We start from the raw sequence: 144,179 nt of genomic DNA on the forward strand, positions 1-144,179 counted from the left end.
GTGGAAAAGAACAGAATCATGAATAGCCCCCGAAAAGCACGTGCTAAAAATTGAAGAAACTGGGGACGTTTAACTTGGGGAGGGAATGAACCTATGTGGATCTTTAAAAATCTGTCATCAAGTTGATTATAGTCAATTCAAAAGAACAAGAATAAGCAGGAAAGCACTGAAAAAGAAGAGCAATGAAGGGTACAGGGAGGGCAGACTATATAATTAATTCATGTACCCTCGTCCAAGCCCAAGAATACATAGAGATTGTGGGACAGAATAGAGAATTCAGAAACAGAACCAACTGGACACTTGGGGTACAATAGAAGTTAGTTTGGGGAAAATAGACTTTCTAATAAGTAGTGTTACCACATGGAAAATTATAAAATTGGATTTTTCTCTACTTATTCAAAAGATAAACTACAAATGGATAAGAAACATGAATGTAAAAATAGAAAATAAACAAGTACTAGAAAATATTGGGTGAAATTTTCTATGTATTATGAGTGGGCAAAACCTGCCTCATTGAAAAAATCTTTCCTGGCTGTATCTAAACCTGCTACACACACACACACACACACACACACACACACACAGTTTGACAATGACAACCTGAGAAAAAATATTTGCAACCTATTATTGTCCAAAGAATCATGTTCCTGAAATATAAAGAACATTATAAATAAAATGGCCAGCAAACCTATACAAAAATGGGCTGAAGAAATAAACAGATCTCAGGAAAAGAAATGCAAATAGCTATAACATATGGAAACATGCTCTGCTTAGCTCATAATGAACAAAATACAAATTAAACCACACCAAGATACCATTTCTCACTTGCATTGGCAAGATCCAAATGTTTGACCACATACTCAGTAGGTGAGAGAATGTGGGGGAATACAAATTCTCAGATAAGTATACAAAATGATACAACCCTTATGAATGAGATTTGGCAACATCTCCCAAAACTGCTTATATATTTACCTATTAACTCAACAATCGCACTTTTTTTTTTAACTTTTTCAGTGCTGGGGAAGGGTATCTAGGGCAAGTGCTCTACTGCTGAGCTATAGTCCCCCAGCCCTAACTTCTAAAGATACTGGGAATACAACAACAAATGTTTAAAACTTGTATTTACAAAACTATGTTATTCAAGCATTAATTATAATAATACAAGATGGTCACAAAAGGCTGAAACAACCGTCATCAATGAAAGTTGTTGAATAAACCAAAGAAGAAAGAAAATAATTTTAAATACTGCTAAGAGCTGGTTTCCAGAATATATATTTTTAAAATGAAGTAGAGAAAAATATTTGTAGAATACTAATTGTATCTTAGAAAGTGAAAAAAGATGAGTATATTATTTCTTATAGCTTTGAGGTAAAATTGACATGCAATAAATTACATGTATTTAAAGTGTGCAATTTGATAAATTTTAACATGAAATTATGAAATCACCATTATAATCAAGATAATATACACATCCTTTACTTCCAAAAATATTCTCATTCTCTAGGTAATTCTGCCCTTTGTCACCCTTCCTTCTTGCCCCCCACTTTCCCATTCCTCCAGCAAAATGTCTATCTTAATAGATTGCTTTGTATTCCTCAAGTTTTATGTGTATGGGATAATGTATTTTCTATGGCTTCTCTTATTCAGCATAATTTGAGATTCATCTACATCAGTTTATCTATCATCTATTTTTATTGCTGAGTAGCATTTCATTATATGTACATACCACAATTTGTCTATCATCTATTGATAGACATTTGGATTTTTTTCCAGTTTGGGGCTTTTACAAATATAAAATTCCTCCTATTGCTATATAACTTATCTTTTCTTTGGAAAAGAATGGTTGGATATGACTGGTATATGTTTACCTTTTTAAGAAGGTGATTCTACCACTTTATATCCCCACCAGCTGTGTACCCATCCAGTTCCTCCATCTCCAACCACTCAGCACAATTGTCTCTAATATTAGATATTTAATAAGTGTGTAGTGGTAACTCTTATGCTTCAAAATTGCATTTCCCTGATAATTATGTCAAGCATTTTTAATGTCTTTATTTACTATCTGTTTATCTTCTTTGATGAAGTGTTATTTTACAGGACTATATTTTTTCTAATGAGTTCTAAGAGTTCTTCATATATTCTTGATGCAAGTCTTGATAAATGCTTTACAGTAATTTCCTCCCAGCTTGTGTTTTGTCTATTTCATTCACTTCAAAGTGTATTTTGAATTACAGAGGTTTTAGTTTGATGAATCCCATATTGTCAAATCCTTTTTAATGCTTTTGTTGTCAAATTTAAGAAATCTTTGCCAAACCTAAGTTCAACAAAACTTTTTCTCTTATTTTTTTCCTAGAGGTTTTGTAGTTTTGAGTTTAATATTTAAGTCTGTGAGTTAATTCAGGTGTCTAATGCAAGGCATGGATCAATATTTTGCATATAAATATGCAGTAATTTCAGTACCATTTGCTGAAAAACTTCCCATTCTCTACTTGTCTTTCCATCTTTGTCAATGACTGTTGCCATATATATTGTGTATCTATCTCTGAATTCTTGGCTCTGTTCCAATGTTTTGTCTGCAATCCTGATTACTGTAGCTTTAGAATATTTTTTTTCTTTTTTTCCTCTTCGTATGGTACTAGGGATTGAACACAGGACCTTGCATATGCTAGGCAAGTGCTCTACCACTGAGCTACATCCCCAGGCCTAGATTAAGTCTTGAAGCCACGTATTCTAGGTCTGTTGCAATCAGCTTGTCATTTTCTACAAAACTCTGCAGGAATTTTGATTGGAATAATGTTGACTCTGGTGATTAAACTGGGATGAATGGACACCTTAGTCTTCTGACTCATAAATTAGGTATATCTCTCCATTTAGGTTCTCTTTAATTTTTATCAGCAATATTTTATAGTTTTTAATATATACATTTTAGTTTTTGCCACGTTTATGTTTAAATACTTCATATTTTTATTCTATTGTACATGGAAATCTTTAAAATTTCAATTTCTAATTATTCATTGTTAATATATAGAAAATATAATTGCTTTTAGATGTAAATTTTATCTGTCAACCTTACAATAGCTTTTTTCTAGATCATACCAGATTGTATCTATATATATTCATGTTATCTGAAAATAAAGAGAATTTTATTTCTTTCTTTCCAATCTGAGTGCATTTTATTTCTTTTTCTTGCCTTAGTATACTAGCTATTTCCTTACTGCACCCCAGTACAATGCTAAATAGATGTAATGAGAGTGGACATCTCTGTTTGGTTTCTGATCTTGGGGAAAAGTATTCAATTATCAACCATTAAGTTTGAGGTTAGCTGCATTTTTTCAGAGGATATTTTAAGCTCCCTTCTATTCCTAGTTTGTTATTTGTTTTTCTACATCAATAATAAATTCTGAGGGGCTGGGGTTGATACTCAGTGGTAGAGCACTTGCCTAGCATGTGTGAGGCAATGGGTTCGATTCTCAGCACCGCATATAAATAAGTGAATATAATAAAAGTCAATCAAAATCTAAAAAAAATTTTTAAATAATAGTCAGGGCTGATTTTTTTTTACATGTCGATGGGATTTATTGTCACCTACTTGTACATGCACACAAAATAACAATATAATTTGGCCAATATTACTCCCCAACATTTACCCCCTCTGCTATATTTTTTAAATGCTTGTTTTGTATCTCTTGAGCTAAACAAGAGTATGGGATATGTGTATGGAATAATGTATTTTCTATGGCTTCTCTTATTCAGCTTTTAGGTACATCAATGTGGTAAATTTCATTGATTTTCAAATGTTAAATAAATTTTGGATTCTTGACATAAATCCCCATCATCAGTGTAGTTTTTGTCTATGATGTATTTTCCTTTTACATATTGTTGTATTCGACTTAAATTTTTGTTTAGAATTTCTGTACAGATTCATTGGAGATCTCTTGAGAGGTATGTGATTTTCTTTTCTTGTTATATCTTTGTCTTGGTTTGGTGTAGTGATAACACTGGCTTCATAGGAGAAATATTTCCTTGCTTTAATATTCTACAAGGGTTTAGTATTACTAATACTATTAGGAATTAGTATCATTTCTTCCTTACAGGAATTGGATCACCAATAAAGCTATCTGGGTCTTATATTTTTTTCTTTGTAGAAAGGTTTTTACCTATACCTTCAATTTCTTTAATAGTCAACAAGGTTTATGAAGTTGTCTGTTTTTCTTGAGTGAACTTTTGCAATTTGTGGCTTAAATAGAATTTCTTCTTTCATCTAAATTGTCAAGTTAATTAACATAAACTGTTCATAATATCCCCATTATCAGTCTAGTATCTGTGAAATCTGTAGTTATATCCCTTCTCTGATTGCGGATATTGGTAATCTGTGTCTCCTCTTTTATTTCCCTCACTAGATGTTGATCAATTTTATTCATCTTAAAGAACTAGCTTTGGGTTTCATTGATTTTCTCTTATTTTCCTTTTTTAAAATTTTACTGACTTATAGTCTTTATTATATCTTTTTTTCTTGCTTACTTGGAGATTAACTTATTTTTCCTTTTCTAGTTTCTCATAGTAGGAACTAAAGTCAATGACTGGAGACTTCTTTTTTAATAAAGCTATCTTGGGCCTGGTAGTGCTATAAATTTTCCAATAATGCTTTAGTGACATTGCACAAATGGATATGTTGTTTTCAGTTTTATTGAACTCAAAATATGAATTTCTTCTTTGATTTATTTGACTCAAAAATTATTTAGCAGTGGGGGCTAAGGTTGTAGCTCAGTGGTAAAGTGCTTGCCTCACATGTGTGAGGCACTGGGTTCGATCCCCAGCACCACATAAAAATAAATGTACTGTGTTGTTCATTTATATATATATATATATATATATATATATATATATATATATATATATATATATATATATATATATTTAGCAGTCTGGCACTAAAGTTTTCAAATATTTGAGAAATTTCCAGATTTTTCCATTATTGATTTCTCATTTTATTGTGTTCAGAGAACAAGCTTTGCCTGACTTTGAATACTTTTATATTTACTGATAATTTTTTTAAGATCCAGAATACAGTTTATCTTGGTAAATGTTCCATGTGCACTAAGCTCCTTGGGAGTTTTCTATAAACGTCAATTAATTTCAAATGGATGGATTGATTATGTCATTCACACTTTCTACAATCTTACTTTTATTTTTCATTTTCTGCCAATTGCTGAGGAGAGGATATTGAAATCTCTAAATGTAATCTATAGGATTCATCATTTTCCTCATAATTCTATCAATTTTTATACTTCATGTATTTTGAAGGTCTAATATTAAAAGTACAAGCATTTAAGTTTATTATATAATCTTGACTGATTCCTTTATCATTAGGAAATAACTTTCTTGAGTCCCGATGATATATTTTGCCCCACAACCTCTTTTGGTTTAATGTAGCTACTCCAGATTTCCTTTCACTAGTGTTTAACATGAGATACCTTGTTCAATCATTCTAATTTTGACTTCTTTGTGTCTATTTACAGTGTTACTCCCTTAGACATCTATTTGGGTCTTGCTTCTTTAGGCAATATGACAATCTCTGTTTTTAACTGATGTATTTAGATACTTTCCACTTAATAGGATTACTGCTGTGCATAGGTGTAAGCTTAATATAATCTTCTATTTGTTCCTTCTGTTCTTTGTTCTTTTTCTTTTCTTTCTGTCTTCTTTTGCAGAAATACCACTATCGGTATTTTTAGTGATTCCTCTATTGGCTTATTAAGCTATAACTCTGTTTTCTAATCTTAGTGCTTCAGGGTTTAGAATGTACATCTTTAATTTGTCACAATATACCTTCAGATGATACTGTATTACTTCACATATTCAATAAGAACGTTACAATAATTACTACCCTTCTGAGATTTATACTGTTGTCATGTATTTTACTTTACATGTTTTCTAAATCCCATACTACACTGATGTTTGTCTTTAAACAGACAATGACTTTTTAAAATGTTCAAATAAGAAAAATTATTTTAAATATTTATGCACACAGTCACCATTTTCAGTGTTCTTTACTCCTTTATTCCATTATTTCCATCTGCTGTCTTGGTGCAAGTGTAGGGTGAATTCTTTCAGCTTGTATGTCAGTACAAGTCTTCATTTTAGAAAGATATTTCACTGGGCATGATATTATCGGCCAACATTATTACTCTTCAAATATATTAAAGGTATCACTCCACTATATTCTCTTATGCCTAATTTCTGACAAGAAATCTGATGTCATCCTTAGTTCTTCTCTACATAAATGTTTTCTCTAACTGCTAAGATTGCTCTTTATCACTGGTTTTGAGCAATTTATTTATGATATAATATACCTTGATATAGCTTTATTCATGCTTTTTGTACTCTAGTTCCTTTTAATATCTTGGATCTGCTGATGTACAGTTTTCACAAATTTTTGAAAATTTTTGGCCATCATTTCTTAAAATATTTTTCTGAATACCTCTCAACGCTCAACTTGAAACTGTCCCACAGCTCACTGATGCTCTGGTTCACTTTTCTTTAACAGAAGAAATTTTCCCTGTGTTTCATTTGGGGTACTTCTCCTGTTATGTCCTCAAGTTCACTAACAATTTCATCACAAATGCTTATTCTGACATTAATCCCATCCACTGTGTTTATCATATATTTTCAACTCTAGAAGTCTGATTTTCTTAAAATGTATCTTCTATATCTCTTTTTACCTTTTTAACACACGAAATATAGTAGTAATAACTTTTTAAAAAATGCCATTACCTCATTCTAACATCTCCGGCAGTTCTCGGTTGGCTTTGATTGGATGATTCTTCTCCTCATCATTGTGGATTGTATTTTTCTTGCTTCTTTGCATGTCTGGTAAGCTTTGATTCGATGCCATACATTACGAATTACTATTCTTAATATTTTGTATACAATTAAATTACTGGAAACAATTTGATTCTCTTGGGTCTGAATATTTGCTAGGTATTACATAAATTGTAATAGTCAGTCCGAGGTAACGCCCTTCTGATTATTCTACCCAACTTCCTTAGATAGTTTTTTCCAGGTGCTATTCTGGTCCCTGTGTTAGGACCTGTTCCTTCTAATCACTTAAGATCGTTTCTCTGACTTGCTAAGCAGTTTCATCACACTTATGTGCAGATCAATACCCTGCTGAACACTCAGAGAGCCTTTCACAGATTTCCAGAATTGTCTCTCAATGTAGCAACCTTCTTTTGGTACTCCACCCTGTGAATTCTAGTCACTTCGGTTTTCCTGGAATCTCAGCACCATCTCTCAATTCATGGTATCCTCTGGTTCTGCCTGACTTCCCCTTCTTTGTCATGGCTTGGGAATCTCTTAACATAGTAAAAGCTGGGACAACTAAAGAGCTCACAGCATTTGTTCCTTATGTTTCCAGAATCATTCTTTGTTGCTTGATCTTCAATGTTGCTGGATCTTCAAATTTTATCTGTTTGTGGGTTTTTTTTCATATTTATTTTAGTTGTTTCAGTTGGGAAGGTGAAGCCAGTACCTATATAAAGCTATCATAGCTAGATGTAAAAATCATTTGCTTTTCTTTTTCTTTTTATGGTGCTGGGGATTGAACACATGGCCTCATGTATGGTAGGCAAGTGCTCTACCACTGAGCTACATATCCCTTTTCTCATTTGCTTATTTTTTTAATAACAGAATACATAATGAAATAAATTTTAAAAGTTAACTATAAAAGAGAGTAACATCAGGGTAGACAGAACTGGGACAAAAGCTAGAATTCTTTCAAAATCAGGCAGGAGAATCACAAGTTCAAAGCTAGCCTCAGCAACTTAGCAAGTCCCTACGCAATTTAGTGAGAACTATCTCTAAATAAAAAATAAAGAGGCTAGGTATGTGGCTCAGTGGATAGGAGCCCTGGGTTCAATCACCAGTACTAGAAAACAGAAACAACTTATTTTTACAAATTAACTTTGGCTCTTCTAAATATTTAAATAATTGTAAAATAAACAAAAAAATCTTTATAAAGTAATACCTAAATATTGAAAGCAAAAATGAAACAACCTATGACATCAAGTTGGTGACAAACCACAGAAATGAATTAGTTCAAACATACCTTAGTGGGATATAGCTTAAAGACAAGAGAATTTCATTTCAGGAATACATTCCTGAAAGTATTTTAAATAACATAAATATAGTCTTGTGTTGCTTAATGATAGGAATAAATTCTGAGAAACACATCTTAGGCAATTTCAGCATGTAAACATTATTGAGCATACTTATACAAACCTAGAAAATATAGCCATTTCCACACGTAGGTATTCATATATGGTATATCATCGCTTTGGGGATAAAAACCTATAAGATATTATTATACTGAATTCTGTAGACAATTGTAACGTTGTAAATGTTTATATATCTAAACATATCAAAACACAAAAAATATATTAAAAATACTAGGTGACAAGAATTTTTTAGCTCCATTATTATGCACTAATGACCAAAATGTCATTAAGTGGCACAAGACTGTAAACAATTATACTGATGTCATTGAAAACTGGAACTCCAACATCAGAGAAAGAAAACACAAATCTAAGATAGATGAAGTGAAGTAAAATCTCTCCTGAATTTTCATGGGAATTATCTAAATGACATGATGAAAAATCCCCACATATTTCTGAGCTTTGTTCACTAAAAAGGCCTACAAATGACAGTCAATTTGAGCAATAAGCAATCCTAGTACTTGGAATGTAGCCTCTAAATATCATTTCCTATTGAAAGGAACCAAAGTTCTTTTAGAGAAATAGTTCCTTCAAGGTCTGGACAGGGAATGTTTAAGATGAACTTGGAATATCTCATAGTTCAAAAGCAAGGGAAATAGGTAACAATGACCACTAGGTGGTGGCAAAGGGTCCCAGGAGCCAAGATAAAGAGGCTTCTACAAGGCAAAAGGGGGAGAAATTGAGCATCAGGTAAGAACAATTACTATTCCTAACTGGATTAAACACACCAAATATTTTTAAATGCATGACATCATATTAACTCTTAAATAAAAGTTAAAAAGATTTCAAAAGCCCCTTTGGGTATCATTTGATAATGCTAGAATACCACCTTACTATTCTGAAAAGTAATGAAGAAAAGGAATCAAATGGTTATCTCCTGCCTTAACTATACAAACCAAATATCTGTGTAAAGAATAATCAATCATAGCCAGGCGCCGTGGCACACACTTGTAATCCCAGTAGTTCGGGAGGCTGAGGAGGGAAGATAGCAAGTTCAAAGTCAGCCTCAGCAAAAGCGAATTGCTAAGCAACTCAGTGAGACCCTGTATATAAATAAAATACAAAATAAGGCTGGGGATATGGCTCACTAGCCAAGTGCCCCTGAGTTTAATCCCCAGTACAAAAAAAAAAGAAAGAAAGAATAATCAATCATAAATTTTTATTTGTATAGGCATCCCAGCCTTTAAATGAAGAAAGAAAAATCCCAGCAACTCAGACCATTGCTATTTTGCAACCTGTAATATATTAGCAAATCTCACCAAGGTCACTGTTGACTAGTAGTCAACATCAAAGGAGAGGACATGCAGATGTCAATGCAATATTTTATTAAGTTTTCATAAGAAACAGAATTGAACCTAAACCTGACTACCAATTTCCAAGAAATATAAAGCAACAGAGAAAGGCTGAGGTTGTTAGCTCAGCACTTGCCTAGAATGCATGGAGCCCGAGGTTCAATCCCCAACACCACCAAACAAACAAACAAAAAAAAGGCAATAGAGAAACAGGTTAAATTGTTGTACCACGGGGATGTCATTTATTCACCAAAACTACAATATATCCTAGAAGTCCCACAAACATATTTTTTTCAATTATCGCAAAAAGTTACAAAAAGAGGATAAATCAATAGAGAGTAACTTATATGAGACTTGTTCTCCCACTGAAAGCAACCAGAAAGTTGGAATATATATATATATTTTGGTACCAGGGATTAAACTCAGAAGCACTTGATCACTGAGCCACATCCCCAGTCTCAGCCCCATTTTGTATTTTATTTAGAGACAGGGTCTCACTGAATTACTTAGCACCTCACTTTTGGCTTTGAACTCATGATCCTCCTGTCTCAGCCTCCTGAGCCACTAGGATTAAGGCATGTGCCACCATGCCCAGTCAAAATATATTTTTAAAGAACTATTTTTCAGATAGAAATCCACAAGGGACATGCAACTGTCACCCCTAAGATCAGGAGAACAAATAGATGAGCATTTCACCTGGAGGCACCCTCTAGACCTCAGTTTGGGAAGGGGAACCCAAATAGGGCATAACAGTCTCACTGAGGAGAGAGAGACCAGAGTTCCAGGAGTTTAAGCAGCCAAAAATATGTAGAGAAAACTACCAGAAAGATGGGAGCCACAAAGAAAGAGAGTTCCAGAAATCTGCATGGAGGTGGTCTTCAGTTTGGGGCTACATTCTAAGCAGTACCTGCGAGGGCCAAGAACAACTATAAGCTAACCAATCCCACAGTTGGCACTGAGCTGGGAGAAGTCTGGATTCCAGCTAGCCAGAGAGAGTTGACATACAAAAACAGTATGGTCAACAAGCTCATGAAGAAGTATTTGATCCAGGCATCATGGCACATGTCTGTAATTTCAGCAACTCAGAAGGTTGAGGCAGGAGGATCCCAAGTTTGAGGCTGGCAACTTATCAAGGGCCTAAGCAAGTTAGTGAGACCCTATCTCAAAAGAAAAAAAAAAGTTCACTCAATATCATTAATTATCAGGAAATAAACTCACAAAGACATACCCACTAGAATGGCCCAAGTGCTAGTGAAGATGAAGTCAAGTGGAAGTCTCCTAAATTGCTGGTGGAAGTATAAAATGATTGTGGTCATTTTTTAGCATGGCTTGACAGTATCACATAAGATAAAAACATACATTAAATGTAGGAGGCAATTGCACTCCTAGATATGAGTCCATTTATAGTGGCATATATATGAAATAGTACTGTAGGAAAAATGAATCTATAGTTTAAAAAAAAAGTTATCAGTGGTTGCCTGGAACAGGTGGTGAAGGAACTCACTGGGAAGGATCCCAAGGAAACCCCTTTTCTAGTGAAAAAACTGTTCTATATCTTGATTATGGTAGTTTTTACATGGGTATCTACATTTGTTAAAACTCAGAGTGTGCTTGCTTTGGCAGCACATATACTAAAATTGGAACAATACAGAAAAAATTAGCATGGTCCCTGAGCAAGGATGACACCCACATTGTGAAGCATTCCATAGTTTTGTGGAACCAACCCTTCAACAGATGAATGGATAAAGAAACTGTAGTACATATATGAAATGGAATATTACTTATAGCCTTAAAAGAGAAAAAAATTATGGCATCTGCGGGTGAATGGGAATATCAGGTTAAGGGAAGTAAGCCAATCCCAAAAACCAAAAGCTGTATGTTCTCTCTGAAAGTGGATGCTGACCCATAATGGGGGTAAGGTGGGTGGTAAGAGGCATGGAAAGAATGGAGGAACTTTGACTGGGCAAAGGGGAGGTAGGACAGGTGAGGGGGCATAGGGATAGGAAAGATGGTGGAATGAGATGAACCTTATTACCCGAGGTACATGTAGGAATACAAATGTGTTGTGTACAACTAGGAAAAGTTTTGTTCCATTTATATACAATGAATCGAAATGCATTCTGCTATCATGCATAACCAATTAGAACAAATTAAAAAAAACTCACTGATATTGGCTATCAAGGAATTACTGTTAAGTTGGGTGATGGCCCGTGGGTTCATTATACTATTCTCTGTGCTTTTCTTTAAAGCTTTTCTAATTAAATTTATTTTTTAACTAGTACATAGAAACAAACATTATAATTATTGAAGTAGGTAACATGACATTTTGATGCATGATTACACTATGTAACGTTTAAATCAGTTAAATATATCTACCTCCTCAAACATCATTTCTCTATGGTAAAACTTTCACAACCTTTTCTTCTAGTATTCTAAAATGTACAGTATGTTATGGTTACCTATAGTCCCCTACTATTCTCTCTGCTCTTATTTGAAAGTTTCCATGATAAAAATACTAAAAATAATTTTTAAATTAAGATATAACTTCAAATATTTAAAGGATTTCTATGTAGAAAAGAATTCAGTTTTATAGAGGAAATCATGTGGAGGAAAATTTGGAGTCAATACAAGGATGAAGTAGACAACAGAAGAACATATAGCCTTGTAAGAGAGTGACTCATGCTAGGAAATACTGGTGTACAGGCCTCATAACTACTCGTCAGGGCCACAGTAAAGAAAATAACAGCAATGAGTGAGAAACTAGACTAACAGCCTTCCAAGGTTTCTTCTAACACTAAGATTCTACTAAGATTCCATTGATCAATGAACCTGATTGGTGCACATCTCCCAAACACATCAGAGCCTATTACTCTCCAGTCCTATCAGATATCATACTACTTGTTTAAGATTTTACATTGATTTGTTCATAATTTTTGCATATATTTTTTAAGTCCTTTTCTTAAGGCTTTCAAAAATCACAATCATGCCTTACACCTGTTAGACTCTTTTAGTCCTCACACAATGTCCTGTACACACTGGGCCATCAAAATGCCTTTTTGAAATCTCCTTTCAAATCAGTCTTTTAACATTGTGCCTCTTCTTTGCCACTCACGTCTATGTCTTACCTATCACCGTACAATCACTGACACACCTGCACCACATTCGTGTCCCCCGACCTAGACCTAGAGGAGGGCTCTGTGCATACCTAAAAATATGAATAAAGAAATCCTTTCCATATCGTGAGGCTGTTAACTTTCCAAGTGATGCTGATTCATTCTGATAATCAAATTATGACTGTGGAAGACTGCTTTAATCACTGGAAATATCATTATTCTAACTGCCTGGCTTGTACATACCCCTTACCCAGGTGGCTGCCACCATCATGAACAAACATGGAGCCAACTGAAAAATGATTTTTTTCTCCCCACCACATCTTTTCCACCCTGGTGGTCTTTTCTCCCCAGGTATTCATTGATTTATACCACCTTCTGACTGCCTACATGAGAATTAGGGGGTGCGTAGGGGTAAAACCCTTCAAAATGCCAGACACCTCACCAGACATTTTACCTTGTCAAATCATTTAATTCTTATGATTGGAGTAACCATTATCTACATTTTTCAGATGAGGAAAACTTTTTTCAAAAGTTTAGTTATTTGCCCAAACTTCTAAATGATAACCTTGGGATTTGAAACCACATCTACCTGGCTTCAAAATCTATACATTTTACAAGGAAAACAACAACATCATCTTTCTTACACAAGCCTTGAAATAACACAATCTACAGGAAACAACTTCAGTTGGGGAGGATTACTGTCACAAAGGCCCTAGGACCTCCAACCTCTAAAAGCTTTCTCATTCCTATAATTAAATTCTAAAAGTCCAATATCAACAAATACCAATGGGGGAAGTAAGTCCTAAAATGCTTAGATAAGCTTCTAGACAGATTAAATGTCTTGTTTGAATCATGATTTTATTTAGAAAGATCAGCCTTAAGTGACTCTTTCTAAGAAACAGATCTAACCTAATTCCTTTTCATTCTTAAAACTTTCTAAGGATCCCCACTATTAATGGTCTAATGCTACTTTGGCTCATGACTTCAGTTAAGATTTGCTGGCCTCTCCAACAGGCCCATCCCCCTCCAACTTCACACTTTACAACACCAACTATTCACATTCTCCTGCCCTCCCCAAATATCCTTTCTTCATGTTTCCATTTCTCTGAACACATTTCTTCTGACTGCCAGCTTCCCCCACCTCCCCAGCCTGTCTAATCAACAACAAACCACATGTCAGACTCCTGTTTGCCCTTTGCCTGTGCTTCAAACACATCTCAACCACTTTCTGACCTTATTGATCACCCTTCCAACCATAATAAATGCATTTATGGACAATAATGTTCTACCATCGAATAAATACCTCTCTTTCTGCCATTATCTTACTGTGTTTCAAGTGAATGCTGTTATCTCCCTGCCAGAATGAAAGGTTCTGAGGGGAAGAACCAAGTTTTTATAGGTGTGCAAATGTCCAGCCTTGGTAGACAGCAAATCTTCCTCATGTGCTAAACCAAGTAGCCATTAAAGCCACACCCCTATGGCTTTTGTTTCAGGAGCTATCTACTCAAAGGATCAGGAGTAATTTTCATAAAGACATTTTAAGTTCTTCACTTCATGACCAGAAGCCACTTAAAAACTAATAAATAATCAACATTCTAATTGAAGAAACTATGTCAAACTTACCATCTTAGACAAATAAAGCAAGAATGAATGTAACAAGAAAAGTATGGTGGTGGCATCTTCTGGCTCTTCCACCTTTATCTCTAGTTGGTTTTCTGTATCAGCAGCATCAACAAGAGTACCTTCTGTTATAAGTAGCTCTAAAATTGAAAGGGGAAATGGCTATTTTATTTTATGCTATAGAATAAGAATTGTCTCTCTTCAGTTTCAATATTCATCGAGTGTTTCACTAAATATATGAGTCACAGTGCCTGGAATATTTGGCTCTCCTAAAGACAATTAACACAGAGAAGAAAACCTCAAAATCCTAATTAGAGCTATTAGACCCTTCAATTATAAAATGAACAATCTCCAGTCTACTCCCCACTACTTCTATGGCCATACAACTGCTACCAGAACAATATTTACTCAAGGGAAAATTTAAAACCAGAGATATATAGACCAGGGTCACATTCAACAAACATGGATTTAGTGCTGGTGAAACCTTGTGTTTAAAATTTTAGGAAAGCTGAAAGAGAGGGAGTCTTGGTTTGCAGATTTGCAGGTGGAATGAGCCAAGGCTTAACACAGTATCTGGCACCTGGCAGAGATACTCAACAATTATTTATTGAATGGACAGATGACAGCTATTTAAAAAGAACACAGTAATATCAAGAGAGACTAAAGGGAATTGGATACAGACCTGCATTGAGGCTCTGTGAATGAGGTAGAATTCCAGTAAGAACTGAGAGCTTGTAGGGGTGGAATTTCAGTATGAGTTACAGCCTGGGGTACGTTTGATTAAACAGCAGGAGTCCAACATGCAGTTATTAAGAAGTTGGACCAGTTGCTTCTAAGGTCTTTCTCAACCCTGAGATTCCCATTCACTACTATTTTTTTAAGCTTTTGCCTAATTTTTTTTATTTTAGTTTTTGATGGATCTTTATTTTATTTATTTGTATGCAGTGCTGAGAATCAAACCCAGTGCCTCACATGTTAGACAAGCGCTCTACCACTGAGCTACAACCCCAGGCCCTCCATTCACTATTGGTCTATGAATTTGACTGCTGGTGAAGTCTGCACCATTGGCTCAGCATCTCAGCAACCTGAGCGGGCTGGCTGAGGCGCCAGCAGAGCCGGAGGGGACACACGCAGGGTCCTGAGGCTCTGTCACTCCTGCGCCCCACCCATCATCCTACGACCCCCTAGCCCAGCCCACGGGGCAGGGGACCGGGGGATCAGAGCCCCATGCGGCCCCAAAGAGCCACCACGGAGACCCTGGGCTGCCCGCCCACCTGTGGACTCACTGCTGCATTCGTCGTCTGCACAGAGTTTGTGCTTCCACAAGGGCCAGCCGGTGCTCGGGTCCAGTTGGCCCGGCACTCGCCAGGTCAGCCACAGCACGAACAGCAAGAAGAGCAGCACTGGCGCTGCAGCCATGTTGTGGTCACCTTGGGGAGTCGGTGACAGGGTGGAGTAGGCTGTGGCGGGCGTCAGGGGGCGGAGGCGGGGCTCAGGGGGGCGGGTGGGGTGGGTAGCAAAGCACAGAGGGGTGGCGCCCGGGAAGGCTTAAGCCTTTCCCGGGTGACACCTCAGCAGGGATATCTGGGGGTCAATCCACAGACTCTACTGGAGAACACACGGAGCTGGAGCTCCGTCCTTCTCTAGTCAAGACCTTCTCATGGACTGAAGACCTTCTCCTCTAGTCGCTGCCTTGGCAACTAGAACTCTCCTTCTCGTCCAATCACCTGCCTTTGCTCCTGTGACCTCACAAGCGACCCTCCACATGATTCTAGTAGTCACCCACCCATCCCCCCCCCCCCCCCCGCCAACTGGTCCTTTCTGGCTTTCCTTAATGTCTCATTTCTGGTCCATCCTAAACTAGCCCACTCCACTTCACCATCACTCCCATCCCCCATTCCTGGTCTGGTACCTCCTTTTCTGAACTACCAAATCCCACCCATGACTTGTCACAGCTAGTCTATGGTTCCAGGCTCCCTCCCCTTCAATCTCTTTGAGGTTCCTTGAAGCCCCACCCCAAGATCCCTCTGATTAGGAAAGGGGAAGGTGAATAGAACTGTGAGTGAGGGTGTAAACTGGAGACAGTGGCCTGCTTTTTTTTTCAAGGCGGGGACAGGTGGGGGCAGAGAGATGGACATTAGTCTTCAGGCTAAGATCTTGAGATTCTTATCTTTATCCGTAAGGGAAGAAATTATTTAATTCAAAAGCATATTTTTAATTCTCATTTTGTGCTACCAAAGCCCTAGCATGGTGTGGGAGTGGATGAAAATCAAAAGACAAGATATCTGGTCCTGGTCAGAAAAAGTCCACAACTTAGTGGGAACCAACTGACAAAACCGATTGTCAGAGAAGAAAGCTAGTAGCTAACATTTCTTGAAAGCTTTATGTCCAGTTGTTATTCTGAAGGAAATTTTATTTTATTTTTTCTGACCTCTAAGAGGGATCTTACATTTTTCTACTTCCCTTTCCAAGACTATTCCCTCTTTTGCACTGTGTAATCTTGAATTTAAATCTGAATTAGTTGCATTGATTTTCCCTTGTGTTAATAGTCAAATTATGATACAATTTGAATTATTGAAATGCATATGGAGGGGTTTCTTTTCTTATTTTTAATGAAAACTCACGTTTTTTAAAATTAGCACCTAGGGGACTATAGGTGGAGACTTAATATGTAGAGTCATCAGCATGATAATTGTGATTAAATAAACACAAATCAGTTCATGACAGATGATTTCACTTACTATTATAATCAGCTTTCTCCTCTATAAAACAGCACAATTAGTCCTAAATTGACATTCACTAATTGTATATTAGAGTTTCAAGGAAAACAATGAAGAGTTGGTGACTAGCATAATGATTGAGATGTGTTTTGACATCAGTAATTATTATTATTTTTAAGATGGGGGTCTTGCTATGTTGCCTAACCTGATCTCCAACACCTGGACTCAAGCAATCCTCCTGGCTTGGCCTTCTGAGTAGTTAGGACTACAAGTCACCAAACCAGCCCAGTAATTATTGTTTAGTAGATCTCTTTTTGGACACTAAAATCACTACTAATATGATTGTATATGTTTGAAATTGGTTTTAGGAGCAACATACAGATTTGATGCAATTCCCATCAAAATACCCATGAATTGGTGTGAATATACTTAATATACAATGAGAGATATGAAAAATTGTGCTCTATATATGTAATATGAATTGTAAAGCATTCTGTTGTCATATATAAATTTAAAATAATAATAATAATAATAAATGTCATTTTTCCAGAACTAGAACAAACAGTCCTGAAATCCATTTGGAAGAATAAAATATTCAGAATAGCCAAAACAATTCTAAGTCAATAAAGCAAGCTGGAGGCATCATCACAATACCTGACTTCAAATTGTACTACAAAGCTATGGAAATAACCACTGCATGGCTCTGTCATAAAACCAGATACATAGACCAATGGGAAAGAAGAGAAGACACAGAAAAAGATCCAACACAGTTAACACTCATCTGATTCTTGACAAAGATGCCAAAAACATATTGGGAGAAAAGACAGGCTTTAAACAAGTGGTGCCAGGAAAATTGGTTATCCATATGTAGACAAATAAGATTAGACCCTGTACAAACTTGAAAGAGATCAAAAGCCCAGGAATTAGACCAGAAACTATGCAAATCCTTGGAAGAAAATATACATTTGAGACTCCAGCATATAGGTACAGGCAATGACTTTCTTTTTAGAACTCCTAAAGCTCAGAAAATAATGACAAAAGTTAATAAACAGAATGGCATCAAATTAAAAAGCTTCTGCACAGCAAAGGAAACAATTAGTAACATGAAGAAAGAACCTAAGGAATTGGAGAAAATATATTTGCTAACTACTCTTTTTTTTTTAAGAGAGTGAGAGAGAATTTTTTAATATTTATTTTTTAGTTTTTGGCGGACACAACATCTTTGTTTGTATGTGATGCTGAGGATCGAACCTGGACTGCATGCATGCCAGGCGAGCGTGCTACCGCTTGAGCCACATCCCCAGCCCTGCTAACTACTCTTTGACACAGGATTAATATCCAAACTATATAAGAAACTTTTAAAAACTTAACACCAAAACCTCAAATAACCTAGCTTAATTGGGCAAATGAATTAAAAAGATACTTCTCAAAAGAAGAAATAAAAATGGACAACAAATCTATAAAAATGTTCAACATCATTAGCAATTAGGGAAATGCAAATCAAAACTACAGTGAGCTTTCATCTCACTTTAGTCAGAATAGCAGCCATCAAGAATATGAACGATATGGGGCTGGGGTTGTGGCTCAACAGCACATTGCTTGTCTAGCACGTGCAAGGCCCTGGGTTCGATCCTCAGCACCACATTAAAAATAAATAAATAAAAATAAAGGTATTGTGTCCAACTACTTAAAAAAAAGAATATGCACAATAATAAATGCTAGAGAGAATGTGGAGAAGAAGGGACACTTTTTTCTCTGTTGATAGGATTATAAATGAATATAACCACTATTGAAATCAGTATGGAGGTTCCTCAAAAGACTAGGCAGGAAACCACCATATAACCAAGCTATACAACTACTCAATGTTTATCCTAATGAATTAAAGTCATAATACTAGAGTAGTACATGCATACCCATGTTTATAGCAGCACAATTCACAGTTGCCAAACTATGGAACCAAACTAGGTGCTTATCAAGAATGAATAAATAAAGAAAATGTGGCATATACACACAATGGAGCTTTATTCAGCCATAAAGGTGAATTATGTCATTTGCTGGAAAATGGATGAAACTTGAGAACATTCTGTTACACAAAATAAGCTAAACTCATAAGATCAAGGGAGCCTATGTTTTCTCTCGGATGTGGAAGCAAGAGAGGAAAAAGGAAAAAAAAAGTGAAAATCAAATGGAGATCAGTAGAGTGTAGGAAAGAGACCAGGAGAGGGAGGAGTGAAGGGAAAATACTGGGGAATGATATTGGCCAAACTGTAGTGTTATATTGTGCATGTGGAAATATGTAATGACAAATACTGCCATGATTTACGACTATAATGTATCAACAAAAAAATGGAAAAAATAAAAGAAAGCAAACAAAAGAAAAAAATTGCTTTCATGTATATATGTATGTATGTATGTATGTATGTATGTATGTATGTATACAGCCTAGCCAAACATCTATTGTGAGCATAACATTAATACTCTGGAACAGTGTTGAGCAAATCATAGCTGTAAGCCTGACACTGTTTTTTTAAATTGTTCCCTTTATTCCTTTTTTCTCTTTCGTTCTTTCTTTCTTTCTTTCTTTCTTTCATTCCTCTCTCTCTCTCCCTTCCCTCCTTCCCTCCCTCCCTCCCTCCCCCCCTCTCTCTCTCTCTCTTTCTTTCTTTCTTATTTCCCAGGCTGGCCTGAACTCCTAGGCTCAAGTAATCTTCCTGCCTCAGCTTTCTGAGTAGTTGTGACTGTTGGAGCACACCACGGTGTCCAACAATGACACTTGATTTTGTAAACAAAGTTTTATTAGAACACAGAAGCTAATATTATTTACCCATAGTCTAGGCTGTTTTTGTGCTACACTGGCATTTGAGTGGCAATTAAGACTTGCCTACAAAGTCTAATATGTTTATTATCAGTCTCTTTTCAGAAAAAGTTTGTTGATCCATGATTAGATTATAGACTAAAGTCAGCAGAATGAATACATAAACATTTCTTTTCTTACGACTAAAATTGGCTGTATGAAATGAGATAAATGATCTATTAATTGCCAAGATATATGTCTCTTCCCTATAGAAAGTGTGTATTCAGGACTAGAAATCTTGGCACTGTGTCATGTCAAATGTAGGAAAAAACCTGGCAGTTCATTTTGATGAGACTTAAGAAATTTCTTTTCCAGGGCATTTTGAGGTGTATCTAAAATTTGTAGATAATACAGGGAAGAACATTTTAATCTGCAAATAGATTATGTTCATTATTAGTTTGTAATCATTTCACAACTATCATATAATATTAAAGCATCATAAGAGACTGCCTATCATAATAGAAACTTTTATGACTCTAGCCATTAACTTGTATTTTTCTACTTATTGTAGACCGATACTTTTAAGCTAGTGATATTGGTAAAATATATGATTATTTAACTCTGATTGCCTTACTAATTTTGACCAGTTTATTTTTCAGATATCCATTTTGGGGTTTACTCTTTCAATTAATTTTGGGTTCCATGGGCAATGAAATTGTTGTTGAGTATGTAAGATGTTGCAGTTTCTATGTAAGTTCACCTAAGTGCTTCTACCACTATTGATGGGCAAGGATATAACTTAGTACTTTTACTTGAAACTGTTATAGTTCTACTGTACGGGATTTGTTTTCCTGACACAAAAGAGTATAAAACTAGAAAAACTAAACATTTTCAGGTATTAATTTCAGAGAGATGAAGCTCAAGTAAGATGGTGGTCATACTGAGTTAAGGAGAAAATTATCAAAGTGCAAGATTATCATAGTGGTTGGAATTTTGTGGACAAGAATGTCTGAGCTATTTATGGTGGGTGCAATGTGATTATGTGTGTGTGTTAGAGAGAGAGAATACTAAAAGCCTGGAGGAAATTTATTTTTGATATGAATGTACCAGATGAGACTCTTTAAGGCTTAGCAGAGGTTGACTGCTATAAAGGAGACTGAAGATGATGCTAAATGGCAATGTTGGAAGAAATTAGGTTTTCAGCAGAGTCAGGTTGCAGCAGCTTCACTAATATATCAGGTACTTAATTAAGAGTTCATAAATAAGCCTTAGCAAAAAGAACCACACAAAAAAGAGTAAAGGGAAAATGGTAGACCTAAATTTGAAACCAAAATTGATTCATGCTGAAAATGTATGAGGCAGCCAGAAAGGAAAAAGGAAAAGAAAGGTGTGTGTGTGTGAAAGGAATCTGAGGGCAATCAAAGGGAGATCAGTAGAATAGAGGAAAGGGATCAGGGGAGAGAGGAAAGCAGGTAAAAGAGAAATACTCAAGAATGATATTGGCTAAGTTTTATCACTATATTGTACATATGTATGAAAACATAACAACAAATCCCACCATTATGTACAAGTATAATGCACCATGAAATATGGAAATAAAGAAAAATACCAAACCTAGTGAGGCACGGAATATGCTTATAATCCCAGTGACTCAGGTGGATGAAGCAAGAGGATCACGAGCTCAAAGCCAGCCTTAGTAAATAGAGGTGCTAAAGCAGCTCAGCAAGACCCTGTCTCTCAATAAAATACAAAATAGGTCTGGGGATGTGGCTCAGTAATTGAGTACCCTGAGTTCAATCTCTGGAACCAAATAATAATAATAATAATAATAATAATAATAATAATAATAATAATAATAATACCAAATCTAATATGATCAAAACAATTCACCAGTAATTAGCCTGCATGACACATAAAACAGAATATCCTTTATAGGAAGAAAACATAATCCAGACTTCCTATGATGTATCATCTATAAATGACCAGAATATAATTAAAAAAAATTTTTTGGTACCAGGGATTGAACCCAGGGGTGCTTAACCATTGAGCCACAACCTCAGCCCTTTTTTGCATTTTATTTAGATACAGGGTCTCATTGAGTTGCTAAGTGCATCCCTTAGTTGTGGAGGCTAACTTTGAACTCTTGATCCTCCTGCCTTAGCCTCCTGAGTCGCTGGGATTATAGGCATGTAGAATATCATTAAATTTTGCCAGAATGCAAAGAAGATAGAAAAATGAGAACCACAAGAGAAAATATCACATATAAAAAAAGTTCCGTGAGCTGACCCAGATGTTAGGATTAGCAGAAAAAAATTTAAATAGTTTTTATAACTAATTTCAAGGAGTTAAAGAAAAGCTTAATCATAATGAATACGTAGATATGGGTGTCAACATATAAATGAAAAATTTCTTTTAAAAGAAATAAAAAGTACGGTATTGGAAACGAAAAATTCATGAAACAAATCTATCATCAGATTGTATAGTGCAAAAACAGCAAAAAGTTAACTTGGAGATAGACCAATAAAAATTATCTGGTCTAAAAATTAGAAAGAAAAAAATAGAGACTTGGTTACTATCAATACAAAGTGACCTAACATACATATAATTACATTTCTAGAAGAATAGAGGCATAAATTGTACAGAAAAAAAAATATTTAAGACAATGATGACTAAAATTATCCCAAATTAACAAAAAAGATGTCAAGAGATTTAGGAAACTCAGTGAATACTAAGGTTAGTTACAAAGCAAATCACATCTAGATGCATCAGAGTCAACTGTAAATGATCAATTAGAAGGAAAAAGGTCTTGAAGGCAATTAGAAAAAAGTGGTGTGTTATGCATTTGTAAAAATGACTAAAATGATAGCTGACTTCTTATCAGAAATGAGAGGTTAAAGTTAATGGAAAGGTTTAAGGTGCTAGAAGACAAAAACTGCTAGTCCAGGATAAATCTCTTCAAAACTGAAAGCAGAATAGACATTTTAAAATAAATAAAAAGTAAGAAAATTCAATACCAATAGATCTCTACTATTAACAATGCTAAAAGAACCTCTTCAGGATAAAAGGAGATGATCCATCAGGTAGAAACAGATGCACTGTGTGTTTTAGTTAACTGTGTAATAAACTTAATGGTTTTAAATAAAAATTCTTTGTTATTTTTTCCTTATTCTATGATTTGGCTTTACATAACCTGATGAGTCCTTTGCTCTAGGTATTTATTACTGCTTATGTGGTTTCCTTTCGCAGGGATTGTTTAACCAAAGGTAGAACTGACAAAATCCTCCTACCTCAGCCTCCTGAGCCACTGGAATTACAGGTGTGCACCACCACTCCCGTCGGAAAGCGAAGCAAAATCCAAAGGACCACCAGGTAAAGTGACATCTTACTCCCCTAGTCCAGCCACCGTCCCCTCTCCACAATCTCTATTTGCAATGGAAATCTTACACCTTCTGGATGAAACAGAATGATGCAAATCTCTGGCCAAACAAATGGGAGGGCAGCAGCCTATAGTCAGTTCTTGGTTCACTTCCGTTAGCCGGTAGCGGCTCAAGGGGCGGGCAACTTCGTTCCAACCTTCAAAGGAGGAGTTGGAGCGGGGCTAGGTTTTGCGCATGCTCCCAAGGCAGGTTTTGGGGCATGCTCAGAGCAAGCGCATGCTCACAATTTCCGGTGAGAGCTTTCTTCTGGAGTGGAGGCGGTTTCCTGCGGAGCTCCGGCGGTAGGTGGGTGAGTGCCGCGAGTATAATTGCGAGCTTACTTGTTTAGAAGAAGACAAAAAGGGTGTGCTTGGATTTACCCGTGTTTTCCTTCCGAGTTTTTTCCCCTTATGCTCTATAACCTTGGGTTCTGGGAAATGAGAGCCAGCTGGAGAAGCTTTGGTTACTGTGGCAACCATGTGTTACTGATTCTGGTTTTTGAGGATTTGAAAAGAGAATTTGTGTTATAACTCCTCAAAGTACATGCTGGGTCGCATTCAGAGTCACATATTATTTCAAACTCAGGTTTTTAACCACGGAAATTGACTTTAAAAGATTTAATTCTGGTAGTAATGTGGAAAAGCAGTATTTTAGGCAGGGTAACTAGTTAGAAAGCTAATGCAGTGATTAACACAAGTGAAACAATAGGCATTTTTTCTTCATTAGGTATATTACATTGAAGTTTGGTAACAAAATCAACTTGGAAGTATTTGAAAGCAGTCTGGTTTGGTAATGGTCCTTGTGTTCAATTTCTGATGCAGAGGATGCTGTCTATCTGGACAATGAGAATGAAAGAGAACAATATGTCCTGAATGACATCGGGGTCATTTTTTACGGAGACTTCAATGACATCAAGAGTAGAAGCTGGAGCTATGGTCAGGTGAGCTGCTTAAAATTTGTCATTGTCAAGGCGTTTTTAGTTAATATATTTTTTTTGTCACATACATTACTGCAGGGTCCCATACATTGATATTAGACAGGTACAATTTCCTACTTTTCAGGATCTAAGACTCAGAGACAGAAGGCATTAGAGTAGAGACTTATAAAGGCAACTGCATAATTTATCAGCTGAAACCACATATCTTCCTCTGATGACAAATGTTACAGAGATCAGAGATTCTGTGGATGTCATGGCTCCAATTGAGAAATACTTTGGCATCTTAATATAATGAAATCTCATTAAGTCAACCTAGAATGGATTGAAAACCTCATTTTCTTATTTTTTTTTAAAAAGGTGTTTTGATAGCAATGCAAAGAACACTGCAAGATGTGTGTCTGACTAAAAGAAAAACTTTAAAAAATTATTAGTCTGAGATGCCACTAATTAAAAAAAAGACTATTAGCATTTTTATCAAGGAAAGGCCACTGGACTTTTACATAGACACATGTTATCAGCTGCAACCTCAAGTTACTGTCTAGATATAAAATAGCAAGTGGTATTTCCTTAAGATATTCAAGAATTCAAACTTTCAATTTGGTGTCTTTAACAATGGTGCAGATGAATAATATTTTGCCACATTTCCATACATGAATGCCCGGTCTATGATTCAAAATGCTTTTTTTTTTGTTAGCACTACAAGAAAAGGTGAATGTATAATTTCTCAGCGATTCCTGGCTGAGATGACTATAACTGTGCATTATTTTTCTGAGTATCCAGAAAACCTTGGAATCTCAGAGATTCCACAGAACCTGACTACAACAAGTCACATGATACATTCATAACTTCTGGTGTCTTGCTTTGACCTCCATATGGGATTTCCATATGTCTTTCACCCTCAGCCCCAGGCTGACCATTGGGACTCATGTCATGAACTCTTATTGCCACCAGCCAGCTTTGTGACAAGCTTCACCCTAACTTCTGAGAATGCTCTATTTAGTGTCCAGGCTTGCCCACCTATGTTTCTGATATCCTGCCAAGCTAAGATTTATGTTTGCTTGCCTTGTTTTTAGGTTCTTTCCTGGCTCCCCAGATAAAAGCCCTCTCCTTCCTCAGAGACATCACCTTTGACTACTGTCTGTTGTCCAGTGCCTTTATGTTAGATCCCCATTTTCTAGCCGTAATGTGATGTCTTAGTCTGTTTTCTGTTGCTATAACAGAATTCCTGAGGGTGAGACTTTATAAAGGAAAAAAATCTATTTAGCTCGTGGTTTTGGAAGCTGAGAGTCCCAGGTTGGAAAGCCCCGTCTGTTCAGCCTCTGGAAGGTCCCCCTAGGCTGTATCACAAGATGATGGAGAAACAAAAAGAACTAGCCATGTACATGGCGTGGGCTTGCTTTATAAGCTGTTCTCACAAAAACTAACTCACTTGTGAGACCCTTTATGGCCCTAACTTGACTCTCTTCAGATAGTTAATGGGGGAAAGTTATCAAGGTAAGTAGAAAGGAAAATAAGGAGTCAGGGTCAGGGTGCTCCGAGCCAGCATGCCTTCAGGTAGGCACCCTTGATCTCAGGCCCTATGGCTACCATCATTCAAAAGAGACCATTAGTTTATGTCTTTCAGCCAAAATAATCAGCCATACCCGTTGCTTGCAGAGATACAGGGAATAGTGAACTTTGTAAATTTCTTTAACTCAAGAGCCACTAGCATGTTCACAAACACAACGGAGATGTGTGGCTTATGGGAACCAGAATAATGAGTTCTTTATTTATCTTATAGCTGGAAAACTGGTGGAAATACAGATTACTGCACCCAGTGCATCAGTTTGAGGTACCCCCAAGAGTTGATACTCTAACCAGATTTAGTACAGAAGGAGTTGGTAATGAGCCAGAAAGATGGTGGTCTCTGTCACCAGTACTCAGGTCGGTGACATGCAAGGTTCCTGTATTTAAAGTTGTCTCCTCTCGCTGTGTCCTACAGTGTAGGCAGAGACTCCCCATCTGGCCAGCTTATTATTATTTGGCCTTTATTCCTCTCAAAGACAATGCTGGTGTCCCTGTGGCCAGCATTCCTTCTAAGGAAGCTGAATTGGCTCCTGGGCTCTGCCCACGATAATGCTGTCTACCTGCTCTGAGCCTAAGATATTATCTAAGTGAAACTCCCTTGGCCCTGAGGTCATCAAAGGGGTACCATAGAGGACAGTTGCTATGTGCAGTCTCCTTCTATTGGGGGTGCAAGCTAAGTGGGCCTGAGGACCTTTCTGTGACACACCTTAGAGCCACTTATTTTCAAGACACATAAGAACTCGTGTTACTTCCAAGGTCAAAAGACTTCCGAGTGACTCTGTCAATCAGTCCTTCCTTCACCTGCAGTCATATCTTGGATAGCTCTTTTAAATTAACTTGTACAATTTTTCAAAGAATTTTGAGTCAGCTCACGACCCTTGGACACGTCTGCTCTCTAGTAGTTCTTTTGTATTTCTAGCATCCTTTGATGTTCCTCTGTACGTCACTGAAAAAATTTTTTATAAAGGTACGTCACTGAAAAAATTTTTTATAAAGAACTTCTTTCTTCCACTTTAGCAGTTCATACTAAACATTCTGGGAGATCACTGTGTAGAAAATACACATTTTTTTTTTAGGCACTAAGTTGTGATTTTATTTATTTTTATTTTCTGTAGAGACTTTTTTTTTTATATCAGAGATTGAACCTGGCGGTGCTTAACCACTGAGTCACATTCATTTCTAGCCCTTTCTTATTTTTTTTATTTTTAAGACAAGGTCTTACTAAGTTACTTAGAGCCTCACTACATACGTAGCTGAGGCTGGCCTCAAACTTGCAATCCTCCTGCCTTAGCCTCCGGAGTCTCCAGAATACAGAAACTATCTTGTTTTAAGAGTGGTTATTAAGTAGCTTCTCATTTTTCCCCCCAAAATAGTTTGAAGATGGCATCCTTGATGCTTGTTTGTACGTGATGGACAGAGCACAAATGGACTTCTCTGGTAGAGGGAATCCCATCAAAGTCAGCCAGGTTGGATCTGCAATGGTAAGCAACTTCTATTGATGGCTGAAAACTACCACGTGCACCACTTGCCTCAGCATAGTTGTTGGTTCATTAAAAACTGTTGAAATAGCAACTCACACTTAATAGACTTTTATTTGTGACACTCTGACTTATGACACCCTGCATAGCTCTTGACTTCTCTGAGCTTGTCATGTGCTGTAAAACAAAAATTTTATCTCAATACTGTATGTTTCTTGGGCTTCAGTCAAATGCTGATAGATATCATCCTACTGCACAGTTATCCTTAAGAACCTCTTGCCTGGCAACTAAGAACTGACTTTAAAAAAATACATCAATGACTAATCAAAGGGTCGATCAATCAAACATCAAGGAGCACAAAGATGTACAAGACCCAGATTTTCTCCACATTTACACTGGTGTTAAGAGTAAACAATAAATAGCTCTATAGAATTCTAGTCTCTATAGCTGTGATATCTCACCAGAGAGCTTTATTGCTTATGAAGTGGATATCAATTCTGCCCAGTCATCTAATAAGGTAGGTGCAATAGGTATTCTCATGCCATTTTAAGGAAGCAGGGTGATGTCAGTTTTTAACTCCAAAGCTAGACAGGTTCTACATTTCATGCTACTCTTTGTAGGCTATCGTGAAATGTCTTTGAGGATACAGAGATCCTGCAGTGGGATGGCTGAAAAGGATAAAGAATACCCATGAGTGGGAAGCTTGGAGCCAGGGTTAGAAGCAGATTAAATGGGACCCTGGGTACTCATACACCAGCATACAGCTCTTGGTGGAAAAAACATATGTATCACATTTGGTTCAGGAGCATAATATTCCTGAAAAAAAATCTTAAAACAGGCTCTATTTCATACAAAGACTGAAAATTTGATTTTAGCAATGTCCTTAAGTTTTATAAAACATTCTCCCTGAAGAATTTTATCTTTGAGTTGAGTTTATATATTCTTTTTTTGAGGGAGAGGGGGTTATTGGCGATTGAACTCAGGGGCACTCAACCACTGAGCCACGTCCCCAGTCTTATTTTATTTTATTTAGACACAGGGTCTCACTGAGTTGCTTAGAGCCTCGCTTTTGCTGAGGCTGGCTTTGAACTTGCAATCATTCTGCCTCAGCCTCCCCTGAGCTGCTGGGATTAGAAGTGTGTGCCCCCGTACCCAGCTATATATTCTTTTGACTTAAACAAAATCAGTATTGCTGACATACAAATATTAGTCCAAGGATGATATGGCATGTAATTTCTTATGGTGGTTTCTATTTTTTCAGAACTAAGTTACTTGTAAATTTAGGACATGTGAGGACGTAAAAAGTGGAGGTGGTTTTAGGATGAGGGTGCAGCTCAGTGGTAGAATGTGTGTTTTAACATGGGTCAGGCCCCAAGTTCAATTCCAGCACTGAAATAAATTAAAAAGTGACTTTGTTTTCTGTTGTTAGTTATACTACATAATGAAAATACAATGATTTCTAAAGATTTTGGAAATATTATACTAACCATGGATAGCAATATATATTAGACCTGCAATATATATTAGATAACTATTTTTCCTACTTCAAAAAAAATTTTCACTTTTTTTCTCTTCTTAGAAGTTACCACAACAAGTTTGCAGTGGGAAGGGAAGAGCTAGGAGTTATTAAATACAAATTAATTCCTTCCTAAGCGATATTTAATGGCATGGCTCTCATCCTAAGCTTACTCACACATTGGGTGTATTTTTACAAATCCAGAAATCCCTGAAACACAAGTCAACACAGGAGGAAAGCAGAAAGGGAACATCTGACATAATGCTGTCTCTAGTGGCCTCTGGCCAAGCAGAAGTTGTTAGGTATGGAATTAAGTCCGAAGTGCTATTGCAAATTGCCTTGAAATATTTTTTTAATTACAAACAGCCTATGAAGTTCTAATTTGGAAAATGTATATCCCCAGTTACAAGGTTTGGAATTAGAGAGTCTGTCTGGGCAATGGTTTGGCTCTGGTTGGATTTGGCTTTTGGAAGGGGAGACCGAGACCATGTATGTTAAGGAGTAGAGCATCTCTACTCTTACCTGACCAATTTTAAGCCACATCTGTAGTTCCTTATCCTTGATCACAACACAGAGAAATTGTGATGGTTTACAAAACCCTTTCATATCTGTGATCTCCTTTAATCCTTGCAACAGCTCTGTGAGTCATTCCAACATCTATTCGGTTGTGGTGATCTTTAAAAACTAAAATATTGAGCCTCCAAAAAGAGAAAACAACCCTAAGAAAAAAGTCTCAACTGGTTTTTAATCCTTAGGGCCGTTGGGCTCCTGTTCGCAAATCCTTGAAATTCAAAATTTCGGAAGTGAAATTTCATGAAATTTGATATTTCTTAAAATCATTAAAATTCTGAGTGCAGTTAAACAAAGATCTTGGGGAGGGGAAAAATCCTTCAAATTTCTCAAAGGTTTACCTTAAAGTATGAAAAGTTGTATTTAGAAAACCCAGCAAGAGCTCTGAGTTAGAGTCTAGCAGGAATCCAGATTCACAGGAGGACAGGCCTCTGTATGCACTCCAGGAATGAGGCCCAGGCTTCAGGAGCAACAGAGCTTGATGTACCAGGTGTTTTGTTTTTATTCTGAGTCCCTCTCAAATGCCTCACAGCCTGTTGCAGAGTCTGGAATTCCTCTCATAGAAAAACCAACTCTCAGAAAGAGATGCATGTGACACACCAATCCTCCCGAAGGTGGGACACAGTAACTTCAGTGCATGCCAAGACCAGGGCAATGGCAGGCAGACTTTCCTAAGAGTAGCCAATGCCAGGAAGGAATGGGCACAAACAGCCCTGCCCTAGTTGGGTACCTGAAGAAAATGGAGCTGAGTAGGGGCAAGAAGCACATGCATGACCTGGGACCCTCAGACAAATTGACTTACTGTGGTTATGGCTGATTCTGGCATCCGTGAAGTTTATCATGAAGTTTTCTTTAAAAGCAAAGTAACAGTAACCCAAAATACAGAGGCAAGGAAACACTGTGCATGGTGCTAAAAAAGCACAGAGAATGACTGAAACTGAGCAGACTTTCTAATAACAATCATATGCACTTGGATTTTAGGTGCACAGTCCCCAGCTAAAAACCTTTATGGTCCAGTGTACATGACCTTGACTAATCGTTGTGAGGCCTCAGATGTCAGTAGCTCCTTCTCCCATCCACACCATTTGTGACATCCCAAGATGTCTTTGGATATTGTAAAATGCTCCCTTGGGGTAAAAGGTCATTCCTAGTGAGAACCACAGCATTTAGCCCCTCTTCATCTCAGTTTTCCTGGCTGTGAAACAGAAATAACATTTTCTCCTGGCCTTCATAGAGGATTAATTTGTTCAAAGCCTGCTGGTTTTATTCTGCCAAGGAATAGACAGTGGAGACAGCATTGCATACAAAGGACCAGGTCCCATGTCAGGAGATAGGACCTTGGATCTGTTTCTGCTGCTAACATAATATGTGAGCTGGGGCCAATAACTCAACTACAGGGTTCACTTCTTCTTGAAATTCAAACTTTGTCTCTGTACTCAAATCACATTTGTAATTTCCATTGACAGCAAGAATTTTGTGTTTTTTCTTTTTAATTCTTCAAAACAAAGTTCTCCTTTCTTCCATTTTTCTCCCTTATACATTCAGTATACCCGTCTTATTGTGGGTTGCTGTTACTTTTCTTTCAAATAGAAGTAAGAAAACTTCATGATAATCTGGACACCCTTGGACTACTGGACTTTCCCAAGAGAAAAGAAAAATCCTGTAATCCCATTGTCTGGGGATTGGGCCTGAGATTTTTATAGCCTCACCTAAGCCAATTTTATTTAGGCTTTTCTAAATACCGATTTGTGCATTTTATAAAATCTATACTAAAGATTTGTTTAAGAGAGAAAAGGGGAAAAAAAGAGGAAATTAGAAAAAAAAGACGACATTTGTCCAACGTTGTGCTTCTTCTCTTAAATTGCACCCCTTGATTGCTGTTTCCTTTCCACCTCATTTCTAATGTGACAGTCTCCACCAAGAAAATTGCCAGGAAATGTGCCAGGAGAAGTTAAGGAGGATGCTTTGTGCCATCTGAAAATCCACTTCACTCACATGCCATTAGTAAAGCATGCCAGCCCTAAATTGCTATGAAGCCACCAGACGTGGATTCTGAGCTCCCCGTCATAGTATCAAAACGCTTATTCCCTGACAGGTGACAAGAACAGTCTGGTCCTGGGGAGAGGGGGTGGCAGTGATAATACCCCATCATTACTGCTGCTGGTTACCTGTCCGTGCCGGCTTTGCCCCGTGACTAATTGGATTTGGCAGGAACGGTAGGCAGAGCTCTTTCCCCAGAGAGACGAAGTTGCTGCTGCAGAGGCCTCTGCTACTGCAGAGAAGGGCTTGCTTAGTCACCGTGAACCCTCTGAGCCTCTCACCTTCATGCCCACTTGTTCCTCTGTATGGTGAGATTTTACCCATAAAAGAAGATCTGTGTTGAAAGTAGCACATGAGATCTGGAAGATTCTCCAGGGGACTTTTTGATGAGGAAAGGAGAGGCCTTGGGAAGGGATGTCATTCACTCAAGGTCACACCACTAAAAAAATGGCTGAGCTAGAACTAGATATTGCCCTTGCTCTCAGGTCGTATCGCTTTAGAAGGCTCCTACCAACACATTATGACAAATAACACAGCTCTCTATCGAATTGAGCAGCTGTCTCATAGAAAAGAAAAAGCCCCCAAGCAATTGAGCTCAGAACAGGTAGGTGAATTTCAATAAACAGGAATAAACGAGGAAAGGTGTAAATCAGAAGATTCCAGATAGAAGAAGTCAATGGGTGCCTTGGAAAGAGGTCCCAAAACGATTAGGTACCACATGTGGTATAATGGTGCTGGTGATGAAGATAGCAGTGGTGGTGGTGGTGGTGGTGATGATGGTAGGTGATGGATGGTAGGTTTTTTTCTTTCCATCACCATGGTGGTGACGATATGGTTATGATGGTGGCAAGCGTGGTGGTAATGGTAAGGATTAATGGTGGTGGTGGTGGCAATGGTAATGGTGGTGGTAACAATAGTGGGGTGATGGTAATAATGATTATAGTGGTGGTGGTGATGTTGGTAGTGGTGGCAATGATTGTGATTGTAGGAAGACACTCACCCACTCAGTCATTCATTCAACAAGTATTTATTGAGCCTCAGCACTACCAATCTGGGCACAAGAGCCCAGTCATGAACAAAGCATTGTTTCTACGTCAACAGAGCTTATAGTTTAATAGAATAGACAGACTAGTAAATAGAAAACTTCAACATGATATAGCAAATTCTCTTGTGGAATTAAACATACGATTGTTTAGGAAAACAAATCTCTCAAATTTAGCTAAAAGTTTCCCCAGGACTAAACCCTGAGTGTTGAGATATTGAATCAAAAGATAGAGGAATGGCTAACAAAGACCCATAGCAATAATAAGCCACACTATTATTCAGAGAAGCCCTCTCTCCACAGTGGAAATTATATCCACATTGTCAGTCACTAAAGCATAGTAAGGGGATATATCGATTTGCTCCTCTTGGGACTTGTGCGTTTTGCAATTCAGGAAACACAAGGTTGCCACAACTCAAGTTTGTCCCATGGGGTCCCAACACCCACACTTGCTTGATTCCTTGAAACTCTATTTTGATTCAATTATAGTGATTTAAAAAAAAGGTGATATTAATGGGGGGAAATTTGAAGGTGGTAGGGAAGAAAATGTCAATATAATTACATATTTTAAAATTCCAGGGCTTTCCACTGTTGCCAGACAGGACTTTCCAGCTTCTCTTGAGGTGTGCACGTTTATTTTTAACCCTAGTCTTTTGCTAATATCGAACCATGGTGCCATCATTAATCCCCATTAATACCTTGTTCTGACTGTGCCTTTGGGGAATTAACTCAAGATTGAACTTTTTTAACCAATCGATGTTCTGCGTACTCTTTAGTGTACCTAAAAAGAACTTGGACTCCAGCTAGTAAATCTAACAACTGGAGGCAGATCCTGAGTTCTTCCAGAGCCCAGCACAAGATGCATAGCTATACACCTTTGAGACCAAATGGGTTTCATGGCTTCTGATTCTCAAGCACCAGTGATCCCACAGATAAACTGAAAGTAAGGCTAGTTTTTTTTTTTTTTTGTCCATCTTTTCTACCTTTTCCCCTGAACCAGTATTTAGAAAGGGTTTTTTTTTTTTTCTTTCCACACATGAAAAAGACAGTCATGCCCACACTGCTTTGAGTTGTTGCCACGCAACTACACAGGGAATTTACTACAAAACCATGTTTTGAATAGTTTTTCCTCTAGTTGTTTACTTGCCCACCTTGAATGGAAAGCTGAACATTCAGAAGACTTCTTCATGCAACAAACCTTCATTTAAAATATTCAGATTGCATTTAAAATTTTGCTTGAGTTAGAAATTCCACATCCTGAGTCATTCTGAATGAACTTCCGAGTCAGAAATAAATACATAAACTCTCTGATCATACAATTCACCGCAGTATGATTCCCTAACAGTTTTCATTTTAAAAATACTTTTAAATGTATGAAGCAATGTCTAACTGCTCCTTTGGTTCAGAAGACAACCAACCCCTGCCTCCTTTCTTGGAATGAACTGTCAAAGAAATCTGAGGACTCAGGTGGTTGGTGGCCATTGTCTCCAACCTTTTACCACCAAGGAGCTTTTTCCCCATATCACGGAATGAATCTTGTGTCTATCAAGAAAAGCATGATTACGTAAGAGTAATTTGTTTTCCCATTTCATTCTGTGCCTGGTTTATATAATTGCCAACCAGAACTTCCAGTGGTAATGGCGGTGGTAATGATCAGTGCCACCTCATCAATGCAACCACACTGATGTAATTCAGTGCCACCTTTGGGAGAATAAACATACAACCTCTGCTTGGTGTTTTGTAAGAGTGATACGACTTACTAACTTGCTGGATCCTAGAAACCAAAATTCCCAAGTTGATGGCCATTGTCAGATGGAGGCTCCATGGTAGAGTCAAGGCTCCTGCCCAGAGTTTCTGTGTCTCAGATCTATTGACTTTTATTTGAGGTTATTATCGTCTGTCTCCATGATTCATGCCTGGGTATCAGGGAAGACATTCTTCAGTTTGGAATGGCAGAAAAAGGAGAGGCCTCTGGTGGTGTTTGTAACCATTCAAATGGCAACACATCTCAATCTGTAGGAGCTCCCATGGTGGCCACCTTTGGAGAATCTTCTGATTAGTAGAAAGGTATGGCAGTCCAATATAGTAAAATACTAAATTACCACTTATGAAATGATTTTGTTTTTTAAATCCTAACTTAGAGTCAAAGTACTCCTAAAAATCGAAGGTATTTCTGTAATTCCTGAATGACCATGGAAATCCAATGATGAAGGGGAAGTCAGAACAAGTCTCCTACATTTTTTATTAAATTGAACCCATAGGTGCTTTACCACTGAGCTACATCCCCAGCCCTTTTTAGTTTTTTTTTTTTTGTTTGTTTGTTTGTTTTTTAATTTGGAGACAAGATCTTGCTAAGTTACTCAGGGCCTCCCCAAACTGCGGATGCTGGTCTCAAAATTGTGATCCTCTTGCCTCAGCCTCCTGAGTTGTTGGGATTACAGGCATGAGTCACACTACACTCTGCATCTAATACATTTCTAACAAAACATGATACCATAAGGTCACCGTATTCACCAGGGATTCTCATTTCTGTTTATTAAAGATTTTCAACAATTTCATTGGAAGCCAATGGAAAAAGAGAATTTCCCTAACAGAAATTATCTTTACAGACACTATTGAGAAATCACATCCGTCCATAAATAACCACTGTGCAGATGAAGAGACTGAGGTATCAGGAAGTTGAGTAACTTTATCCAAGATCACAGGTGGCACTGGAGATGATATCTGGCTGCCTGATCCCTCTGTTCTACCCTCAATGTTACATTTCCCCTGGATTTGCCCTATTCCTGTCCTTTCTCCATATCACATGAGCTCCTTGGCTACAAATATAATGCCTTTTATGTACTCTGTCTGGTTCAATCACGCTCCTTGAGGTGGGGGGAAATGAGGGACAATGAGCCGTTTAGACCTCATTTTTTTCCTCTCTGGTAAAAGCCAGAAATGCAATGAAGTTTCCATTTGTGGGCAAACAGCTTGGTTTCTCAATTATTAAGGTTACATTTCTTATGCCTGTTCTTCCCATATTTTTTGGAGAAAAACAGACATTTATTACAAGCCATCTCTCGAATGTGATAATCATAGTCAATCTAAATGTCTTGCTTTCCCTGAATTGCTTCCTGGAATGAGGTTTCAATGCAGCATCTATTTTGTAATCACACAGGCTATTTCTGAAACACGGGGGTGCTTGCTTTTCAGCACTCCCTCCAAGCTGTGCAGCCGAAGCTGCGCTGGTCTCCTGGGACAAATGTCCCCAGGATAGATGGAGAGTCGGCAGTAAAGCCAGAGAGGTCCAGAGGATATGCCCTTCATGCACTTGGGGTTTCTGTCTCATCCTTCTCTTTCCTACCTTCACCTCCTTCCTCTCTTGCTCTATATTTTCCCCTCTCCCTTCCACCCACACCTGTCATTCAAATATCATTGGAGACCGGCCCTGGACCAACCAGCCTTAGACCATGCGGCAGTGATATGGCAACGAAAGAAACTAGACAGCACTTGGAGAGCTTGTCAACTCTCAGTTTCTCTCTTGGCCCACTTTTGGCTATTTCTGTCATGATTGTCAACTAGTAAAATATACTGAGGCCAAATGAGAATCCTCAGTTACTGAGAGAGACACAAGTTAATCATCTCTTGTGGCAATGATTATCATGAAAAAAATGAATGACTCATGGACATGTACCAAAGGATAGTTGATAGGAGTGGTTATATGTATCACAATGCAGACTAAGGTTAGTTCACGTTGTTTTTCATTTGTTGGAAAAAAAATTATTTGCGCCACTGAATTGCTTTGGTGACTTTGTTGAAGATCAGATAACAAATATAAGTGTGACTGTTCTTCTGGACTCTCCTGTTCCCTTTGGTTTTTGTTGATTCTTATACCATTTCAACCTAGTGTATCGATTATTGGGTTGTTATAGTAAATCTCCAAATCAGGTAGTTTTTCAACTTTGTTCTTTTTCAGTATTGCTTTGGTTACTCTAGGTTCTTTTCATTTCTATACAATTTCAAGAACTTGCCAATTTCAGCATGTCAGTTGGCATCCAAACTAACCCACTGAGGTGACCTCGTAAAGAAATATTAAAAGATGACCTCTACCCATCCTCCCGTGATATCATGTTCATTCATTCAGTAGAATTTATTGAGTGCTATTACTGGGAATACAAAGACAAAAGAGCATGGGAACTTCCTTCCTTTTTTCTCTCCTTTCAGGAATATATGATCTGGTAATGGAAACAAAGAGGACCACACCAATGACATAAGATGACCCTCCTCCTTCCACACCCTAATTGCCTACAGTAATAGCCATTTAATTCATATCAGTGGATTGACCCACTGACTAGGATCTAATCCACCTCTCAGAATCTCATCATTTCGCCTCTGAAAATCCTTGCATTGTCTCACATGTGCGCTTTTGGGGAACATCTCATATCAAAACCATAACTAGTGCCATATGAGCACAGAGTCAGGACATCAAAGAAATAGAAATTTCCAGAGTGAAACCAGCCAAGTGTTAAACAGTCAATAGGCTCCTGACCAGGAGAAGAAGGGGTTTGTGGGTGGAAGGGCATTCATTCAGGAGAGAGCATGACATTTCTAATAATACCAAGGGGAGAGCAGCTTGCTGAACCCACCACTATGAAAAGTGCAGGAGCAGGTGGATGGCTTTCTTTTTCTTGGGATCATGTGTGTGACCCTGTCTATTGTTAAGTGTCATGAAAGCCCTGAAAGAATCAGGGTTGAGGAGCCAGGCAAGGGAGAAAATAGGATGACTGCCTCCCTATTTCTTTTCTCTTATGTGAATTTGCTGGGATGCCTGTCCATGGAGTTACCCAATAGAGCGCCTCATCTGCAGGCCTCTCCCCTCCTATCCCTGCTGCAGGACTTGGTCCATTGCAGGGCAGCACAAGAAACAGACAGCTGCATCCCAAGACTAATGGGTTTCCAAATTTTGTTTTCTAGAATTGTTTTCTAAAATATCAATTGAACCCAAGTGCACAAAAGAGAAAGGTTGGAGCAGCTTTTCTTGTAGCAAAGTGGTGACTACAGCTGCCCCCACCAAACTCAGTCCTCTCCTGCTTCACCCTCCAACATGGTAACCACCGAGGTTCATTACAAAATCCCAGAGTGTCATGGAGCACAATTGAACATCCCCTCTCCCACTTCCACCTGCAATTAAGATTGATCCCCACCAGACTGTAGCTGGGGACTTGTGGTTCACAGAACCATGGAAGGATTTTTACAAGTAATAATTCTCATTTCCAAACCTAAGTTTATGCTTTAGAAGCTAATGCATGCTACCCCAAATTTATATCCAGTAGTCTTTGAGAAACTATTACAGATAAGATTAGGTATAAAATTGTTTTCTTATAGAATTTTTTCTTATAGAGAAATCCTAGTCTTTATGAGAAAATCACATTAAAATTTAACAAGATATAATAGATTTATAACAGAGAAAAGTCATTTCATCACAGCCATGTAAAATGGCACACAGAAGAAAAAAGTACATTTACATATTTAAAAATCACTGTACAAAATGTAAGTGTCTGTACTACAGGAAATTAGAAAAAATAAGAAATGCCACTTTTTTATTTGCCAGTATCAACTTAAAATCTACTTAAGCCCCCATGACCAAAACTGGAGAGAAGTCCACTGTGGGTCATGCTTTAGGGTTCTTCCTATTCCTTTAGATTTTACTGAAATCCATGTCTTATTCTTACTCTAGGGTGGAGGTCTACCCAGCATGAATGCAGAACCAGCTCATAAGTTCAGGGCAGGCCAAGCATGACCAGTTCTCCTAACTTCATCCCATTCACCAAGGGCCTCGTACCCACAAGGCACTGTGTTTCTACATTTCCCACATTTCCCCAGTGCCTGATGGTCCACCTCCTCCATTACTGAGCCTCCCTTTTTAACCCTCAAGCCATTGTCTCTGCCTCTCCCCATATTTGAACAAGCCCAATTTCATCCCTCCAGGTAGACCTAAGCCTGGAAAGCAAACCAGCAGCCCACACCACTAGGCACTTTTTTCTGATGCAGAAAGGATATTTGGGGGGTCTGGCTTATTTCACTTAGCACAATGTTCTCCAGTTCCATCCATGTACCAGCAGATGTCATGATTTCATTCATTTACTGTGCCAGAGTAAAACTCCCTGTGTCTAGGTACTACATTTCCGTTATCTAGATGGACACCTGGGCTGGTTCCATGACTTGGCTATGGTGAATTGCACTGCTACAAACATGCATGTAACACTATGGTGTACTGATTTCAGTCCTTTTGGAGTGGGACACCTGGGTCATATGGTGGCTCTAGTCCTAGTCTTTTGAGGAGTCTTCATACTGATTTTGAGTGTGGTTGTACTAATTTGCAATTTTACCAACAATGAAAGTGCACTTTTTCCCCTACATCCTTGCCGGCATGTTATTATTATTTGCATTCTTGATGATTTCCATTGACTCGAAGAAGACAAAAATCTCAATGTGGTTTCAATTTGTATTCTTTAATTGCTAGAGATGTTGAATTTTGTTTCATCTATTTGTTGACCATTTGTATTTTTTCTTTTGCGAATGTCTATAAATGTATGTTTGTTTAGTTCTTTGAAATTTATTTATTGTGTTATTTGGTTGTTTATTTTTTCCTTGGTTTTTTATTTTGTGTGTTGTGTTTTGTGTGTGTGTGTGTGTGTGTTCAGTTTTTGCATTCTTTATATATTCTAGATATTAATGCCTGGTCAGAGGAATAGCTGGCAAATATTTCTCTCCCATTCTGTAGGCTTTCTCTTCATGCTCTTATTTCCTTTGCTGTGCAGAGGTTTTTAAATTGACATCACTCCACTATGGATTCTTGGTTTTATTCCTTGAGCTTTAGGGTTCTTGTTAAGGAAGTCAGTGCCTATACTGATATATTGAAGTGTTGATCCTATGTGTTTTTTTCTAGCAGTTTCTTATATGAAATGAAGTCTCAGGGTAAAATGGAGTTTGTCTGATCAAGGCACATATAGTTTGGCTCATAACACTATAATAATTATATTTTAAATATTTTGAGGAACCTTCATACTACTTTCCAAAATGGCTATACTAATTTACACCCCCAACAAAGGTGTGCAAGAGCTCTCTTTTCTCTACATCTTTGCCAACACTTTTTGTTCATCTTTTAGATTTCAGACATTCTAACTGGTATAAGATTACATCTTGTTGTGTTTATAATTTGCATTACCCTGATGATTAGAGCTAACAAGCATTGTTTAATATATCTGTTGGTCATTCTTCTTTTGAGAAATGTCTGATCACTTCATTACTCACTTATTAATAGGGTTTGTTTTCTCTATATAGATTTCCTTATTCATTTTGGATATTGGTCCATTTTCAGATGTATGGTTTGCAAATGTTCACCCAGTGCATGGGTGATAATTAAAAATAATATTAATTACCTCTTTACTCTGATGATTGTTTCCTTTGCTGTGCAGAAGCTTTTTAGGTGAACACATCCATTTGTCCATCTTTGTTCTTGTTGCCTGTGCTATGGGGGAGTCCTAAAATCCAAGAAAGATAACATTGCCCAAAGAGATGCTGTGAAGCCTTCTCCTTGTGTTTTCTTCTCCTAGTAGTTTTATACTTTTAGGTCTTATGTTTAAGTCTTTTACTCATTTTGAGTTGATTTTTATATGTTGTGTGACACAAAAAGGATATTATGATAAATAAGCCAGGCTCAGAAAGACAACTGCTGTATGATCTTATTTACATAACGAATCTAGAAAAGTCAGTCTTATAGAGACAGGGTAAGATAAAAAAAAGATCATTACAAAAGACTAGGGAGGGAGTTGGGGAATGGGGAAAGGGAAGATATTGATAAAATGATGCAATCTTTATAGAATGATCAATTACATTGCACAGTGACCACAGTTATTGGTCCCCATGTCTGGTATATTTCAAAATTACTAAGTGAATACATTTTTAACATTCTCACTATAAAAAAAGATCAGTTATTGAGGTGATGGATGTATTAATGAGATTGATGAAATCTTTGCATAATGCATACATAAGTCAACACTTCATATTGTACTCATTAACATACATAATTATTTGTCAGCTAAAAATAAGTGAAAAGAAAAAAATTCCTCAAAAGAATCAGCCCAAATTTTGTCAGCAAGAAGAAGCCATTGCTAATATTTTATTGACTCATTCCAACTAAATATATAGATACGTAAACAGATAAATATAGCTTTTAAATCATATAAAAGTATAAAAGCTTAAAGAGTCCTAAGTGTTTCCACATCCTTCCCAGTACTTGATACAATCAATCTTTTTCATTTTAGACTTTCTAATTAGTGTGTATTGTTATTGCTGTGGGGGTTTAATTTGCATTTTCCTAATGACTAATGGTGTAAAAGACATTTTGTTATATTTAATTGTCACCTAAATATCTTCTTTAATGTACTTATTTATTCAAATATTTTGCTTTTGTGTTAAAATTGTATTTGCTTTCTTATTATTATTGAGTTTTAAAGGCTCTTTACAGATTCTCGTTGATGACCTTTATCAGATATATGATTTATAATTTTTTTCCATTCTTTTCACTTTCTTCGAGGTGCCTTCCAAAGAGCAAATTCCACCTGTCCCCCCCCCATCTGCCCCCAGTAACTTGAACACAGGGCACTTAACCACAGAGCCACATCCTCAGCCTTTTACAATTTTTTTTTTTATTTTGAGACAGAATCTCTCTAAATTGCTTAGGATCTTGCTAATTGCTGAGGCTGGTTTTGAACGTGTGATCCTCCTGCCTCAGCTTCATGAGCTGCTGAGATTACGTGCATGCACCACCGCACCAAGCCAAAGGGCAAATGTTCAAATATTCTTAATTCTTTAAAATTATCTGTTTATTCTAATTGGTTATACATGATGGCAGAATGCAATTCATTTCACATTATAGTATAGAGCACAATTTTTCAAGTCACTGATTGTACACAAATATTCTTAATTTTGATTAAGTCTAGGATATGTGCTTTGTTTATTAATCATGTTTTTACTTTTATATCTAAGAAATCTTTGCCCATACCCCAGGACACATACATATTTCCTGTTTTCTTCTAGAAGCTTTATAGCTTTAGGTTTCATATTTAGATCTATGATCTATTTTTGAGATAATTTTTATATTTGGTACAAGGTATGAGTCAAAACTCATTTTTTTTTATCATGCGACTCTCCAATTACTCCAGTCCCTTTTGTTTAAAAGAGTATCCTTTGTCTGTGAGATTCTCTTGCAACTTTGTCAAAACGTAGTTGATTGTACTTGTGTGGATTTATTTCTGGGTTCTCTATTGTGTTCCATTGATCTCTTTGTTTTTATTTATGTCAAATGGTGTCATGTTAATTAATTTAAAAGTATTACATTTAATTATACTCCAATTCTATTTAACCTTATTAAATTTTACTTTTAATAGAAGAAAAAAATTGAGTTGCAACAGAAGAAATTGTTAAACTTCAAATAAACATTTCTTTGCTACAGGAGATGTTATTTCCTAGCAGATCCTCCTAAAGTTATTTACAAATTAAGAAAACCACTAAAAGAATAGAGTAATCATGTATTTGAAAATTACATTTTAATTTTAGATGGTGCAAATTAACTATGAGCGACCAACACATTAAAACATTAGCATTTTAATTCTTCTCTTCTTCCCTCCCTGGTGTCTAATTTTTCCTATGGTGATTAATGTTTTTACATTATCAAGATTTCAAATTCATTCTGCAACTGTAATTGCCAGAGATGTTTAACTTTACGTGGAGTTTTCTCACCACCCAATCTTCTGTCACAGTGTCTTTCTTTAATCCAATCCTTAATTGCGTCAATGTTACATTTCAAGCACTTTATGAGAGCTATCCTCTTCCCCATGATCCTGCGTGTTTGACAGTGTGTGCTGGTCATCTTCACCCACCCACGGCATCTGAGCTGTGCCAGGTGTCCTTGGGTTAACCGTTCTTTCTCTTAGGATGATGGAAGTACTAATTGGCAGGATTTTGTCACTGGATGGTACTGTGGAGGAGTCTGCAGGCAGGAGGATTGCTTCACTTGTTGCTCATTTCCTCTTTTGTCTAGGTAACTGAATGACTTATTTTGTCCTAAAGTCCAAATTGATTCACATTTCTAGGTAGTGAGCAAAAATAACTATGGAGCACAATATTGCACTAAAATGTATATATTCAGTTGTCCCCTCTATCAAGTGAAATGTTCTCCTATTATGAAAATCCCTTCTGTTTTATCTGTTGTATGTTTTAAGAACACAAATCCTTATGTCACATCATCTCTGTCTTCAATAACTATTAGCTTCTCTCTAGCATCATCTGCTTGCATTTTTCATTAGAATTTTTTTAATTATGTCAAATTTGTCTTTTCTGTCATTAGTTTTATTTTTAGTGGTGCTTTTATTCCTGTTTCTTGTAGTTAATTACGTATTATTAGCCTTCCAATGATACGATTTGATCCTTAATTTGTTCCTTTAGAGCTGTGACCTCTTAAGAGATTGTGAGAAAATTCTTTGTGTCTCTTAATTGCTTTCCCTTTCTGTGTATAATTTTTTTTCATTCTGTCTCTGTCTCTTCTCTACTTTACCCTTACCCCCTTACTGTATTTTTTCCTTTGGTTTGTGTTAATATTTGCCTAAATCTTCTCCAGGGATCCTATTTGCTCTGAGAGATGGAATCTTTTGTTGTTGTTGTTGTTTACTTGTTTGTTTTGATACTACTATGCATCTTTATTTTTTATTAATTTTTTATTTATATATGACAGCAGAATGCATTACAATTCTTATTCACACATAGAGCCCAATTTTTCATATCTCTGGTTGTATACGTAGTATATTCACACCAATTCATGTCTTTATACATGTATTTTGGATAATAATGTTCATCACACTCCACCATCATTTCTAACCCCATGTCCCCTCCCTTCCCCTCCCACCCTGCCCTACCTAGATGACATTTGCAGGTAAATGGATGGAGTTAGAGAAGATAATGCTAAGTGAAGTTAACCAATCTCCAAAAAACAAATGCCAAATGTTTTCTCTGATATAAGGAGGCTGATTCATAGTGGGGTAGGGAGGGGGAGCATGGGAGGAATAGAAGAACTCTAGATTAAAGAGATGAAATCTTGACTCTCTTTTCAATCTGAGGTTGGTTGGATTTCTCCTCTGAACTAGTTTGAGGCCAGTGTGCTACATTCTCCCTACTCTTTAATACCCACAGAGAGATTGGAGAGAGAGAAAGGGAGATTATCTGAGAGGAAGGCAATCTTCATTAGAATTCTTGGACTCTGCTCTTTCTTTTAAGATTCTGTTGAATCCTCTCTCCAGAACTCACCCCCCTCAGTGGAGGTGGAGCCATTGCCATAGGGGATTCTCTTGGGCTTCTTATCATTTTCCCATCATAGCCCCAGAGTTTCCACCTCTTTTGAGGTGCAAACCCGTTTCCTATTCTCAACAAGCATTATTTCCACGATTCTGGTTGGAACAAGAAAAGGATTGGAATTTTTAAATTCAGCTTGTTTCTTTCCAGATTTTGAAAGATAAATTTTAAGCCTCAAGATTCTGTTGACTCACCAGTAAGGAATTGATGGATCTGAGCTCTGCTGCCTGTCTGCTTCACTCCAAAATTATTATTTTCTCTTGGCTCCAGGTTTTAAAGTTGATTGCATTGTGTTTGTTATGCCACTGAGGTTCCTGGTAGTAATGGGGAGGAGGCTGTTTTTTCAAATTTCGAATTCTGTAGGCACGATGTGGGGGTCAATACCAGTGCAACCTTAATGAAATTAAATAATGCTTCTTCACATGGTCTGCTTGACCACTGGTAACCCAAGACCAAGACATTTCATTCTGCCATTGGTCAAAGGCTGATATGACAATATAATATCACAGCAGCCAACTGTGACATATCCTTGAAGTACCAGCATGCTCTTGAAGTGTCCCTCACATATATTCTGTTGTTTGGGGAAGGAGAGATTACTTTAACCCTTTCCATCTGTCACTTAAGATTTATCTCTTTCAGTATCTGAGCTCATTAGAAATCAATGTTCTAATTAGAAAACAGTAGCTAATCTGGGCAAATGCTAATAAATGAGAGTTGTGATTTGTCTAGCAACAGGAGAAGCACTCAGCATTAACAATTAAAATATCTATAGAGAAGTGAGCTTTTTTTTCTTACTCTTCCCCTTAGCTGATCGAGTTCAGCCTTATGCTATAAATAGCTCTTATAATTTATGGCTATCTATTTGAAAACCAGTCCACAGTTTAGGAACTTTTACCTCTGGGATGCATAGATCCTATTCTGTTTCTCAATGATAAGGGAAAAGTATTGTGAGTTCAAATCTGGAGCTGCCTGCCCACAAAGACCAGACCACATTATAGTCTACCAACACTCTCCTGGGCTTCACTATCATACATACAGATATTTTAGTAATTGGTTTGTCTGCAAGAAGAATTACTGTTGGTGAATAAAGACAAAATGATGGCCTAAAAACCCTTCTAAACCTCAGTCATTTCAGGGATCCACAGGCTAATGTCAAAGTTCACATCAAAGGCATGAGTTTAGAACTGGCTGAACAGGTCTTTCAAAAACCATGAAAGTATATTTTTTCTACATTGAATACATTAACTGAGTAGTTACCAAAACACTTGTTCACCCAACTGACATCTGACCTGTCTGGATGGAGGGGAAAATAGTATGTGATGGAATTGAATAGGTTTTTTTCTAGATTGCACTCTGCAAAAGGACCCTTCTTGGGAAAAGTCACTTGGTGCTAGAGTAAACCTCACATTTTAATGGAGAGTGTGTTCCTCACAGAAGAAGATGCTTGAACATCTAAGTGTTTTCTGTTAGTGTTTTCTGTTAGTGTTTTCTATGCCATCCTATATTGTTTACTTACAAGTACCCATAAGGGGTCCCTGAATCTGACATATGGTTTTAGGATTCCAAGTGCTATTTGAACTCTTTCCACTATGTTATGTGGATGGCCTTTTCTGATCAGCTAACAATATCATCTCCTCTACTAAACCCCTAACATCCTCACCCTTCCAACCAACTGATTACTCCTCGCTTTGGGTTCCACTCTACCTATATGTTTTCCAATCTAAATACCGTAATCTTTACTTCCCTTCTTTTGGGCGGAGTGAGGAGGTAGCCAGAGATTGAACTCAGAGGCACTTGACCACTGAGCCACATCCCCAGCCCTATTTTGTATATTACTTAGAGATAGGGTCTCACTGAGTTGCTTAGCACCTCTCTTTTGCTGAGGTTGGCTTTGAACTCATGATCCTCCTGTTTCAACCTTCCAAGCCACTGGGATTACAGGTGGGCACCATTGCACCCAGCAGTAATCTTTACTTTCATTTGATTGGTTTCTTTTGCATCTCTTCCAGGGACCTGGTTTTATTATTTTCAATGTACAATGCCTATATGCTTGTTGAATATACAAGAGATTACTGAACTATTTTGAAGTACCAATTCTTTGCTAATATTTGTTGGAATTCAGAAGGACGTAGATTTTGTCTTTGATCTCCGTAAACTCAGGAGCCAGTGAGGAAGACAGATTCCTCTCCCACTAATTGCATCAAGCCAAGGAGAAAGGTCTGGGTAGGTGCTCAGGCTGTGCTCTTAGTTGGTGAGGCAGCAAATACATAAAAACTCACCATATTTCAACATTTCATGTATGACTTTCATAATCCAAATGCACAATATTCAAATCATATTTTGCATTGTTTGCTAAAATATTTTCAGCATAATCCAGACCTATGCTTCTCAAACTGCTGTACACACAAACCCCCAGTGGATCCTGTTAAAATACAGATTCTTTCTTGTTCAATAGGTTTGTTCAGGGAGAATTTACGGATTCTATTGACTCCAATAGAATGCCCAAACTGCTGGTCCGCAGACCACACTTTGAGTAGCCAGACTTTAAACAACATCATGTCAATTATAAAAAATATTGTCAATTATAAAAATTGTTGAAGTAGCACTTATTTTTAGAAAAAAATTTCTCTGTTCCACCTAGACTCTTCTGACTATAATCAAATGTGATGAAAGTTACATCAAAAGAGGTAGATTCAGCAGAGCTCAGAGATACTGGCAGGTTGTCTCACAACTGATACTTCCTGGCTTTCTTTAGTTTTATTGGATAAACACAAAAGGTCTTTGCTCATGCACTTGAGGTCTGCTGTTCCTAAAGGATTACAGTCTGTGTGGCAGAATTTTCTGTAATTTTCCATCTTGCCACTCTCTGCCTAAATGTCCTCCATATCAAAAATATAGCATCCCAGAAATTCCTTTTAACAAAACTATAAAGCTTAAACCACTTTAAATAATCATTAGGAAAATGTTTTTTAATAAATAAAAAATCTCTATAAGTCACTCATGGGAATCTATTTTCCTATTAACCCACCATGGTTCTTATGGTAACATCTGTTAGCTTGTTCAATTCTTTACTGCCCATCATAGAAGTAGAAGCCCATTAGAACACTGATTTCTCCTTCATCAGTTTTGAGTTCTTCTTCCACCAACACAATATCCCTTTGAGTATTTTTCTTTTGCAGTTCTTCTTCTGGTCAATCTCAGCACTATTCTAGAACAAATCACGTTCCCTAGGTATAAATTCTCCAAATCATAGGTGGAGAACTCTTCCTACCTGCCCTTCAGCCTTACTCTGCTTTAATATTGTGCCATTTAAGAGAGACTCTTGGTTATTTGGCCTCCTCTTTGCATACTTAGTTTTCTCTGGCAACATAATGGTGAATTGAAGAAAAGTGGAACTGTTTGCATCACGCAGGACACACAGAAGGCGCCAGAAACTTTAGATTGCCCAGTGCCGTAGCGTGGAGGGGACTCATCAAAATGACCTTTCTTTCTTTTTGTCTCTCCTTGCCTCATTTAGATTAATGCCAAAGATGATGAAGGTGTCCTCGTTGGATCATGGGACAATATCTATGCCTATAGAGTCCCCCCATCAGCCTGAACTGGAAGCGTTGACATTCTATTGGAATACAGGAGCTCTGTGAACCCAGTCCGGTATGGCCAATGCTGGGTTTTTGCTGGTGTTTTTAACACATGTAAGTATCCAGCTGAGTAATATTTTTTAATGCAAAGGAAATTTTACTTCAAAACATTTTATCTATAACCTGGCAAAGGGACTGAGCAGTCCCCGTTGGCGCTATAGAATTAATGGGTGACTATTCTGGGATGTAGTCAATGCATAATTAAATCGTACTGGGCTAAATATGCTCATAGCTCTCTGACTGCAGAATCTTTATGGAAAGAATGATGGACTGTATCCTGCATAATCCATCATAACACCCAAGGCCGTGGAGTGTCACAGGGGCCAAGTGAGGCTGTAGGGGGAAGTAGGAGCCATTTTCTTCCCAGAAACCATACCTTTAAAAGGCTAAAAAATTTTTAAAAAACTAATTATGATATACATGCACATATGTATATTACTTATTTGTTATTGAGAAGTTGTGTAAATCTGTTTATTTGCTTGCTTGCATATCATTGAGAAGTTTGAAAGTCTATTCACTTAATTTTAATCCCAATTATGAAAAGGATTGTGGCAGGTGGTCTCATCTTCATCTTTACACGTAAGTCTCAGGGCCCCTGAGCAATTAGATATCAGAAAGTAATGAACAATCTTTACCTTCTCGGTTGCCTCTCCAGTGTTTAATCCACCCAACATCCAATCTGTAGAGCCAAATAGATAGAAGCAGAATTATCCTCTTTAGTCTTGTGAATCATTTTTCAAGATGGCATTTGCCTCCCTTGGCCCAGAAAATGTTATAGTTAATTCAGTGAATATTTTAAAAAATACATTTATTTCAGTATGTTTTCATCATTGGTAATGATTTTTATTCGCATGCCTCTTCTACAGCCTTGGAGAAACATTATGCTCTTTACGTACTTTTCATTTTTAAATGAAATAAAAGAGAAGCTGGCGGCCAAGGCAAGGCCATTTTTTAAAATGATTGTTAAAATCCACCTATTTTAGTTCAAAGTTGTAACAGTCTGGCACTCACTTGGTCAATGATCTAAGACTGTTAAGTTTTGTTTTGTCTGTTCTGTTTCCGGGTGGCATCGACTGAATAAAAATATTTTTTTAACCTTTTGATGATAGCTAAGGGCTAAAGGAATATGTATTTCTTGGGAGCAATAATAGACAAAAGTCAGTCTCTTAGAAGTGTTGGTCTTTCAAATTTTAGATAGAAACTTGAACTTCATGATGGTCTGAAGATTGGAAGGAGACCCTCCCTCTCCTACAACTTGCAGGCCAAGATGATGAGAAGGTGCCCAACACAGGCAGCCACTCTTGTGAAATGATTCTTGAAAAAATAAAATGGACCCAAATCCTCCCCATGCCTACTATCACTATACTAGTTCGATTTGGGGGAGCTTAGAGCCAGATAAAATAGTGAGCATTTCACCATATCCACTCATGCCTTCTGTATACAAAGGCTGTCCCATTGTGCAGAAAACAGGCCTTGGTCTTCTATGAAGAAGATGCAGAAACATACAATAGAAATAAAGTCATAGAAGGAGTAGAATTGAAGAGGGAAATTGCAGGGAAGGGGTAGCAGGTTTTCTAGAACAAGCCTCGGCCTGTGATAATACGAATTAGCGGCCAGCAACTCACATTAGAATCCACCAGAAATAGAATGAGAGGAAGGATCATTTCATTGGTAAGACCTTGGGTGCACAAGGACTGCCAATCAATCAAGGCAGGTGGGTGTCAAAAGCCAGGGGTGAGTGCCATTGACGTTGTTTGGGGTGTTAAGATGAAGTCTTTTAAGGAAGGGGACCCTTGAGTCTCTACCAGGCTCAGGTTTGGATTCCCAAGGTTGTTCTGTTGAAGGAGGCACATAGCCTTTGTTTAAAAATGCTAAACTATTCTGAAGGAAGAGAAAAAAAACAAGTCATTAATCTTAAAATTGTCAGCTGAATTATTTTCAATGAGTCCTGATGTCTGGCGTCCTGGGAACCAGGGAGGGCATTTGGATTAAGTTTAATCAATAGGTACATATGGCAAGAGCTGCATCCAGGCAATTTATTATCCAACAATTAAAATGAATCTGTGGTGTCACCCTCCAATGAGTGTCACTAGAGTGAACTCCAGCCAGGAAGAGAAACCCCACTGAAGAATCGTTTTGTAAATTCCCAACTTCCTATTGGCTGTGGTTTTCTTAAATTATTATATTATTTCCAGAAATAAGGAACCATTAACTAAGTAAATATGAACTATTAGAACCTTGTTGTTGGAATTGCATGCTAGTGGGCTTCATTTAATAACCCACTAAAATTCTAAAGCATCACACAGTGAGATGTCTCTCTGGGGTCCCCAGGAGGGTTGGACACATCACTTTTCTTCAGTGTGGAACATTTGAGAACATGTCCAAAGAAGTTTTATTTTGAGAAAGTCTCATGTGCAGAAGGACCTTCTACTATACATTCTTTAAATACTGGTGATATGTCTGACTACGGCTCTTTCCTTGTAGTTTTGCGATGTCTTGGAATTCCAGCAAGAGTCATCACCAACTATTTCTCAGCCCACGATAATGATGCCAATTTGCAGATGGACATCTTCCTGGAAGAAGACGGGAGCATCAGTAACAAACTCACCAAGGATTCAGTGTGGTGAGTTCGATTTACAAGGACCTTGTCTGTTATCAATTTAGAGTGACATTACACGCTTACCACAAGACAGACTCTAACGTTTCTTTCTCTTCTATTTTAAGAATTATTCAATACCCTAGGCAGAAATGTCTGATTGTCGAATTTATTTTTAAGCTTATAAATTAGAAAAGTGACTGAACAGGCAGTTAAGCATGTGTACACAGAGTTAGATCTGCCAAAAGTAAATCCTTGTGGCATTTCCCTGAGCCATCCCCGAGCACAAAATATTGCACAATGCAAGATGCACCCACAGCTGTGCAGGAAGCCCCCTCTGCCCTGCTCATGGCCAGCCTGGGAGCTGAGCCACTGGCTTGGCCCCGGTTGGTCAAGTCCAGCCCCACCAGGAGATGTCACTTCTCTTCCACCTCACCCCATGCCTGCAAGTTCCTGATCCTACTATAAAACTCTCCGATCCTCAACACAGATAACGTTCTCAGTCACAACTGAAACTGGAAAGGAAATATCGTGTCACCAATTCAATGTCATAATGAGCAAACAAAAAATTTTTCTCCAGCTCTGGTCATTTGAAAAGAAATATCTTCAATGAAAGTCTTTACTTGAGATCTGAAGATCTGAAGTACAAAGCATATTTATCTTATTTTGGGCTATCCTTGTCAAGGAGACTTGAATTTAAATAAGGACACCCTGGAGCCTATTATTCTGATGTGATGGGGTACAGAGAAAGCCTGGGTATCCAAACACCCAAGATTGTAGAGGAGGCAGGACGATGTCCACTCGGGATTGCAAATGGCTTACTGCTATTTTCCCCTGGATCCCTCTGTGTGCTGGGGCACTCTTTGCTGTCCTGGAAGGAGGCTAGCACACACATTATTTAACATGCACAACTTCCCTCCAGCTTCAGAGCAGAGATAGAGTAGCTCTCAGGCGGCAACCAGCCTCCTGCTCCTGCTAAGGGATCCACACTGACCCCAATCCCACCTGCACCTCTCTCCTGGCCCAACAGACCCTGCCTTGCTTCCTACACCTGCCCAGCGGAACGCTCCTGGCTCATCTTCTTGCACTCTTGGAATCTGAGCCTCTTTATTCCCACAGCTTCTCTCCCAGTTCTCCCCTCCACAAGAGGTCTTTCCTCATCTAAATAATCAAAGCTGTCTTCTTGCATTGTGTCATGTGCCGGCCGCCACCCCTTCTTTCCACGTCCTTCACCATCCATAAGGACCCCAGTGACTTCCTTTGTGTTCAATCTGGTGCCACAAGTATATGCACAAGTGCCTCTTGGGTCACATCTCCTGGATTTCCCACTGGCAGGCAATGTCCAGTGTGTCCACCATTGAGCTGGCCACCCACCCTCGCCCACCACCCCCAGCACAAACCTTCTGCTCTTCCTTCTTTGTTCAGAATCTTAGTCTGACAAAGCCTTCGCACTCCCTGGAGCCCTGCCAGTATTCAGATGGCTCTCTCCCTCTCCATGGTGACAGCCATCCCTGTACTGAAAGTTTTGGTCCATGGCAGACCACTGCAGCACTTCAGAGTGGGAGGGCCTTGGGTGGAACGAGTCAGCTCTGTCTCCGCTCTGGCCTCTCCATCCACTTCCACAAGCACAGATTTGCAAAGTTCACTCTCCTTCTTGAATGATTCCAATGGCTTCTTATTACCTAAATCTAAAGCACAACTGTTAACTTGACGGAAGAGTATCTCACAATCATATCCTCACCTACTGGATTACTCAGAGATTGAGAGAATAGACCTGGCAGCTCTACTATTAACTTGCTGCGTGTCCTAAGACAAGGTTCTTAACCTCTCTGTGCTTCAGCTTCTTTTCCTGGTAAACTGGGGGTAATTATAATAGAACTCATATGGTGCAGGGACCATGGGATATGCTAATATACACAAAGGTTTTGGAGCTGCGCCTGGAACAAAGGATTGTTGGGTGTACTACTTGCGGGGACTGCCTGCCCACCCTAATTATGGTCACTTTTTTGGGGCCACCCCACAGCACACTCCAACCACCAGCACACAGTTCCCCACACACACCACAGTTGCAATTTCATGCTTCCACGACTTTGCTTTACTCCCTGTGCCCATCTACTCCATTCCCCTTTAGGTTCTGGGACTCAGACAATTCTCACTTTGGAAGGTCTTCCCTAAGGCCCCAAGACAGTCCCTGCCTGAAACCAGTGGCACCCCAAGTGAGTGTCCTTTATGGCAAGCGTCACTTCAACAATTGTTTCTTTTTTTTTTAAATTTGAGTTACCCTCCCTAGGGCACGGGTCACCCCCATCTCTGCTCTAACTACATAGATACTCTCCTCTACACCTCTCGGCAGACCTACAATGCGCTGCCAAGTGGGGTGCACCTTTGTCATTCCTCCATTCTTTATGGGTAGGAATTTATGTCATGATCATCTCAGACTCTCCAGCACCTAGCAAGCTGCTCAGTGCATAGTGGGTGCAGAGTTAAATTAGTATCTCTTAATTGAGTCGATCAGAAATGAGCTACACTTGCCAAGTGCAGTGGCACACCCCTCTAATCCCAGCAGTTCAGGAGGCTGAGGCAGGAGGATTGCAGGTTCAAGTCAGCCTCAGCAATTTAGTGAGGCTTTAAGCAACTTAGTGAGACCGTGTCTCAAAATAAAAACTGAAAATGGAGGGGTATGTGGCTCAGTGGTTTAAGCACCCTTGTGTTCAGTTCCTGGTTCCAAAAAAAGAAAGAACTGAGCTACACTCTCAGGAGAGATGGGACCATGTGCAAGGACAGTTAGGGACAGAATGGTGGCTGTTGGATCTGAAATTCATCAGTGCCATAAACAAAGATGGCTTAAGTCCCTCTCGCCATCATTAAATCGTTATTACTATATGAACATTTTCCATAGTGCTCAGAGGTTAATGTGCTCTCATTTGATTCTGAGCGATCATATAATTTCAAATCTTTTCAAAGACATAATAATACAATTCACAATGACATTTTATTCCATGTTCTTGCTTCAAGGGTCATATGCAAAGTTCTGTGGAATTTTGCCTGGCCCTTACCTCCTGGGTTGCCCACCTTTGATAAAGGGTAGAGACATTCACCCTGACAACCTGTTCTTCCTGTTGAGCACCAGATGGGAATGGCCACAAATGGTCGAGAATTAGCATCAGGAGCTGATGTTATAGTTTCTATGGCAATGACCTAAGACTGTAAATACAAGTATGTATTGCTTATTAATTGCTACAAAGGAATATGCTTTTTATAGTTGAAGCTATGTACAAGAAATTCAAATGATAAGTGTTTCTGTTTCAGTCAGTATCCCCTTTTCCTAGAGCATAGAGCAAGAACTGTTCCGTTAGGCAGAAGAAAATGGTTGAGATCAAAACTGTTAAACACACTGATTGAAATATCTCTGGGTGACCTTGAAGCTGGTCTTAGTGGAGGGAGAGCCATAGCCAGACCTGGAAGTCCCTGCATGGGGTGCCAACAGGAGCAGATCTGCCCAGCAAACTCAAGCCTGGGGTCCAGACTATTTCCAGGAATCCCCAGATTTAACGTAGTCCATTCCAATTATGTGAAGCTGGCAAATGTGTGGGGTCACGTTGGGATTATTGTTATTATTATTATTATTATTTGCAGGGAGAGGTGGGTGGGGGAGTAGATTTCGGGAATTGAACTCAGGGGCACTCCACCACTGAGCCACACCCCATCCCTATTTTTTATTTTATTTAGAGACAAAGTCTCACTGAGTTGCTTAGCACCTCGCTTTTGCTGAGGCTGGCTCTGAACTCGAGATCCTCCTGCCTCAGCCTCTTGAGCAGCTGGGATTATAGCATGTGCCACCACACCTAGGGCTTTTGGATTTCTTGAAGCACTAAACCTGGTGTGAAGTTTAACCTCTTCCGATTGTGTTTTCTAAGGAACTACCACTGCTGGAACGAAGCGTGGATGACCAGGCCTGATCTTCCTGTGGGATTTGGAGCCCGGCAAGCTGTGGACAGCACCCCTCAGGAAAACAGCGACGGTAAGGCTGCATCATCCTTGGGGAAACGTTCCCCTGATGACATTTATTTCCATTTTTACGTTGGCATGGCATTTGGGGTCTGGGCAGGCGTAGGGTAGGTACTACCTGTCAATCAGATTCAGTTTCATTTCAATAGTCAGCTTTACCCTGATGAGTTTACAACTTTCAGAAAAAGAATATAAAACTTCACATATATAATTCATCTACTCTTGCTTTGATAAGCAGTTTTGAAGACAAGAGGAAAAAAATAACTATGTAAGCATTTTTAGTAGGCTATAAAATACAGTTCAGCCTTCCCTGGTCCACGGTGATCGGATATAAAGATAGAAAGAAAATAAAGAACTTGACAAATAATTATAGATCAGTCTTTAAATTGTTCTTCCAGAACCTGTTTTTTTTTTCATGTCACTTGATTCCTTTCAAAACTTGGGTGTGTGGACGTTGGTCTTCTAATTTGCCAATGCTATGAAGCGGTGGCAGCCATGTCTGACCCTCTATTTTCATAAGTCCCTCAGCCCCCATTTCTCTTTAATAAGTTCATACAAAAAAAAGTTAGTGAACTGGGGATGGTTGATAATCTATGTCTACTTCCTCAGGTGTTGATAGGAGATAGCAAAATGCATACATATGCATTTATGCAGAAATAGTACCTATTCATAGTGGCACTGTATTCTAAGACTTGGCTGAAAGGAAGAAAGTTTAAGACTTTCTGCCGTGCTGGGTTGTAAGTCATGAGACTTCCAAGAAGAATGGCAGCTAATCTCTTAGTAACTATGGTTAAAATTTAAAGAATGTTAGAAAAGTAAACATGAACCCCCCACCCCCCCCTACCCCGGGCTTTCCGAATGCAGCTTGGGCATTGGCCAGGGTGTGTAGTTAAAGTCCAAATTCTATAGTTAAACTTGACATAGGTCCAGGATGTCCAAAAACACAAAACAAACAAACATCACACCTGCCAAAGACAATTAACATTCCCAGCATACCAGGAAGTAGTTTAAAAAAAATCAAGGGAGAGAAATGAATTACAGTAGATGGGGTAGAGAGAGAAAATGGGAGGGAAGAGGAGGGGAGGGGGGATAGTAGAGGATAGGAAAGGCAGCAGAATACAACAGTCACTAGTATGGCAATATGTAAAAACGTGGATGTGTAACTGATGTGATTCTGCAATCCAATAAAAAAAAAAAGGGATAAGCCCTAGGAGGCCAACAGCTTCATACAAACGTACTTTCGTCTTTGTTTGTAGGTAGTAAAATAGATGCAGAAATAATGCTGCCAGGTTCTTTCCCTGACTTCCAATTTCGGGTTGAGTTTCTCTCTTTTTTAAAAAAAAATGTTTTTAATTGTCAGTGGACCTTTATTTCATTTATTTATATATAGTCCTGAGAATCGATCCCTATGAAGCTCTTTTGATGACACACAGTGGTCATCTACCCTCTCTTGCCAGGGAAAGTATGTGGGGAAAATCAGTGATAAAACCAAGGCCTGGTCTCTTTAGTGCCACGCTCAGTGCTATGGCCTGTCCAGTATGTGGGCAGGATTAGAGACAGAAAAAACTCATGCCATCTTCCCCTGTGTGACCCAGGCATATACCGGTGTGGCCCCGCCTCGGTTCAAGCCATCAAGCACAGCCACGTCTGCTTCCAGTTTGATGCACCCTTCGTGTTTGCAGAGGTGAGTGGAAAGCACCGTTTCCCTTCCCGACCTCTGAACACTCGAAAGGATAAGACGCAAGGTTGTGACGTCCCCATTCCCAGGTACAGGGTGTATGCTTCCTGTTTACAAAGCTAATTAGACAGCTTTCCGACCTTCAGGATCTTAATGTTAAATGAAATTCTTATTTAATGGTTTTCTTTCCTTGATGTTTCTCAGTTGTTTTTCTACCAAAAGCAAATAATCTCCTAACCTTAGCTGAGTTCTCTGTGCCCACAAACTCACTGGTATCAACGGCTCCAGAGAAATCAAAGGACTAACTGGATCACTCAACTGAGATTGGTAGAGACAGTCCATGAATGGAAGTTTCAGGGTATTTGTCTCCCGTCTCAGGCCAGCCCAGCAATCTGTGTAACACAAAACACACACACACACACACACACACACACACAAAGTGTGGTCTTTGGGCACTGCAATCCACATCCTACTACTCCAGGCTCGTTATAAGGAGGACAGAGAGGGAGGTAAAAAGGGGGCTGCTCCAGTGGAGAAATGCAACCCAATTAATGGGTTCATGGGACCCTTGGGTCAAGAGTCTGAAATTGCAGAACGGAGTAGGGGCCAGAGGAAGAGGGAGCCATTGAAGGGTGCTCCAAGGAGAGCACCCACAATCAAGTGAAATGTAAAGAGGTGTCAGGTAAAGAAGGCTCAGCTAGGAGGCTGCCCAGGGGGTGAGGGGATGTTTGAAAGGCTGAGAGACAGAACTTCCCCGGAATATATTTGCACCAAAAAACACACTGAACACTCTCTCCCATGCATTGAGTTCTTACTAGGTAGTCACTTTGCCTACCCTTTGATGCTCTTAGCAATCCTTTAAAATGGGCATTAAGATTCTCCCCCTTCTCCAGAAAGGAAAATTGAAGGAAAGAGTCTTTAAATGACCTTTCCACCCTCATCTAGCTAATAAATATTAATCCTAAGATTTCAGCTCAAGCTGGTAAGTGCTACAGGCAGCGTACGCTAAAAGGAGTAAATGGTCATTAGTAGTGTGTGCCAGGCCCTGTGCTGTGGAACTCAGAGGCTCCTGCCCTTGGGAAGCATGATTCCGGTTGGGAACCATGAGTGGTATGAGGGCACCCTGAAACTAATCAGGTGAGCAGTACAGTCAGCATAGGACCTGCATTTATGCCTAGAGGTGCATTAGCTGGGAAACTGCACCCAGGAAATGAAGCAGAACATCAAAGAGCACAAGGCACTGTCTGAGGAAAGGGGGACCCAGGTACAGACAAGGATGATACCCCATGAAAGTGCACATGGTCCCCCACTTAAAATCGCTCCATCTGTGATTTTTTTCAACTTTGCGTTGGTGCAAAAGCCATGCACATTCAGTAAAACCCATGCTTCAGAGTTTGAATTTGGACCTTTTCCTGGCAGGATCCTCTTGGGTGATGCTGGGCAGCAGCCACCAGCTGCAGCTCCTGATTAGCCCCCATCAGGGAGAAATAAAACCAACCCCAAAAGGCCGTGATGCTCAGCTGAGGCGCTTGACAGGTCAGGTGTAGTAAATCCATTTTCAACTTTGGATCTCTCCAACTTACAATGCACTTATTGGGGCACAACCCTATCATAAGTCAAAGGACATCTGTGTAGCCCTAGTAATAGGAGCAGAGCAACATGGGGTTGAGTGGGAGAGATTATTAGTACTTATTTAGGCAAAGTGTTAGAAAGAGGAAGGAAGGAATTTTAGAAAGAGGGGGATGACTGGAGCATCCTAATGCCACGTAGGACAAATCAAACGCTCTGCAGACCAGGGTACCAGTGAGGCACCAGGCTGTCCCAGGCTGTCACACCATGAAGACTGAAGGAAGTCCACTTGGGAAGCCTGATGTCCTGAGAGATTTGTCCTTCATCTTGGAAGCCAGGGAGAGACCTCACTGAGGAGGAGTGGGAACCAGGGCACTGGTGGCCTTGTGGCACATGGATGGGATGGAACTGTCATTGGAGGTAGGGGACCAGCCAAGGGGCGGAGTTACCCCCTCCCTGCCAGAGATGACAAGACACAGGACAAGAGCAGGGGAAGGAGGAGGCGGCATGGAGCATGGAGAATGAAGCAGGTGGTAAAATAAGTGTCCAATATTCAGACAGCAAAATCGCGGATCTGAAATCCATGAAAGGAGCTGCTTTCCCGGCACTGTACCTGCCGCCATTGCAGCTTCTAGAAGTCTCCGGAGACCGGGCTGACTGTACTTGGAATATTATCTGTTTGATTTCACTTTGGGATTTGAAGATTTGTACAAACCTCCCCAGCTGCCATCCGATAGTTTACAATGCTCTGAGAAGCTCTTAATGGGAAATCTCTCTAAAATCCACAAAACCCTCTTTTGATATTTTTTTATTATGCTTTATGGCTGCGACGAAGGAGAGAGGGGAAGGCCCTTCCTGCACAGGCGAACAGACTAATGGCTGCTAATGCAAGCACTTTGGGCTGTTATTAAATATAAATCAGGGTGTTAGGAATGTCATAGGGATTTGCAGGTTATAATCACTTCCCTCTCACCCACCATGGAGTTGTGCTTTGGCAGTGGGAGGGGAAGCTCTGGGGCTGAAGTGGGGGCTGAACAGAGTTGGAGGACCGCACGCAGGGCAGGGCGCAGGGCAGGGTGCAGGGTGTGCCTCACATCGGTGGCGCTGGCTCCTGCCTCCCCCTCCTCCTTGCTACATCACCCTCCTCTTGCTGTCCCAGGATTTGCCTGTTCTTTCCTCTCATGGTGACCACGGTCTCCATCATCCCTCCCTCATTCCTGAACCAGGTCAAGCATCATGTTCACTGACTTATCTTAGAGAAATGCTCATGGAGAGAATCCTCCCTTCTTTTTTTCCATGGAGGAAAGTGATCCTTCTAGATTTCTAGATTTCTGCCAGCCCTTGAAGCCTGGTTTCTGACCCCTGCCCAACTCATGCCCTCTTCACCATGGTGAGTCCCTCCAGCTCTGAAGGTCCTCCTGCCTCTTCTCTCCCCAACCCAGGGTGGCCCAGGGCTTCTAAAGAGATGAGAGCAGAGGGCCTCTGTCACTGGGGTCATCCGAGTCCCCAGGCTCAGCAGACACTTGGGTTCTTAGCGAAGAATTCGCTACTCCTGTTAGCAAGACATTTTGCAGATTGTCTTTGAAGATGTTGCTCTTCCATCTTGACTTCTGATTGGCTCGCTGCCTGCTTTTCGCATCTCATTCCAGACCCACACACGCATGTGTACATGCATGTGGGAACACTCTGGCCCGCACTCTGGGCTCTGAGACGACTTTTGCAGCAGCCCTGATGGCCCCTCAGGTCCTCGTTAACCACCCCCACAGCTCTGGAGGCTGTTCCTTCCCTACTTCTGGGCCAGTCTCCGTGGCAACTTGTGCAGCTGATTCTTAGTAGATACTTTGCTCTCAATTCAAACTTGTCAATGTTTGAAAACTTGCAGCTTATCTTCTAAACATCTTCCATTCAGATCTAAAATAATTCATCCATTTATTCAACTAAGAGATAAAACTTAAGAATCTTTTTTTTTTTAAGTTTTCTTCTTATCCTTTATGCATCTTGTTGGAAATACCTTTAAAAATAGCCCAGATCCAACCATTTCCCTGATCACCGTCCTTACCCTCTGAGCTCTACACACTGCACTGAGCTCTCTGAAGTTGCCTCCTAATTCACCTCCCTAACCCTGCTCTTATTCTTCTCCTATCTATTCTCAAAAAAAAAAAAAAACAGTCAGAATTATCCTTTAAAATGTAAATTCAAAGTTGCCCCTCTCCTGCCCTGAATCTTCCAGGGGAAGATTCCTAGCAGCCTTACAATTAAATTAACTACAAAGCTTCCAGAGTTTCTGAGTGACGCAGTCCTTTGCTTTCGGGACACCCCACCGCTTGCTGATTTCCCTCCAGCCCTCTTGATCTTCTTTCTCTTCTGGAAGCATCCAGACATGCTCTTGAGTTTTTACCCACACTGTCCTTTTGCCTATGAGAGGGACACTCTCCGTTTGTCCTCTCCTCCTATGAGGGTGGAGGACAAATTTGCATGTCCTGTTCCCTCACTGCATTCAGGTCTCTGCTTCGGTCACCTCTTCAAAGAGGTCTTCAGTCTCCCCAATCCTACTTGAAAGATTGCTACCTGCCCTGATTTTTTCCACCTGCCCTGCCTTGGTGTTTATTTTCACCTTTCTAAAATAGAAGCATCAGGAAGGTAGAATCTGTTGTATTCTCACTGCTGAGAGCATATTCGGTATCTACCAAATTGTTGTTCTTTCATTGTTGAATGATATGATCAAGCAAACGAGCTGCTAGAATCGCATTGAAGAGAAGTGCTAGCAGTTCTGCTGGGCGAAAAGGCATGTGTACAAAACACAAGAGAGCACACTCGGAGGCCTGGGACAGTACAGTCCCCAGCTGAGGACAGGGCCAGCACAGGGATGTTTAACTGGTGATTGTACCAGGAAGGTCTCCTGGCCCAGCTGGGCACCCACTGCCTCCATATGCTCCTGACAAAGCAGCATGCTCTCCTCAGATATTTCAGTGAGGTTATCTCCACTTGGGAAAAAAATGGACAAACCAAAGTCAACTCTGTCCTGGGTCCTGAAACTAAAAAAGCAAGTCCACCCTCAGCAGAGGTCTCAGCTTCTCCCAGCTGTGCAGATGCGTTTATATTCTGTGGGTGGAAGTTTGCAGAGAGAACCCTCGAGCCTCTGAGGCCTCAGCCCACCTTTGCTGAGCTCCTGGGCCTCTGAGAAATGACAGAAGCTACATGGGAAGTGCTTGTGTCTGACAGAGAGGCAAGGGTGTTGCATCAGGAAAGAATATCAGATTTCGTGTCAAGATGCTCAATTTGACATGAGCATTACCCCTTCCATCTGAAGAGGTAGAACTACATGATCACTAAGACCCTTCTCCATTTAAAACAGGGAGAATAAATAACCCTGAAACCTGAAGAGTTTCCATAAGTAACTCTACCAACCATCCCTGTGAAGAAAGTATTATGTAAACTAGGTTCAGAGAGACTGAGTAACTCAACCAAAGTCACACAGCTCAAGTGCAATATTCCTTGCAGTACACCCTTGAGCTTAACAATGGTCCTACTATATAGAGTCATTTGGTCTTGGTGGACCCTATCATTGGTTTTTGTTTGTTTCTTTGTTGTTCTTTCTTAAAAGCCCCTCAGTGATTCTTCTATAAAGAACCATTAAACTAGTGGCCAAAACTGAAAAGAAAGCTTGCCAATGTCACTTGGAAAGAGGACTTTCCCTCCACCTCCCACCTCCAATATATATATATATACACACACACACACACACACACACACACACACACACACACACACACACACACACACAAAATCCATCCCATCTATGTGTTTCCCATTTTCTCTCTACAAGGGACAGGGTTGTTGGGCTGGACTGGGATTTTAGCCTCAATTAACTTCTTAACCCCTGCTCAAGGGGAGCCCAGGATTTGCCACCTTGATATTTAACCTTGTCTCTCTAGAAAGCCATGAGCTGCTGTGAGGGCTGTTATTAAAAAGGCTATTTGTTTCGACAGCAGCAGGTGGAGGAGGAGTGCCCTGGGCATTCATGGCCCCCTCCAGAGGGAATGCCAAAGTTCTCAGGCAACTCACTTAAAGTTTCCTTAACTTATTTCTGAAAATGACAAATATTCCTTAGATAGGTTCTCTGTCCCTTCCTGTCCTGATGCTTGATTGCATATTTGAGACTTTTATTTCATGTGGCTAGCACCATTGAGTTCTGCTGAGGACTGGGGTCACCATCAATTACACTCAGAAATATGAGTCTCAAGTGTGGAAACACCAAAGCCCCAAGCCTGGTAGTATTCATGGCTCTATGGGGTCATATGGAGGAGGAAGTCGACTATGAAGCCCAGGTACATCGACCATGGGCCAGCCCCAGGTGAAGCCCAAGGGGATGGACCACGGGCCAGCCTGGGATAAAGGTCAAGAGGACAAACTAGGAGTTGGCTGAGGGCTTAATACTTCTCCACTCACTCTAAGCCACAATCACTTTTCCTGAGCCTTCTGAGTTTTGGCAATCTCACGTCTAAAGTACGGATAATGATGTAGACCTCACAGAATTGTTGTGTTTCAAGATATCCTTGAAACATTGTGGATATTCAGGAAATGTTAGCTACCTCCTTCCCTAATAGAGACCAGACTTCATGAAAATTCACAACATTTTGTGGGAACATGGAGAAAATTTGATCTCTGTAACCTCAATTTTAAAAGTTAGGAATACAACATCTTGTTTCCCCGGTACCTAATAATGGCCATTCCATTTTTACTCAATTTTGAGATTTTTCAAGTCATATTCACATAGATCTGATCTCAGTCTGGCCTCAGAGCTTCTATAAGGTTGGTAGAACAAGTGTAGTTAATTTTCATGTTATAGAAGCAGGAACTGAAGTTCATAGAGGTTAATATGACCTTCTCAAATGAATGCACTCAGGATCAGAGCGTCTGGTAGCTAACCCAGTGTCTCTCTCAAGACCTTCCTCCCAGGTGCTGCACCTGCCAATCCCTCTGACTATCTCAGTCTTCCTTCCCTCCATTCTTTACTTCTCAAACTCCTAAGCATCTTACATGTTTCAACTTGGTTGCTACTTTCTAGCTAATCCCCTTTCTCTGCCACCATCCCAGGTACTCCCAAGTATCTTATCTTCCTAAGGTACTTATTATACTGAAATGCAGGAGTTCATTAAAATTGACCAATACATCTTTTAAAAATATAATAGACTTAGAGTTCCACCCAAGACCTTAACAACACATTTCCTATTTTTTTTTAAAGTTATCCAGGGGATCTTCATGCATGAAATCTCCCTTACTACTGTGTAAGCCTTATTTGGAGGGACCAAATCTATTCTGTTCATTATGAGAATTCTGGCACTTTGAACAACATCTGAGAATACTATTAAATAATGCATACTTATCAATAACATGTGCTGAGTGTGAGCTCTATGTCAGGCACCGTGATAAATAGTTTGCATGCATTTATTTCAGTTAATACTGCTGGCCATCAAGAAGGAACTATTATTACCCTACTTAAAGAGAAGGGAAATGAGGCTGAGAAAGGGACTTGGAAAATATATAGAAAATACATCATGAATATGTATTTTCATTTTCCTACCTGCTACTATGCTAATCAAGGAAACACCCAAGAAAAGTATTATAAAAAATGCAATAACAGTCTCTGGGAGAATCAATTTTCAAGCACAGATTTAGAACCTTGGAGGAGTTTGGGGATCATGTATTATGGTCCCACGATACTATTTCCAAGTAGCACATTTTGCTTGCTGAACCACCAAAAAAATTCCTTGAACTTCTCTTGGATGATCTAGTCTTATCCTTCTACTAAAATACTTTTGGCTGCAAGTTACAAAATTAATATGGCCCACACAGTTGGAGATTTGCTTTTCTCATTTAAGAGACCCTGCATCAGGCAGTTCCAAGGGTGGTTTAGCCACTGAATGGCATCACCAATCCCGCAGACCCTCTCCTCGTTCTATTCTGCAAGCTTCTGATTGGCAGTGGTGTTTCTCTTTACTGTCCTGAGGTGGTTGTGGCAGCTTCAAACATCACTTTGCATGGAAATATCTGAAAGCAGGAAGAGAAAGACAGACTCTCCCACGTACCTCTCTCTCCTTTTGCAAAGCAGGACTTCTTTCTGGGAAGACACCTGGCAGACCTCTTGTCCTAGAAGGAGGTCACACCCTCTACCAGCTTAAAAGAGGTGCAAGAAGGTGAGAAATGGACATAAAATTCTTCTGGCTGTCTCAAAAGTGGCTGCATTTACCAGTATGAAAATGGGAAAAGGAGATGGTTGCTGCTGATAGCCCCAGCCCCAGAGAGCCTTCATTTAAATTACTCATGAGTACTCAGATGCATATTCTTACTTCAAAATGATCTTACAATGAGCGTGGTCCTAGGAATCCAGTGCTGTTGAAGAAAGGGATGATGCAACTCTAGGGATCTCTAGATGTCCACCCCCATGGAAAGTTAAAGATTTTGGTGACAAGAACCTTTTGATTTTGCCTTTAAAAAAATACAGACATAATATTTGTACATCTTTATGTATACATGTGGTAATTTGATACATGTATACAACGTGTAATAAATCAGGGTCATAATTTCCATCTCTTCAACCATTAATTATTTTTGTGTTGAGAATGTTTTACTCTTCTAGTCATCTTAAAATATATTCTAAATTGTTTTAATCAATAGTTACCAGACTTTGATAGACAGATGGACAGAGAGAACAAATTCCTCATCTCTTTTATTTTGGTGTTCTGTATTGAAATACTTTCCATTCTTTCCCAATCTTTAGTAACCACTCTTTCACTCCTTTCTTCCACAAGATTGACTTTTTAGCTTCCACAAAGGATAACATGTAGGATTTGTCTTTCTGCATCTGGTTTATTTCAACTAAAATAATGACCTCCAGTCCCATCTGTGTTGCTGCAAATGATAGGTTTTTGATTGTTGCAATGTCTGAATACTATGTCATTGTCTATACACCACATTTTCTTTATCCATTCATCTACTCATGGGCACCTAGGTTGATTCCATATTTCAGCTATTGTGAATTGTGAGTAGCGCTTTGATTGGCAACAAGGTCCTGTGATGATGATGAATGTTCTCCTCTCCTGTTTCCAGGTCAACAGTGATCTTATTTACATCACAGCTAAAAAAGACGGCACTCACATGGTAGAAACCTTGGATACCACCCACATTGGAAAACTAATTGTAACCCAAAACTTGAAGGAGACGGCATACATGATATTACTGATACTTACAAATTCCAAGAAGGTAATTTACCTCAATTGAATTATTTTTTTAAAGTTTTGCTCCAGTTCATACAGCATACAGTCACTGTCACCCTGAAATGTGTTTTAGAAAACACACTGGCATTTGAAGCATTTGGTAGTCAAAATTCTCATGAGTGAAAGACACATCACAGCTTCAGTTCTCCAATGTAGTTTTATTTGGTTGCTTGCTTTGGGCAGAATTCTCCTTCCCTTGGCTTGTGAAATGAGTTGGTTCAAAGTTGTATGTATTTAAACAGAATATAGAATATGTTCTTGTTGACAAGGACTTTCATTTTAAATAATCCTTTTAGAACACATGGTATAACTAATATAATCTTATCTTTAGTCCAATAATAGAAATTTAAATAACTGCTTCACATTTGTTTAGTACTTTACAAATTATTTTTAATACATTGTTCCACTGAATTGTCATAGAAACCCCATGATGGAGGTAATGTAATATTAATAGGTTAGTAATGTCTCACTAATTCAGGTCAATTACGTTGAAGGCCAGTTTCAATTATAAAATAATGTTATAGTGGGGTTTTTTTGTTAACTTTTATTGTACAGAATACTCCAAATGACACTATTGAGTTCAATTTCATCTCAATAAATACTGAGTGTCTCCACAATTGGTTTGGTGTGAGGCCTTCTAGCAGAGAGCAGGACATAGTTTCTGTTTCCAGGCAAGAGATAGGATTATTATTCAGAGAACAAAGAAGATGGCTACTTGATCCAACCAAAGGATGCAGAAAGTGAAGCTCAGGAAGAGAGGTCACAGACCTCAGCTAAAGAAAGCTGGACAGAGCTTCCAGGCAATAGGAACATAGTCCACTATGTTTGGGGTACTGCAGGCTTTAACAATGCATCATGTTCAGACGCCCAGTGACCAAAGACAAAGCTTCCCAAGGTCAATCAGGGACAGGAGGTGAGGATGTTGGGTGTCTTAATGGGAAACGTGGAATATATTTTGCAAATGATTCACCTCCAGATATTCTAGAGTTCGGCATTTATTTTGGTGAATGGATAAAAATGATAAGTAATTAGCATATACCTAAATATTTATTGGTATTCCTGAAGCGCTAAGGAGTGCAGGAATTGTTTAAAATATTTTAGACAGTCTCCTTGCTCTTATTTACAAAAGCAATTTGCACTATAAAGAAAAAGCTTGCTGAATTAAAAATGAGGGTGCCTCATGTTGGAAATTCAGAAATTTTGTCATTTGAACTAGTGAATTTTTACTGCATTTCTGAAAAGGTTGCTTCTCTCCTTCATTTGGTTATTATCATCCATGGCATGACATAGATAAAAAGGGTTCTCTTTCCTTCTCCCTGAAAGAAACGTTTAAAAAAAGCACAATAAAAGAAAACAAACAAGCAATGCCCTCTTATTATAGAATTACAAACAAAAAGATTTAGAAAGGGAAAAAAAAAGAAATTCCGTAGAAAATGTGAAAGAAACTAGCTGCAATGTTCTCTCATTAGATGTTCCTGCATTCATCTGTTCAACAGCTTGCACTTAACCATCTGCTACATTGCAAGTACTGTCTGGGGTGGGGGCTTGCAGGGACCTGCCTTCCTCTCCAGCTGCAGAAAAAAACAGAATCAAGCACTGGCCAGGCTGGTTGAGAATTGCTCGGCACAGGGCAGACAGATGCTGTCCCCAACCCAGACTCGGTTCAGGGAGGGCCTTGTGGTCCTCAGCATACATATTACTTCTGCTGTACTTACAGGGGCTGTCATCGTTTTCCAAGTAGATTTGAAGGAGCAATTCACTTATTCCCATCTTGGGGCTTGACTGACCCCCAGAAGGGGTGCTGTGGTTTATCCACCTATTTAATCACACTGAATCAGCACCTCCTGTGTGCCAGCGCACTGGGTACAGAGCAGTGATGCTGAAGAATAGATTGGAAATGGCAGGGAGCACTGGGGTGCAAGTTCTCCAGGAAAAGTCAGGAAGACAGAGAAAACAGTGTGGACTTTCTTATTCTGGAAGAATGAAAGGTGAGCTCCTGAGCTCAGAGCAGTCAGCAAGCCACACAGCTAGATGTCTTCTCCAAAACAGGCAGCAGAACGCAACTGCCATTAACTGTCAGGCTCATTGGTGACAGGTGACAGTGAAGCCCAAATCAGGAAGGGGACAGCATCCGATGCCAGGAGAGGAAAGATCAAAAGTATTCCATGAAAGAGAATTTGGGGGATTGGTTAGACAAAGACTAAAATAAATAAAATGCACCAAATGTTTGTAGGGAAGACTTCTGAGGTCCTGGCTTCCAGAATTGAGCAAGAAAACCAGGATCAGGGCGAGGTCAGTGTGTGTTCTGATCCAACTGGAAGACCTCCTACATCCACATACATAGTTGTAAGAGACCACCTCCCCCCATGCTGCTTCTGAGCTGGAGTTTGATTCCGGGTGAATAATTAGTCTCTTAATCAAGGCTGGCATCTACATTTCAAACTCTAATTTTAGAAAGGATGGCATGGAGTGCTATTTGGAGAAGGATGCTGAGAATCCCTCTGAACGGTGAGGAGGGTGATGGATTGTTGATGTCTACCACGGGCAGACAGTAAAGGGCTGGCTGTGTGCGCGCCACTCTGATCTTCATAGTGAATCCCTCATATAATTTCTCTGCATCCATAAGCACTGAGTGTGGATACTGAAGCATGGAGTCGAGTAAAAACATAGAAAAGAACTTCTGACCAGACTTGGGGATCAATCATTTTAATTAATTAAATTGCAAGAAGATCATTTTTTCCACTTTGACAAATGAAAGCTTAATATCAATTTTATGACTTTGTTTTTTTTTTCAAAATATAAGATTCAGCAACTATAAAGCATTGAAAAACCAGAATTCGGAAAGCTTACACTGTAGTGATCTGTCTTCTTTTATAATCGTGTCTCAACCCCAGTCCTTCTTTAATACATTAATTATGACCCCTCTGTCACATATTTTCATCTCCCCTGCTCTTTCAATTAGCATTGCAGTATTTCCTACATTAAACAAACAAAAAATTTAGCAGGGCATGATGGCGCACACCTGTAATCCCAGTGGCTTGGGAGGCTGAGGCAGGAGGATTGCAAATTCAAAGCCAGCCTCAGCAATTTAGTGACGCCCTAAGAAACTTAGTGAGACCCTGTCTCTAAATATTAAAAAATAGCTGGGGATGTGGCTCAGTGGTTAAGTGGCCCTGGGTTCAATCCCTGGTACCAAAAAAAAAAAAAAAATCACAAAATCCTTTTCAAGTGTATTCCACACCAAACGTGCCTCGTTGTGTCTTTGCAATGTGTTTTCATCTTGAAAGAGCTGCCTGAATGTAAATCCTTTCTTTCTTTTCCTTTCCTTCTTTTCCCATTTCCTTCTTTTCCCATTTGCACCCTGATTTCTGCTCCCAGCATATCCTGGAAGCTCTTTTTCCCATGTTTGGGTGATTATAATTTCTTCCAAGAAAAATAACAACTCTAGCTTCCCCACCTCATCCTCCCCTTCCCTCAGTCTAACCCCTGCCTTGCTGCTCAAGGATATTACCTGACATTTAAGCCAGAGCCTGTTATAGCACTGCTCAAAAGCCCTCGTTGTCTTCCCGTTGCACTCAGAGCTTTGCAATCACAAGGTCTCTTTTTGGTTGATTCTTTGACACTCCCCCCTCACTACACCTCTTGGCAATGCCCCACAGACATCAGACACAGCACCAGGCACACTGCTGCCAGTTCCTCCAGCAACCCAAGCTCCTGCTCACCCCTATGCCTCTGCTTACTGTGTTGAAAGACCCCCCTCTCCCAAAATGCTCCCTGCCCCCAGGCAGGTCGAGGGTCTCCTTCATATCCCCAGACACTCCACCAACATCTGCCTCAGCATCTGGGATGTGCGTGTCTACACTGCAATTGTTCTCCACTTGTCCCTTTGGTGCCCATGAGGGCTGTGTTTCCATCATGCCTGGCACTTTGCCTGAGACATCACGGAGGTTATCACAGCACCAAATGACCACCTGAATGGTCACCAAAACAGCACTTTACAGATGGGATTAATTGCATGTAAAATGATTTAAACTGGACTATTTAAACTTATCATGAAGATGGAAGCCTTCATAATAATTTTAAATAGTCCAGTTTAAATCTCTGGCTGAAAGCAGCTTGTGTCTGCAAACCCAGATCCTTCAGCCAGGAGGCCCCAGGTCCCTAGGACTCAGAGGCACATAAGACAGACCCTGTCCCTGGAGCTAGGACTCAGCAGGGGAGGTGATGTCATGCAGAGGCAAGTGCTCTGATGAGGAAAAGGAAAAAAAAACATGTGTTTTAGAGAGAGATGAGAGGACTAGGGTTTGGGCACACATTGCACAGAGCAGGGAGGGGCTCAAGCAGCTGACATTGGAGCTAAGATCAGGACATGAGAAGAGGCTTCATCCAACATAAAAAGATGGGATTACTTCCTCGTTAACAGGGAGATATTTTGACCTTGCTCCTAAAGGCTACAGAGGAATCTCAGAAAATACAATCTCTCTTTAAATCACCTCTCGTATCACTACAGGATTGCCCGTGGCCCTGAATTTTTTAAGATACCAGAGCACAAAGGATAACTGCCGAGAAACAGGAATTACTCTGTCAGGCTCTGGGAAACCTCAAAATTCTCTCCTGCTGGGCCCATCCTTCCTGTAATAGCCCAGTCGGCCTCTGCCTGGCAGTGCCCTGCTCTCATGGCAGATGCTTCCCCAGAAGGAGGCCCAAGGGTCCACCAGCCAGGACATCTCTCTGGTTGCTCCCAGCTCCACACAAGCTTTTTCTCCTCACCTTCTCCTTCCACAGCCAGCTCAGCTTCTGTACCCAAAGGCAGCACCTCTCTCCTCTCCTTCCCGCTGCTGGAATTTGCCTCCTGCCTTTTACCTAAATGCATATTTGGCCCCCATCCAAAGTGCTGATCATTACTGCCCTCTCTCTCACAGACCCATCTGCCAGATGATGTCCGCTAAAATATCTCACAGCACTTTCTGCTGCCCTGGATCCACTGCCTGTTTCCCTTCATTATCTTCCTCCTATTGATCCATCAACATGTGCTGCAGCCAGTGCTTGTCCTAGACCAACCGTTTCTGGCACATTCTTGCAGTCTTGACAATCGGGGAAATTGTTCACACCTACACACACACATCCACGTTTGCACACAACACCTGCTGGCATTTCCTCTGTCGTTCCAGAGGGTCTTCCATTCATTATGCATCTACTCCCTGTGATCCACCTAACCACTCCACGATGAAGCTGTCCTGATTTTGCAGATGTGGCAATGGATGACATCACAGTGCCTCGCTGGTGGAGTTGTTGGATGAGGTGGTGCACAGGCATCTATCCCAACACCCGACACATAATTAGCACTTATTAGGAGTCATGATTAATTGGCTTCTTCACCATCACTGCATTCAATTATTCACTAAAGTAGAAGATAATATCTTAACATAATTATAAAAACCAGCATTCTTTATTTAAAGTGTCTTTTTTCTTTCTACTAGCCATTGTGGTGACTGGTTTTTACAAGTCCAGGAATTTGCCTTCAACTCTTCATCTCTGTCCTCCATGATGCTCGAGGATATCAGAAGCACCAAGCTCATTTCTGAAGCCAAACATTTCATGTAAAACTCTGTAGGGACAGTTAGCCTGGAGTCAGGCTAACAGGAATTTTCCTCTTCCAAAGAAAACCCTTTCTGCATCTCCCCCTGCCCTCATCTCCAACCCAATCACTTCAATAACTCTGAAAGACAGTTCCTCAAAACAGCATCCGCATCTCAAACTGCACAAGAACTTTGGTCCATTCCCACAAAACAATGGACAGCCCTTTAAACACAGCTCAGGATCAAGAGTATCTGAGATATTTGTGTTCAGGAAAATTGAACAGGTCTCCTTTCTGGAGTGTTTTTCTTAATTTTTTTCATTTTTTAATTGGTGCATTATAGTTGTACACAGTGGTGGGGTTTGATGTTACATATTTGGACATGCACACAATATAGCATTATGATTTGGCCAATATCATTCCCCATTATTTCTTCTTTCCCTCCCCTCCTCCTCCCTCCTGGTCCCTTTTCTCTACCGATATCCCTTTGTTGTTTATGTGATCTCCTCACCCTTTCTTTTCCTGTTTCCTCTCTAATTTGTCCTTCTGAATTTGGCTTATTTCACTTAACATAATGGTCTCTAGGTTCATCCATTTTTCTGCAAATGACACAATTTCATTTTTCTTTATGGCTGAGTAAAACTCCACTGTGTGTGTATCTACCACACTTTCTGTATCCATTCATCTGTTGGACACCTAGGCTGGTTCCAGTTTGGCTATTGTGCATGGTGCTGCTGTAAACATTGGGTGTGCATGGGGATTCGAGCAGTGGCATTACTGCTTCTCAGCAAGGGGGTGAGACAGGACTTCTCTAGGACTTTTTATCTCATGCTGAGGGCCATTACCAAGTAGGAATGACGCATCGAAATTTCCTTGCCAAGTGTACCCCATGCTGCTTAGAGGACATTTGATGGGACATTGCATGCATGCTTTAATAAGGTGACCTTGCTCAAGGATCAAGGCGGATCCGGGTTTAGAGCTGATCAGGTTTGAGGAAGTAACCAGCTCCTTGAGTTTAAGGTGTTGCCAGTTTAAGATAATGGGTTTTAGGGAAATTAGAGGTTGAAGATTATTGCTGGGATTAGGGTGTTCCTGCTGCTTGTTCCCGTTGAGTTCTCATGAGATTAAAATGGGATTTGGAGATAGCCTCGTGGAGTAGGTGAATTGTGCGGGTAGACAGCAGAACGCGATTTCCCCTGGACCTGTATGGAGGCGGTGTGAGAGCGGGAATAAAGATTTGCTGTTTGAACCTACGAAGCTGTGTGGTGGCTCATGATTCTGGTGCCAAGCCGAGACATTGGCTTTGGCAATCTCAGAGCCTCTGATAGGCCTCAGAAGGCTGTGAAACTTTAGCTATCTCTGGACGACTCAGGGATATTCCACAGGATCTAACCCAGAAACAGGGAAGACTAGTTAGCATCTTGCCAGATCCCTATGTCCTGGGGTGGCCATGATTTGGGAAAACTTTCTGCACTCTGCCAACAGCCAACTGACCACCTTGGAAGGTAGAGAAGGGTGGGATAGCAGCCCTCCAGAGTCAACACAGAAAGGAACAATTGAAAAAGGCCAGATTGGGAAGAGAAGGAAGAGGGGCTTGTATTTGGGAGAAGAAACATCCAGGAGCCAGAGAAAGCTTATATTGCAGGAGGCGGGACAGAAAGAGACAGCTATTTCCAAAATCCTTGCTTAGTGGACTCCAGATTCCAGCTCTATGGTTACGACTCAGGGCAGGAAAGAAATTGACACCATAATTTGAGACAAGTTTGATTTTTTAAATTTTACCTGCTGCACCCTGCACTAGTGGCCCTGGAGAAACAACCTTAAGAGCAACACGTTTAGTAACCTTCTTTCCAGACAGACCTTGGCATGGCCACCTACTCAACCAGCAGCCTGGGCAGGTCACCGCCTCTCCAAGAACCTCATTTTGCAGTATTTATAACAAAAATAATCACCAGGGAAGTGGTGGATCTTCCCAGGCAGCCAACCAGGGCAGTGCGGTGTGTTTATGCAGATAACCTTCTTTTTGGTGGATTGTATTTTTCCCCCCATCATTATCTCTGGGTCTTTTCTAGGTCAAGAGGAAGGGCAGCTGGCCCTCAAGACAGCGCTCATGTATGGATCTAAGAAGGCCCTCAACACAGAGGGTGTGGTCAAATCGAGATCAGACGTGGACATGGACTTTGAGGTGGAAAATGCTGTGCTGGGAAAGGACTTCAAGATCACCATCACCTTCCCGAACAACAGCTCCAACGGTTACAGCATCTCTGCCTATCTCTCGGGCAACATCACCTTCTACACTGGGGTCTCCAAGACGGAATTCAAGAAGGAGACATTCGACGTGGCGCTGGAGCCCTTATCTTGTAAGCAAACCAGGGTGTGCTTCTCTCAGAACCTGGTATCTGGCTCTCTGTCCCAATGACTGACAACGCCCACTCAGAGCTGTCTGTCAAATTCAAGTTCTCCCCAGAGCTCAGGAACGTGAATCACACAGGCAGAATTCTCCTATCCTAAAAATCCTCAGTTTTCATCTTTTCTATTTCACACATAGAAGTGAACACTGAAATGTTCAAAGCCAAGAACCCCGTGAGTCATGAGAATTAAAAGTCACCTCACTTCTGGCTACCCAAAGTGTGGTCCCCACACCAGCAGACCAGCCGTGTCAGTATGCCCAGGAGCCCCTTAGCCATGCAGAATCTCAGGACCCACCCAGGACTCCTGAATCAGAATTTGCATTATACTAAGATCCCATTCCAAGGGGATTGCACTGTACAAGAAACTGGGAAATGTGTCCAAATGACCCATCTCTGAAAATAGGCCACTTATTGGTATCTCTCTCCTGAGATAGGAAAGACTTTTGGTGTGTTTTGCTTTACTTACCAAGAAGGTAGAAAGAGATAAACTCTGCGTAGAGGCTGTTTCTTAAAATTGATTAGCGAGACGTCTAGGGAGAGACCCCATCCAGAGAGGAAGCTGGAGGCAGAACGTGCCATCCAGGAGCCGTGCAGGGCTTCCGGCTCAGCCGTGCAGGGCTTCCGGCTCTCTGCTGTCTCTCATGGGGCTTCCTACTCAGCCTTTGCAGCCTCCCTTGCACACACATTTTTATCACTATAAATATTTAGAATATTTTAAGCAGAGTGAGATCAACATGCTTTAGCTTGCATCCGGGATTACAGTTATGGCTGCTCTTATTTTTCCTGGGGTTGCTGGTATCAGTGGCCACACAACTGGCAAAATGACTCAGCCCAAAAGGAACTGGTCTCTGGGCAGAGCACGTGAAGTTGGGGGAGACTGGGAAGGACTCCAGATTTAGGGCTCCAGATTTCTGTTGACCTGACACGTGGCATTGAAGGAAAAATGAAAAAAGGGAATAAAAGGTATGCACACAAGTTTTATAAAGCAGAGGCGAGCAAGATTGATGTGCACCCCCCGGCTGAAACACATGTCTTAATTTTTCTCAAAGTTTCTAGATCTGATGACTCTCCCAGCCCACAGTATCTCTCAGAAAAATGCAGAAGTATCTCTAAAGATTCTAATTCCAAGAACATGAAGGAAGTGAATAGGCCTAGACTCGGTAATGTGGCTAACGGTTAAGAAGCACCAGGGTATTTTCTTTGAAAACTAGAAGATTTAAGACTTTTATTATGATGATGATGATAATAATAATAATAAAGTGGCCCACCCCTGTAATTCCAGTGACATTAGAGACCAAGGCAAAAGGATTGCAGTTTCGAGGCCAGCCTCAGCAACTGAGCAAGACCCTAAGCAAGTTAGTGACACTGAGTCTCAAAACTAAAGGAGGGGGGCAGTGCTGGGGATGTGACTCTGGGTTCAATCCCCAGTACCTATGTACCTCTGGGTTCAATCCCCAGTACCTATGTCTATATCTATATCTGTATTTAAATATCCATATATCTATATCTGGATATCTAGATAAATAGACTGAGGAGGAGACCAGTCCTTGTAATTGTTTAGAACGGGAGTCCACCCCACAAACTTGGCCTCTTCTGCACACAGCCAGTTCTCTTTTTGTTTATCCACCATGGTATGACATAGCTAGCATGCCAACACCACACCACTTGGATCCTCTAGTCATTGGAATTGTGAGCCAAATAAACTCTTTTCTTTATAAAGTACCCAAGCTCAAGTATTTTGTTAGAGCAATGGAAAATAGATTAAATCAGGAGTAAAAAAATGGTGGATACAGGACATATAAGAACTCTTTATAAGAACTCTGTTTCCAGTGAGCTGAGGAGCCAGTGGAGGGTTTCTGACAGGTTTTAAAAGCTCTAACAGGTTTTAAAAGCTCGTTGTGTTGAGAGACTACATGGGGAGCAGGGCCCAGGCCTAGAGACCAGTTAGGATGCTGTTGCAATTTTTCACCTGAGAGATGGGGCTACAGTAACAGAGTAGTGAGAACTAGTCAGATCTGGGCATGTCCTGAAGGTAGAGGCCACCTGATTGGCCCATGCATTGGCCATGTGGTGTGAGACAAGGAGATTGTGGAGGAAACTGCATGTGGCAATACCTTGGTGGGATCTCAGTAAAGATGAACTTCCAACATTGTGGGAAACTGAGCTGGGAGGATGAGTTGATGTGTTCAAGACCCCAAAGAGCAGCCAGAGGCAAAGGAGGTGACAGAGTCCAGGTCCCATCAGGCAATGATGGGAGCCCAAGGCTGCAAACTTGGCCAGTTCCTTTGCTGATGTCCCTATTCCCTATAGTCCAGCACATATCCCTGGACAGGAAAACAAACAGCTGCCTTTTTCCCCTTCACAAGGGTTCTGTCTGTCAATGCCCTTCGTGGTTCTCCAATTAAAGAATGAGCTTACTTGAGTTATGGACTAGAAGGCACAATAATTATTTTTATAATAATAAAAATGATCCCTCTGAGTCACAGATGTAGAGACAGCTCACCAAACCTAACCCTGAGTCAATATTGACATAGCCACGCCCACTCAGCCCATCCCAGGGCTGATCTTCAATAAGCAAAAGGGAGTCGGCAACTCTTCTTTTACTTCACAGATAGGTGGCACGAAATTACCTGCAATAAACTGCATATTGCCATCTGAAATAAACTGCCATCCACGGCAAAAAGCCACGTCCTTGTAGACCTCACTCAAGCACTCTGAGGTGCCTCTGTTGCAAAGAAAGTTTTCCAAGTGGGATGGGAGACATACTGTCCAGCCTGATGATTAAAGGGTGTGTGTGGGCCAGAATCAGCTTAGGAGATCTGAATAACTTAAACCTCCCAGTACCTTCAAAGGTGCTATCATTTCCACTTGGCTATATTTAGTTTTCTTTGCTTTTTGGAAAAGAGTGGAGGCTGCTCCAGTCTGTGTCTCCCTTGGTTTTCCCCAGACACCATAAATGATATTGGCCTCATCCCAGCTCTGCAGCTCACAGAGTGAAAATCTATTCCTCCTTCTCTTGCCACGTTTAACAAACTTTATCTAGAACAATTTCTTGTGCAGTGGCAAAACACAGCGCTTACATAACAGACTATTTCAGGAGCACTGTTCTCTTGGGCTCCGAAACACAGCATGATTTCTTTAGTGCTGTGTGATTCAGGGAATGTGCTCCCTCTGAGAAGAAAGGAGTCCTGAAGCCGAGATTATAAGGGTAGCAAGAGCGTGTCCCACTAGCCTAAGAAACCTTGTGGTCAAACACAGCCCCTGTAGAAATATGCAGGGGGGAGTTCATTTTTTTATCACACTTACTGAGGCAGCTGTAGGCAAAGCACAGTGTCCTCTTAGACCTGACGCTTTTCCACTCTGTGCATCCAGACCTGGGGATGATGAACAGGTCATAAGCTCATTCGGGGTCATACTTAATGGAGAGAGGGCTGGAGTCTCACTCACTGGAAGGCAGGAGGACGTGGGGTCCAGACTCAGGTGCAGTGATGACTGCATGAGTGGGTCATTCGAGAAGCAGGATTCAGGGATCAAAGTCAAGGTAAGAGCCTAACTTCAAAGAATAGGCTCTGAATAGAGTAGCACTCTCCTGAACCAAGCCAACCCAGCCAGTTGTTGAGTCCTCATCTCCAGTGGACTAATATATTCCAGCCATCTCCAGAGCTGAGGGCAGGATTGCTCAGCCCTGCTTCTATTGACATCTGGATACCTCTCTCACGGGGCTGTCCTGTGCCTTGTAGGATGTTTAGCAGCATCTTAGACCTCTACCCACCAGGTGCCAACAGCAACCCACCCCCAGCCTTTTTGGGACAACCCAAAAAGTCTCTGGACATGGCTATATGTCTCCTGGAGGGGATAATACAGCCTGCCATTGACAACCCCCAGTCTAAGATGGCTCATCTTTTTGGTTTTCCAGGAATCCATGCTTGATGTTCTTTGGATGCAGAACTTTCCATTTTACAATCCAAACTGTCCTAAATTTGCCCTAATCCTGCCAAATCTCCACCCCTTCTCGTGTCTGAGCCTCCTGTCCTGAGAGCTTCTGGCTTACACAGGCATCGCCTGACGTCTGATTCAAATTCTGACTCAGACGCGTGACGGAGTCAGAAAACTGGCTCTCGGTGATGGGGCTGCTGCTGGTGGGCTGCCACATCTGGAGTGGCAAGAGCCTGGGTGAGAAGGCTGTTCCCTTCCTTGCAGCCAAGGCTTTCCACGGGGCTGGTCCTTCAGGGCTGCCCCTGGCGGTTGGAGCCATGCTGCCCAACGCAGGCTGCACATCAGAGTCAGCTGAAGAACTTGAAAAGAAATGACTGATGCCCAGCCCCCAATCTCCAACACTCTGACTCCATTGGTCGGTGTTGGGATCCGGAATGGCAGGTTTTTTGAAGACTCCAGGTAGTCGTGATAAGGAACCAAGACTAAGAACTCTTTTGATCAGGAGCTAGAGCAGTCACAGCTCCTACACATCTGTAAAGAGACTTCCAGGGTGGACACTGCCTATGGCAGAGGCCTTTCCTGGACTCTTGGTGATCTTCAGGCCAGGGCTGGCTGCCACAGGTCCCCAGGTGTGAGAGTCCCACCAGGCATGATGACCTTGGCTGATGTGTCCACCCCTGAGAGGGCAGCAGTGAGGCAGGCACCCTCCCTGGGCCCTGGCGCTTCCTCGGCCACAGGCAGCATTCAGCCTCCTTAGGGGACTTCTTCTGTGGAGTTGGGTGGGCTAAAACGAGCTGCTCTCAACACTTAAACCACCAGTCATGGGAACTGTTCCCTCAACAACTTCTTCAGAAAGAACACATTTTGGGCCAGACCTTGGGCAGGAAGGTAGAGGATATGTTCAGTCTGTGACTGTTTATGGAGTGTGTGGCCTGTAGGGGGGTGGGGATGGAGGCATGAGTCACCCATTCACCTGCTGGGTCTGCCAGCTGATGTGGGACACAGACACCTGGCTATGGCCAGGTGGCAGCAGATGCCAATGTGCTCTGGGCCTCCAGAAGAACTGCCCTTTGCTGTCTAGCATCCTGGGCTGTGGGAAATGAGAGGGAGGGCCAGAGTCACAAGACAGAACTCACCATAGGAGGACGATCAGAGGGGAGCCAAGACCACCCCCATCTTCTTGGTGTCACCCTTTGTGGCTTGTCTCCAGTTTCTAAAAACTAACAGCAGTGACTTGAGGAAATAAGCATTTGGTCTTCTACATGACAAGTAGGGGAGGGAGGGGGAGAGAGTCCTAGGGTGGGAACCGGGTACACCAACTTCCGTCTCTTAAATAGAAAAATCATGAAATCAGATTGGTACAGAAAAAGCTGGAGAGAAAATATAAAGTGCTATAAGGACAAGGTTTTGGTAGTTGACAGTTTTGCCCAAGGGTGGTCGATGCCCTGCAGGAGATGTTGCTTATTCTACAAGGGGATGGTTCTTGGAACTAGGACTTTGGACTTCACTGTTCCCTATCCACTATCTTGGATTGACCCTACCCAAATCAAAACAGCCAATTAAAACACTCCTTGATCCTCCATTTTAGACATCTTTGTTATTGCTTTCCATTTTACAACAACAAAAAAAGCCATGTCTGGAGAGCTTGACACATTTTCTCTAGTAAGATTTCACTGAATATGAAATTTTCCAACATATTCTTTCTTCACACAAGAGACAGGAGGGCTTGTCCTGGATTGACTCTTTGTTCCATTTACCCCCAACCTTGGCTACATTCCTGGTGACTTATGTGCTAATGTGGGAAGGATGAGAGACCAAGGGGAAAAGTAAAGCAGATCTTGTCTCAGGTCTTGCTGACAGCCTGTTTGTTTTTCTTCTCGTCAGTCAAATCAATGGAAGGGTAACTGATGTGATACAGCAATCTGTATACGGGGTAAATTTGGGAGTTCATAACCCGCTTGAATCAAACTGTGAAATATGATGTATTAAGAACTATGTAATGTTTTGAACGACCAACAATAAAAAAAATTTAAAAAAAGAGGAGGTGCTGGTCAGAGCTAGGGAGTACATGAGCCAGCTACTGGAACAAGGATTCCTGCACTTCTTCATCACGGCTCGCATCAATGAGACCAAAGACGTTCTGGCCAAGCAGAAGTCCACTGTGCAGACCATCCCCAAGGTCATCATCAAGGTCAGTTTTAGCATCTCAGGGAAGAGAAAAAGGCAAGGTTGTTCATTAGATATGTGTGTGTGTGTGTCCTGCTTGAAAAAAAAATAATAGAGTTAGGATCCTCCTGTTCTTTGAAAGAACTAATCTGCCCTATATATAGTCACGCACATATAACACTCCTCGTCTCTCCAGATTTAAATATATAGATGTGACTGCAGATATAAATATAACCTGTGGATATAAACACACTTGTGGAGGAAGATCAAGATGCATAATGCATCACAGAGACTCAGAACTTTCCGTGTCTCTGGACTAAAGTGGGTCAGGCATGCCATATGATATGTGAGCCGCCTGTGTCACCTCCCTCTGCGTCCTGGACAGTGGGATTGTTCACAGAGGTATAATTTTATACAGTAGGATCATAAGCTGAAATGTACAGTTCTGTGACAATGACTTTCGCAATCAGTAGCAGATTGGAAGCAGGAAGTTCCTTTCTGCTTTTCCCTCTCAGTAACCCCCTCGCCAATACCAAGAGGGCCACTTCCCCAACTTCCATCACTGCGGGTTTGTTTTGTCCACTTAGATGATGGTTGCAATGGTGCCTCACCAGGTACCACCAGACATTTCTGTGAAAAGCCCTCAGAGCCATGGCAGGGGAGAGCTGAGGGTGGGCGGGAAACAGGGAGCCTACTTCTCCTGCTTCCCAGGGGCACCACTGCAGCTTTCGACGGTGTCTGTCATCAGCCACCCCCTTGAGACCCCTTTGCACCCACAAATCAGGAATCTGAGCAGCTGGCAGGGAGCTAGGGGGAGTGACACTCCCTGCCACTTACCCATGGCTGAGAGCCCTTCCCTAGGATCTGGATAACATTCTTCTTGAAGTGGTTACATGATAAGCAGGGATCCCAAGCAGCTGCATTCCCCTAAAGTGGTGATGAATTAAAGCTCCATAATAAGCCTATGATATCTTAATGGCCCTCCAGGTGGGGGGCAGTGGGCCCAAGTGGGGAGTAGACCTTCTTTCCTGTGAATCATTAGTGAAGCTGGTAACCATTGTGTGGCATTCAAAGTGGTGGCTTCCTTTGGGGACTTTTTTTTTCCTTTCAGTGACTGGGTTCTGAATGCCATTATCAAAGATTCACATGTATCAATGGGAGGTAGGAAGTAGCACATTTCCACTCCACCCACGAGAAAACTGAAGGTCAGATAGGCTGTATAACTTGTCCAAGGTCACACAGCCAGCAAGTAGGGGAGCTGGGCCTCCAAACCTCGCAGTCTGGCTTATAGAGGCAGGGCTGGGAACTGGCTCCCTCCGCCTCTTTTCTTGGTTTGTTCCTGTGTGGAAGGCATCTGAGCCACCCTAAGGTGAGATCCACCTGAACCTGAATACAATGGTACTGCCCACTGAGGAACGTGGACTACTCCAAGCCCCTTTTAGCTCTTTCACCCCAGTTACCACCTGTAGACCCACCATGGACCTAAAAGGCCTTAAGAGCCTGGATTAAAATGAGGATGTGAAGGTTGCAGGCAAAATCAGAAACACATGCAAAACAGAGGAGTGCATCCTGGGGCCGCCCCAGGGGTGCTTCATGCGGGGAGAACTGGAATTCAACAGCTTGAGGCACAGAGGGCCACATCAGGGAGGTCTGCCCTGCTCCCTGCCCAGGAAGGCTGCCGCTTCATGGCTGACTGTCCATGGAGAAGGGTGCCAGGCCCACCCCAGCTGCACAGTGGAGACATCTTTGGCTGTTTTCTTGGGGACGTTGAATAGGGCCTGTCTATGGATCCTTTCCCATCAGGCAGGGGCGAGGCCTGCATACTCACCTAATTACAAAGCAGTGGCTCATCCCCAAGAGTGTCTCAAGAGAAAGCTTTTCACGCTATGGAGGCGCACATCGCAGCACAACATAGAATCTAATTGCACCACTGATAATAATCTGGATGTATGAAGGAAACGGATACCTTTGATCTTTTAGGCATTATTAATTTGACGGAGTATTTGTTCTCTTCTGGGTTTACGGAAAGGGTAGTTTCATTCCCCAGGAGCAGAATCAGAAATACCTTACTCCACCAGTGAGCGGACCTAGGCCAGGAGGGTATACTTTACTAAGAGTTGTTTCCGTTTGGTTTGGTTTCCACCAAGGAATCAGGAAGGCTGTGCTCAGTGGAAACTAATTTAGAGGCAGGACATTTGACTGAGACTGGAGTGTGAGGGAGATTTGAAATCTGGCTTTTGTCATGTTTGTTCAGGAAAGAGGTGAGGGTGTGGCAGCACACATGAGCTGTAACCACCAACCTCCTGAACCCCAAGGGTAAACCAAATCCGAATAGGGCAGGAGTGTTCCTAGGAAGTGTCTCACACCCTCAAAAACTGCAGAGGCATCTCCAACCTGTGAGAGGTCCTTCCTCATTCTGGAAACTCTGTCTACAAGCTGGGGCGCCTGGGACCCAGCTTAGTGGACTGGTGATAAGAAATCCAGGGCCATGGTCTGCTTATGACAGTACTTATACTGCAAGAGATGGGGGCAGGGAAAGAAGACTCGAGGAAGACCAGGGAGGAGAGGGAAAAGAACAGTAGGAAAACATGGAATTGAATTGTCGCACAGGAGACCTCAGTGAGATGAGTTAGATGCAGATGCGTGGTATAAAATAGGAGCTGGAGAGGGAGTTAAATGCAAGCCAGAGTGCAAAATCTACAATGGCTTGGAGTCCAGCATTATCTAGGACATATGTACTCAAATGCTAGGAAAATGCTAGAATCCTTCCTCTTTCTTTTTGAGCCTGAATTGGACTCCCCACTGACTGAATCTCCCAAGGTCACCATGGATCAAAGTGCCAGGCATGGGGTGGAAAAACAGGAGAGATGATAAGTTACGGGGACATGGCCCTCGGATCCATAGCTCATGGACAAGAGGAGGGATAAGGCCAGCACACGGTGCTAACAGTGATAGCACCTGTGATCTATTAAGCACAAAATTACTAGACACCTCTCTCTTGTATTATCTTTTGGAATCCTCCGTGTCACCCTACAAGGTAGGGAGGTATTAGTAGAATCTTCATTTTGCAGATGTCCAGAGAAGATAGTACCTTGCAGCATAGGGCTCTGGGGCCAATTATAAGAGTTCAAAACCTGTTTTCTCAACATAATACCTGTGTAACTCTGCACAGATCATTGCACCTCTCTTAGATTCTGTTTTCTCGGGTGTGTCATAAAGGTGATGGCAATGCTGGCTTCCTGGGGTTCTTGTGAGTTTTAATGAGCCAGTGGATGTCTGCTGCCTGAGTCACAATAAACACCTGGTATATGTTGGTTGCTGCTATTATTGCAATTTCATCTGTTTGCAAGTGACTTGCCCATGATGGCGCACCTGGTGAGGGAAGGCGAGGAGCTTCTAATCTGGGTCCTTCTGATTCAGAAGGATATGCAGGTAACCACTGGGCTGCCTTGCTCTCACCCTGGGACTCTCCCAGGAAGCAGGGTTGAGGACTGCTTTGACTAAGAGGTCTAGGTGTTTTGAGAGAGGAGATATCACTCAAAGTTGAATGCTCATGACTTAAGACTCTAGAAGGGTAGCTGATCCTCAATAAATGGATGGCATTTAACCAGTACAGATGGATGGACAGAGCATTCTAGATACTAGAAGAAAACATGAGCAAGGGCAGGCAGGAGGCAGATGGCAAGTGTGGAGAGCAGCAAAGAGCCAGCCTTGGTTGGGGTGGAGGTTGGAAGCCAGGCCTGAGTAGTGATGACCCAAGAAAGGCAGCTTAGGGCCATTTGGAGGTGAGTGTCACATTTATGGATGAGAGCTTTGCAATTGACTCTGTGGACAAGAGGCTTCCATCCCCAGAGCATGGCTAGAACCTGGTCATCAACTCTGTCCTCCCCAGAGCCCTCCTTTCTTTCTCTTCGAGGTCTTGGACAAAGCATTTTCTGGTAACTTCAAGCTCAGCTGATACTGGAGTCACCTGGCAGCTAGACTCCAGCTGCTCTTACCCAGCTTCCTTTTTAGAAGTTCCTGGAAGGTATTGGGCCTCACCTACCTGCATCTAAGTCATTATCAACCAAATCCATTAGACCAATGGCCACACATTCTTAAATCCCAATAGATTCCATCTTGGATTTGATTGGTCCTTGTGGCAATAAAGTTTGGGTTTAGGTTAAATTTGTTTCTAATTAATGATTCCCAGCACCCACCATGTGTGAGTCATGGTGTGTGATCCTCATATGGAAAATAGCAGGGAGAGACAGTCATTAAACTTCAATGAGCACACATATCTTTCCTCATGCTATCAAAATATTTTGATGAGAAAGTGTATTTTATTAAAAGCAGACATAGAATTTTTCTCTGCCTTCCCATGTGCTGATTGTTGTAAGCTGATTTAAGTTAGGAAAAAGCTCTTCAGTATTTTAATTCATGATAAACAGCTGGGTTTTTGAAGAGGCTGGGCCACAGCGGGGAATCCAGCTGGTGTCCAGGCTACAGAGTTGCTTGTCTGGGGCCTGTAACCCATAACATGGGAACAGCAACCAGTGCCTTTCTCCCATTCTGAGGGCAGGTTTTACGGTTTTCAGTCCTCATGGAAATCAACTGCAACAAGACAACCAGGAGGGACAGCAGCAACATCTGATGTAGAGAAAGAGAATCTCAGAGGCTAAGACATGGGCCGGGGGTCAGACTTCCTGGTTCATAATCCTATCTGGGCTGTTTGGGGCTAATATCCACTTCATATGTAAATCGGTGACGATAATAATAGGTCTTACAAGAAGTGTCTCTTTCAACACCCCCAAAGAGTGTTCAGGGACTTCTTCTGTACAGGCTTCTCTTAAGGGCAACACCTGGACAGACTGTGTCCATATGGGATGAGAGGGAAACGGGGGACCAAGTCCAACCCACGCATCATTTTCTAAGCCCTACAGCCTCGTGGGGAGCTGCATTCACCATAAGAAAGGGTTCCCTACTCAGGCACCATGGTGTTCCTCTGCAATCCCAGCAATTCAAGAGGCTGAGGCAGGAGGATTGCAAGTTCAAGGCCAGCCATGGCAACTCAGCAAGACACTGTCTCAAATCACGATTATTTTTTAATATTTATTTTTTAGTTGGACATAATAGCTTTATTTTATTTATTTATTTTTAGGTGCTGAGGATCGAACCCAGGCTTTGCATGGGTTAGGCAAAGCACTCTACCGCTGAGCCACAGCCCCAGCCCTCAAAATTTTTAAAAAGGGAAAGGGGATGTTGCTCAGTGATAGAGAGCCTCTGGGTTAAATCTCCAGGACCAACAAAAAAAAATTAAAAAGAAAGAAAAGAAGGGCTTCCCCCCCCCCACCTGGCCCAGGGGCACTGCAGCTCAGCCTCGCATCCACATCTCTTCTGACTGCCGACACTAGTGGGGTTGGCATCAGCCAGAGTCCTGACATTTTGTTCCAGATGGAGCCTTTCATTAAATGTCCACAATTCTTATTGACATTAACCTTGGAATCCTCAGATTCCCTGCTGCCCATATCCTTGAGTGAGGCAGGTGGGCTGCTGAGATGAGTGCTGGGGTCCTGTTCCTTCAGCATCACAATTCATACACCTTCATCCCAAGGACAAATTAAACTTGGGGGAACCACCAAGAGTCCCAGTGTACTTGACAGCCACTAGGTGAGATGAGAGCTTCATATTTTTTCTCAGTCGGAACACAAATATCAATGTCATCACACCATAATAAGGAAACAGAGCCTGTGTTCTGATCATCCTGGGCCCTGATCATTTTCCTCTGTGTGTCAGTCACCTCGCTGTGATAAACACCTAAGGTAAAGCAACTTAAAGGAGAAAAGGTTTATTTTGACCCAGGGTTTCAGAGGTGTCAGTCCGTGGTGCCTGGACCCTATTGTTTTGGGCCTGCGGTGGCTCAGTGCTCATGGCAGGAGTGTGTGGCAGAGGAGGCTGCTCACCTCCTAGCAGCCAGGAAGTAAGAAGAGCAAGGAGAAGGGGCTGGAGGACAAGGATACCTTCAAGGACACGCCCCCTAATGACCTGACTTTCTCCCATGGGGTCCCACCTCTTAAAGGTCCCAGTGGCACCACCTCCCAGTGGCACCACAGGCTGATGATCAAACCTTTAACACATGGGCCTTTGAGGCCTGTTCCAGATCCAGGCCATAATACTCTCCGTGCCTCTGACCAAGCCCATTCTCTCTCCAGCTTTCCTGTGCTCTCAGAGACTCACTCCCCTTCTCTAGAACTCAGCCTACCCCACCCTTGAAGAGGGAAGTCAGGGGCCGGGAGCCAGGAGCCAGCAGGGAAGTGGATTAATCCATTTGTCTATGGTTCTCCTCTCTGTGCCTCATCCTTCCCCTAGGGGGATGTACCGGTGGAAACTGCCTCACCATCAATGAGGAAATTTTTTTTTCTCCCTTAAAAGCTCAGATTTCATACATGCTAGTATGTCTCAGATGCTGTGCCATCTGAATATTACATTGAATTGTTCCAGTAACTGCATTAAAAAAAACTAAAGACCAGAGATTTCAAGTGACCTGCCCAAAGGACACACAGTGGCAACCCCTGAAGACCTTGAGTTCAACTAACTTTCTCCTTAGCCTCCCTTGGAAGATCATCATACACACACACACACACTCACACACACACACATACACACCTACGCTCTTCCCAGACACACTGCCCCAGGCCATTTGTGGAGGAAACAAAACACATTTCTCTGTGAGTTCCTGCCCTCGGGGACTCTGAGCAGATGAAGCCTATTTACCCCAGGGCACCCCAGATGAGACACCTCCAGCCACACCTTTAACAAGCTTAGGAAGCTGACTACCCATTCCTGGCTGTTGGTCATGGAGAATGATGGCCACAGAATCAGACAGATGTGAGCTGGGCACGTGCTGGCTCCATCCTGGGTGAGTCCTGCCACTCCCAAGTGTGATTGCCATCCCACCCCCCAGCACTGCTCTGCATTTGAGATAGAAAATGAGACATTACTGTCTGCCACAACACCTAAATCATATTGCAGTCTATGCATTTCTCCATACTCTATGTTTGTATAAATATGTCAAGATATTCTCTATTGTCATATATATCTAAAAAGAACAAATAAAAAAAGACACACACACAAAGAAAATATTCCAGAGTAAAATCAGTCCCACCTACCTGTCTTGTAATTCCACTATATTGGGGCTACTGGATAGTCTTTTAAAAATGATATCTCTACCTTTACCCTAAATAGAAAATCCTGTTATCATCAGGTAATGTATATCAAGATCTCAAGGCCACCTTGTCACATTTCACTCGGGCGTAGGAATCTAATTCTTTCCCCACGAAGTCAAAAAGAAAGGTAGGTGGTAGATGTGTTTTCAAATTTAGTTCAGGGTCAACTTATAATCATTGTCCTCAACAGAGGTTTTAGTGATAACATAAAAAGCTAACACTGCAAATGATTCTTCAGTGGATTTCAGAAAATAAAGAAGCTATTCTCACCAAAAAAGTTACTATTTTTATCTCTCATCTGTCAGAGATCACAGTGTAGGTAGTATTTAAAGATGAATGTTTTAGAATCAGAAAGACCTAGATTTATATCCAGGTTGGTTCTGCCAACTTACTGTCTCAGCAAGCATTTTTATTTATCTTCTAAGTTTTACTTTTCTACTAATAGAATAGAGGTACTAATAATAAGGTCTACCTCCAAATCAGACCTATAGGGATTAAATAATGCAAGTAAATAATCATGTAAGTAAAATGATGAAAATCATAACTGTATTATGAACACTAAATAAAGGTAAGTTATTGTCCTCATTGTTGTTGTTATGAAGCAGTCACTATAGGGTGTCATTAAAGGAGGATGAGGTGCTAGTCTATCTCTATTCAAGTCTCATCACTTACTCTGTGAACTTAAAACAGTTGCTTAATGGTTCTGTGTCTCAATTTCTTCATTGTAAAATGAAGACTCACAGAATCTACTGCATGGGTAGGGGATTAAATAATCCTCATGTGAGGATTAAAAGAAGTTGATAAAGCTTTCAATGATCATAGGAATATTCTAAATCTATACTTTCCAATATGGTATTCATTAGCCACATGAGGGTCTTGAGCCCTTGAGGTATGGCTAGTGCCCCTAAGGAGATGAATTTTTAAATTTCAGTTAGCTTTAATTAAGTGAATCAGCTGCATGTGACTAGTGGCTACCATATTGACTAGCATAGACTGACCTCACAACCTGACCATGCTAATCTTTAGTATTATTCACTAAATGCCAGCCCAGGTCTTAGCTGGGAGCAAGGCAGTTGCTGGAGCCAGTGAACAGAGTTTTCAAACAAGCATTTGCTTCTTACCAGCAGTGACCATAAGATGAGGAAGAAGGAAAGAACTCAATTTCAATAATACATGGAAGTCGTGATTGAAAGCACTTGAAATAAGAACTGTTAGGTGAATCTCATAAATTGTGTGAATCAAATTGCCAACTTAATTCATTCTCACTCGTTTTCAAACTCTTTTTCTTCATTTCAGTTTCAATTTTGAAAACGGTTATACATTTTGTAGAGCCATGAAAGATTACTTGTGGTCTCCTAAAAAGTAATTCCTTCCTAAAAAGTTTACATAAAAATCACTCCATCGCCCCTCCTTTGGTGTGTGTGTGTGTGTGTGTGTGTGTGACTTTTCTGTTTAAAAGAATGGGAGTAGATGCTCATAATCATGAAGTAGTATAAAGAACAAGAACTCAGGCCGGATGTGATGGCGAATACCTGTTATCCCAGTGGTTTGCGAGGCTGAGGCAGGAAGATCAGAGTTCAAAGTCAGCCTCAGCAAAAGCGAGGTGCTAAGCAACTCAGTGAGCCCATGTCTCTAAATAAAATACAAAATAGGGCTGGGGATGTGGTTTAGTGGTCAAGTACCCCTGAGTTTAATTCCTGGTACCAAAAAAAAAAAAAAAACCCAGTATGTCAATATTGGTGAGTGGCATGTAACTTGGGAATGCATCATATTAACAGATTGGTTTTTAAAGAACAGAGATATTTTAAAATAGTATATTGAAAGATAAATCATAGCCATCAAATAGTTGGAAAAGCAATTGATATCACCAAGTAAGACTTACACATTTTTTTTCTCAAGTCCATGTATTAGATATGCTTCTGTAAAGTTGATACACATGAAAGTTCCTGCTTGATCTAACCTTCTCTGGGTTGCCTAAAGTGTCTCTTTACTTAAGGTTTTTTAAGAGCAAGAACATCAGAAATGCAGCTATACCGATAAGGAATTGTTTTTTATAGCATTAAAGAAAAGAGAGTTGTGAAAATTCATGGAAGAATTCAATAAGAACAGACCTTGTCTCCCAAAATAGTCATTGATCTCAGCATTTCATAGACACCGTAGCATGACACAGCACCTGATCAACACATAACATGAAAATACTATGTGTAGGCTCCATTTTCCCCAGAGGAAATGGGAGGGAATACCTCCACCTCCATTTCCCAGACAAGGAAGGGTGATATGGACCACTGGGCAGATTTTTATATTGGGGTTGATCTGAGTTTTTAAGATTCAGTATCATCTCAGTAGTCAGGGCCAGGAAATTTAAATTCTGAGAACAAGAGACAAACAACAGAAAGGGGACATCAAGTCTTTGTTAACTGCAAAAGAAACACACTCCAATCAGAGAGCAGTCCCTCCTTCCACCTCACCATCTCCCTCAAGTCTTTCTCCATCAGGGACATTCAGGCATTTTTGATATACATGTGTCAGCAGCTAATCACAGAGATAATTGATGAGGCCTGGCTCCTGAAATTATCCAGAAAGCCCAATCTTCTGATCATATTCCAATCTGAAGTTTACCCACAAGGCCCAATCACATATGAGGCATTCCCAAGTTAAATGCCACTTACCAATACAGACATACTGGGGTTTTTGTTTGTTTGTTTGTTTTTGTTTTGGGTAACAGTCTTCCAAATTTCGGGTTGGGCATTCCTAATCCAAAAAAAGCTGAAACTTTCTCAATGAAATCAAGATGTTCAAAATATTTTGGATTCTGGAGTATTTCATATTGAGGATGTTTAACCAGAAAGTCCATGCCAATATCCTAAAATCTGAAAAACACCAAAGTTTTTCAGGTAAAGGCACTTCAAGATAAGGGATTTCAGAGAAGGGACATTTGACCTGCACTATCACATTTGTAAGGGTATACTTTGTTTTCCACAGCTCAGGAATCTTCTTGTAGAGCCAGCCCACCACATGGGAAAGATTCTTAGTTGGGGTTCATGGGCTCCTCGAGAACCTGGGAAAGACTTTATGAGTCCATAGTGAATCCCCTAAGATATTTAATCCACAGTGTATGTATCTTGCACTTGTTGATGCGTACGTCTATGGGGAGGAAGGGTTAGGAGCAGCCATCAGATTTATCTTTTAATGTTTTTATTAGGACATTATAATTATATATAATTGTGGGGTTTATTTTGAAATAATCATACCTGCATGGGACAGAAGTTGCTCCCTTTCAATCCCCAGTACTTACCTCTTTTCCTCCCTCCTCCCTCCCCCATTGTCCCTCCTCAACTCTGCTGGTCTCCCTTCTATGTATTTATTAGTTTTTAATGGGTTCTTCATAAATAGACATAAAGGTGAAATTCGCTGTGGTGTGTCCATGTTTGTGCATAATGCATAATTGCTCATAGATGGACTTAACACATAATTTGGTCAACTTCATTCCACAGTTCCTTCCTTTTCCCGCCCCTCCTTCTCCCTCAAACCCTTTCCTCTACTTCACTGATCTCCCTTGAATTCTCCTGGGATCACCCCCCCCCGACTCCACTTCCCCCCTGCCCTTATTTTGTTCTGGCTTCAGCATGTGAGAGAAAACATTCAACCCTTGACTTTCTCAGCCTGGCTTATTTCACTCAGCATGATGTTCTCAATTCCATTCATTCACAAGCAAATGCTGATTGATTTTTGAGGGCTCAGGCCCATACCTGTAACAGCGTGCCATGGAGAAGGGGGATGGCCCCCAAATGTTTTTCTCAGAGACAGTTAAAATCATCATAAGCAAACACTTTGACCAGTAATGTCTCTGAAGCATCCCCACATTCTCTAATTTAGAGAGGATTTTTAAAAATAAATATTAATCTTTATTTTGTATTTTTAAAAATCTAGAGGATTTTTAAATTCCTTAAACGTGGGGAAAAAAAATGTCCTGGACACACCAGAGGATTAAACCAAGGGGACCATGTAACTAACATATTTCAATGTACTTCAGTGTTTACATTGACTACATCTGGGAAGAAAGTAACAAATTCAGAATGACTTCCACATGTTTTGTCTGTACCAATGGTTTTTAACTGGGTGGGGGGTGGGGTTCGGGATTTTGCTACCCAGGAAATATTTGACAGTTTCCAGAGCTGCTTTTGGTGGTCATGAGAGGTGTAGGGGCGCAATTGGCATCCAGTAGATAGACCCAGAGATGCTGCAAAATATCCTACAGTCCAGACAAAAAGATGTCAATCATGTTGAGGTTGACTCTGGGCTAGACCTTGACTCTTGGCTATTCCACAGCCTTCAAACCAAGTTAATCCACTCGCAGTCTGTCCCCAGCAGCCACAAAATTAATGTCTGGTTCACATTCCAGTGTGTTCCTTATTTTATTGACCCCTCTCCCATTGAGCCTGATTTATACACAGTCTTTTCACCGTGGCTCCAAATCCAACATTGCTTCCCACCCAATTTGGAAAACTCCCTTGCTCCTGCCTGGTGTCTGGACCTCAGGACAAAAATGGTTTGGGTTATCTTGTGAAGGCCTAGTTGTTGCCTTTGCTGGCCGCCTCTGGTCATGGAGTCCTAGGCTCTAAGTGCAGCCTCTCTAGTTAGAAAGACTTGACCTTGAGTCCCTTTCCAGGCTATAGCTTCAAATTCTCATGCAAGATACTTATTTCTCAGAACCACAGTTTCCTCTTTCATAAAATGGAACTCCAGCACCAATGATCCTTCCTAGATAACCTTATTCTTCTTAGAGGAACAACTATTATTATGTTATAATCTCCTTTCTGGTTCCTTGGAGCTGATACAAATTCAGCTCTCGTGTTGTGGGGCTTATGTGAGAACCATAAATTCTCAACTGGGGTTGGTCCTTGGTAGTCAACAAAGATGCTGAAAATAAATGAATTAAAACCTCCACTACTTGAGATTCTAACTTAATCGTTTGGCGTAGGTTAAGATCTCCATAGTTGTAAAGCACTAACTACTAGTAGATAAGGCACACAAACCAAGTGTACCTGCTGCTGTTACCATCTTGACCATGTCTGCTCCACTCCTGATCCCCCTGAACCCATCTCTCCACCAACCTGCTGCCCAAGACAAGGGGTTACGAATGTAACAAACATAAGGAAGTTGCTGAAGGTTTTGTTTTCTTACAGATTTTAAAAACAAAAAAATTCTATAGTCATAAACTGAATCTTAAACCAAGACTTAAAAAGTAAAGCCATAAGATTTTTATTCTTAGCTACAGAGTCAGTAAGCTAGGATCCTTTTCTCTGTGTAACATCCTTCCTTTTTACCTCCACACAAAAGAAACTTCTCTAGGTTATACACTTGCAAATGAAATAAGGTCTAACAATGACTAGGTTGTTACCTAGAAAACTCAAGCAACCAGCAAATTCCATTTCTAAACAGTTTATCTAACTTAACAAATATTTACTGGACACTGGGTCGCTATTGGAGTTAAAAGTGTACTAAAATAAAAGGTAAATAGAGCTACCTAGAGCATCGCTACTCCAAAAAAGCACGAGCTATAATGTGTTGCACCTTTGCCATGAACCTTGCAAACAGCTTTCTGTGCATTATCTCATCCCACCCCTTTCTTATGAGGGAGGAATTGTTATATTATTTTTTTATCTTGTTCTCAAGTGATTTAGGTCTTGTACAGATCTGCCCATTTGGCATACACATGCCCTAAGCAAAAGAAATTCTATAGTCCCCTGGCCATTTTCCAGCACATTAAGTTTGTGCTGGGAAAGTATGCAGTTACAAGTGCCTGGTGCATAGTAAACACGGTGTAATGGATAATAATAATAATAATAATAATAATAACAATAGCCTTCTACAAACATCACCGCATATGAACACCAGGCCAGTTTTACAGAAAAGAGAGTCTTGGAGAGTATTAGTGAGTCACCTGGGTCCCCACTGTCAGCAAGGGTCAAAGCTGGCATTGAACTCTGGTTGTCTCTGCTTGACAAATACCTGATACTTGGGGAAGTTGTTATGGACAAATTCACCCACAAATAGCTGTATCTCATCCTAGACTTCTACCCTCCTGGGATCCGCTGTTGCAGCTGTAGCTGAAAAATTCTTTCCCCTGTTTCAGTGTCGAGAGTCTTCCTCTTCAAGTTCAACAACAAGGACTCTCTCCTTAGACATTTAAAGCAAGAAGGCACGAGCCCCACGGAACATTCTCTCTCTCTCTCAAGCTCAGGAATCCTTCACGTCCTGATAGGAGGTTTGAGTCCTTTCCAGAAGCCAGTTCACTCAGCTGCCCTGTTGGAGGAGGCTGCTGCTACACCAAATGCACTCCCACGCTGCCTGCGGTCACGAAGCAGCCAGTAGCCACGGCTATTAACCCGAACTCTAATTAGGATGGTTTTTATAATGAGGGAAAGAGTGTGATTCTAATTAGTAATTTTTCATCTTTTTCTCCATAGGTATCCACAAGTCAGAGCAATAGGCTGTCCTCCTCGGGCTGGTTGCACATACTATAAAAATTTCAGCAAAAGTGAAAATGGGGAAGGAAACAGAGAAGCAGGAGAGAGGTCTTACAGGCTACTGATGAGCTGTGTTCTCCCTTGACTCAGGTCCAAGGCGCTGCGGTCGTCGGTTTGGACATGGTTGTCACTGTTGAGTTCACCAACCCTTTAAAAGAGATGCTTCAAAATGTCTGGATGTACCTGGAAGGTCCTGGAGTCATAAGACCCAAAAGGAAGATGTTCCGGTACGTGCTGGGAGAAAGCGGGAAGGCAGCTTGGGGCCGTGGGACGCTGTCTCTGTCCCTCTGTGTCTTTTCTGATGACATCTACTCTCTAGTGAAAGTGTCGAAGATGCAACTCCTTGATGGATCCGGTCTGTGGGGCATGGGGTAAAAACAAGTTTGGTTTGACCATCACGTCCATCATTGAATCCTTAAAGCCACCCAGAAGGGAGATACAATTACCAAGTCTCTTCTTTTGTTGGGGAATTTGGAGCTTCAACAGGTCAGTGGGCTGCCTCCATGACACACAACTCATAAGCAGAGAGCGGAATTTCAAATTCAAGGTGGCAGATTGCAGAACTCATTCCCATCATTTTGACACATGACTCCTCATGTGTCACCCACTAATATTCACTGAGCACCTGCATATGCCAAGTAGAACGTTGAAAGATGCCCTTTCTATGGGTCATTTCTTTCTAACTCCACCTCTTAGATTTAGCAACTCAATCACTGTGGTTCCATTGGGGCCAAAAGGCTGCCCCAGGCTCTGTAACAATATAAATGGAACTCAGCCTCTTCCACACCCAGCACCATCAGACTGAGCCCTGCTGGTTTGCTTCTGTGGCACCTATTGACTGTGACTGTCCCCCAACAAGACAGCACATTCCACAGTCAGGTAGCTCAGAAAACACACCTTTTCTACCTTGAGATCCTACCAATGACAATTTTGTTATCTGCCCTGACACAAAATAAGCTCCACGACTCTTCCATCGGATGACTTGCAAATGTTGGCAAGCAGGTGTCTCATCTTCCTTGAGTCTTCTCTACTTGGGACCAAATATCCACCCCGACTTCATCTTTCTAGCCACTAATGTGGTTTTAGCTCCCTCCCTCTCCCGCACTGTGCAATTTGTCTGTTGCTCCTCTTAAAGTGTGACACTCAGAATGGGTCCCAATCTTTGAAGTTTATTACTTTCATTTCTCCCACAAATAAGTCCCTGTCAGCATCCATCAATCCAGCACATTTCCTACTGGGTGACCCTCTAAGGCAAAGAAAGGGAAGTGAGAGGTTTGGAAACCACCTCATGACCATCTATGTTAGGAATCTTCCCAACACCTCTTACGGAAGCCACCCCACTCTGTAAGCTGCAAGGCCTCACTCATCCTTTCTGAGACACCACCATTACCCACCAAAGATTCTCTGCATTTCTTTTCAAATTGCAGGTCCCACAGTTTTCTGCATCCTATCTTAAGAGATGCCTTATTACCAATGCAGTACACAACACAGAAAATAATTCGAGTGCTTTTTAAAAATGGCAAGCACAAGATATAACAACCTGCCTGTATTAATAGGACAGTCACAGGGGGGAAAAAAAGAATTAAATTAGAAATCAACCACAGCGCGAGGGAGAGGTCAGCTGCCATAGCCCTGCTTTTGTCAGAAACGACAGTCTTGCTCACCCATTCTCGCACCTTCCCACTCAAAATCAGATGAGAGAATCGCTCAGGCAAAGTGAAACACATTTCCTCTTCCAAACAGCCCCCTGCTGAATCCAATTTTTCCTTCTCGAACAATAGCCACACAATCTGTATCTGAGGGTACTGGAAACTTCTGCTAGCTTCACACCTTGGCTGTCCCAAGAATCCTGCGTTGCTCAAGGTGAACACGGCTATGCTATGGTTTACCTGAGTGTTCCTCAAAGGTGCAGATGTAAAAGTGTGGTCCCTCGGGTGGCAGTGTTGGGAAACTCTGGGGACTTTGAAGACGTGGCCCAAGATGGTTTAACGTTCCACGCTTCCCAGGCCTTCTTCCCATCTCAGATGCTGGGAGGTTCCGTTTCCATAGATTCTCTTCTTTTTTTAAGTTTCTGCACTTCCAGACCACCCAATAATTCATCCGCCAGATTCATTTTTCTCTTTTAAAAAATGATCAGGTTCAGTGAGTTATTTCAAGGGAAAACTTCCCCAATTTTGTGACTTGAGTTTAAGCTTTATTTCCCAAGTAGGATAAAAGCTAAGCCTCCACACACAGAGGACAAACCGTAGGTAGCTGCAGTTTGTTGTTATAATAATCCCATTTGCCTGTGTGCATTCAAGATGATAAATGGCCAGAGTATCCTGATAGCTCAGCACATTACTGAGAATCATTTATCACAACATCCATCCCCTGGAAATGAGATTATTCCAACATTACTCCACTTACCAAAATGAGCAAATGATTTTTTTTCTCACTTTCTGTTATGCATTTATCTGTAGGTAAAATGACATGCATGTGCACCTTAACGTTGAAATATTTTCATATGCACCCATCGTTATGCAGATCGTTATATGACCAAGAGCAAATAATGAGGTGAAGCTCAAGATCTGGTGACTATTTGAGGTGGTTACCTACATTGCATGGTCCCAGGTCAGATCCTTAAGCAGGACAGTTGTTTCACAAGATGCTTCTGATTGATCACGTGAGAAACCAGGGTCAAGAGAACCTATGGATCTGGGTAAAAATAGCTTCTGTTGACAAATACGTATCTTTAATTCATATTGAATTGATCACTGTAATTAAGGACAGAGAGATGCTTTTCTGTACACAGACTCAAAGAGCTTTTGTAAATTGTTCTGCAGAGAGTTCAGGCAAAGCAAACAATAACCACAAAGGTAGAGGTGATAGGAATAATAACCGTAATACATTTCTGACATTTCTTGACGCTGACCGTGTCTTGCCGCAATTCCAAGTGCAGTACAAATATTAACCCACCTACCCTCTCTCGCTCTGTTCAGCGTCCAACAGGGTTCACCTTTTATAGGGGAGGAAAACAATGTTTTTCAAACCTTGAAACATAAAATCAACTTACTGGGTTTGAAAAACTAAATAGGTTATGTACATATGCATTATTCCCATCATTTATTTTTTTAAGTCACTGATTAAAATAATGTAGAGAGCCACACTTATAAAGAACAAACTTAAGGAAAGTATTAACAAATATTAAATTAATATAGGCATTTTAGATGATCAGTGTCAAAGTCAATGCCTGGAGCTGCACCGTAGAGAGAGCTCCAGAGGGCTCAGATGCCTTCTCCAATTCACACGAAAAGAGGTGAGAGAAAACAGGATTTCTAACATAGTGCCTGGATTTCTGAGATGTCAGGCCTTTAGCCTTTTGACCCCAGAGGAGGTGAACCCAGAGTCAGCTGAAATACACATTGTTTTATTGATGTTAGAGGAAATCTTGGCATTCTGACTTCACACAGAAGAGGTCAGGTCTGTAGGTATGTGGCCCTCTGTTTCTCCCTTCCCTTTATCTCTGTCAAGTGACAGTGTATGGTCCCAGGCCCCTGAGGGCAAATGGAGGCCCATCTGATTGAGGTCCTTGGGCCACACCCGACTTTCCTTACAGTTCTCTTTCCCACTGACCCCCACCCACAGCCTCCCAGTGCAAAGCTGAGCACTGTCCCCAGCCCCTTTGCCTGCCCTGCAGGTCCCTCCAGGAGGGAGGGTCTTACTCCTGCTTATCAGCCTCCTCCCCAGGGGGATATGTGGATCTAGCCAGAGAATTCCTTTTCTGAGTACAAGCACTCTCTTAGGTGCCCCGACAGGTCTCTGTTCCTGAGAGATGCCCCATCGTCCTTTTCTGACCCCAGTTCTTCCCACAGTCCCAAGTCACTTCTCCAAGCTCCCAGGTCCTGAGTGCAGAGGAGAACACTGAGATTCTTGTCTGGCTCAGCCATTTAGCTATTGGCAATGGTGGAGAAGCCACTCGATGTCTTTGAAGTGGACTCCTCCTTACCTATCAACTGGGGGATAAAAATGCCTTTGTTGTTGGGTGGATAAAAAAAATGCAGCCCAGGGGCTGGAGCTGTGGCTCAGTGGTGGCTCATTTGCCTAGCATGAGTGAGGCACTGGCCTCGATTCTCAGCACTACATGTAAATAAATTTTTAAAAAATAAAGGTCTATCAACAACTAAAGAAAAAAAAGTGACTCCCTGAGACATGTGTATGGCGAGCTGGACCTGCAGATTCAAAGACGACCTTCCATGTAAACGCACAGGAGGCTGAGATGGACCCATGCTTGGCTTCTTGTAGTGTTGGCTAAGGATATTCTAATGCAAAAAGAGCTCTTGCTTTAACTTAGGTGTGAAGTCTCAGGCAAGAGGGAGCCTGAGAGTGGGGACGCTATATACAGCAAAGACACTCTTTTCCAAACCTAAGCTATCCAGCATGAAAGTTAGTTTTGAATCAATCTACCTTCCAGAGGATTCTGAGCATTAGCTTTAATTAAGCTCTAATTAAGCTCTCATAGTGCATAAGAGCAAAAGTTATCATTTATCATCACAAATGGCTTCAGCGCCAAATATCAGAGGGTTTCACTTAATGGGGAGATTTGCTCAATACCTGCCCTCATTTAAAACTTCTAATTTCACACTCAGCCTTCTGGGGGCAACGTACTCCCCCAAAGGAAGAGAAACACATGACCCCGCTCTTAGAATTCTCTTCCCCTTTCCTGGAATCAGGTTCTACCCTCCGTGTTAGAATCCTTTTCCCAGGAATCTGAACACAGCATCATTTTTCTTCTTGGCAAAGCCAGGAAAAGGTCTTTCATCTTGCACCTGCAGCCAAGAGAATGCCTGCCAAATTTCACAGATTTACCTTTCGAGAAGATGTAGCACCACATTAACAAATTGCATTTGTGCAAAACTTAATCACCTAGCAGGAGATAAGAAAGCAGGTGCAATGCTCTGATCTATTGAATAATGTAGTTTTATGGTGCATTTTAATAGGTGTCACACTGTGGCCTGATCAGTGGGAACCAATATCCCTTACTTTAACCTTTCTTGGAGTATATTACTAGAAAGTAATGAGACTGGTTTGGGACTGGAGGAATAAAGATAATTCTCCTTAATTAGTGATTATAATTCATCTGTCTCCCTGGGATCATCTCCTTCACACAATGACACAGGTTCAGGTCTTTTGTCAGAGATAGAATGAGCCCAGCAAGTTGGAGAAACTGGTAGATTGAGTGACTAGACACATAGAAGAACAGGCAACCACTGAGTCTCTCTTTCCTTCGTATTGCCTATGTTGAGATCTCACCTCGACACCCAAGTGCTGAAAGGTAACAGGAACACAGCCCTGCAAACACCCAGTGCCAGTTCTGGCCCAGTGACAGGATGCCAACATCATTTATATTCTGCACCAAGGCTCCAAAAGACAAGGTTACTGGTATTTATTTACAAGGCAGATTTATGGTCAGAATTTCCCATTGAAGTGCTTCGGGTATGATTTAGGTGAGTTGGTTGTCATTTTTAGAAAAAAAAAACATACATAGACAGTCAGAATAGCATGCTATGTTCTATAAAACTACATTTCTCAGCCTTTGAAACTGATTTTGCACCTTCAGTGCTAAGTCACGAAGGTTACTGGGTCCCCTCTATAAGTATATCCCACATAATTTCATCAAGTCGTCTCCCAGCATGTGCCAAGCCTTCCAATACCCAATTTTTTAAATGAAATGCATTTTGCTAGACTGTTAAACGGGCTTAAATTAGTATACTGTTATTAATGCAAATGTGATAGATGCTTAAAATAAAGTTAACCTGATTATATTTGCGTCTGCACGGAAGTGAATGTTGCTAATTTTTACTCCAACATATAACTAGCCTCAACTGCTTGAGAAACCATTCTGTCTTTGCAGTGGACAACTCACCCCTGGATAAGACAACAAACACTTATCCTTTGGAGAAAATGACTCTAGTAGGTACAGACGTCAAAGTTAGCTTTTCTCTCCTCTTTACTAGCCACATTCACTGAAGGAGGACGTTTGCATATTCAATTTAAAAACTAGCTTCCAAAAGCTGAAAATGCTCCATAACTATTTTCCCATGAACAATCTCATGAACAATGATGATGAATTAATATATGGTCAGCATGGAGATCCATCAAAAAGAACACCTGCTATGGTCTTAGGATGGAAGACACATGGCCGGTGTGTATAAGACATCCCACACTCATGCCAAACCTGGTTGAAGAATTGCACCTCAGATGGAGCCTCATACTTCTTCCCAACTCAAGGCAGAAACTAATAATTGATTTGAATTTAGTACTCAAGATGAAATCTGCTGGTCATGACTACTTTCAACCAGCGCACCCCCATTGGCCTGTGGGACTCCACGTTGTGTAACAATGCTGCTATAGTTCGAATCTTGGGTGTCCCTCAAAGAGCCATGTGTTAAAGCCTTGGTCTCCATCATGACACCTCTAGGAAATGGTGTGGTCTCCAAGAAGGGGAACCTCCTGGCAGGTCTTCATGTATGGGGGTGTGCCCTTGAAGGAGAGAGTAGGACCCCAGCCCCTTCCTCTTTGTTTCTTTCACTTCCTGACCTTAAGGTTGACAGCTTGGCTCTGCCACCCACCCTGTCCTGATGTGCTGCCTCTTCCCAGGCCCAAAAGCAATGGTGCCAATCAACCATGCCCTGAAACCTCCAATAAGTGAGCCAAGCTAAATCTTTTCTGTATAAGTTGGTTTTGTCAGGTGTTTTTCATAGAAATGAAAAGCTGATGAACATGGGTTTAAAAATCATATTTTAGGGCTGGGGATGTGGCTCAAGTGGTAACGCGCTCGCCCAGCATGTATGTGCGGGGTGCTGGGTTCGATCCTCAGCACCACATAAAAATAAAATAAAGAAGTTGTGTCCACCGAAAACTGAAAAATAAATATTAAAAAAATTCTGTCTCTTTCTCTTCTCTTCTCTCTCTCTCTCTCTCTCTCTCTCTCTCTCTCTCTCTCTTTAAAAAAAATCATTTTAGCTATGGTAGCAAGCCATGCACATCAGTTAGAAACAGACACTGTGAGTTTTAGTTTCCACTTGTGTTAGTCCTTGATGATTTTGAACAATTCCTTATTTGTGTTTTAAGCTTCAAGGCAAAAGAGGGGTAACAATATTTATGTTTCCACAAGGTTCTTCTGGGATTTATAGCACACAAACCTTAACAACAACACACACAAAGCAGATAGATAAAGTAGATGGATGATAGATAGACAGATGTTGCGTGTATTTTTTCAAATAACTTCACCTCACCAATCTTTTAAAAGAAGTAAATATAGCTATTTCCAATCTACTAATGAAGAACGTTGATTTGTATTATGGCGAATCAAGCAGGGGGGCAGGGTGAGAACTGAGAACAAACTCTGCTTTCAGATAAGCATTTTCTGTACACTCTAATCTCAGAATTTCTAAAATGCTGACTTAAGACCAACTTCAAGGGTCTCTGCAGAGCTGCAGAATAACAAATAAAAGTATCTATAAATTTGTAATAGAAATATGGGGAGACATGGAGTTTGTGGTAGACTCATTGGCAATCAAAAATCACAGAATTCCACATGGAAGGTCACCATGTATGAATAATATCCATCCACGTGATTATGAAGTTAATCATCAATCAACCCAACCATACAGCCATGTTAATTTACCACCATTAGCCTACCATCAGCCTTCCAACCCTCTATCCATCCTTTTCTTCAACCACCTATCTATGTATCCATCAGGCATTGTTCTAAAGCCAAGGAATTCCAAGATAAAAAACCCATGCTTCCTGCCAGAAAGAGTACAGAAGTCAGGAGAGAATCAAGATAGAGAAACATATAAAGTACAACAGAGTAGGTAGGATAATAAGGTATGCCCAGAATGCCATAGGAACAGAGAGAAAAAGGTCCCTGGAGAAGATTACCCCCCATGTCTCCAGGAGCAAAAAAATGAAAGGGTTAAATTGGACCAGGAACAAAGAGTAGGAAATAAGTTAGAGACTGATAGAGAGGATGTCACATAACAAGCTAGTGGGAGGAGTACACGTGGCCCCAATCAGCTTGGGTGACAAGATGGTAAGTATCTGGCGAGCAGAGGCAGGATCAGGAACAAAGGCATCGGTCAGAGTTGGAGCGCCTCCTAGAATGACAACATATTCTACTGTGGAGCAGAGCTAAGAGAGGCTGCTAGCAACTAAATGGATGTAGAACTAAACATTGTGGGTAGCTCAAGGAGGAACAAGGCCAAGAGAGTATGGCGTGGGAGACCTAACTCTCAGGTCAGTGACAATGGTATGAGATGGGAGGTGTGGCCATGGTTGAGTTCAGGAATGGGAAATGAGACCAACCAAGGCCCAGAGGAATGCAATGAGAGAGTTAGCCCATGGAAATCCATCCATGCCAAACACTGATAAGAGGGTGTGACGCACAATGTCCTAGAAGCTCAAATCTGGGCAGCCAATTAATCACCAGGGACAGGACTATTGCACACCCACAATCTTGCCTCTGGGGTCATGGTCAGTTCTGTCTCCAAGCAAAGGTCTCTGAGTCAGTACCCAAGTACTCCCAGTCAGTACTGCCTCCGGAGACAAGTCTGTTCTGTTCTCAGCACACGAACTCATTCACAGTTTTACCTTCCTAAGCACCTACTTTTTAGAACAAAAACAAACCAAAAAAAAAAAAAAGAAGCTTTTTGGTGCATCTGTTAGAAATCACTTTATAAGAACAAATAAATTTTTTAAAAGGCACCTCAGTTGCATCAGGAAAAGGAACGAGGAAATGGTGTTCACCTCACTTGCCAAGAATTACACTAAGCATTTTCTGTCTCTCCAGACAGTGGACATTTTTAGAAAATACCCAGTAAATTTTCTGCTGATATAATTTTTGAGCTCCCATAAATCTTCACACTAATTATTGTTCTAAAACTTGAGTAATTATCTAAGCAATTAGATAACTGGGGTTTCCTCAACCCCAAAACTAACATAAGGTTTCCTAATGAGTATTTCCTGTTAGTGAAACCCATGGGCCTGAAACAGGACTCTTCTCTCTGGTTTGAGCAAGTTTAAACAGTAGGAAAGTAGAGCATGAAAATTAAAACTACAATCAGACTTACAATTTGTTATCTCAACAAGCAAATTATAAATGACCATAAAATTACAGATACTCTTCCCACCCAGAGGTAAGGTCCATATTGTCTTTCCTTCCTTGAGTCTAAGCAGCTCTGTGACTGCTTTGACCAATGGAAAATATGCTACCTATTCTAAGCTCTCACCTAGGGAAAAGGGAAGCTTCTACTTCTTGTCTCTTGAAATCCTCTCCATAGAAGTCCTGAGCTTCTGTGCAAAAGCTTAGCTACTCTGAGACAGCCTTTCTGGAAATACCACACATAGACACTCCAATTTGCTGTATCCAAATTCAGCCTTCTAGCTACTACTCTCAAGGCAAAAGACTAAGTGATGACTTTGGGGGCATTTTGGGCCAGCCCACCCACCAGCTGCAAACCACCAAGTGACCTCATTCAATGACATGGAGATCCAGAAGAATCATCCTGTCAAGATCTGCCAAAGTTCCTGTCCCATCAAGTTCTATAAAATAATAAAACTTAGTCACTGGGTTTGGGGCAATTTGTAATGTTGTGCAATATCACCAAGATACTTTGCCTAACAAGCTCAAGGAAAAGAGTAATTCTACAGATTAATGCTATTCTTTGCTTTAAATCAACGGTGGTTTTGAGCATTGTCTTTTCTTTCTGGATAGAGAGAGAGAGAGAAAAAAAACTATATATACATTTTTGGTTTTTCCTCAGCTGTCTCCACATATTTCAGGAGACCTAACTGGTTCTCCCAACTGAAGTGGTAGAAATATTGCCAGTTCCTTTAAGTTTTCCTGTGGCACTGTGGTTTTCTGGCCCTTTCACTATCCTCATGTCCACCAGAATCTGGATGCTACAGGGACAACTTGAAGATGAGGGAGGGGCACAGTGATGAAGGGAGACAGTCCTCTTTCACAAAATCTTAGGAGATGTGCCTTCCCACGGAGAACCTCAAAGAGAAGCCAGGTCATCTATCATCCCATAAACACAAATTCTCTGAGAGGTGAAGTTCTTAAGAATGGCCAAATGTCCTGGTCATGAGCCCATTTTATATATATATTTTTCTCTTTGGACATTCAAAAATACCTTGACATATACACAGGTTATACCAGTTTAGCTCTACCTATATAAAGCAAAAGGAATAAAATCTTTCTTTTTTTTTTTGGAGGTGGGTACCAGGGATTGACCCCAGGGACATTCAATCACTGAGCCACATCTTCAGCCCTTTCTATATCTTATTTAGAGACAGGGTCTCACTTAGTTGCTTAGAGCCTCACTAAATTGCTGAGACTGGCTTTGAACTTGAAATCCTCCTGCCTCAGCCTCCCAAGCCTCTAGGATTATAGGTGTACACCCCTGATCCCAAGAAAATCATTTATTTGTATTTTAGTTATACAAGATGATTATCCCTTATCTAAAATGCTTGGAACTTCTGTACAAATGTTTCAAGTTCCAGATCTTTTTTTTTTCAGATTTTGGGTTATTTCCACAATCATAATGAGATCTCTTAGGAATAGGACTCAAATCTAAACATGAAATTCATTTATGTTTCATGTACCCCTTAGACACATGGTCTGGAGGTAATTTTAGAAAATATTTTAAACAATTTCATGCATAAAACAGAGTGGCTTTGTTTGTTTGGTTTTGTTTGTGCTGCTGGGAATCAAATCCAGGGCTTTGTGCATGCAGAACACATACTCTATTGACCTACATCCCCAGCCCCATGAAGCAAAGTTTCATGAGGTGGAATTTTCCACTTGTAGCGCTATGTTGGCAAACCGCTTCAGATTTTGGAGCACTTAAGATTTTGTGTTTTTGGGCTTAGAGATGTTTAACCCCAAATTTACAGCCATTTAGAATATGGAAGGTCGATGAGGGCTTGAAACCAGGAGTTTCATGTAAGGACGACTCAGAAACTGTCCATGGATGTGGAAAGGGACGCCAGTCACAGTTTGCTGCAATGGATGTCAGTGACCCTAGAATTAGCCCTGAACCTAAAAACATGTAATTTCATGCTATGATTTCAGAAGTAAGTTAAATAAATGATGCTTTGATTGTGTGTGGGTGTGGTCGGGGTTTGGGAGACGTCCTCAGCACTCACTAGTGGTGACAACGAGTCAGCCATTCTTCTACACAACTTCTATCTACTGGGGACACAGGGCCACTTCAGAGGCCCAACGTGTTTGTGCAGGACTCTTCCATTAGAGCACTGTCCAAGACCCACAGACGGCCCTCCTCCCGAGGACCCTACAGAAGGCACTGGAAGTTCATCTCTCTGGCCTGTCCTCCATGTTCTTTCCTGCGTTTCTGACCTGCCATTCCACACCTCTGTTCTCAAAGGAGAGGGTCTTAAGTTAGATGGAGGCTAACCTTATGTTCTGAACCCCAGGTTTAATATGGATTTGAATGTTGTCTTTATCACAATGACATCTTTATTCTCTTGCTTTTCCTGATCCTTTATCATTCACTTATCTTTGGCTGTTTCTGGTCTAGTCCCCTTTGGCTAGTATTTACCTGCATTTTACATGTGATATCTATATCTCCCAGGGACATTCAGATAGCAAGTACACAACTCCACCAGGTATTTTCTATCCAAACCAAACCCACTGAGGCTGAAGTGCTCAGAGTGGTGATTTGCTACCACCACACTTTCCTCTTGGTCCATGACTTTTATTGTAGACATGAAGCTGAGTTTATGCATGTTATTATTTTGTCTTGACTATAACCATAAAAACAAAATTTATGGCTCCAATAAAGGATTCTGCCTCTTTATGCTGATCATTACAAAGAAACGCTGGGCATCTTCAGTAATACCCCAATTAGCTTTATTGAGTGCATAATGTTAAAAACCCATATAGATCAACAAAGTGTTATGATGACATGAAATTAAATAACAGGTATAATACAATAAAACATCCCCTCTATGATGAAAAGCAATAGGCTTCAGAGATATCTTTGCTGGCATCGCTAGCCAGAAAATTAAGGTCATTATGCAGGAAATTTAAGCTTTAAAAAAATCCCATGCTCACTGAAATAACTTCAATTTGAAAATATAATATAAAACCATTAGAATTCAACCATATTTTTCTTTAATCTTGGAATCTAATTTAAGGACACCCTGGTATCCATGCATTCTAACTAGTGCTTAATGTTCCACTCAGTTAGTGCTCAACACGCATAAAATAATAACATTTAATGAAGTACTGACTATATCTTGCTTTTTGAGAATTAATACTTCAGATAACTAGATATTCAAACAATTACCTTATATTTCTTTTTATTAGTAGCATTATTACCCGTAAAGTATGCCACTAAATTACCCCTGGTTACTTGGTCCTCTGCAGAATTGAGAAGTCACAAAGAATCCTGCTAAAATAGTGACAGAAAAGATTAGCCCTAGGCACTGCTGGTAAAGTGGAAATTGGCACAACCCTTTTGAAAAAACTCTTTGGCATTATTTATTAAATCTAAACATGCACAGTGAGCCAGTAATCACAATCCTAGCTATATTATTAAAAATATGCTATAGCAGAACTAACAAATAAGCTGACACATTTGTACAATTAAATCATAGGTAGCAGTGATAATAAATATATAGTAAATATCTCCAAAAAATGCAATATGATATAAAATATTAAAATAACAAAAGAAAGAAGTGCCACCTAAATATAGAGAAAAAGAAGCCAAACAACTAAAAAGTGTACACTGTAACATGATTCTATTCTTTTAAAGATCAAAAATAGGCAAAACTAATCTATAGGGTCAGAAGTCAGGATGGTGGTTACCCAGAGAAGGGATAATGACCAAACAGGGACACAAGGGCTCCTAGAATACTGGCATTATTCTGTTTCTTGATCAGGGTATTGTAAAACTTCATTGAAATATACATTTGTGGTCGTTTTCATTATTCATTGCTGTTTTCATTATTCATTGGTGAAAAATTACTCCCAAAACTTAAGATGCTGTAAACAACAACCAACCCTATCTCACAACTTTTGCTTTCAGGAATCCAGTGATGGCTTAGCTGAGTCCCGTGGCACAAGGTTTCTCACAAGACTGCCATGGGAGTGAGCCAGGGCTGTGGCCTCATCTGAAGACTGGACTGGGAGATGATCTGCTCTCAAGCTAATTCACGGGTTCCTCATCGACTGGTGGACCCAGGTCTTCAGTTCCTTGCTGGCTATTCCTTAGTGGCCTCTCTCAGTTCCTTGTCATGCAGGTGTCTCTATAGGTCAGCTCACAATTTGACAGCTGGCTTCCATCGCAGGGAGAGAGCGAGAGAGCAAGTTAAGTCTAGAAAAACAGAAGCCAAACATCTTTTTGTGACCTAATCTCAAAAGTGCTATTCCATTACTTTTGTCATGTTCAGACTCTTAAAAGTGAGTCACATGGTCTATCTCAGAGTCAAAGCGAGGGGATTATATAGGAGAAGGAGAATTAAAAGACAGGGATTATTGGGGACTATCTTGGTTATACTTTAATTAAATACTCACCAGGCATGGTGGCACACACCTATAATCCCAGCAGCTCAGGAGGTTGAGGCAGAAAGATCACCACTCAAAGCCAGCCTCAGAAACTTAGCAAGGTCCTAGCAACTTAATGAGAGCCTGACTCAAATGTTTTTAAAATATATATATTTTAAGGGCTGTGGATATGACTCAGTGGTTAAGCACCCTTGGGTTCCAATCAAAAAGAAAAAAAAGTGAGAATTGCCACAAGGTCTGTCTACACGAGTCGTTTGGTCATGATATCATCCTTCCTCGGCTTAAGAAGTCATCCAGGAAAACTTCCTGAACTCTGATTCCATTTCTTGAGGGGCTTTTCTCCTAACCCAAAGACATCAAACAGCAGAATTCACCTTCTTGGTAGAGAACCAAATGAGCCTCTTGACCTGTGAGTTAAAGGCTCAAATTCTCTAGCTAAGAAGACAGTGCCAAGAAGGGAAGGGTTGAGATTCTCACGTTACAGACACAGCCCAGAGAAAGACCTGGAAAACCAACACTCTTCACTATTAATGTTTGGACCACCTCAGTGGGGACTCACATCATTGTACATAAAAGCAAGTAAAGACACAGAGATTGTGGAGTGGACCATGTGTTAACACACAGGAACAGAATGCCCTGTCTGCTTGAGGGTCATCATCTCTTCCATCTCCCTTGCACCTTGGCTTCCCTGATTTCTACCAAATGTGGAAAGAACTTGTGGTTTCTGACTGACCCATCATAATGATTTCCTTTGCCAAAAATGACTAGCAGCCCCAGATGCTTGACTGAATAAAGCCCATTTAGTCAAGCATCTACTTTCCAACATGTAAGAGAAGCACTGTGTTTGGAGTCCATATTGCTATGTATCTGGTGCATTTGATGAATTAATGAACTGTTCTCACACCCACCCAATGCAGTGGAAAAGAAATGTTATTCTCCCTGGTATTCCTTAATTTAAGCAGTCATCTTAGTTACTCTCATTCAATCACATTCCATGTCACCCAAATACCAAAGTTCTTTGTCTCCAGACAGTTTTCTTTTGGCCATTCTACCTTCCAAAGTTGACTAAACATCAAATCCCAAATACTATCAAAAAGAACCAGGATCAAGATAAGGTGAGAATAAGAACTTCACTGCTAACATAACCTGTTCAAACATATCCCATTTTCTATCTGCTCCCCGTGGAGCAAATATCCAGAATCATTCTAACCTGGGTTATCCCAACCAAGTTTTCTCAACATCTTACCTATTTTCCCATGCATGAGACAATCATCAGAAAATCAGAAATGATCACTTTCCTCATGTAAGTGTTAAAGTAGCCTTAAATAACTCTACAGAAGATATGCAGTGACTCCATGCTCCTTCCTGGCTTTTGGGATTGAGGTTCAGGTTAGATTATTTCAGGGAATTTAGAGATAAAGATATAAAGAAGGGAGAAGCTGGACTCTCACCTCAAAACCAGGCACCATGCACTAAACTTGCCATGAATGCAATTTCCAGCTTTAGATCAAGTTACCAAAGTAGTGAGTTTTTCAACTCTAGACATGCCAGAGCAGAGCCTGGGTACCCAGCCTGCCCGTCAGTTGGGAATGGCTTCACGGGATTCCTAAACTAGGTGAAAGAATAGAAGATGTGATTTCTGAAGTCACTTCCAAATCTATGAACCTATTATTATAAATTTCTGTATTCAATATGACACCTAATACTTCCCCATCCACACTTTGAACTGAAACATCCTCTGTGCCGTTCAGTCTTTCTTATGACCAAGTTGACTATTATGGATTGTGTTTGCTATGCCTGCCCATAAATAATAACTTTCCTACCTTACCCAGGTGAGAACTTCATTCATAACTTGAGCCTCATCCATGCAGCCTTTTAGACCCTACGGTTTTTTTCAGATAAAGACAATATGTCTTGGAGTGCCAAACGTGAAGGATAGAAGGCATAGCAAAAAGAGACAGAGTTCCCAATTTACTGGCTGGATTCTCAGACTTTTCCCACAGCACCTGGGGCCTAATTTTTAATGACAATCACTTTCCAATTAACCACCCACCATGGGATGTTGGTAAAATCAGAGAAAATAAAGATCTGGAAGCAAAGAGATATTGAAGAGTAGACAACTAATAAGAATTCAGTCTCCAAAAATGACGGTTAATTATATCAGTTGGAAGACATTGAGTTTTCAAGAAACACTGCTGATGTTGAGAGGCATCAATCCATGGGAGGACATGTGGCACTCTGCCAGAGACCCACTCCTGGCTCACTACCACTCAGAATGCAGACAAGCTTTGAGGTAGCTATGAAAAGATGGCAGTGCTGAGGGGAACCGCTACTAGGGAAGACAGCTGACCAGCGTCCAAGGAGATGGACACTCCTCCTACACCAGAGCTGAGCGAAGATCTCCTTCTTCAAATAGGACATGATGAGAAGCCCTGGGTACAAAGGATGGGCCAGCATGGGACAGCAATGAAGTACCTAGGTCTAACCAGAGACACTGTAAAGGGAGAGAGCATCTGAAGAAGGGAGGTACCCAATTGTCCTCTACAGCTCAACACCCACTTCCAATGACTCCACATTTTTCTCCCGTCCAGAAGAATTACTGAACCCTTGCACATGTGCAGTGTCCTTGTTCTCTGTGGAACATATTTCTCACACTTCATCCACCAGGGGGAGGTGGAGAGTCTTCTGTGGTGCAGAACCCAGCTGGTTCCGTCCAGTCTACAAGCCTATTGAAGGTCATAGAAAAATCGAGACTGTTGTCCTGTAAAGAGTAAGGCATGAAGGGCTGATGATATAATTACCACTGTCCATGAGTGTCCTTCATCTTCACAGAGCACAGGAAATACCAGCCCTGCACTGAATAAGTGCAAGTTCAAATTTCATTCTTGCATCTGTCCTTTTGCTCCTCCTGAAGTAGCTTTCTGGGAAAGAGAAAGCCTTTAATTCCAGATAAACACATGTCTCGTTTCGCATGAAATATTAATGCCTATGATTTCCAAATTCAGGGGGCCATAAACTATGGTATCCGAGAAATATGAATGAAAAGACACGATGCTCTGATAAAAAGAAAATCTGTAGGTCCCAAAGGATGAGAACTGACATCATATCTCTTGCTACTCGATGCACTGGCGCTGTGTGTTGAGAGCGGGAGAACAGCCTGGAACTGAAGAGATGGCCCTGACATGCCCTGTGGGTGCTGTTTCTTTTCCTAGAATCCATCTCCCTCCACAGCCTTCGCCTGCTTGGAGGAGTGTTCAGTATCTTGCGTCCCCTGCACATCTCCTCTCTACTTGGCTTATTTGTATGTTCACTTAAAAAAAAAAAAACTGTTAGGTTTTGGAATTCAAGGAAAGTGCGATGAAAACACATGTGCATCTGGCTATGGCTGATCCTTAAATGGACCCAAATTAAAATCTGGGCAGTTCTTAGCACAAAAGCAACAGCAACTATGAAGGTCATCAAAATAATCCTAGATTTGGCTACATTTTAATATTGAGTGTGTAACAACAAACCCCATCATTATGTATAACTATAATGCACCCATAAAAAATGTGGAGAAAAAGAATTCTAGATCTGGATGTTAAGAAAATCCAAGACGAAGACAAGAGTCTTTCCACTGAAGATGCAGTTATTTTTAGCAAGAGTTCACTTTACTGATTTTCATAATGATTCTCTTTTAATTCTTTTTTGTTTTGTTTTGTTTTGGTTGGTTGGTTGTTTTTGTTTTGTTTTGTTTCTTTGTTTTGGGGGGTGTTAGTGCTGGGGATTGAACTCAGGGGTACTTAACCACTGAGCAACACCCCCAGCTCTTTCTTTCTTTTTTTTAAATTTTGAGACAGGCTCTCACTAAATTGCTTAGGGCCTCACTAAGTTGCTGAGGCTGGCTTCGAACTTGCCATCCTCCTGCCTCAGCCTCCTGAGCTGCTGTTGGGATTACAGGCGTGTGCCACCACACCTGACTCCCTTTTAATTCTGTTACATTTAATTCTGTTTATTTTATATAAAGAGAATTGAAAGAGAAAAGCTGAATGAAAAGCCATTTCTAAATTCAATGAAAATAATATGCAAACTATATTCTGCTTTTTGATAATCCCTGATCTTTTAATGATCTCCATAGTCTATAACCCCACAATTATCTATTCATTCCCTCCCCCATTCTTGTTGTGTGTTAGCATCCACATATCAGAAAGAACATTCAACCTTAGTTCTGTGGGATAGGCCTTATTTAATTTAATATGATAGTCTCCAGATCCATCCATTTACTGGCAAATGTCATAAAGTCATTTTTATGGCTGAGTAATATTCCATTGTGTATGTATGTGTGTGTGTGTGTGTGTGTGTGTGTATATATGTACACACATACACATATACACCACAGTGTCAAACCATACTTTATTGTCATGTAAATCTAAAAAGAACAAAATAAACAAATAAAAAAATAAATAAATAATTGGTCTGCAGTCTTAAAAATTGTTTCAAGTTATTGAAGTAATTTTTCTTACAGAAATTTTAATGCTAAAAATTGAAAATATAAACTAAAAAATAAGAATTATGAGTTTATCACATGTTAGTTGTGGAAATGCAGTATCATTTCATCTTAAATGCCAATTTACAATCTACTTTTTGGTTAATATTCATCTCCAGAAGATAGACAGTCAGCAGATATGAAGGCTTACAAATTCAAAGTTATACTTCCCAGTTGGTAAGAGAATTATTTTTCTTCTTGAATAACCAAAATGAGGGCTCAGTTAACTATTTTGTAAGTGATCTGGGTAAGATCAGTGAATCCATGTGATCTAAAATCAGCATTTTTTCACATCACCTATATAATGCTTTCTATATAGTGAGTTCTCAATTAAAACTAGATTGAATTGAGTGACACTTCATTTACGAGACAGACCCACAATCCAGAGGAAACGTCTTCTGGAACTCTTGCTCTTTACACTAAACTGATAGCATGCCTTTTTAGTTCTATTTCTTTGCCCTATGCCCAAAGGCCATCTTATGGTCCTTGAACTCTGCATTGTGCCCAGGGGATTTATTGACAATTAAAACTTATTTTAAGGTCATATCTCATGGGGCCACAAAGGAACAGAGCCAAGGAAACAGATGATGCATGTCAAAGGCACCCAAAGGTCCCATGGTGCAGGCAGCCACAGAGACCCCACTCAGACACCTTCTGGGAAGGTGAACCCTGCAGCTGCCAAATTCATGCTCCGTGACCCTCACTACACAGTCCCCCTGAAAACCCTGGGTGGGGGGCTGGCATTGTTGCACATGGTCCTAAGTGCTCATAAAATTTTCAAAAAGAAGATATTTTCACCACAGTCAGTGATCAGTTCCTCTCCCCACTTGCCCACATGTAAGACGGCATTAGACGCTCCACAGGCATTTTAGGGATGCACAAGGGACAGATGAATTGAAAATGAATTTGCTTTGCATTGAGAGGAGTCTATGAATGTGGTTCATTGTTCTTTGTGTGTATAAAGAAGCCTAGGAATGACTTCCAAGAAAACCACCATCTCTGCTTGCAAGGGTGCAGGGTCAAAGGTCTACCGCAGTATGACTGACCAAAGGAGCCCTGCACTGGAAACACATGGGAGAGAAAGTCTTAAACCAGAGAGTGTGAGAAGCTGGCCAATGTGAACTTGTAAACTAAGGACTCAGTTCTAACCAATACCGAGTCAAAATGAAAGAACTTTTTCTGTCAGATGCATCCTAAGATACCACGTATACTATAAAACACATCATGAGGCTGTTTTAATGAGAATAATGTAAAACACAGTTATGAAAATTCTTGAGTAATCATTTCAGCATTTGAACTCACGTGTTTTATGCATCCATCCCAAAGCACTGGATGGCAAATTAGCAGTTTGATGCACCTCATCATAATAGAGTCTAGTGGTTCCAGATGAAATGTCATGAAAATTTCCATTGATGCAGTGAAAAGGACTAAAACAACAAGTACATCAACAATAAAGTCCTGTATGTATTTATCAGTAAGTACAATGTACCCAGTAATGGCCATTTGGTTGCACAATTATACAATTAAGTAACATAGTAGGAGCCCTGCACTGGAAGCACATGGGACAGGCTGAGGCAGGAGGATCATGAGTTCAAAGCCAGCCTCAGCAACAGCAAGGCACTAAGCAACTCAGTGAGACCCTGACTCTAAATAAAATACAAAATAGGGCTGGGGGTGTGGCTCAGTGGGCCAGTGTCCCTGAGTTCAATCCCTGGTACCAAAACAAAACAAAAAAGAATTATACATGAATCTCAATTCAAAATGCATTTGAATTGCTCTTGACCCTGCCCCTAAATACAAAATAAAGCCTGCCATATTTTCAAAATTCTAGATTATACTAAAATTTAGATGTAACCAAAAGAAAGAATCTTAGTAGGAGCCAAAATGGAATCTGAAAGACTGAATTACCAAAGTCTCAAAATGTAAAACTTGTAAGTACTTTATCCTGCCTTGCTATTTACCTTTTAATTCAAATTGTCTTTTCTTCTGGCACAATTCAGGGAAGATACTATTAAGAGGGGTAGAGAGGTGGAGGGAGTCCAGGACAGCTGCATGGGGCATTGAGCCCAGGAGGGATGAAGAGACGGAGGTAACAGAATGGGGGCTGTCAGAGCCTGAACAGGATGATGGGGGGCTGGGATAATTGTAGCAGCTCTGGAAAGAGTATCTGAGCCCAAGCAGGATGAAGAAGAGTCTTTCCATGGGGGCAGCGATGGCCCAGAACAGATTGTTGGAGTCAGAACAAGATGTCAATGGAATGAAGACAGTGGTATCAACAGGATGGGCACAGACCAGTGGAGCTCATGCCAGGAGAGAAGGTGACATCATGTGGCTTTGAAAGCAGCCATAGGACAGGTAAAAAAGGGGTCCCCATGGCACAGAGGTGGTGAAAACCCAGGGCAAGGTACTAGAACCAAAGACAAATAAGAAAGGGACATTGGGAACCAGTGCTGGTGATGAGAGACAGGTGAAGAAATAGTAACATAAAATAATAAAGGGGGAACATGACTTCTGTGATATTGAATTGGAATTGGAAGTATTAGTGAGAACTCATAGCTTTCCATAGGGAGATAAATGAAGAAATAAACATAAATACATGCATCTATGTACTGTATACACACACCTATATCCACTCCCTGTGTCCACTGTTATTGAAACCCAGTAGCCATGAGCACAACCTACACTCACATTGTAGTTTCTAAACACCAAGAAAGAAAGCAGGGTCCTTGGAGAAGAGGCAAATTCCAGGGCTGGGGCAGGTAAAATACAAGATGAGCCAAGATTGTTTTATGGCAGAAAGTGAGGAAGTGCTCAAAGAATGATAAGGATATGTCCAAAGGACCCAAAGTCTGCTTGAAGGTATAACTCCCAACTAAACCTAGCAAGTTTCAGCATTTTTATCAAAATAAACAATGATACTATATCATAATCCATTGCTACATCTAATAAGCTCTAATTTGGTAAAGCCCTAATTTGAAACGTGGAGAATGAATTATGAAAGGCTAGTCACATATCCAACAATATAAAAATAAAAATGGATTAAACTCTCCAGTTACAAGGCATTCTCAGGATGAATTAAAAAAAAGTCCCAACTACATGCCATTTACAAGAGATATACTTCAATATAAAGATAGGTATGATTAAAGTAAAAAGATTCAAAAATATAAATCCCAGAAACCATACTCATCAGAAAGCTCAAGTAACTATGCTAATATAAGACAAAGCAAATAGAAGACAAACAGTGTTATCAAAGGTTAAAAGATCAATAAGTTAAAATAATAAAATAGTCAATCCTTCGAGGAAGCAATAATCTCAAATACGTGTACATGTAATTTGTTGATTGAAAAATATGAAGCAAAAGTGAAAAGAACTTGAAAGGAGAAATAGACAAATCCTCAATTATGTTTGGAGATTTTAATACAAATCCTACATAAGCTTTTTAGAAAATAGAAGGGAAAGCTTGTCGACTTATTTTATGAGGCCAGCAATATGCTGCTACCCAAACCAGACAAAGACATTTTAGGGAAATAAAATTGTAAATTAATCTCTCTCATAAATACAGATGCAACACCTCTTGAGGAAATATTAGTAAATCAAATCCAGGAATATACAAAAAGTATGATGTATCCTAATCAAGTGGGGATTATCCAAGGCATGAGAAGTTTGTTTAATATCTGAAAACCAATCAAAGTGGAAACCTAATACACAACCAAATTAAGGAAAAAAACCACTATAATCTCAGTAGAGGCAGAAAAGGAAATTGAGAAAACTAAACACCCATTAATGATTTAAAAAAATGGAAGGAACTTCTTCAACCTTATAAAGCACACATTAAATGAAGTGTCTATGGAGAATGACTGAACTCTTTCCTATTAGAATTGGAACAGGGTGTGTGTTCTCTCACTGCTTCTATTCAATATTATAAACAGAGGTTTTAATAAGTAATGATCATAATAAAGGCATATATGTTAGAAAAGAAGTAAAAATGTCTTCATTGAGAGATGACATAGCTTCTGCTTACAAAATCCCAAGGAATCTAAAAAAATAAATAACTAACTAGATCTAATGAGCAAATTTAATAAGATTATAGGCTACAAGATAATTATATGAAAATCAAACATATTTCTATATACTAACCAAATTTGAAAAATAAAATCTCTTAAAATCCTACTTACAATCATTTCTAAAGCATAAGCTAGTTGAAGATAAATGTAGTCGGGCATCATGTGCACACCTATAATCCTAGTGATTCCCGAGCCTGAGGCAGGAGGATTGCAAATTGGAGGCCAGCCTCAGCAACTTGGCAAAGCCCTAATCAACTTAGTGAAACCCTATCTCAAGACAAAAAACAGAACAGGCTGGGCATGTAGTTCAGTGGTAAGTTATCTCTAGATTATATTACTAGTATAAAAAAGTCTAATAAAATATTTTTAAAACCTCCATGCTGAAAACTATAAAACATTACTGAGTAAAAATAAATAAGCAAATAAATGATGGAGAGATATACAATGTTCATTATTTAGAAGTCTCAGTATTGTTAAATATCACTTCTTCTCAAAATGATCTAGATGTGCAATCCAATTCCAATAAAAATTCCAGAAGGAATCATTGTAAAAGTTAACAAGCTGACTCCAAAGTTTTGTGGCAGTAAAAAGAACTCAAAATAATGTTGAAAAGAATGAACAAAGTTGGAATATATGCCCATGTAACTTGATTTTAAGACTTACTACATAGATACAGTAGATAAGATATTGGTGTAAGGATAATCCTATAGATCCAAGGAATGAAATCCAACCCAGATAGAGTCCCACACTTACAGGGTTAAATTGAATTTCTACAAAGATACCAAAGGAATTCAATGGAGAAAGCATTTTCAACAAATGGTGGTGGAACCATTATACATCAAAGAGGAGATTAAGGTAAGCTTGCCTTATAACTCAGATTTAAATGTAAAATGGAGCTAGGAATGTGACTCAGTGGCAGAGTGTTTGTCTAGCAAAGGAAGACCTGTCTTCAATCTTCATCACTGCTTCCCCAAAACAGATTTAAATGTAAAGCCTAAAAGTGTAAAGCTTCTAGGGAAAACAAACAAATAAAAAACAGTATTTAGAAGCTTTTCTTCATATTTGGCATGCATATATCTTATGAACAAGTGATTTGACTTCTGGATATTTACACAAGAGAAATGAAAAATAAATGTACACTAAAAAGTTACACATGGCCAGGCACAGTGATACACACCTGTAATTCCAGCGGCTCAGGAGGCTGAGGCAAGGAGGATTGCGAGTTGAAAGCCAGCCTCAGCAACATCAAGGCACTAAGCAACTCAGTGAGACCCTGTCTCTAAATAAAATACAAAATAGGGCTGGGAATGTGGCTCAGTGGGCCAGTGTCCTTGAGTTCAATCCCTGGTACCAAAACGAAACAAAAAAAGTTATACATGAATCTCAATAGCAACTTGAAAGAGAGAGAGAGAGAGAGAGAAAGAGAGAGAGAGAGAGAGAGAGAGAGAGAGAGAGAGAGAGAGAGAATGTTCCCAACAAGAAAAATGATAAACAAATTGTGGTTACATTTGTGTAAGGAATATTTCAGACTCTCAGGTAGGAGATCTGGAATCTGAGGTCAAAAAGGTAACTGGACACCTCATGCCTCTCTCTAATGTACTTAAAGCTACTCTTTATTTCTGGCCAAACCCTATAATCCATTTACAATAGAGTTTCTGCCATTGGTGCAAATTCCCTAACTCAAGCACCAGTCCGGATAGATATGTATTCTACGGGTGATAAAAGCAAACAGGGTCTCAGGACTACCTTACCAGATCCTTAAGGAGCAGTCATCATGCCAGTTGTAGGGAATTTCATGATGGCTTCTTGGCTGTAAAGACACTGTCCTCTCTATAGGTATTTATTGCCTGCAATAAATGGACTTTTTCTCCTCATTGTGTAGAATCATAGTGATAAAGCTAGGAGGATGTCCTCTTGGGCTCTATTTTTCCTCCTTCAAGACCCAATCATGAAGGGACCCTCACAGTAGCGATGTTGCGTCACATCTTTCAAGCATTTTTATGTTTTTCTATGCTTATAGCTCATCTTTCAAGGTCAGCTTCTTGTGAGATCAAGTCATGGGGTCTCCATCTAACTTCTGCCTCCCTAGAGGACTGTCTCTCTCACCTTATAACTCACCTTTCCAAACTTCCTTTGGTCCTTCTTAGGAAATTTTTCTTTTACATCCATCCACCCATAGAAGGCCAGCAGGAATCCCACCAAGTCCCCCAAAACATTTCCTCACCTCAAACATCAAGGATGCCTGAAGACAGAGAAAGAATGGCATAAGAAAATGATTCCTGATATTTTCTTTCTCTAAATTTTATCCTCAAGATTTTCTATGTCTTGTTTATCAAGAAGAGAGAGACATTTGTTTTGGTAATCACATGGGTTGGATTGAGGTGGTTAGAGAGGAGAGAGAGAGAGAGATTCACTCATCCTTTCCTCCATGCCTCCCAGATACTATACACACCTGCCATGTACTTTAAGGTCATCTCTAGATGATGTACAGTACCTAACATTATGCAAATACTAGGTCTATTGATATACTCTATTGTGTAGAGAATAAGGTTCCTTGGTTGGTTTAATCCGTGGATACGAAACCTGTGGGTACAAGGGCCAGATTGATAAGAAGACTACATTTCAAGATCTCTATTATATAACAATGTGACTAAAGTTAATAATTAAAACATTGTAGTCTTGGAAAATGTAAAGAGTGGATATTATGTGCCCTCACCACATAAAAGATTAAATACTGGTGGATGAGATTGGCCAAGTTATATTGTTATATTGTATGCACATACAAATATGTATCAAGGAATCCCACTGCTCCATGGAACTGTAATGCACCAATAAAAATATGGAAAAAATAATAAAAGAAACTGTAGGTAACACATTTGTCAATTAACCAGATTTAATCATTCCATAATGTATATGAACTTTAGAACATTGTGCTGTATGTGATTTAAAAAAACATGCACCATTTGTCAATTAAAAAATGAATTTGAAAGATGAGGTAGATCATTTTTAGTTGCTTTACTCTTTCCTTCCCCCTGACAACACCGTACCTTGCAAACTTCATTGCATTTAATGTGGACTTCACACTCTCCCTCCTTCTGCCCCTTCTTCTTCAGTCTTTGTCAATAAAGCCATGTGACTTCTCTACTTAAAAGCTCTCCTATGGCTTCCTGCTTCAGTGCAAAATCAAGACCTTGGCATGGCTCGAAGGCCCCGTGTGATCAGGTGTCCAGTTACCTTTCTGACCTCAGCTTCCAGACTTGTTCCTCGACCTCAGTCACCTGGCTGGAGTGTGCTGGACCCTCACCTGCCTAGAGGCTTGCTCTTGCTGTTCCCTCAGTGTGAAAGGAGTTTACCTGGGAGATGCCCATGGTTCACATACTGTCCCTCTTCAGGTCACCTCTTCATGGAAGCCTTCCTGGTCTTGTCCACCTAAACTGCAGAAACCACCTCTTCCACTCAGCTTTTTCACTGCTGTGACTGAAAGGTCTGACCAGAACAATAAAGAAAAGTTGATTTGAAGGCTCACAGTTTCAGAGCTCTTAGTCTTTAGAAGGCCGTCTCTATTCCTCAGGGTTCGAGATGAGGCTGGACATCAGGGTGGAAAATTGTGGCACTGGGAAGCAGCTCACATGATAGTCAGGAAGCAGAGAGAGAGAGAGAGGTCTCCACTTGCCAGGTACAAATATATACCCCAAAGCCACACACCCCTAATTTCCACCTCCTCCAGCCACAACTTACCACCTCCTACCAGTTAATCCCTATCAGGAGATTAATTCACTGATTGGGTTAAGACTCTCACAACCCCCAATGATTTCTCCTCTGAACCTTCTTGCATAGTCTCACACGTGAGCTTTTGGGGGACACATCACATCTAATCCACACCACCACCCCACTATGGCCTCCCAACTCCATTCTCCTGCTTCTTTGGTAAACTTTCTCCTTAGCACTCAGCTCTAAGCATACGGTGTATTTTATTTAACTAAATTACAGTTAGTTTTCATGGGGGATTGGTTTCAGGATACCCCAGAGATATCAAAATTCACAAACACTCAAGTTCGTATCATAAAATGAAAATAGTATTTGCATAGGACCTATATCAACCCTCCAATAGACTTTAAATCATCTCTAGATCACGTATAATACCTAAGATAGTATAAATTCTTTGTTAATTGTTGTTACATTTTGTGGTTTAGGGAGTAGAACAAGAAAAAATGGTGTATATATTCAGATGAAAAAAAGTTTTCCATTTTTTGTTTTGTTTTGTTTTTTGTTTGTTTGTTTGTTTGTTTTGATACCGGGGATTGAACTCAGGGGCACTCAACCACTGACCACATTCCCAGCCCTTTTTTGTATTTTATTTAAGACCCCTATCTCTAAACCAAAAAACTCTCCCTGAGTTGCTTAGTACCTCCTTGCTTTTACTGAAGCTGACTTTGAACTTGAAGTCCTCTCTTCCTCAGCTTTCTGATCCCCTGGTTTTACAGGTGTGCACCACCATATCCAGCTTCCCCAATATTTTTGATCCTTGGTTGGTTTAATCCCAGGATGCAGAACTCGTGTGACTGAGGACCCACTGTGTTTATTACCCATCTCCCTCAATTAGAATATATGCTTCATGAGGGCAGAAATTTTGTGTGATTTGACTGCTGCCCTGTGCCCAGCACTCTGGCACATAGAAGGTGCTGATGTCACGTGCTGAGTGAGTGGGTGAATCACATCCGCCCACTGAAGGGGGCAAGTCAAGCCAAACATGGGGATACATGAACTGCTCCCTCAACGGTGCTCTGCTTTGACAGATGCTCTGTGGGTATGACAATGATATTGGTGAAAGTTGACCTCGATGGCTTGTGCATAAAACTTTTTGTCACTAAAGGGACCGAAAGTCCTGGATGGGCAATAAAATGGTACAGAGGAGAGAACGGCAACCAAAGCATCTTGAGAACTGTCACTAAGCAGGAGTACTGTGGAAGTAACTCCTTGGCTCATAGGAAATAAAAGCATAGGATCGTGAGCCTGAACACCCTGTGTTAAATTCTCCATCATTGAGAAGTTGTCTTTCTGGGTGTATTTTAAGTATCCCCACCTGGTACATAATTGATTCTGATTATAGATTCTTTTACCTGATTAGGGAGAAATACTGAATTAAGAGCAGACTTGTCTATTTTTTAAAAAATATTTATTTCTTTTACTTGTACACCTTTGTTTTTATGTATTTACTTTTACGTGGTGCTGAGGATTGAACCCAGGGCCTTGCACATGCTAGGTGAGCACTCTACCACTGAGCCACAACCCCAGGCCAGACTTGTATATTCTCACAGAGCATCATTCTCTCCTTTCAGCAAGTATGGAATAAATAAACAGTATAATCCAAGAGGCTTGTTTGTTGGATTTTTTGATAGGGCAGCACATGGAATGGTCAAATCAGCCATGCAAACTTGTCTTATTCTTAGGTCCTTGGCAGAGAATTGGCTTGTGCCTGCTGCCTGAGAAGGAGCCACTTGGGTCTGCCTGACCCAGGTCCCTCCCAAGATATAGAACGATGTCCCTGAAAACTCTGCTGTCCCCTTTGAATTCAACCCTTGCCCATATCTGGACCCACAAGAGGAATCACATTTCATTATTTATATCAGCACAGATTCGTTTTGCCTATTCTCAAATTTAATTTAAATGGAACCACACAGTGTTCCTGGCTTCTTTGTTTCAGCAAAATGATTGTGGAATTTGTCCATGTTACCGCTCACATGTGTGGAGTTTGTTCCTTTTCATTACAGGTATTTTTGTCTTGCATCATTGTTTCACCCAGGATAATGGGGACTTCAGGGGGAAATGCTCAAACTGGAAGTAAAGAGGTATTTCTTTTCCTGGACTTCATCCAACTGGAGGGGTGCAGCTGTCGTTTTAAGTCCCCCCCCCCCCGCAGTTCAACCTGGCAAAGTTGAAGCCCCCTTCTGAGTATCTCCATCATAGCGGGACAGTCCTTTGGTGCCATGAACATTACATGTTGTTGGGAATTGTTTTAGAGAGCCAAAGTCCTTTGACTCACAAAATGCCTCCAAATGCTGCTCTGGGGCTCTCCAAATATTCCCAGCACTTCAAATCCAGAGTCATTAATATTGATTTTCAAAGTTAGATGCTTACTACAGTGATTGCAGGGCCTTTGCAACCCGCGTTTTGAGAGCTCTCCTTCTGTTAACTTCTCCCATTTCTCTTTAAAGTATTCATTGATGTGTTTGAGGGTAACAAATGGCCTGTACATTCTAATGCAGAAAAGACAGGCAGCTTCTATCTTTCATGGTCTCATCTGTCATGCCCCTCAAGAAGTGGCTAACTCCTCCTCCCCCACCTGCACACTCACACACTATAGTGAATTCCTATGATTTTATGCTGCCTCAACATCCATTATGTGTAGGGGGCTAACTTTTACACTAGGAACAGGGTTCACAGCCTGGACCTTCCCAGGTCTCCACCTCCTCCCAGTTCCTCAAAATGTTTGATTCAGATAGCTGCTGCCTTGATCAACCACCTCCTGGTGAATACCTCCTATGATACAACCTACTTGACTTACCCCACTGACTATAACACCCCACGTGGACTGCTCAGATACGCCACAGTGACCACCTCTCAATCACAGTGTGACTTGGTGGACCTTGTGCCTATCTGCTCAATAATACCCTGGACTAGACCCCAATAAAGCCTTTGGCCATGGGTCTGTCTCCTTCTCTCTCTTTCTTCCTATCCCTACCTGCTGGTTAAGCAGACATGTTCTGGATGGCTCCCCTTTCCCCTCAGCCTCTCGAGGCACTTGTCCTCTTCTGTGGGATCTGTGAGTAATAAACTCCTTCTGGTATTTCCCATGTTCTGCTATGCTTCCTCCTTCGTATCTGACCCCAGCAGCACACCTGCACCTGACTTTTTCCTTGGTTAGTACTTAGTACTAACTACTCCCTAGGCAGGGAGTAGCTATCTTGGTAGGAATAAAGTAGACACAAGTCAAAAACAGCCACCAGGATATCTCCAAGCATAAACAGATTTCCTGTGACAAGGACACCTGGTCATGGTCGGAGAGTTAGGAATTAGGTTGTCTGTCAGCATAAACAAGCACTCCAACCCCCTTGATTAAACCCATCAGGAAAAAGAAGAGAAACCTTAAGACCTTAAGACCATATACACCCCTCCTTACCTCTCTCTTTCCAAGAAAGGGTACCAAGGTGTTAAGTCTCTCTGATGGATGGCCATGGTCATCAACAATGATGGTCATAATCGCACTGCTGTTGAATGGACTCAGAGAATTGTACTCCATTAATGAATAGATGTACTACACCATGATCACTTCTCTCAGAAACTGTAAAAATTGATTTGATTGAGCTATTTTCATAGTTTCTAAAACTTGGAAAGCTGTCACTCAACACAATCTCCAGCCATTGATTCAATGAACCGTCAGACATGAGATACAATTTCTCCCTTGATATCAGCAAGTGATAAGGGGCTGAGAATGTAAACTCTTTTCAGTTAGCCTAGAAATTTCATAAAGGCTGTTGTCTTGCCCACTTGGACAAGGGTCAGAAGAATGCACTAGAGGTAGTAATTCAAGTAACCATATGACCTAGAGTAGCCCTGACCAAGAGAAAGATAATTCAAGTCATATGGATGATTTGGAATGTCCTAGTAATCATATTGAAAAAAAAAATGAAAAGAAATCAGTAGAGATCATTTCACTAAATTATCTTATTTAACCTTTATCCAAATATTACTATTTTAATAGGTAAATCAACATTTAGGGTTTTTTTATGTCTGCTATAAGAAATTATCAAATTCTGGAGAATAGAAGATGGACTTATGGGGGAAGCATTATTCAGTCAATGTGAGTATTATCGATGAGATGTTCAATTTTTTTTCATACTGACTTCAGCATTTTCAAAATTCAGTGTGTGGTTTGCACTTAGAGCACATCTTAGTTCTGACTGACCACCTTTCAACTGCTCAGTAACCCCATTGTAGCTAGTGGCTACCAAACTGGAAGAGAAGTCTAAAGCAAGGGTTTGCCACTTGGATGCACTTTGGAATCTTCTGGAGAGAATTTTTAAATCCTGATTTTTAGCCTACATGGCATTCTGAAGAACTCAGAGCCTAGGCATCGGGATTTCTTTAAAACTCCTCAGATGATTCAAATGTGTAGTCTCAAGACTGAGAACTCTGATGTAGGGCAAGAATAAATCTTATTCCTCTATCCTATTGAAAAATTACCCCCTTAAGAACCAGAGCTATTTCCCTGATGTCAAAGATTTAGAATTAGTGGTTGTGCTTACTTAAGCATTTAAATACCAAGTGTGCATGTGTGTGTGTGTGTGTGTGTGTGTGTGCATACAAATGTGCAAGCACTTAGCTTTCAGCATCTGAAAACATAGCACTCAATTTGACTTATGAAACCTCTGATTGGCTCTGAGACCATTCACGCGTTTTCATTTGTTCACCAGATATTCAGTGAAAGCCTGTTGTGTACCAGGAAGTATGTCATTTCATCCAGGCACCTTCTACATATAGTTGGTGAGAGAAGCGGCTATGAAAGAATTATAAGGTCAAATTTTTCAGTGGGGTGCCTCCTGACACTTCTGGGAACCCAGACTGCACACACATGCATACACACACACACACACACACACACACACACACACACACGAGTTTGACAACACAGCAGAAGTATCCTGGAGTTAGATCCAAGCAAATCCACTGTATTCCTGGAAAAACAACTCAGGATGGACTCAAAGAGAAACTATAAAACCTTAACAGGGGCTCTGCAGCTACATCCAAATGGTAAAATGGCCCCTGACCCCAAAACATCACCCTCCCTTGAAGCTGCCTGAAAACTTTCTCTTATCTCTGTTTGCTTTCTTATCTGCCTCTCCTTTGCTCTCCTCTATATTCCGGGGTCTCCCCTCTTTCTTAGGAGATGGTGTTCTATGGCCTGCAATGCCTCCCTTCTGTTCTCCAACATTCTTAGGTAACTATTTTGATTGTTTTCCACACTCTCTGACTCGCTGTCAATTGTCTTCTCTTCCCATTCAGTACAAATTTCAACAGATGCAACCAGGATGCTCTTTCCAAATAGAAAATTCCTCCCCCATTTATTACATGTTCCTTATGTCCCACAGTTTGTACCTTCCTTTCCTATCTTCTTGCCTTCCCCAACCATGGCTATGTCCTGTCCTTTAGACAATGAGGCTACTATTCCCTGATGTGACTCTGTGCCCTGCTCAGCTTGAATTCCTCCCCTTCACACCAGAAGTAGATATTCTACCCACACTTCATGGTTTTTCTCAAAAGTGTTCCATAATCCTCCCTGTCTTCCCTGAGGACAGGATAGGTGTGGTGTCTTTGTCTGTGTGTTGATCTCAGTATTAGTTAGGTTTCTCAAAAAAAAAAAAAAAGAACCAATCACCTTGCTATTAGGGGACTTTCTTTAGGACCCCCAACAGTTCCCCAAATCTGAGAATTCTCAAGTGTCTTATGTAAAACAGCATTGTATTTACATATAACCCTCATATGCACATACCCCTGATAAACTTTAAATCATCTCTGTATTACTTATCTAATACAAAGTAATAGCTATGTAAATAGTTCTTATACTGCATTGTTTATGGGGAAATACCAAAGGGAAAAAGTCTCTTATGTTCATTACAAGTGCAATATTTTTCTAATATTTTCCATCGAAGGTTGGTTAAATTTTTACATGTAGAACCCAGAGCTATGAAAGGCCAGTTGTCTATAGCTAGGGATTTATTTCAAGGAATTGGCTCACAGAATTACAGAGGTTGGCAAGTAAAAAAAATCTACAGAATAGACAAGAAGCTGGAAACTCAGCAAAGAGGCACTGTTGGAGTTCAAGCCTGGAGTCTGTCTGCTGGCAGAATCTGCGTTTCTTCCTGAGAAGCCAGTCTTTTGTCCTCTGGAGACCTTCAGCTGATTGGATGAGATTTACAGAATGGAGGGCAATCGGCTTTGCTCAAAGTCTACTGATTCTAGAGTGAGTCTCATCCACGGGGTTGGGAGAGATGTCTTCACAGAACATTCTTAATGTTTGAGCACACATCTGGGAACCAGGGCCCAGTCAGTATGACACTATTTAAACACTGTGACTCATCATCACTCCAGGCCCCTCCCGCATCCTACACATGTGATGCCATGATGGCTTGTCCAAGGAAGACCTCAGTGAATGGGGACTGAGTCCTGTCCAAACGAAGTATTCACAGAGGCCAGGACTGGCAAAGCAATAGAGCAATACTGTCCCCAGGCTAGATTCCTGCTGCGGTGTCCTACAGAGCTTCTCTTGTCTTTGAGGTCTCCCGGGATCCTCACTATGTTTCTCTATAAGTAGTATTTAAAAAAAAAAGAAAAAACTTCAAATAAGGGCTGAGGTTGTGGCTCAGCGGTAGAGTGCTTGCCTAGCACATGTGAGGCCCTGGGTTTGATCCTCAGCACCACATAAAAATATATTGAGTCCAACTACAACTAAAAAAAACATTAAAAACAAAACTTCAAATAAAAGTAATCATCTGTATTCCAGATAGGGGCAGTGGGGGAACACCTGTAATACCTCAGGCTCAGGAGGCTGAGGCAGGAGGATTGAGAGTTCAAAGCCAGCTTCAGCAACTTAGGGAGACCCTAAGCAATTCAGGGAGACTCTGTCTCTAAATAAAATAAATAAAAAGGGCTGGGGATGTGGCTCAGTGGTTAAGTGCCCCTGGGTTCAATCCCCAGTACCAATAATAATAATCTTCTTAAAATTAGGGAAAAATCTCAAACCACAACTTACAGGCATCAGAATGGGCAAATATGCTCTTGCTCATGAAAGACCATGATGACTAACAGGGAACCACAAATCTGCAGCTGGTTTCCCAGCTGGAGATTTGGAGACCTGGGAACTTCTCCAGGGCTGAGTAGCCCCTCTTGACTTCCCATGGAGCAGACCTAAGGCCAGGACAGTACCTATGAGCAGACTCAAGGATGCAGGGCTCACGAGGAGAAGGGAACAAGGAGCGAAGGGAGCCCACCCCCACCACATTCCGATACTTCTGATATGCTGGGCAGAGCTAAGTAGGCAGTTGGCCTGCTGTCTAGAAAGCTCTAGGGGACTGTGTGAAGGACAGGCAGAACGGCAAACCCTGCCAGACCTCCCCACGACTGAATGCCTCCTTACTGGAACAGAGAGGTCCATTTCCTCTTTTCTTTGCCACTAAGACCCGTATGATTTCATAATGGCATTTTAAGCTAGCTGTTAATGTGGGTAATGTAGTTTGGGAAAAAGCAAAAAGGTTCAATTATAAGAATCAATATATTGTGTGAAGGGAGAAACAAAAGCCTCTATTAAATATGAAGCAGGGCCTCCATTCCAACCCAGCAAGGCCAAACAAGGAAACCGAAATCATGGCGTGAGACGGATGCAGGTGGAAGAGAGGTGAGTATTCTCTGAGTTCATTCATCCCTTCTTCCTGTTGAAAATGTTGCCTTGCCTCTGGGAAAATGATATTATCTGAGCAATCCCAAGCCCAGCCGGCACAGAGCATAGGATGGGTCCTTAGTAATTATTTATTGAGTTATTGAATAAATGAATGATTTGTTGATGCCGTTTTTTTGAACCAAGACTTTCAAAATATAGCCCCTGACCAGCAGCATTAACAACACCTAGAGACTTCTTCATATGGAAAATTTCCCCAAACCTCTCAGGGTAGGACCCAGAAATCTCTGTTCTGATTCTGATTTATGACAAATTTTGAGAACCTCTGAGTCAGGCCAAGCCTAGATTTTAGCAGGCAGCCTACCACCCAACAACCACACATTCTTAGTACTACAGAGATAAAAATGTGATGTGACACATGCCCTGCTCTCAGCCTTTTGTGAACACGTCTCTGAACTAGTGGCCCCTACAGGGTACAATCAGAAAACTTCATTCTACCCTACACAGTCCCTTTAATGATAGACCCAGCTGTGGGATAAGGTCTCCCTAGCTCCTGGATGAAATCCCCTCAAGACTCATCACTGACTCAGGCCCTCAATGGTAATGAAAATATTTTGATCTATTTTCATTATAGGGACAGTTGCCATCCAGGAATTCAAAGAGCTAGCTGTGTATCAAAATTACTTACCACTGGATCTGCCTTGCTTAAAACAAGTCAATGAGGAAGGGTGGGCATAATCCCCTTGTTCTTGGTCGCCAGCCAAGCTCCTCTGTTCCCCTCCATCTCATCCCTGCCATCTTGTTTATCCAAGGTAAGAAGGTGGGCAGGAAAGAGGGAGTGAGAAGGAAAGAGTATGAGAAGAGTTAGAGAGGTCTTACTTGACTAGGGTACATATGAGGGGCACCCCCATGGGATCCTCCATGTTCAGCCTCCTTTGTATGGGTTATGCTGACCATTCATTATGTTTTCCCCAGCACCTAGTAACTTTTAGCACTTTGGGTCTTTTTCCCTTCCTTTTGGTCCATCTCACCCCTGAAGGTCATTCTCTTGACTCTACTCAAAGAATCACCCTTAGACTAGTACCATGCACTCTGAGTCCCTGGGGAAAGCATGCACTTTGGGCTACCATCTCTGAGAGTGAAGTTCACATCCAAACTAGCCACCTTCCCTTATTCCAAAGCCTGGCAGGTGGCACTCAGCACAGTCTTTCACCATCTGGAAGTGGAAATAAATACCAACCTCTGTCTGAGTCCCATGTACCTCAGGAGACAAATATCAACTCCCCTGTTTTCTTCAACAACTTTCTCTGAAGGAATCCTCTTGATAGTTTCTAACCTCCTTCCCTAAATTCCTAGATTTTATCTGTTCAGCCTGGAAGGTGAGTGGTGGATGAATACTGACAAAACTTACTTTCAGAATCTGGGGTTGCTATAACGAAACACCATCACCAGGGTGGCTTAAACAACACAAATTTATTTCTCATAGTCCGGAGATCAGAAAATCCAAGATCCAGGTGGTAGCATATTCAGAGTTTGAAGGACTCACTTCCTGGTTCAGATACAGTTGTCTTCTTGATGCCTCCTTCATTGGCTGAGATAAGAAGCAAGCTCTCTAAGGACTCTTATCAGGCCCCTAATCACACTCCTGAGGAATCCACCTTCATGACCTTATTTCATTCTAATCACTTTTTGTGATGGTTAATCTCAAGTGTCAACTTGAATAGATGGAGTTGTTTAGAAAATTGGTGAAGCATTTATTCTGGGTGTTATCTATCAGGGTTGTTTTCACAAAAAGAGAAATGTGTGAGTTGGTAAACTAAGTGGGCAGGCTCTGTCTAATCAGCTGGTGGCTGAATGGAACCAGAAAACAGAAGGGGAATGAATGCTCTCTCTCTTTTCTGTGGCTCTTTCTTCTTAAGCAGGTAAGAAGCGTCCCTTGGACTTTAGCCTCCAGATTCTGGACTTACACCAACAACCGACTTATAGATCTCAGACCTCTGACCTCAAGCTGGGGGCTACACCATTGACCTCTGGCTTCTTGGATGGAGCCACACTACTGACAATTCTGACTCTCCAGCTTGCAGAAAACCACCATGGACTGTCCAGCCTCTGTGGTCATGTTAGTCAGCTCTCTGTTACTATAACAAAATACCTGAGATACTCAACTTGAAAGGGGAAAAGGTTTATTTTGGCTTACAGTCTCAGAAATTTTAGTCCATGGTTGAGTGGTCCTGTGATAAGTAGGACTGTGGTAAAGTGATACATTATGATGGAAGTATACGATAGAGTAATGCTGCTTACCTCGTGGAAGCCTGGAAGAGAGAGGAAGAGGGGGTGATCCCAAAATACCCTTCAAGGGCACACCCCCAATGACCTAACTTCCTCCCACTAGGTCCCACCTCTTAAAGGTTCCACCACCTGCCAATAGCACCACAAGCTGGTGACCAAGTCTTTAACATATAGAACTTTGGAAGATACTTACTCAAATCATAGCAGTGATCATTGAAGCCAGATATACTCATTCATATATATTTTCTATTTATTTTGTTTCTCTGGAGAATCCTAATATACTTCCCAAAGTGTCTACCTTCCAGTGCCATCACATTAGGGAAATTCATCATGGGGATTTTGAAGGAATGCAAGCATTCATTCCACTACAGACATTCTCATGCCTCACTTTGAAATGTGCAGTTGGTTGGCATCCAGGCCTGTGGGATCTCAGAAATTGAGACCGTTCTATTTTAGCATCCTTGTATATTATACTCATAAATAACTAATATTTATTTGGTGCTTCCCAGTTTAATAAAGTACCCCCTGAAATGATAAGATATGTAATGGCTTTAGAGGAAATCGATAAGATCCATAGGAAACAAAGAGAAATGTTTCAAGTTTAGAATTTTAAAGAGAGAAGGATCGCTTTCATCTGGGGGGTTGCCACTAATAGCTATTTGTGGCACTACAGGATTTTATTCAAACTCACCAGGAAACACCCTCTCCGCAAAACTTCAACAAATGATCTTCCAGGACAGCTCAGCTACTCTGACCACTGCTCCTCCTCCTCCTCCTCCAGCCTCTCTCTCTCACTCTCTCTCTCTCCCATATTCCTGCCCCCTCCTTCCATCTTGCCTTTAATAGGTCCTCAAATTTGGAACTTACCCAAGGTCCTATTTGAAACCCTCTTAAAACACCTGCTACCAAACCATAGCTTTGGGGAATCCATACTGAGTTAAATAGGGGTCTCTCTGTACTGTCTTGAGTTCCTGCTTCAAAAAATAGAGAGATACAGAAGCAATGAAGCCATATCACGGTCCCCAACTGGGAACTGACCACACATGGCCAGTGGGCACACCATTACCTCTGGCCTCCATGGCCCTGAAAAAACCTCAGACCCAGTAAGGTCCACACTCCAGCGGAACAGAAAATACTAGTGCTAAGGTTTGAATCCGTGTGTCTTCTCCAAACTTCATGTTGAAATGTAATGGCCAGTGTAACAGTATTAAGATGGTACCTTCAGGAAATAGTTAAGTCATGATGTGGTGACCTTGTGAATGGAATGAGATGCTCTTATTCAAGGCTTGATGAAGGGCCTTTGTCCCTTTGCCCTTCCACCTTCCGCCATGTGAGGACACAGTGCTCAAGGCAATACCTTGAGACCAGAATAGACAACAAACTTCCTGGTGCCTTAATCTTGAACTTCCCATCTTCTAGAACTGTGAGAAATAAGGTCCAGTTCTTTATAAATTTCCCAGTCTGTGGTCTTTTGTAACAGCAGCACTAATAAACTAAGACACCTGGGGATGTAAAATCTGTTCCCAAGACCTCACCTCTTCTCTGACCCATCCAGAGAGCACTGCTAATTGCTTCATTAATTATGTTCAGATGAAATTTATGACTCTGCCAGAATCCAGAAGACCCTGGTGATGTGGACCCTGAAGAAATTGATCTGCCCTTCTGCACTGCAGGTGTCTCGGTGGCAAACCCATCTCCAACGTGCCAGGATTCTGTGATCTGCCATTCAGGACACCTCTGCAGAAACGAAGGCCAAACTTCTATACTTAACCAGAGATTTCAAATATTGATAAAGGTTGCCCCTTGCTGCCCAGACCCTGGCAAGAAAATATTAAGCATTCAGGAAAATGTATAAAGCTAATTGCTAAACAGCACTCCAGAGATGGACTCTCCTTAAGGGGCCAGTAAATGGAGCATGTGAATAATTTTACAGCACAAATAAAATCGCCTCCAATTGTAGAGCATATATTTTCTGACATGCTTATAAATGGGTTGACGGTACCTCCTGCAGCTCCTCCTTCAACACCCCCTCACTCCCTGCCTGTAACTCTTTGAATGTTAACCTTGACCTCTTAATGCCAAAGAGTTGGATGTTTTCCCAGGTTTCCAGGCTCCCCTGAATTCCTTGCCTCACTCCTCTTCATGGAAGCTCACTCTTCTCTTGACACCTTGTCTGATGCTCCTTCATTTAGTCCTTCAGCCACATGAGCATGGTTTTCCACAACTTTCCATTCTCAGCCCCTCTTCTCCCTTCCTAACCCTCTACTTAGGGAACATCCCTTTCCAGGACATCTCACCACCCCCCACCCCTCGCCTGAGCTCCCATCCAACCCTGCTCAAACCCTAGTAGATACCTGGGTGCTCTTCCGGGTGCCTGGCATTGGACTCCTTTCCTATTTGGGAAGAATTCCAAGATCTAATGAGTCTTGGTGGGAGACAGAGTCAGCACACTAGTAAATGTAAGCTTAAAAAGCCGGATACAGTTGCCACCCCATCCTCCAGGAATATATTCCAACTCCCCAGGGTATGCCTGAAGCCACTGATAGTAATAAACCCTGTAGACACTGTTTTTTTTTATACATTCACTTCTCTTATAAGGTTCATTTATTAATTCTGTACAATAAGAGATAAAGAGGCATAATAAGAGAACAATTATAATGATTAAAATAAAATTCATTCCCTTTCTGTCACTTTATTATATATATTAAATATATATTATGTATATTAAATATATTATATATATATATTAAAGTGTTAGGTATATATGTATATATACATATTTACACTTTATTATTAGAAAGTATTAACTGAATGTACCAATGGGGTTTATAATATTCCTACATGTGCATATAGCATTCATCAATTAAGTCCAAACACCCTTTTCCCATCCTCACCTCCTGAACCCTTGCCAATTCCTAGCAATCATTGTTCTACTTTTGGATTCCGGGTGGGCTGTGTCTTGTGTGTGTGTGTGTGTGTGTATTTAGCTTCCACATATGAGAAAACACTCCATACTGTCTTTCTGTGTCTGATATTTTACTTAACATTATGTCCTTGAGTTCCATTCATTTTGCTGCTAATGACAAGGATTTCATTCATTATGGCTGAATAATACTCCACTGGGTGTATACCCAATTGTCTTTATCCATTCATCTGTTGATGGGTGCTCAGGCTGATTCCATATCTTAGCTATTATGAATAGTGCTGCAGTAAACATAAAGTCCTTTGGATGTATATCCAGCAGTGGGATAACTGGATCCCAAGGTAGACCTATTTTTAGTTTGTTGAGGAATCTGCATCTGCTCTCCATAATTCACCTTTCATTTTAAGTGCACATGCCTTGAAATGCCATAGCACTATTTTTTGTTGTATTAACTCCTGCTCAAAATATTAACTAGGGCTACTTAATTATACAGAGTAAATTCCAAGTACTTCAGGATCACCCAGAGGTCAACCAACCCTCTCTCCTGGATATTCCCTTCCTCAGGCTGTCTCTGTTTGCCCAGTATCAGTACAGATAAAGAGCTTGATATCTCCTTGTTTTCCCCCAAAACACCAAACATTACCACGTGTCAAACAACTCAGACCTTGAGAACGCCGTGGGAGATGTGGACCAGGGGTTCACTTTGCACCTATTGGAAGTCGATACCAGATGGCTGGCTCCTGAGTCTTTTTAGCCATGGATCCATCAATGTTTGGGTTTCTCCCCCTGCTACCTGTCCCTTTCCCACCCAACCCTCAATCCACCAGGCCTGTGTCCCCTCCCTGATGCGTCATACTCTGTGGAAGCAGCGAGTAGTTCTGAACGTGAACTCATGAACCCACTAGAAAGGACTTAAATTCCAGTTCAGCCACTTGCTGTCCAGGTTTACTTATTGTTGCTTATTTATTGTTGCTATTGCTACTTGGTTTATGTCTGTTTGTGTGTGATACCTCTCTGATCAACAAGATGAGAATAACAAAATCCACTTCCTTCGGCTCATTGTGAGAAATCAATGGATAAATGGATGGAAATGAAGAACTTGAGGTGCCTGGTGCTGTGAACACTATTATTACCATGGTCTGCTCCTGTACCTTCCAGATCCATCAATAAATTTGCTTAAGCAAATTGGAACTGGGCTCCTGTCTCCTTACCATAAAAGGCCTGAGCACTGAAAGCATGAATTTCGTAAGAGACACAAAGACCAGACAAAACCAAATGGAGTAGCTGGCATTTTCCTCCTTTGGAACAAGTGAGTGAAGCTTAGTAAGAGTCTTTAGTGATCAGTTACTTTTTTGGCCTTCAGTGTCATCTTTAGCATGGGAAGTTGAAAAATATCAATTTCATGATTCCCTAAAATATTTCATTGCTTAGATTTTTTTCTGAAACTGCTCCCCCCCCAAAAAAATAATCTGATGCCCCAAAGCATCTGGTTCACTGACTTTTTAAAAAAAATAATTTTTAACTATGAAATATTTTTAAATATAGAAAAGTACTGAAACATAAGCAGACAACCTGGGTTTATGTCTAAAATGCTTATACTTTGTCTTTTGGGACAGGTTTTTAACCCACTGGGAATTGTTTTTGTGGGTAATAAGAGGTTGAAATCTAAATGCACATTTTTCCATATACAATGCCAATTGTGGCTACATCATTTGTTAAATAATCCGCTTTCCCTCAGTAATTTGCAATGCCCTCGTTGCTCTTAAATTCCCAGATATTTTGGGATTCCCCAGATATTTGGGCCAGTTTATAAATTCTTTACTCTCCCACATGATTTGCCCAAGTCTGTGTCATTTTTACTAGATGGCTCATTTTCATCATTAGAAGCATACATTCATGCATTGCTTAGTGACCACTGGTATCTATTCTCAGAAATGTGTTGTTGGCCAGTTTTATCTTTGCATGAACACCTTAGAATGTACTGACACAAAGGTAGATGGTATGTTCTACTACACATTGAGGTCATGTGTATACCATATGACCTCAGTGTATATATATATATATATATATATATGGATGTGGTCAGTCTATGGCTTCTAAGGCCTCGGTGAACAAAAAGCACAAGATTAAATCGAGCACAAGAGAAAAGGATTCCATCAAGAGACGCAGTAAACACAAGACCAAGTACAAAGTGTAAATGCTAAACTTTTAAATGGCAGGCAGCATAGTAGGACTGTTGACACCAGCATCGTCACAAATTATGAGTTATTTGTTGTATTACTGGCAATGGATGTATTATCCATTGCATCTCTATGATCTTAGCATAGGATGATGGGAATTTTCAGCTAACTCATAATTTTAGGGGACAACCATGGTATGCATGGTCTGTCACTGATCCAATCACTGTTGTGAAGCATCTTCATCTCTCAAACTTCCCTTCTTCAGTTTCTGCTGCTTCTGCTTTAACTGCTACACTACCATTTCCTTTTTTTGATAAAGAGAGAGAGAGAGAGAGAGAGAGAGAGAGAGAGAGAGAGAGAGAGAGAGAAATTATTTATTTATTTTTTAGGTTTTCGGTGGACACAACATCTTTGTTTGTATGTGGTGCTGAGGATCGAACCCAGGCCGCACGCATGCCAGGCGAGCGCGCTACCGCTTGAGCCACATACCCAGCCCCCATTTCCTTTTTTTAAATTGTTTTTGGTCCTTTACTGTTTTCTATAAATTTTTTGATAAGTATATAGAGTTCCATGAAAATTTTTATTAGAATATTTTTGATGATAAGTATGATTCTTATTGGAATTATTGATTTTTATAAGTTGGAGGACAGCTGGGTATGGTGGCCCACAGCTGTAATCCCAGTGGCCACTTCAAAGTCAGCCTCAGCAACTTAGCTAGACCCTAAGCAACTGGGCAAAACCCTGTCTCAAAGGAAAGAGGGTAGGGGATGTGGCTCAGTGGTTAAGTGCCCCTGCGTTTGATCCTTGGTACAAAAAAAAAAAACTATAAATTGGAGGAAAATTAGAATCATCTCTTCTCATCTTGGGAATATGGTATGATTCAACATTTATTCGCATCATCCTTACAGGTCTTACAGTAAAGAGATTTGATTTTCTCTATAATGGTGTCACTTTTGTAGTTGTATTCCTGATATACTTACAGTTTGGGATAATATCAGTACATATTATCCTTTTTAGTATAATATAGTCAACCATTGTGGTATTACTATTTAAGAATATTCTCAATTTATGTATGTTGATCTATATCCAACAATTGTTCAATATAATCAGTTCCAATGGGTCACATATAGAACTTCTTGAATTTTCTACATGGATGTTCATATCATCTAAAAATAATAATAATAATTCTCTTCTCCCTTTCCATCACTTCTCTTCTGATATGCTGTGTCTGTCTCATTGCTTTGTCAAAGGGCTTCAGTATGATATCCAGTAGAAGCAGTGACCACAGATACCTGCATTTTTTTAATGGAGTCCAACAGCTGAATTTTAGTCAATGCTTTTCCTACCCCTTTAAAGATGATCAGATGATTTCATCTCTAAGCTGGTCATAAGGTTGATTGCATTAGTAGATGTGTTATGTTAGACCACTAGTGTTAGCTCATTGGTCTATCCTTGATTTGGAGTGCTATTATTTTATGTAGAATTTTCCCCTCTACATTGATCAGCAAAAACTGCATATAATTTTCCTTGTTCATAGTGCTCTTGACCAATTTTTGTAACAATATTATATCAGCCTCATAAAAGGAATTGGAGAGATTGCCTTCTATTTTATGACCTGAAACACATTATATAAGACAAGAATTATTAGTTCCTTAGCATTTTATGGGAATATCTAATGAAATAATTTAGGCCAGAGTTTTTAAGGGATAATATTTTTATTATCCATTCAACTTTTTTCATGTAATAGACCGATAAGATTTAAGATTTTCTATATCTCTTTGAGTAGGTTTGGAGATTTCTATTTTTTAGAAAACCATCTATTCCACCAAGTTTTCAAATTTATTGATATATTATCTTGTGATTTTTTAAAAAATCTTTGTAGTTAGAGCTTTTTAGTTTTAGCCACTTTTGGTGACTTTACTAACTTTACAGCTGAATTTCTTATATTAAGATTTTTTTTCTTCAAAGAAATAATTTTGGGGAGAGTTGGTCTTCTTTGGGGTTAATTTTCTGTTTCTTTAATTTCTGCTCTCTTTGTCATTTTATTCTTTGAACTTACACTGTTCTTATTTTTCTAACTCCTTGAATTGTATGTTTAACTTGTAGTGTTTTGGCCCTTTTTTTAACTATATGCGTTTTAGGATATGATTTTTCTCTACATATAATTTATAACCTCAAAGTTTTGATATATAGAGATTGTATTGTTATTAATTTCTAAACATTTTCTGGTTTCCATGGTGACTTCTATTGACTCGAATTATTTAAGGGTGTGTTTTTTATTGGCTATATGTAAATTTCTAGTTCTATTGCATTCAGATGACAGAATGTTGATATCAACAGAGAATCTGCATATCAATTTCTTAGAATTTTTGAAACTTGCTTTATGGCTTATTAAATACTCAGATTTATTATAAATATTTTATGTAAATGCTTAAAAAAATGTGAATTTTATAAATGTTGGATATATGATTCTGTGTATGTAATTCAAATCTTTCATGCATTTATCATTTATAAACATGACCTGACAGTTTGTAAAGAAAGGCACTGGAATTTTCCACAAATATGTGGATTTCTATAGATATTCCCATAACTATATTAATGTTTCCTTTATACAATTTAGTGGTATTTGTTAATTGCATACAAGTTCAGGATTAGCCTGTTCTCTGGTGAATTATTCCTTTTGGCTTTGAATAATGGCTTTGTCTTATATAATGCTTTTTTCTTTAAAATCAACTTTGTCTGAGATAATATTTCTGAACCAACTTTCTTTGAGTTAACATTTATCTGAGATAGTTTCCATACTTTATTTTTCAATATTTCTCTCATATGGTTTTATGTACATGTATCTTATAAACAACACGTGGTTGGATATAGTAGGACTTACTTAATCTATTCTAAGAGTATTTCATTGAAATAGATTTTATTTAGTTCTACATTTTTGTAGTTCTTACTTAATTTTACCTACTCCTATTATTTTTTTTTGTGTTTTTCTACTTAACCATGTTTTTAAAATTTTTTGCTCATTATTCTCTTCTACTCTTCCTTTTCTTTAAACCTTACCTATTTTCCCTCTGCTAGGTTGGAAGTTATGTCTTCTGTTTTATTATTGTAGTGTTTTCATATTAAATATGTAATAGTTTTAAAACAGGGGGCTGGAGTTACTATTTCCACCTTCTTCCTGAACAATCCAAGGAACCTAGAATATTTTAAATCTGGTTGTGGTTAACCCCTCCCTTCCATCTTTCCTATTTTGTTTTCATTTTTAGTTTCATGTTCCTTTTATTCCCCTACATACTCATCTTACTATTATGACTACCTTTATTGCCAGTGTGGTGGAGATAGTCTTTATCTAACCTTACGCACTCCAATTTTTCAACTCACCATTGATTTTATATGCCACTCCTTACTATTGAATTCAGTTTTGTTCCTCTGAATCAGTTCATTTTGTGGAGATCCATGTTTGTAAATATCTTACTTTGAGTCTGAAAATGTCTTTTTTTTCAATCCACACACTTCAGTGGTTGTTTTTCTTGTAGACAGAATTCTGAGTTGATCTTTATTTCCCTTTGGCCTTTATAACATACTATTCCATTGGCTTGAAACTTCTATTGTCCTGTTGAAAAGTCTGTTGAAAGTCTCCTATTTTTTCTCTTGTAGTTAACTTTCTCTGATGTTTTAAGATTTTTCTCCTTGATCTTAATAGTACGACAAAATTTCACTACAGTGTTCCTATGATGAACTCATTTTTATTTAGCCTACATGTGATTCTGAATTTCTTCAATGTGAGGCTCATCATTCTTGAATTCTGATAAAATCTTCTACCTAATTACAATGTATGCCTTATTCTATGTATTCTTCTAGAATCCCAACCAGATACACTGTATCTTTTCTTTTATTCTTCATACTATTAATTTTGTCTTCATGTCTTCCAGCTTTTCATTTTTTTTGCTTCATCCTGGGTAATTTTTAGCAATATCACCCATGTTATTATAACTATATCTTTTCAATCTTGTGTCTTGAATAAGCACCTTTTCAAATATTTTTGTTCTTTTCTTAGGACATCAACTGCTTTTCAGGTCTTTTATTACTTAACACACATTTAATTTTTATTCTTTTCAGATGATCTATTATCTTAAATTCTTGGGGAATCTAACCCTTCTCTCATTGTCTTCTGATTATGGCTTGTTATTTCCTCGTCAATTGTGTGTTTTTGTGTGGGTCAATTTTAATTTAAGCTTCTATTGTTTGTTCATTTGTTTTCTGTGAGAATGTTCTGTGGCCTGGGTTATGGCTTCACCTATCCAGAGTGAACATGGGTTTGGTCACATTACTCTAGGCATATCAGCATCCCAGGATGAATGTTATATTAATATTTCTTGATTTTTCTTGAGGTTCTGACTGCAGTTGTGATGAAATTGGAACCCCAAACTTCTGTGATGTTCAAGTTTGGGTTTTGAACACCTCAGAAGAGACCTGTTTTTTTCTATTCAAAACCTAGAAATAAGGACCAACTTTATTTTCCCATTATGATTCACCTTTTCACTGAGTTTTCAGCCTTTCAAAAGTTCTACCATTATCTCAGGGCTATGCAGTTGCAAATGTCTATCTCATACAGAATCCAGGCTTCAAGCTCTGTTCCTATATGGACAATAACACTCAAACTTCTAATTTAACAAAACCAACATAGGATCCCCCTCCCCAGGACATCACAGAACCTGTTCACACCCATATCACTCTGAGCTTTCAATGTCTTCTCTATTCTGTCACTGAAGATTTCTTTATCCTTTTGGAGATATTCTCTCTAATTTATAAGGTCATTTATTTGTTACTTTTTCATCTACTTATCACCACTTGTATCAGAAAGGCTTCAGACTGCCTTGGCTCATCAGACCACCAAATACAGATTTTGTTCAATGGTGCCTTCTTAGGCTAAACCATCTGTAAAAACTGTATCATGGTAAAATTAAGAATTACATAGAGATCCACTATTATCATGTATTTAAAAATAAATTTTTAAAAAAAAGGATTACACAGAGAAACTTTTTCACTCATAGTTTCTTACCAATCACTGATTGTTTTCAATAAAACCACACAGACTTGTGGGGAAGCAACAGGTACATCTCTCATTGACAAGTGATTCCAAATTAGTATCCTTTAAAAGGACTAACATCAGTGATCATTTGAGTCAAACTTCTGATATAAACTTCCTAAGGAGGTAGTAACATAATAAAAAATTTGGAGGAAAATGATGTCCTCAATATCAGATGTGAATTAGCAGTAAACATTTAGAAGTATGTTGTTATAATTTTAGTTAGAAAAGAAAAAGTAGAAACGTCACTATGACAGGGAGGTGTAAGAGATGATGCCTAGGAATTTGGAAAGATGCACTTTTACATTTCCATTTAAAATGTGGCAGATGGGACCACATCTTTCTTTGAAACTCCCTTATCATATTCAATCATGCACTGCATAAGGATATTTGGGTACACAATGAGCCACATACATTGTGGTGGTACCATATGTTTATAATGGAGCTGAAAATTTCTTATAGACATCATTTTACAATAAAAAAAAGTTTACTGTGTCACACTGACAGTTCATACATCTCCTGTTCATTGTATCTCCTATTTGCTTTAAGAGGTCATGTCAAGTAATTGCCCTAGACCACCTAGGTCTGTGTAATTATGTAATGTTCACATAACAACTAATTTATCAGTGTCACTTTTCACAGAACACTGTCCTATCAAGTAATTCACGACTGTACTAGGTATTAGGTACTGTAAATAGTTGTCCTCCATGACAATCACATTCTTGTCTGCATACACTTTCAAACCTAATTAAAATAAATCCCAGGTACCATTAAAACAACAGCTTTAAACACCATATGTAGACACATATTTTTACAAGTATATTTTTGTCCAATTTTTGGTTATTTGATTAGAAAAGACTCCTAGAAGTACAATTTTTGGATAAGGTACAAACATACAACTAACACATTTTATTTCATTGCCTAGTTGCCCTATGGAAATTTGTGTTATGTTAAACTTTCACAGTAATGACAGATGGTGTCATTCCTCCATGATCATGCCCTTTCACTGAGAGACAAGAACATATGCAACTGAAGTGCCATGAGAAAACAGAGTTTGATAGCCAGTACACATTACTTATGTTTAAAAAATATGTTTTCCCTACATAAAAATCAATGCATTCAGAATGCATTGAAAGTACTGAAAGATGAAATCATTTATAATTTAACAACCCAGGTATACCTGCTGTTAATGTTTGGGTTTCTGTCTTTCAAATGAATGTTTTATCCCTTGCTTATATTTATACAAAAATGCTGACATTCTATTAAAAAACACAAATGCACAAAATTATAAATAAGTAAATGTAAAGCCCAAGTATGGAGGACATTAAAAATTATGATAGAGCAAATGTATAATATCATGTTTAATACATTAAATTCGCAACAAGATTGCCCCATCTATGCAAAAATAAAAGCTTCTAAAGTCGTTCATGAGATTGCAGCTGGCATAGATTAATAAATTTAGGAAAATATGAGAAAAAGAAGTATCTCTTCCAAAGGACTGTGGGTTTAGAATGTTTTACAAGTAAGCTCCTCAAACCTTTAGGAAATAGAATTCCCAAACTATACAAATAGTCTCAGAAGCCAGCAAAGGAAGGAGGAGAAAAGACAAATGGTTTCAGAAGCAGAAGACTCAGAAGCAACAGAGTGAAGTTGGAATGTGGACTGTCCCACTATTACCCTCCTGTGTGATGTCACTATTATTCTATATAGTAAAGATGCCATAGATTTGTTCTCTCAAAACTCTATTCTATTCAGTTAAGAGGTTTTTTTTTTTATAAAAAAAACCTTTTTTAATAGCATGACCCTCAGTCTTGAGGTGTGACTAGTAGTTGGATATAAACTTGCCCTAGGACTGAGCATGTGTAGCTTAGTGTAGCAGGTGCTTAGTGTTCAATTCCCTGCACCCGCCCAACAAAATATCTTTGTCTTTCAAACAATGATGTCATTTGTCCAACACACTGAGAAAGTATTGTTACCAATGTGGCTTTCATTGAAAGATAATTTGTTACAAATTTACATTTATGCCCAAAATTTTCTATGACCTCTCTCCCATGATTATAGAAATCCAGTGACTTTTTCTTTTCCTTCTTATTTTTGAGAAGTTCTGGATATCAAGTTAAAATAGTTTATTCTATTCAAGGATGATTAATCATGATTATGGAGATTTTTTATTACTCTTTTTAAAATCAAATTGTTTTATAAAATTTCTGCAGCTTTATGTTGAGTTAAATGACAGTTGCTTGAGAACAGATTGTTTGTCTCCTCCTCTGATGTCATTTGTCTAACTCAAATGTCATTTCCCCCTAGTAGGTGAAACATGGCTTCAGAGCTTCACTGTACTAATAACCTTAAAATGTCTATCATAAGTAATAACTCCAGTCTACTGCCTTAAAAGTCATGCACAATGCTAGGCAGAATTAAAGTATTTTCTAAAAAGTACTTTTTCTCTGAGTTTTAGAAGAGAAAATATCACAATGGATAAAATTATCTGCCCCTCAAAAAGCCCTAAAAGACTATATTGCTTTTACTTTAAAAGCTCTTTATGAAATTAATGTCTTACCTTGAAATTCTAAAATAATCTTATCTTTTATACATATAATAAATGCTTAGTCTGTTAATGCTTCAGTGTTATGATAATATATGCTCTTTGAAATCTAGAGATGAAAGGCATTCAACAGAGCAAAATTTCATTATTATATCTTATTACTTTTTTGCATATAATTCTGCCATTACTACTTCTGCCAGAATGTTTTGAGACACCAAAACTAAAATTTAAAAATAAGAAGGCACACTGAAAAACTAAGAAGTCCTTTCTTCTTTGCTTTTATCCACCGACCTATAAATCTTGGTGCTCACCCTAATGCCAGTACGTGTAGCTACACTCATTCTTTTTAATGACTGCTCAGCATTACTCCATAGCATGGAGTGGTAATTAATGAACACACTTAATTTTTCACTGTGACAAATAACTCTGCAGTGAACAAAAATATACATGTACATTTTTGCACATATGGAAGTACTGTTTACCAAAGAAGATTCTAGAAGTAGACTTGCCAATTCAAATAAAGTGAATTTTTGTTTGCCTAGATACTGACAAATGATTTAGAATAAGACCACTTACAGGTAAATAATATGAAAATTCAGTAGCATACAAGAAACATCATATTAAATTCATTGCTAAGCCAGATCCCTCCAAATAATCCAAATAAAAATTTTCGAAGGGGAAGAAAAGTAAAAGTGAAAACTTTAAAAAAAACATCTGAACTGGTTTTTGCTCTAACAATGACCCCCAGTCTCTTGTAACCTTAACCCCTGTTTTTAAAGTTTCACAGATCATGGAAATCAGGCAGTAAAATCCAAAGTCACACCAAAGTAGGATTAAAATAGAAAATACCTACATAATGCTGGGACTTCAAAGGTCTTCGGGTTCCTGGAAATATGAACAAGAGCTAAAACCTTCAGCTGGAAACTTTCTCCCCATCCTTCTTATACTTGATATAGAGTGGAGAAAATCACATTCCATGCATGTATGATTATGTCAAAATGAACTCCAATATTAAGTATAATTGTGTTGCATTACATTAAGTATTTTTTTAAAAAAGAAAGCAAAATAAATTACTCTGAGAATTTATAACAACAAACTGGATTTCACATAGTTTTGGAGCCCAAGTTCACATTACCTCTGTAATAAAAAAAAATCTCAAATGCATAATCTAATTTATTATATTCTAGGTTAATGAGCATCCTCAGGGAACTAAAAGGAATAAATGCAAATCCTGTATAAAGGAATGTAACTTCAATGCAAGCCTCCAAACACTTCCAAATATAGAATTTCAAGGAAATAGGTTCAAAGTCACTCATCAAAAACATACATGGAGAATAAACACTATGAGTGAAAGCCATTGAGGAAAATACTTGGAACCACAAATGGATCTTCATACAAAATTCTTAGGCTTGAGCGGGACATGGTGGCACATGCCTGTAATCCCAGTAGCTCAGGAGGCTGAGGCAGGAGCATCGTGAGTTCAAAGCCAGCCTCAGCAAAAGCGAGGTGCTAAGCAACTCAGTGAGATCCTGTCTCTAAATAAAATACAAAATAGGGCTGGGGATGTGATTCAGTGACCCTTGAATTCAATCTCTGATAACAACAACAGCAAAAATTTCTTATGCTTAACACATGGTAATAAATGAAACTGAGGCTTCAAAAAGAATGCAATAGAAACCATTATAAATACAAAACTCAAGGATGACTTAAACAGAAAAAATTAAATTGAATTATTGAATGGGCAATGGAATTAGACTATACTTTAGAGTAACTATGAGATGAAAAATATAATATAGAGATAAATAGTTGTGGAGAATAAAAATAAGACCTAGCTTACATTCAGTTGAAATTCCAGAAGATATAACAAATTGATATTACTTAGAAAACCAGTTTCCACAGAGATTATGACAGAATTTCCCAGAATTGTTGAAAGACTGTCAGTCTCATTAACAGAAGGATGAAAGAATCTTAAGCAGGATAAATAAAAAGGAATGGACAGCTAAGTACATTATTGTGAAACTATAGAACATCAAAGACAAAAATAAGATCTTAGAAGCAACCAGAGAGAAAAGACATGTACCTAAAAAGAAAGTCAGGTTTAGAATAATGGGTAACAGAACACAGTGAAATAATCTCTCTTCAGAGTCAACCTGAAATTCAGTATGAATCCTTAGATTTATATACCAGGTCAAACTCTCTTTTGAGAATAAGAGTTATATAAAGACATCTTTCTAAAATAAAGTTGGGCATAGTGGCAGGTACCTGTATAGTCCTGGGTACCAGGAAGACAGAGGTAGGAGGATTACTTGAGACCAGTTTGAGACCAGCTTGAGCAACACAGTGAGACCCCATATAAAAAGAAAAAAAATTGAAATAGTTTACCACCAAGAGATCTTCACCAAGGGAAAGCCTATTATTTGTGAGGAAAACTCCATATTTTTAAAAATAGCATCATATTGTCTTAAAAAACTACATACAATAAATTATTTTAGGTCTAGCACAGATAATTTGAAAACCCTTAGATTTTAACCCCAAAACAAAAATATTTCAGAAATGTTTACTATATTTTGGCTTTTGGTTCTTTTGAAGCTATAAATTCAAATTTATATTTGAGTTATTCAAAACCTCGTTAATTTAGAAGTACTTTCAATGTGTATGATTCCCATTAAGTTAGGGCATAACTTTCAATATTTCACAAATATTGTTTGTCCCATATAGTAAAAATTCTAAGGTTTTTTTAAAGATGCAATATGACTAAGATGGTTTTATTTGCTATCCCCAAAACTATGTTTTTATTCTGATAGTTTCACCTCATAAATTTGTACTTCAATTTGGATTCGTATCCCTGAAAGGCCAAGGTGTTAAAAGGTTGGTCCCAGCCCAGCCCATGGTGCTATTGGTAGATAGTGCAACCTTTAAAAGATGAGACCTACTGGTTGGTCTTAGGTCACACTGGGAATGTACCATCAAAGGGGGACAGTGGGACCCCAGTCTCTTCCTCTTTCTCTTTTGTCTCTCACTCCTAAAGTGAATGATTTGGGCTGCTGCTATGATGTGCTGTCCCACAACAAGTCAGTCCAGAATCAACACAGCCAACCAATCATGGACTGAAACCTACAAAACTGTGAGCCAAAATAAATCTTTTTCTTTTATAACCTGATTATCTCAGGTATCTCTTA

General features: G+C 40.2%; 1 protein-coding gene and 1 non-coding gene across 6 annotated transcripts; both read left to right on the top strand.

The window, feature by feature from the left end:
* The first annotated feature begins 11,172 nt into the window (after positions 1-11,172).
* On the top strand, positions 11,173-11,278 carry LOC144373391 (U6 spliceosomal RNA). The gene has a single exon (XR_013433079.1). It is a non-coding gene; the product is annotated as a U6 spliceosomal RNA (small nuclear RNA).
* A 12,192-nt stretch (positions 11,279-23,470) lies between these two features.
* Positions 23,471-108,032, top strand: LOC144373387 (coagulation factor XIII A chain-like). 5 transcript variants are annotated; one of them, XM_078036477.1, is made up of 11 exons: positions 23,471-23,534; positions 24,050-24,168; positions 27,105-27,212; positions 47,286-47,460; positions 49,891-50,029; positions 53,920-54,023; positions 55,606-55,694; positions 64,368-64,520; positions 72,185-72,472; positions 92,451-92,587; positions 105,455-108,032. In XM_078036477.1, the coding sequence occupies exons 5-11, from the start codon at positions 49,968-49,970 to the stop codon at positions 105,471-105,473; spliced, it is 852 nt and encodes a 283-aa protein (XP_077892603.1). In that variant the 5' UTR covers positions 23,471-23,534; positions 24,050-24,168; positions 27,105-27,212; positions 47,286-47,460; positions 49,891-49,967; the 3' UTR covers positions 105,474-108,032. The 5 variants fall into 5 exon arrangements, with proteins under 5 accessions (XP_077892603.1, XP_077892600.1, XP_077892604.1 ...); XM_078036474.1 differs by lacking the exon at positions 105,455-108,032 and having other exon boundaries at positions 92,451-95,096; XM_078036478.1 differs by lacking the exons at positions 92,451-92,587; positions 105,455-108,032 and adding an exon at positions 76,440-78,309.
* The last annotated feature ends 36,147 nt before the right edge of the window (positions 108,033-144,179 follow it).

This window comes from Ictidomys tridecemlineatus, unplaced genomic scaffold (assembly GCF_052094955.1).
Source record: "Ictidomys tridecemlineatus isolate mIctTri1 unplaced genomic scaffold, mIctTri1.hap1 Scaffold_38, whole genome shotgun sequence".
NCBI lineage: Eukaryota > Metazoa > Chordata > Mammalia > Rodentia > Sciuridae > Ictidomys > Ictidomys tridecemlineatus.

What these genes read in the sequence shown, in the direction of transcription:
- LOC144373387 (XM_078036474.1), top strand. Translation starts at nt 49,968, where the DNA reads ATGGACATCTTCCTGGAAGAAGACGGGAGCATCAGTAACAAACTCACC. An exon ending in CACCCTTCGTGTTTGCAGAG is followed by an intron (nt 55,695 to 64,367) that starts GTGAGTGGAAAG and finishes TCCTGTTTCCAG; the next exon opens with GTCAACAGTGATCTTATTTA. An exon ending in GGCGCTGGAGCCCTTATCTT is followed by an intron (nt 72,473 to 92,450) that starts GTAAGCAAACCA and finishes CCCTTGACTCAG; the next exon opens with GTCCAAGGCGCTGCGGTCGT.